Source organism: Monodon monoceros, unplaced genomic scaffold, assembly GCF_005190385.1.
Source record: "Monodon monoceros isolate NGI ecotype Baffin Bay Population unplaced genomic scaffold, NGI_Narwhal_1 Super_Scaffold_20, whole genome shotgun sequence".
Lineage (NCBI taxonomy): Eukaryota > Metazoa > Chordata > Mammalia > Artiodactyla > Monodontidae > Monodon > Monodon monoceros.
In genome coordinates, this window is record NW_021703777.1 from 6,888,340 (window position 1) to 7,014,965 (window position 126,626).

The 126,626-nt window shown below is 39.5% G+C and overlaps 2 protein-coding genes across 4 annotated transcripts in view; one reads left to right on the forward strand and one right to left on the reverse strand.

The window, feature by feature from the left end:
* Positions 1–23,242, forward strand: part of NUDT9 (nudix hydrolase 9) — a 31,093-nt gene extending 7,851 nt beyond the window's left edge. Inside the window, exons 3-8 of the mRNA XM_029235416.1 lie at positions 1,660–1,755; positions 4,870–4,956; positions 11,465–11,576; positions 13,215–13,361; positions 14,921–15,005; positions 19,239–23,242. Coding sequence (XP_029091249.1) covers positions 1,660–1,755; positions 4,870–4,956; positions 11,465–11,576; positions 13,215–13,361; positions 14,921–15,005; positions 19,239–19,417 — 706 coding nt within the window. The 3' untranslated portion in view covers positions 19,418–23,242. The remainder of the gene's footprint in view (positions 1–1,659; positions 1,756–4,869; positions 4,957–11,464; positions 11,577–13,214; positions 13,362–14,920; positions 15,006–19,238) is intronic.
* A 10,106-nt stretch (positions 23,243–33,348) lies between these two features.
* On the reverse strand, positions 33,349–87,080 carry SPARCL1 (SPARC like 1). Of its 3 annotated transcripts, none has more exons than XM_029235795.1 (11): positions 86,642–87,080; positions 58,477–58,540; positions 53,368–53,472; positions 52,006–52,983; positions 50,656–50,728; positions 49,594–49,712; positions 49,242–49,362; positions 47,606–47,742; positions 45,346–45,494; positions 44,366–44,514; positions 33,349–33,799 (listed from the first exon to the last, which is right to left on the reverse strand). In XM_029235795.1, the coding sequence occupies exons 2-11, from the start codon at positions 58,528–58,530 to the stop codon at positions 33,771–33,773; spliced, it is 1,914 nt and encodes a 637-aa protein (XP_029091628.1). In that variant the 5' UTR covers positions 58,531–58,540; positions 86,642–87,080; the 3' UTR covers positions 33,349–33,770. The 3 variants fall into 3 exon arrangements, with proteins under 3 accessions (XP_029091628.1, XP_029091627.1, XP_029091629.1); XM_029235794.1 differs by having other exon boundaries at positions 53,368–53,538; XM_029235796.1 differs by lacking the exon at positions 58,477–58,540 and having other exon boundaries at positions 53,368–53,538.
* Between the last annotated feature and the right edge of the window lie 39,546 nt (positions 87,081–126,626).

Sequence of the window (126,626 nt, forward strand, 5' to 3'; positions counted from 1 at the left end):
TTTTTTTTTTTTTTTTTTTTTTTTTTTTTTTTTTTTTGGTGGTACGCGGGCCTCTCACCGCTGTGGCCTCTCCTGTTGCGGAGCACAGGCTCCGGACGCGCAGGTTCAGCGGCCATGGCTCACGGGCCCAGCCGCTCCGCGGCATGCGGGATCTTCCCGGACCGGGGCACGAACCCGTGTCCCCTGCATCGGCAGGCGGACTCTCAACCACTGCGCCACCAGGGAAGACCCCATCTTGTTTTTTTGATGTATCAGTACATCTCCCCCTATATACTTCAACAAGTATTTCATTAACTAGTATTCAATATTTATTTAGTTTCTTTTCTTTTTAAAATTTTTATTGAAGTATATTTATTTACAATGTCGTGTTAATTTCAGGTGTACAGGAAAGTGAATCAGTTATACATGTACATGTATCCACTCTTTTTTAGATTCTTTTCCCATATAGGTCATTACAGAGTATTGAGTAGAGTTCCCTGTGTTATACAGTAGGTCCTTATTAGTTACCTATTTTATATATAGTGGTGTGTATATGTCAATCCCAATCTCCCAATTTATCCCCCTCCCTCCTTTCCCCCCGGTAACCGTAAGTTTGTTTTCTACATCTGCGACTTTATTTCTGTTTTGTAAGTAAGTTCATTTGTACCATTTTTTTAGATTCCACATATAATGGTGCATTTCTAGAGTCCCAAGAGCATTATAAGTCTGGTTTTATAATTTCATGATTTTTACCATTTAATTATTTTTACATGTGTGTTCAATGGAAGAATGGTTAGAAGTCTTGAGAAAATGTCTGGATCATTCAAGTTGGAAATTATTTCCAAAACAGAGCACAAATATATCTATTCTCTTGCTTATTGGAATTAAAGCAAGAAAAAAAGTGAAACTTATGTCAGAACTGCCCGTGAACTGTCCAGTGCTATATAAATATTCACTGTCAGTGCAATTATATCAGCGATTTCATAATGGGGAGGAAAGTAGTTTATTTATAGCTTAAAAAAATTTTTTTTTGAGTATGACATACATGCAGTAAAGTATACATTTCTTAAGTATGCAGGTGTAGCTCAGTAAGATTTTATATTTATATAACTCTGTAATCCAGAGCTATAGCCAGATCAAATCTGGAACATTTCCAGCATATTGTATCTATTTTAATCTACATCATGGTTATTATGAAGTTTGTGGGTGAATTCATGTTTTGTGGGTTTACTTTGATCAAAGTATTAATCAGTGTACATTTGAAGAAATTAAAATTACTTTGAAACAGTAGAAACAACAAAATATCAGAATGAATCTTATTTTTAGAACTATAGGAACCATTAATTGCCATATTGTGCCCACGGACAATTCCACTTTGCTAATAGTAACATAGACTTCCTTGTAGTATGTGGGAGGAGCTCCAGTGTGTCTGCCATTAGTCCTTCCCAGAGGGGTTACAACACATATCCTTGTCTTACAAGGTGTTTTGGTTAAACAAATTTTCTTTTTCCAGAAACTGTTTTGAAGGAGTTGATGAATATGTAAATGAAAACTAACTAAAGTTGTAACTAAAAATTTAGTTTCAAGGATACTGCTTTTATAAATAACTGACGGGCATTATTAAGCTGTTGGTAGTATTGGGTCATTATTTCTTATTTTGCATTGGTATTCTCATTACAGTGAAAGCAGCTTTTCGCCGAAGTTTAATGAAAAGGATGGGCATGTTGAGAGAAAGAGCCAGAATGGCCTGTATGAGATAGAAAATGGAAGACCTAGGTAGGTACTGGGGATGGGACATCTTACAATAATGGTCTTTAAAAGGTAGAAAATACTGTCAACGAAAATTCAATTAACAATCAAGGTAAGAAGAATGAAGGGAATTTTATTCAAACGAACTGAGGATTATAACCCGGAAGACAGACTCTCAGAAAGCTCTGAGAACTGTTCCACCTGTTCGAAGATACAGTCATATACATTTTCGAGATGAAGGATTGTACATTAAAATGACACACCGATATTTCACATAAAGTTCACCGAAGATACATAGCCCAGGTGAGCACATGCAAAGCAAGCAGCAAGTCACCATGCCATCTTTCAGAGTTGGGAGAGAATGCCGTTCTTTTAAGAAGCTACATTGTTAATGTCAGAATAAAGGGGAAAAAAGTGGATTTTTATGGTCAAGCTGGCACTCCCATCTTTGAGGAGGTCTGGTTAATGTGCAGTGCAGATGCATACTGCACATTAAGGAAGGAGGGTGGAGGCCCAGACGGACACAGAAAATTTTATGTTTAAATTTTCTTGTCCTGCCTTAAAATATACATTTTATTTTATCAATATAATTAATGTTTATTGAGTGCTTGTATATACCAGACATTGTATGAAAGAGTTTATGTATGTGATCTAATTAAAGCACCACAGTAACCCTGTGGGTGGATATTTTTAGTTCCATTTACAGGTAAGGAGAGAGAATGTAAGTTGTTTGCACACAGTGAGTAAGTGGTAGAGACAGGGTTTGAATGCATCTTCTTGTAACCTTACCTTGAAGTAGAAATAATTACAGTTGACTCTTGAACAAAACAGGGGTTGAACTACACAAACCCACTTATACATGGATTTTTTTTCAATAGTAAATATTACAGAATTACACCGTCTGAGAGTGGTTGAATCCCTGGATGTGGAACCACGGATACAGGGGGACCGTGTATACAGAGGGCCGACTATAAGTTTATACGGGAGCATTGATCAAGGGTCAACTGTAATTGAATAAATTAACAGAGAAGGAAAGGATTAAAAACTGTATTTCAGTAGTTATTTATAAAATGAGATAATACCTTAAAGTAAGAATTTGTCCAAATATATGAGTAAAAATAAAAATAACCCAACAATTTAACATCACGTATCTTTTTGTACTTTTTTTATTTTTAATTTTTTTTTGGCAGTGCTGCACAGCATGTGAGTGGGATGTGGGATGTTAGTTCCCCGACCAGGGACCTAACCTGTGCCCCCTGCAGTGGAAGCACAGAGTCTTAACCACTGGACCACCAGGGAAGTCCCTCTTTTTGTACTTCTAAAAATGATTTTTCTACACAACTCCAATATTTTCCATTTTCCTTAAGAAGACGTTATACAAGTTAGGAAGAAATGTAAAAATTAGCATGCCTCAAATAAAACAAAAAAAGGATCACAGATTTGGTAATCATGCTTATTACCTCGTAAAACTGTTGCAAAAACTAAAATAATTTTAGTTCTTCTAAGACTTGGAGATAGTAGAGCTCCTCTCACCCCAGCCTGGTCTTTCTTGCTAAATTCTTTCTTTGTTCATTACTTACTTGCCTTTCTATGTTATTGAACCTTTTCAAGTCAAACTCTCCTTGCATTTGACTTACTCCTCAGATTCTTTTCTGGGTAAAATATATTAAAAGACATGCACATATATAAAAGTATAGTCAGCAAAGGCAAGATAGCCTGTTCTTTTAGTCAAGACTCTCTGACTAATGGAAACCAGCTCTAGCTTGCTTGAGTGAAAAAGTGAAGTTTACCACAGGGCCATAGGATCATCTCAAGCCCAGAGCAGAAATGCAGCTAACTTTAGGAAAGGGTGGAGTTGGAAATCCATTAGAACTGTCTCTCTGCTTTATGTCTGCTTTTCTTTATATGTTGCCTTTGGTTTTCTTTTTCTGCAAACAAGTTTCTCTGCTGCTCAGGCTATAGCATAATCTATGTGTCTTTTCTACAGCTTCTAGTTTATAAGTAACAGGCTTGGTCATCTATAAAAACTAACATTATCTCTCTTAACATTGGCTTTGATCCTTTGTATTCAGGGGTGTATGGTTACATGGAATAAAACATAGCTGCTGACCACCCTGCCCCTCCTCCTGAATTTGAAAAGTAGAATTACCATCACCTGGCCAGATGTCTTGTCTTTCTGTTTTTATTTGCAAGTCTTGCTGAAATATTTCTAAGTCTAGTATAAAACAATATAAAGATTCACTCAACTTTAATAAAAGTCACAGGCAAGACCAGAATAAAAAGAGATGGCTGAAAAAGAAAATTTGACAGGTTGTTTATTTACTTTCACATACTGGGAGGATCAAAGATATAACATTAAATAGGTAAGATTGCAGATTAGGGCATTTCATTTTACATAATGAAAGTTGAACATTTAAGGAATATTGGAAGAAACTGGAAGAAAATCACTCAGGCGTGAGTGTTGCTATGTTTATCTGACAGACTTTTTAACATTGGGTGTGGCATTAGGTTAAATAGTAGTTGGCATTTTTATAAAATTGTTATAAAAATTGAGTTTGGTATATTTGAAGTCTTGAAATATTAAATACTTCTATCTCATTATATGCTACAAAATATCTATTACTGATAATAAAAATCTAGTAGAACCCACTGTGAAACAATGGACTTTAAAATGTAACCAAAACTATTTGAGTGAGACAGGTTGTAGGAGAGTGGAATGGGAAAAGAGGATGTTGAGAAAGTGAAGTGTGGGTGTCCTCAGTGATAAAGCATTGCTGTCGCAGAGGTAGACGATGATTAGGTTCAGAGCATTTCATTCTTCCGGATTTGAGTCCAGTAAGGTTCTAGTTTGAATTTTGAAGTATAGGTGAAAACTGAAACAAATTCTTATATTGTAGAACAACTATGGAAATGAGATCCTCCTCCTGGATCAAGCCCAAAGCTTAAGACAAGCACGAAAGAAAAGTTAAATAACACTATAAGGAAATCTGTACTTTGAGTGTCAAATATGTAATAGTGCTACTGGATTTGTGTAGAGATATTATTTCCTTCTTATTGCTCTTACTACCTTGTTTTGGGCCATATCAAGTTGTGTTAAAAAAGATGAGCACATTCAATTGATTTTATGGGTTTTTTTTCCAGAAATCCTGCAGGACGGACAGGACTGGTTGGCCGGGGACTTTTGGGGCGATGGGGCCCCAATCATGCTGCAGATCCCATCATAACCAGGTAAGAACTAAAAACACATTTCAGTAGCAAAGAGCTGAGTAATTGGATAAATACAGACTGTAACCATGTTTTTACATATGCATTATACACACACGCACATGCACACACACAGATGTATGTATGTATATGTATGTGTTTTTATATAGAGTCATCCCTTGGCATCCTGGGGGATTGGTTCCAGGACCACCCCCTGTGCCTCAAGCAGATACCAAAATCTGTGGATGCTTAATTAAGTCCCTTACATAAAATAGGGTAGTACAGTCGGCCCTTCTTATCAATGGGTTCCACATCTATGGATACAGATAGCTGACTGCATATACGTGTATATATATGTGTGTGTGCACACAGACACATATATATATATATATACATTCATATGCACACACATGAAATCTATATTTTAAAGGGACTTTATGTAAAATTATAGTGATGTGATTTAAGTGTAAAGTTGTAGTTTTATGTTGTGTGAGTAGGTTAGGCAACATTTAAACAAAGTTAGTTCACCACACATTTATTGAGCATCTATTTGTTCTCAGAATTGAGTAAGTGCTTTGGTGCATATGAAAGAGTGTAACAGTCCTAAGTTTCTGTTTCCTGTCATTGAGGAGCTATGTTCTCATTTGCAAGATAGAAAATATTAAATAAGGAAACATGTGAAAGTAATATGGATGACACAGGATACTTCAGAAAAGTAGAGAATCAGATGTGTGGGACATACTGATGGTAAACCAGAGCACCCAAGAAAGGTATTATGAAGAGGTAGACTGGAGCTGAACTAGAAGCTTAGATAGGGGGACGGGAGGACGCCTAGGAACAAGGCTTGTAGTAATATCTATTTGCGTATTGAGAGACAGTAAAAAGACCAGTTTGGTTGAAACAGAAGATCCTTGTAAGAGAATAGTAGATGATAAATTAGACTTAAAATTGTTACGCCATTCTATTGTGGAGAATATAAAATGCCAAAGTTAAGGAGTATGAAATGGAGCCATTGAAGGTTCCAGGACAGGGGGAAGGCATTCTCTTCCTGAGGCAGATCTATCTGGTAAGCCAAATCATAGTCAGAGGGTTTCTCGGTCAGCATGAATCACAGTAAAGGAGGTAGGGGAATGTAGTATTTAGATGGACTTAGCCATCTCCACTGGAGTCGTCTTCCCAACACATGTGGAATATTCCATCATCTCTGTCATTCTTTTATTTATTTTTTATTTTTAGGATTTCTTCACTGACAACCTCTCTTCTCACATGTGATTGTCATTTTCCTTCTTTAAATAATGCAGATACCCTCAATATTCTTGCTTTTTTAATTTTGATATTTTGAGGGCTTTCCTTTCTTACAGGAGACTTTGTTCTCTCTGATCTGGGATATAATAATGATTTCATAGTTTAACTCTAAGAAAGCTTATTTTCAAGTTTCTGGGGGAGGTACCAATTCTCTCCCCATCTTATTCTCGTACTTGCCCGTCCAATTTCCTCTGACAAAAGGTATCTTTATCCCACACCCAGCCGCAGTTTTATTTTCCATCTATTCATTCATCCATCTACCCACCTACCTGCCTGCCTATCTACCTACGTACTGACCTACTTCTGTCCATCTAGAATTCCTTCAGAAACTTTATGGTTTAAGTGAGATGAGGAGAGTTAATATATTCTTATTAATGAATGTAGTTAAAATAATATAAGTAAATATTAATGGTAGTATCAGTTTCTTTTGATTTTGGTGAGCCTGTCTAAAGACAGGAAGGTGTGAAATATTTGAAGCAGGAATGCTAGCAAAGGGACAAGAAGCAGAAAAGGGAAGCCAGAGTCTTGAAAGTTAAGCTAGTCTCTAATTAGCTTATCATTTTCTGTGGTGAACCAAATAGCAACTGAGAGTAAACATGGTGATTGTGTGTCATTTTGAAATGGTAGACTTTTTGAACTTTATTGTTATACAGATGAGAAAACTGAAGGCTTAGAGATGGTCCAAGGCTATAAAAGAGCGCACAAGTGGCAGAAACTAGCTTTCAACAGTAATCTTAAGTTGATTTCTTTGCTATCTCAGTAATACATATATTATTAACTGATGAGTCCCTCCAGATAGATGAGTGGCAGTAGAAATGGAGGGAAGAGAAGAATGAAGGATGTTGAAGAAAGAATCAACAGGATTAAATGAACTGTTAAAAATATTGCTTTACTCCAGGCACTCTGCTAGGTGCTATTATTAGTTTCTACATTTGTTTCTCACAGGAACTCCTCAAGGTAGGTATTGACATATCTGTTTTATGGTTCTGAAAGTGGAGACTTACTGAGGTTAAGTGACTTGCCTAAATCATGTAGGTCTGAAATTTGAAACAGGGGTATTTGGCTCCAAATATTGTGCTTTCTCTTTTACACCAGTATTTCACTAATGAGTAATCATAAGAATCACACAGGCATTTTTATTTTATTTTATTTTATTTTATTTTATTTATTTATTTTTTTTTTTTGCGGTACGCGGGCCTCTCACTGTTGGGGCCTCTCCCGTTGCGGAGCACAGGCTCCGGACGCGCAGGCCCAGCGGCCATGTCTCACGGGGCCCAGCCGCTCCGCGGCATGTGGGATCCTCCCGGACCGGGGCACGAACCCGTGTCCCCTGCATCGGCAGGCGGACTCTCAACCACTGCGCCACCAGGGAAGCCCCACACAGGCACTTTTAAAGCAAAGATTCTGTCCCCTTTTCTTCCAAGTACTTCATGATGCAAAATAGCATTGAGTCGTGCAGAATTTCACATTCTTGTTCAGAATCCCCAGGGAAAGTGTTAAATTTTTAGATTCCCAGATACCTCTTCTAGAGACTTCCCACATATAATGGGAAGTTATCAGAAGTTCCTGTATATCTTTTAAAGTCGAAATGAGAGGGGAAGTGTTAATAATATTATTGTGAATAAACTCGGGTCAAAAGTTAATGGCGGGGCTTCCCTGGTGGCGCAGTGGTTGAGTCCGCCTGCCGATGCAGGGGACATGGGTTCGTGCCCCAGTCCGGGAGGATCCCCCATGCCGCAGAGCGGCTGGGCCCGTGAGCCATGGCCGCTGAGCCTGCGCGTCCGGAGCCTGTGCTCCGCAACGGGAGAGGCCACAGCAGTGAGAGGCCCGCGTACCGCAAAAAAAAAAAAAAAAAAGTTAATGGCGGTATGATTTTCTTTCCTGTTTGGTTAGAAACAGGAAGGTGTGGACCTCAGAAGTAGGGAGGGAATATGAATCATACATAGGAATATCATTAGCATTTAATAAATGTTAATGAGGTTCACTAGTTAAAATGATATATTATTTCTGTTGTATCAAGAAATTTTGTTTTAAATTCAGTGACAATGTATTTGGTACTAACAGAAACATAGCAAGAAACTACCCTGTTTAAAATCCTTAAATGAGTCCACTGAGGATAAAATCTGAGAATGTAAATGTGACACGCAGGCTTCTCATCGTCTGCATGGGCCTGCCTTTTTGCCCAGCAGCATCTCTCTGTGCTCAGCTTCTCTTCCCAGGGCTCTAGCCACGACGGGCCGGCTGGCTGGCTGGCTGAGCAGCAGAGGCTCTGTGTTAGTCTTCGTTTTCCCAGCTCCTTGCACGTGAGGTGTAGCAGGTGCTAGTAAACGTTTCTGAGTGGACAGAGCCATCATTTGCCACCTTATCCCTCCTCTTACCTAATTAGTGTAAATTTTGTTTGTTTAATTTAAGTAAAACAGTATAGTGATTAAGAGTGCAGATTCTGGAACCAGATTTTCAAATCTTGGTTTACACAACTTTTTTCCTCTGCAACCTCAGGCAAGTTATCTACTTCTCTGCGCCTCATTTTCCACATCTGTAAAATAAAACAATAATACAGCTACTTTATAGGCTGGTTTTGAGGCTTAAGTGGATAAATACATTAAAGCACAACAGTATCAGGTCCATAATAAGTGCTATATAAATGACTTTTAAAAAGTAAAGGCTAAAAAAGAAAAAAGTAAAGGTAAAATCTGTCTTTTCTCCATGTTCACTGTCTCTACCTTCAGTCCTGTGCTCATCGTCTTGTACCTGGACCATGGTAACAGTCTTCTGGCTGGTTTTCTTGCCTCCAGTCTTGCTTCCCTCCAAACCAACTTCCAAACTTTTGTCAAAGTGAGTGAGCTTTCTAAAATACAAATTGCTAATGGCTTTTTCCCTGCTTAAAAAATATTCTCTGGCTCTCTAAGCAGATGAATTTGATGAATTCTTTGCCTACTTCTCCAGCCTCACCATCTATCTTTCCCTCACTGATGCTTATGTTGCCACATATACTTTCAGTTTCTTGAATACATTATTTTATTTTATAACTTTGCTTCCTCTCTCTGGCATCCTTAAAATCAGATGTTGTCTTCTTATACCAATTATTCTTTCATTTCTATTTACTGTGCTCATCAAGCTGTCACCCTTGTAGTTTATTCACATACATGCCTAGCTCCACTGCTAGACTATGAACTCTTTTGGGGGGAAATTATGGGTTAGATATGGTATTCAGCCACAATATAAAGAAATTTGGGCACTCATATCTAAGCTACTATATATTCAAAAAAATTTTTTTAACATCTTTATTGGAGTATAATTGCTTTACAATGGTGTGTTAGTTTCTGCTGTATAACAAAGTGAATCGGCTATACATATATATATATCCCCATATCCCCTCCCTCTTGCGTCTCCCTCCCACCCTCCTTCTCCCTTCGCTCTAGGTGGTCACAAAGCACTGAGCTGATCTCCCTGTGCTATGCAGCTGCTTCCCACCAGCTATCTATTTTACATTTGGTAGTGTATATATGTCAATGCCACTCTCTCACTTCGTCCCAGCTTACCCTTACCCCTCCCCGTGTCCTCAAGTCCATTCTCTACGTCTACGTCTTTATATCTGTCCTGCCCCTAGGTTCATCAGAACCATTTTTTTTTTTTTTTTTTACATTCCATATATATGTGTTAGCATACGGTATTTGTTTTTCTCTTTCTGACTTACTTCACTCTGTATGACAGACTCTGGGTCCATCTACCTCACTACAAATAACTCAATTTCGTTTCTTTTTATGGCTGAGTAATGTTCCATTGTATATATGTGCCACATCTTCTTTATCCATTCATCTGTTGATGGACACTTATGTTGCTTCCATGTCCTGGCTATTGTAAATAGAGCTGCATTGAACATTTTGGTACATGACTGTTTTTGAATTATGGTTTCTCAGGGTATATGCCCAGTAGTGGGATTGCTGGGTGATATGGTAGTTCTATTTTTAGTTTTTTAAGGAACCTCCTTACTGTTCTCCATAGCGGCTGTATCAATTTACATTCCCACCAACAGTGCAAGAGGGTTCCCTTTTCTCCACACCCTCTCCAGCATTTATTGTTTGTAGATTTTTTGATGATGGCCATTCTGACTGGTATGGGTATGAGGTAATACCTCACTGTAGTTTTGATTTGCATTTCTCTAATGATTAGTGATGTTGAGCATCCTTTCATGCGTTTGTTGGCAATCTGTATATCTTCTTTGGAGAAATGTCTGTTTAGGTCTTCTAAACTAGTATATTTTATTGAGTCTCATGTGGAGTGATGATTAGATCATAGGCTTTCTTTTTTGGTTTAGTACTGGAAGTTCAAAATCTTTATCTTTGCCTAAGGGACTATTAAAACTATTCTTAAAATTCGGCAGGAGGAAGTAGATGTGGTGGGTGTAGGGAAGGAGAAGGGGAGATTTATCAACATCTTTGTGAAGGAGGCTATGGTTAGAAAAAGCGCATTCTGAAATTAACGCCGCCTCGATGCTTTAAAAAATGCAATTCAATTTGAAATATAAAATTAAATTAAAGGATAGTGTGAGACTTCTTTTATCAAAAGCGGGGATAAAGATTGAGAAGCACTTTTCTTGAGACCAGCTGAACCTGTATCATATAATCTGCTTTTCTGAAAACGTAGGGCGAACTGTTAAAAGCAAATATTACAGATCTTTTTCACTACTTAAAATTCTTAAAAAGGATCCTTGGATTAAAAAAAAACCAAACTTTTATGACCTTTCTTTTTTTTTTTACATCTTTATTGGAGTATAATTGCTTTACAATGGTGTGTTAGTTTCTGCTTTATAACAAAGTGAATCAGTTATACATAAACATATGTTCCCATATCTCTTCCCTCTTGCGTCTCCCTCCCTCCCACCCTCCTTATCCCACCCTATGACCCTTCTTTTAAATTCTGTTCTGCTTTTAATTTTTTTGAAAATTTTACTTTAAGTAATAAAAACTGTTTATATCTTGAATTTTTATTATGGAGACTATAATATCCTTTATGGAAAGTAGACATTTGTCTTGGTTTGTAACAGTGCTAAATAAAGAATATTTTTAATACAAAACAATATTTCTTTACAAAACTAGCTGATTTGAGGTAAATTTATATATACTCTGTTATAAAGAAAAATATATCTTTATAGCTTTGTCTTAAGCTTGAAATAGAACCTTGGTCTTTGTTCTAAATCAGTTATGACCTTACGTTACTGTTATAGGTGGAAAAGGGACAGAAGTGGAAATAAAATTACCCATCCCATTTCTGGGAAAAACATCTTACAGTTTGTTGCAATAAAAAGGAAAGACTGTGGAGAATGGGCCATCCCAGGGGTAAGCATTAAAATCAAGTCAAATCAGTGTTGTAAGTTCTTTTTAGTTGCTTTATTTACTACAAGGTTATTGTGTATGGATCTTTTCTACTTCATTTATTCTCCATTCCTCCCCAGTGATTCTTTTGCAATGAAGTATCACTGTCAATGACAAATGTAGGATAATACAACAAAGCTGTTAGAATCTGAGTCTAATTCTAAAACTCTTGGGAAAGAACATGGACTTTGGAGTTAGACCCGGGCTTGTGTTTTGACCTTTGCACTTTGAGCTAGTGATATGGAGTTCAGACCTTTGTTTTAAAAATAATCATATATATTTCACAGGATTATTAGAGATAGCATATAAAGCACCTGGTATAGTAGATACTCACTAATATTGGGTTTCATCTCAGAACTCAACACCTACTCCAAGCCCAAGGTAAGATTTTTAGTATTTTTAAAAAGATAACACTATTACTGTTCCTTGTAGTTTTTTGAGTTTTCATAATATCATCAGGAAGGGTATACTTCTCTTGGGTTCATGTCAGTAGTATATTTCAAGGGGCTTTTAAAAATGTGTATGTGTTCAGTAGTGGGTTTTATATTTTATGCCATATTGTGAAATGGAGATAGTTTGATGAGAGGATGGCTCTTTATATACACATTCCCCTATCTGCAGGAATGGCTTTTTTTCTTTGTAGGGTAAAATGGAATGAAAATGAAGGCTGTAGCTGACTGTGACAAAAGCTTAGGCTAATTATAAGAGCCAAATAGTCAAACTCCACTCAGTGCTGAATGCAAAATACAATGATATCATCACAGGATCTTATATTTTTATTGTCATTTGAAATTCTGATCAGTCAGGGAACTGTTGTCGTTAATATAATTTTGAGAGTCGTTGATCTACTCAGTATATTTTGAGCATCTGCCTTTTGTCAGCTAATATTTTAGACATTGAGGATACAGCAGAACAACATAAACAAACATCCTTGTCTTCCTGGAGCTCACACTCCACTGAGGGAGACCGATAATATAACATAAACAAGTTACTGTAATGTTAGAAGGTGATAAATATCAATATTAAGAAAAAAACTAAAGCAAGGCAGGGGATTAGGAAGTGTTTGAGAGTTTGCAATTTTCAATAGGGTGGTTAGAGAAGGTCTCCTGAGAAGGTGACATTTGAGTAAAGTTCTGAAGGAGGTGAACGAGTGAACCATGTGGATGGATATCTGGGGAAAGCATCTTGGGCAGAAGTCATAGCAGGTACAAAGGCCTTAAGGTTGGGATATGTCTGGCATATCCTAGGAACATTGAGGAGGTCAGTTTGGCTGGAATGGAATGACCAATGGGGAAAGTATCAATTTGCTGTATTCTTTCTTGCCTGCATCCCTTCCTTCCATAGCTTGACTTTGGAAGGTACCAGGAAAGGAGTCTGACTGGCTCAGTTGACCGTAGACTAACTTTGGACTAATTACTATGGTTGAGTATATGGGATATGCTGCTAAGCTGCTTCTACTAGAAACAAGTGATTTAGAGAAGAACACATAGCACAGAAGATTATGGGCAGATAGAGCAATATATGTCCACTGCATCACTCAGTAAATATCTATTGATTGAATTGAAGCTTATTACTTTTTCTAAACAAAAATGTGACTCTTAGGGGATGGTGGATCCAGGAGAGAAGATTAGTGCCACACTGAAAAGAGAATTTGGTGAGGAAGCTCTCAACTCCTTACAGAAATCTGGTGCTGAAAAGAGAGAATTAGAGGAAAAGTTGCACAAGCTCTTCAGCCAGGAACATCTAGTGGTAAGAAATGAAGACGTCCAGGAAGGATTTAGTCCTGGGGATTAATGAAAATTACTTAAAGTTCACCTGGAAATCTGGTAGATCATTTTCTGAATAAAGTGAAATACTTGTATATTTGAAATACATGTTCATAAAAACAAATTAAATTGTAGCTCTTAACTGTAAATAGATTTCTACTTAAATTTTTATAGTCCAACTTTAGGCCAGTTACATCATTTACTATAATACATTTTTTCCTCTTAATTTTTCTTTAGGTGTGAGCTAATGTGACACTGAGTTCACCCATCTAATGGAAAATCTTTTCTTTTTTAAAAAAATTTGCATGAATTCAGCTTTTTTGAAAGGACATTTACATTTTAAATTATGTTATTCAGAGTTTTTCTTGTTCATAACCATTTAAGTCTCATGGCTGTTTTGTCTACATACCCTTTGTGATTAAAAAAAATCACTTTATAAGGTATATGTGCACTAATAATAAGGAAAAGGGTAGATTTTCTTTTCTTTTTTATTGGCTTTTCTTTTAATTGCTTTGTTTTCTTTCTAGAATTAGGATTTCTTAATTATTTATCTATCAATATGCTGTCTGGGTTTCAGGTCACATTTGTCATAGATGGCTGGATCCAAATTTTTTCACGTATTAATAGCTTAAAATTAGTCTTTACTAACCTTATTTATAGATTTCTAACTAGAAGAATCTATCTTTGCATGTCTAAAACTATAATCACAGAAGTTATTAAAACAGAAAAATACTTATAGACTCTTAAAAAAAACCATATGGCCCAAATATGACTATTCTTAAATTCTGAAATTAGAGTCTGAGGTGTTGAGGGTTTTATGAATTTTAAAGCTGCCTCAAAATGTTCTTGAGAATATTGTTCCCTGGGAAATTTATTTATTTATTTTAAAAAATATTTTATTCTTTTGATGCTATTGTAAATGGAGTTGTTTTCTTAATTTCTTTTTTTTAAAAAAATTAATTTATTTATTTGGTTGCGCTGGGTCTTAGTTGCGGCTCACGGGCTCCTTAGTTGTGGCATGTGAACTCTTAGTTGCAGCATGCATGTGGGATCTAGTTCCCTGACCAGGGATTGAATCCGGGCCCCCTGCATTGGAAGCGTGGAGCCTTAACCACTGCACCACAAGGGAAGTCCCTGTTTTCTTAATTTCATTTTCACATCGACTTTTTTTTGGCTGAGCTGTGAGGCTTGTGGGAACTTAGTTCCCTGACCAGGGATTGAACCTGAGCTCTGGCAGTGAAAGCACCGAGTCCTAACCACTGGACCATCAGGGAATTCCCTCCCTGGGAAATGTAAAACCAGCGTATGGAATGCTACATTAAAGGTCCTGTAATATTTACATTTCTTTTTTTTTGTGATAAAAAGCACATAACATATAATTTGCCATCTTAACCATTTTTAAGTGTACAGTTCACTAATGTTAATTAAATGTGCATTGTTTGCAACAGGATATTTCTGATTCTAATGAAGTTAGCATGCTCTTCTCTACCCATTCCTGTTCACCCTGCACTTTTTTTTCGGTCTGTCTCCTTTTAAAAATAGATATATAAAGGTTATGTTGATGATCCTCGGAACACTGATAACGCATGGATGGAGACAGAAGCTGTGAATTACCATGATGAAACAGGTAATCTTACTTATGTTTATTAAGCTAACTGAATTAGAGGATCCAATTTAAGTGAAGCAGACTACTGGGGCACAGTTAAATCTGGACTATTTTAGCATTTTAAGTCAATCAACTACCGGTTATAGGATAATATTTGTATGAAAGCAGATTGTTTATATTAAAAGAATATGTAGAAGAAAGCTTTAAAAGTGTTACCAGTAACTAATATCCTTTAATCCATTGGTAGCATATAAAATTAAGGTTAAATTTATAGACTAAAATTATGTGCCCTAAAGTTGTAAGGTTGTTTGTATGACTCCATTTGTGTAAAATAAAAACAAAAGCAACTGGAGATTTGGGTAGGAAGTATGGCTGTGGTAAAGGAAATGGGGTTTATATCTGTCTTAGTGTTTGAAATAATTTTATAAGAGCATGCATTATTAAAATACAAAACAATACCAAAAAAATTCCAAGTACTGAAAAAATTTTAAATGAATGTTTTTTTCTGGTCAATGGATTTAAAAATTTTAGAGGGTGGGTGGGAATCTGCTATCTTAAAAATTAATTATGATTTTAACATACATTGAATGGCTGGCTTCTTTTGAAACATATTTTATTGCTGAATTGGATGACATTTTAAATATTTTGTTTTCATCTGTAGCATAATGAAATGAGGGTACCATGTCAGAGAACTAAATGTTCCATTCATGGCTCCTTTCTAAGTTGTATTGTTGCAGGAAAAATAGGGCCCGAGTGGATGGTCATATCCCAGGTCTCAGGCGAGTCCCTGGGACGGGCTGCCAAGTGAGGGTCCTTGGCTTCATGTGGGAAGGAATACAAGAGCAAGACTAGTGAAAGCAGATTTATTCAGGGAGATACACACTCCATAGACAGAGTGTGGGCCATCTCAGAAGGCAAGAGGCCTCAAAATATGGGACATTTAGTTTTTATGGTCTGGGTAATTTCATAGGCTAACGAGTGGGGGGATTATTCCAGCTATTTTGGGGAAAGGGTGGGGATTTCCAGGAATTGGGTCACCATCCACTTTTTTCCTTTTATGGTCGGCCTCGGAACTGTTATGGCACCTGTGGGTGTGTCATTTAGCCTGCTGATGTATTACAGTGAGCGTATACTGAGGCTCAAGATCTAGTGGAAATGGAATCATCCGCCATCTTGGACCTAGTTGGTTCTAACCAGTTTATGTACTGTCTGCAATGGTTTTGTCATTCTTCTAAAGGTTTTGCCCTGCCCCCTTCCTGTCTCAGTATAACCTTGTGCAAATCACATGTTCTCTTGGACTCAGTTTTTTCCTTACAAAATGGGCTGGAACTAGAAGATCTGTCACTTTTACATTCTTGTTGAACTTCGGAAAACTCCCAGCACCAATTTCATTACTTCCAAACAACAACTCTAACCAAAGTATTAGGATAATTCATCCTGGTATTGAGAACTTAAAAGAAACATTTCAGAAGGAGAAGTATGCAAATATAATTTACAAGCAGGTCTCTACAACTTAAGTACTGATAAATTTGTTAGCTGTGTATTTTTGGAGTTAAAAAACAATGACTGACCCTCTAGAGGTTGCTTTTATAGTGTTTGAGTTGTTCAAATCACTGTTTTCACTGTTTTATTTTCTCTCTGAACTTAATAAAAAATTTGTGGTCTGATAATTCCAAATCTCTGCTATATCTGAGTCTCACTCTGATGTTTTGTCTCTTCAGACTGTGCTCTTTGCCTTGTAGCATGCCTTCTAGTTGTTTTGAAAGGTGAACATGATGTATCCAGTAAAAGAGACTGAGGTAAATAGATCTTTAGTGTGAGGCCTTATGTTTAGTTGACTAGGAGTTAGGCTGTACTTCTTTGCTGTAATTGTACGTGTCAGAGGCTAAAACTTCCTCCGGTGTTTTTGTTTTTGTCTCTTCTGTTGTCTTTGGGTTTCTCTAGAGACTACTTAAATAAGGTCTGGGCCAGGCAATTCTTTCAGTTACACTCCCTGTTATTTTATGGAATCCCTATTGCTGTGGGATTTGAAGGGGGTTTGTGGGCTTTTGGAGGAGAATCGTAGGAGAACCCAATGATTAGGGCTTAGTTTTTCAGTGAGCCTGGGCCCCTGGGCTGTGACCTTCACTGCGGCTTCTCAGCTTCTTCCTTCCACCCTCACACTCCTCAGGGGAGATAGGAAGGCTAGAGTTGGGTATTTCCCTTCCCCCAGGTTGGTTAGGACTGGTGAAATATTTTCCTTAAGGGCAGAATGCTCTGTCTTATTTCAGAATGGTTACTTTCCCCCTCTCCCTGCTGCAAGCAAGTGGGGATTTTTCTTGTCTTCACTCTGAGAACCTGGTGGCATTCCTGGAGGTAAAACTCCTGAAAATATGTATGACCTTCCCACCCCAAGACTGTGCCTCCAGGAGATTTTCTCTCTCAAGGTAGTTCACAGATCAGTTTCCAAAAATGAGTCAGTTACCTTTTAAATGTTTCTACCACTTGTTAGCTCCAGAGGTGGGATTCTGTTCCTGGTAAGTTGTGATTCTCTGTATTTGCCTGTCTCTCCAGTTTTCAGGGTGGCATTGTGCCCTGTGACCTCAATTCTCTGATGGATCCAAAAAGAGTTGTTGATTTTCAGTTTGTTCAGATTTTTTGTGTGTGAAGATAGGAGTGATGACTTCCAAGCTCTTCATGTGTCAGACAATAAACTTTAAACTTTTTAGAATTCTGTTTTGTGTAATTTATTAGGTGACCAGAAGGGGAGGATGCTTTTCAGACATTGTTAGATCTGATAAAGAGCATGTTAGAGGACACTGTTATTTAGATAATCAGATATTTTAATTTAACTTTTAGATTCAGGTTTACTCCTTAATTCTGGTTCTCCATTGAAAATTGGATGTTGTAGTTGCTGTGAGATACACAAAGAGCTGTCATTTTAGCAGTGGGATTTAGAAACCTGTTATGCTGAAATATTCAATTGATTCTTTTCTTTTAAGAAGCAGCTTTATTATTTTAAAGGTAATCGTAAAGATAAAGGATATAGTGTTTATACTGAGTTATTTAGAAAATAGTTGGCATAAAGCAGAAAAAATTTTAAAGCACCAGTTATTTCATTTCCCAAAGATACCACTGTTAGCATTTTGATTTATCTTTTTCCAGATTTTATATAGCTGTTTTTAAAATAAAATGGGCTCACACTGTACATTCTGTTTTGTTACTTGAATTTTCACTTAAAAATATATTATGGAAATATTTCCATATCAGTATTTATAGAATGGCTTCCCTTTTAATGGGAGTGCATTGTGTAGCTGTCTTATCATTTATTTAATAATCTGTGCCCTCTAGATGGAAAGTTCGGTTACGTCCCGTTTTCTCTTTTTGGTTATAAATAATGTTGCCTTGAATACTTCAGTAGCCTTGTCTTTTTATTTCCTTAGGATAAATCCTTTGAAGTGGAATTGCTGGGTTGTTTATTGTATCCCCAGTACAGAGTCTGGTGCATAAGAGGCACTCTGATATTTTTTGAATGAATGCTCATCAAAGAGCATTTGCTTTTTAAAAGCTCTTGATAAACATTGCCGAATTGTCCTACAAAAATATGCCATTTAGATTGCCAACAGTGATTGAAAACATTTCTTTTTAATTTTTGATAATTGTAAATATTTTAATAAATATATATGTATTTATAAATATAACTCTAAATATTTTTTGAATTTTATTTTATTTATTTTTTATACAGCAGGTTCTTATTCTCTATTTTACACATATTAGTGTATACATGTCAATCCCAATCTCCCAGTTCATCCCACCACCACCTCATCCCCCCACTGAATATTTTATTTTATGGTTTCTGGTTTGGTGTCATACTTGGAAACGTACACTTACTTACCTTAAGACTCTAAAGTGAGTCATCAATAATTGTTTTCTTTCATTTTTTTTAACATTTAAATCTGTAATCCTTCTGGAATTTTGATGTGAGTTTTCATGTTTATTTAATGTGAACTCTCTTTTTTTTTTTTTGAAGGGTAATATTTTTACTTTTTAAAGAGAAAAGCTTTCTTACTGGTACCGTCACTTAAAATTTAGGAACTTAGTTAAAATTGGGGCATTTGGGAAATTTGGAATATTCTAGTTTTTAATTCACTTGGCCACTTAATATAATGATGATTTAAGGTTATTATAGTAGCAATACTTGAAGATACAGAATTATGCTGAAAAAGAAATGAATAAATTACTTTTTCTTGATGATGTTTTTTCTTTGGTAACCAGGTGAGATAATGGATAACCTTACCTTAGAAGCTGGAGATGATGCTGGAAAAGTGAAATGGGTGGACATCAGTGATAAACTCAAGCTTTATGCTAGTCACTTTCAATTCATCAAACTTGTGGCAGAGAAACGAGATGCCCACTGGAGTGAGGACTCTGAAACTGACTGCCATGGGTTATAGCTCGCAATCTCCATGAAAGCCAAATGGCAACAAAGGAACATGTACTGAAAAGAAGGCAGCATCACAGAACTCATATATAAAAAGGGCAGGGGTAGATCACTTGGACTTTCAAAATGATTTGCATTTAGAAGGTTTTGCTTCAGAATAAAGTTAGCAAATATGGTGAAACAGAACACAGAATTTTCTGCTTTCCAGTCAGAAGAGCTATAAATAATCATATTTTGTATGCATTTTATTTAAGCATGGCTTAAACCAAATTTAACAACTGATGCTCTTTGAAGAATCAGAATCTAAATAAAGGTAAATTTCTGTTCAGCCATAACTTCTGCTTTCCATGTAGTTCTTGTTTGTCTTTTTTTTTTTTCCCCATTGATCTTCTGAGGTCTGAAGGATGTTCCTGTCACATCAAGCTTCTTTCAGAATAGCACCAATCACCATTGTTTAATCTGATTTATCTTTAAATTATTTGCTTTGCATTTTGCTTTACATGATCTTGTTGAAGCTGCTTTCAAAAGTGGAAGCCTCTTGTATTCTTGCCTTTAGAGTTGTAAGTTTTATGAGGAAATTTCAGTCATTCTTAGCTGGTAAAGGTCAGGATCAGCGAACAAGAAATCATGTTCTCATTTCCAAGAATTATGACTTAAAAAAATGTGTGCAGGAAACTAGTAATTTAAATTGCTATATGCATTTCACTCTACTGTAACTGTATGTGTCATAAATGAATTAAAAATAGATGTTCAGAAAGGAACTGAAATCAGAGACAGAGGAGGTCTTCGGGAGTTTGGGTGTTTTTTGTTAGGAAGAGATTGTTAAAGACTGACATAGGTTTTTGAGAGACTCACTATTAACATTGTAATTCCCAGAGGAAAGGAAAGAGTTGGTGTTCCACGTGTTCTTGGAAGCAGGGAAGAGGAAGGAAAATAACACTGCCTTGTCGCATGTGTATCACGTTCTGGCCAAGATATCCATTGGGAAAGTCTCATGATACTAATTCCTGTCAGCCTGAGGCAGGGACTGTCATAATTCCATCTTCATTCCAGTTGGACTACAGGTGGGGCATCTGAAGAAAAGGAGGGTTAGGGGATAGAGACGTGGTTGTTTCCTTCAGATATTTGAAAAGAGTATTAGGCTTACTCTGTAGCTAGAGGACAGAACTAGGGCTAAGGTAAATCAATTGAAAAGGTGTTTTTTGTTTTTTATTTTCTCTCCCCCCCAACCCCGAGTTAGTGTCAAAACTCCTTTGGGGTAAATTTGAACTGAAATGACAGGAGGCTTTTTTCCCCTTAGTGTGACTGTAAGTTTTGCTGAGAAACATTAGAATGTTTGATTTCAGGATGCTGCCTCAAACCTCTCTGGAAGAGTTACAAGGTTTATGTGCAGTATTAATTTTCTAAGATCCATAAAATCCTGGTCCTTGGGTACATAACAAGGGACTTGTACTTGATAAGAATGATCTGCTCATTGGATGAGGGGTAGGATAACCTTGTCCCAGCATGAAAGAGTCTGATTCTACGTTTACTGTCTGGTAGGAAGAAATTGCTTCTTCCTGGCATGGAATAGAATTCTCTAAAATTGAAACTACTTACAGAAGCTCTTGAGAAAGTTTGAGCAATTGCCTAAAGAATGACATTTACTTCTGTTTTAATAGTTTTGACACATCTACCCTGACGTTAGTAAAGATATTAGGTTATATGAAAATTTTACTTAAAGAATGAGTAAAGCACATGATCCGCAGATAATCAATGTTTTGGTGGCATTTTGTAGTTTTCATTGGAACATTTACAAAGTATGCAAAATGATAAAGCTACTATACCCTACAGATAGGGTAGAAGTAGATAATCTTCTAACTCTAAGTATCCAGCACCATCTATAATAGAAAAAAACCAGATTGAAATTTTAGTTTAAGACATTTCTGGAGGAATATCTGCTCCTGTATCACTAGGTGATATTGCCTTCATATTTACTTATATTTCAGATATAAGGAATATTTTTTTAAGAGACAGTTAAAACAGTGATAGATAGCATTTATTGAATAGCTACATTGTATCACTTAATCCTCACCGCAATCCTGTGAGGTTAGGTGGTATTGTTCCTATTTCACAGATGAAAATGATATTTAGAAAGGTTACCCCAAGGTTTACTCAGTAAGCAGCAGAGCTGGATTTGGAATCCCGGTCTGCAGGGTTCCAGAGCCAATTCTCTGTCTGTTGTATTCCCTACTACGTTTATGAAGCTTTTATGATTTCTTACTTTAAGTTTGTAGTTTGGAAGATTTATATTACTTAAGCAATACTCATGTTATCCATAGTAATCCGTTTATGGTTTGTGACTTGAAATGTAAGGGCCACGTCTGATTTGGCTAGCCTTGTTAAACTGGTTCACATAATTTTGGCTCAGAGACAATTTATTGATAATATCTTAACCTAAGGATGAGCGGCTGCAATCAGGGTGTCTTGCCTGCAGGTGTTCTTGAGATTTGAAAGCATTTCAAACTCAGATAGAAGCGAGATACTAAACATGCTAAAGAGGGCACCTAAAATTTCTAACCACTTTTAGAGGCTAAATGCTACTCTGTCCTACAGTATAAGGACTTATGATGGTTGCTGTTATTTTCTAAAATATTTGTGAAGTTTGAATAAATAAACTGATTTCAAAACACATCATTTGAAGAAAGCACTTGTAATTAATTTGGTCTTGTTTACACCTCCTTTAATCATATAATTAATTTACCAACATGGGCACAATCTGAAGCTGTTAAACTCTTAGGATAGAAGTATTTAAAAATGTATAATAATGCTCAAAAGATATTTGGAGATTTTACTAACTGTATATAACTTCTGACATAGTAGTAAGAGAATTATTTCTGCCAAAATAAACAATACAGATTATAGTTACTATATGAAGGTATTTTTGCCATATTTTTTCTTTGCCTCCACCCATGTCTCCCATATTATGTTTATTTAATGTTGATGGATTAGTATGGGTACAATCATGTAATGTTGGGAGGTAGCAAATAATGTGGTTCTGTTATACCTACATGCTGAGAAATTGAACCATCAACTGTCTTTTCTGCAACATAGAGCTTAATTTCTCCCACTTCACCCTTGATGGGCTGGTAAGAGCATTTGAATTGGTAAGAAACACAGAATAAACACTTTAGGGCAATGAAACTTTTCAGAAGGAAAACTTACGTGAAATCCAATTTCTTTCTCAAAATTAAGATTGAGAATATTTTGATTCATCAGCTTCTCTCAAGGTAGGTTAAAATACATACTGACATTTAATTGACATTAATTCGGATATTTTAAAAAGGAATATACCTTTTTGGTCTCTCTCTCTCTTTTGTATATATTTTAGATGAAAGCAAACTTGGGTGAGAATCAAAGCAGAAGTCTCAAGGTTTGTAGCCTTTCCATCAAGAGAGCTGATGCTTTTGTGTTAAGGAGACTTGTTGGCTTGCCTTGAGATTAGAGCATTTCTAGATTTGGTAGTTTCACAGCAGGCTTTTCTCACTGTTTGCTATGAATTGTCCATAAGACAAAAACAAGCTTGAGGTAAAATTTACTGTTTGAAATTTCTTAACCTAATTTCTATAAACTGAAATTTTGTCAAATGCTATGGGCATTATGAAAAGAATACAGTTTTAGACCTGCAGAAATTCTGATCTAAAGATTTTGGAGGAGGGACTTCCCTGGTGGTCCAGTGGTTAAGACTCCACACTTCTAATGCAGGGGGCGCAGGTTTGATCCCTGGTCGGGGAACTAAGATCCCACATGCTGCCCGGCGCAGCCAGAAAAAAAAAAAAAAGATCCTGGAGGAAATCAAGTTTATAACTCATGAGATTTAATTTGGGTAAATCACTTGGGCTCCATTCTGCCATATGGTTTTATGGTTCAGAAGAATTATTCTTACCTTTTCTGAGATTATCACTTGCTTTTATCAATATAACCATAGCAAAAAAGTTTTACCCCAAAGAAGCCCTAAATATTAAAAAAAATAAGATACTATCTTCAGTCCATTAGGTAGATTTGTAGTTTATAATAGCTTAAAAGTTGTGGACTTACCCCAAGTTGGTTCAAAACAGAAATGATTAACTGTGAAAGAAGAAAAATCAATGATCAGTGATATCAATGGGTTTACCTTTTAGCTTATTTTTAACTTAGTACATATATAAGCTGAAATACTTTCTATATGAAAATCTTTGTTTTTATTGAAAAATTAATTCCATTTTTACTGCTTTGTGTTTTATTTACATGAGGTAAGATTTTTTTTTTTTTTTTTTTTTTTGCGGTACGTGGGCCTCTCACTGTTGTGGCCTCTCCCGTTGCGGAGCACAGGCTACGGATGCCCAGGCTCAGCGGCCATGGCTCACGGGCCTAGCCGCTCCGCGGCATGTGGGATCTTCCCGGACCGGGGCACGAACCCGTGTCCCCTGCATCGGCAGGCGGACTCTCAACCACTGCGCCACCAGGGAAGCCCATGAGGTAAGATTTTTAAATGAATATGCAATATTTAGATTTAAATTCCCTTAATTCACAGAAATATTTTCTTGTAACTGCCTTGTAACAGTATTCACTATATCTGAAATATAGAAAATGGATGTGAATGGTTGAGAAACTCACTGTAAACACTTCCATACAAGTGCTATCTTTCTTAAATTGTTTGAATTCCCTCTGTGAATGATACTTGAACCAAAATTTTAGGACAGCTATGACTTTGCTTCGAGGGTTTGCTTACACAAGCAATTTCACTGGTTAAGTATTGTTTTATAGCTTTCCTGTGGTCCTGTTTTAAGAGACTGGCAGCTTGCTCAAGGAATTGACCACTATGTCAAAAAGGTGAATCCCTCTGTTTGTATGTAGAGCTGTCCATACCAGCATGTGTGCAACAATATGTAAGCTAAACACTGTCCTGCTTGTTCTTAGGCAAGAACAATTGCCCTGAGGTAGCATTTGTTCCCTTAGGGTGCATTTTCCTGCTTCTTGGTTTAACCACAGTCACTGGGAGAAAAAAATTCTTATCACTGTGAAGATATGGCAGTTCTATAGGTTACTCTGTCAGGATCCTTTCTGGATGGCTTGTGGCCAACAGCACTTTCAATAAAGTTCAGAAAAATAAAGTATAAAGTATTCAGATTTGGTAATTTGAATGAGTCATATGTCTGAGGAGTCAATATTTTCACTGGAAGAGACTTTGGAGGTAAATTAATACATTTACTCAAGGTCACAGAGCGAATTTAATTTTTTTTTTTTTTTTTTTTTTTTTGTGGTATGCTGGCCTCTCGCTGTTGTGGCCTCTCCCGTTGCGGAGCACAGGCTCCGGACGCGCAGGCTCAGCGGCCATGGCTCACGGGCCCAGTCGCTCCGCGGCATGTGGGATCTTCCCGGACCGGGGCACGAACCCGTGTCCCCTGCATCGGCAGGCGGACTCTCAACCACTGCGCCACCAGGGGAGCCCAGAGCTAATTTAATTTTAAAGGTGAGCTTACAATCTAGGCTTTCCCATCACAGGCCAGGGCTCTTTTAGCCATGTTTTGATGTAAAGATGAATTTGCTAATTTTGTAATCATCAATAATTAATTATTGACGGTAGTTTCCTAAAACATTTTTAGAATATATATTCATATATATATAATACATTCTAATTAAAAGATGCTAGAATTTTTACAATTTGTCATTTGGAAATGGACTATAGAATCTCTTAAACAGTGGATTGTGGGAAGAACACTAGCTATTTGAACTTGACTTAGGTTTTTTTTTTTTGACTCTGTTTCTTATTTAGTTTGACCTTAAAGTTTCTGGCACATTTAAATATTCTTCAAGGTGACTGATTTTAAATAATCTGTAGTGAAGAATCCTGAAAATTTTTACCTCAGTCACGCAATGGTTTACGCCTAACTTTTTAGGCCTAACTTTTTGACATTTTTATGAATACTGCAGGTCTCTGAGATACCATCAACTGTAAAGTGTACCATTTAGTTAATGATGAATCTTAAAGAAAAAGGAGATTCTAGGTTAAATGCATCTGTTGTGAGATGTATCTTGATTTCAGAAAATGTTTAAGTGTGCAAAGTATATGGGAAATGAAACTTTTAGTGTTCTCTTTTGTAACTCCCTTCAAGTATTTCTCCTGTGTTTTTATAAACTAATATTCTGAATAACATATATCAATAAAGGGCCTTGTTAAATAGTTGAATTATGTGCAGTTCAGTAAAAAAATTATGTGTTGGAATTTAGATTTGATCATCTTTAATGTATTATGCATTTAAGCTAGTGCTTCGTTAGTGAAGAAATAAACTAGTCTGTTTCATCTCTGCTAAAGTAATTTATTCTGTAGCTCTTAAGCCTTCTAAGACTCTTCACCTTCTTCCTTATCAATGATAGAAGAGGTTGTTTTGTCAATTTATAGTTTGGATGAGTTGAATAAATGAATGTAGAACTGTTTGCATGTATCGAGTTAGTTTTTTTGGCTTTGAATTTAACAGCTGTTCTTAATTTTGTTTCCAAATGAATTGGACTAATAAATACAGTAATTTTTCTGATGAACTGGCTCATCTTAAATGGAGTGTCGAATGTAATATTTTTGTAAACTTTATAGGTCAACAGAGCAGTATTTACCACTTTAAGATCATTAAGTGTCAGGACCTAGAAAAAAGGAAAGACAATCAAATAATCAGGGAGTTGTAACGCAGTATTTTATCTATCTTTTCTATGTTATATATTTTCTGTTAGCTTGATTAATGAAAACATGCTTTTTAGAATTCTTAGCATTTATAAAATTACATCAGTAAGATTCACATTTGCTAATATTTTAAGTACCCCTCCACCCTTTAGTACCCACCCACCCCCTTCAAATCTACTATCTCAGGAAACACTAGTCCACATTTCTGTGTGTATGTGTGTGGACCCCAAACGTAACAGGGACTTCTTGGAAAGATAATTAAACTTATGCTTACGAGGTTGGAAAAAAAGACTGTATTTGGGAATCCCCTCCCCCCCCTTTTTTTTTCTGGCTGCACCACATGGCTTGCGGGATCTTAGTTCCCTGACCAAGGATCAAACCCGGCCCAGCAGTGAAAGCCACTGGACCACCAGGGAATTCCCAGGGATCATTTCTTTATGAAAAAAAAACGTTAATAATATCATCTCCTACATTTGCAACCGAAGTATCATTTAAAAATTTAGAATTAATATGCTATGTTACACACAATTTATTTTTTTGCTTGTGACTGAGCCAGTCTTGTTCTCTGTAATTTCCCCTCATTTACTAAAATCCTGTCAAAAGTAAAATTCAAATAATCCTTTTATACCTTGACCATAACCTTAAATCTAGTTCAAAGACTTCTGGGACAGATTCCATTTCAGTAAGAATGAATTTTCCCCCCATTAAGAGCAAATATAAGTACAAAATTTTAGAGGTGAAATGGACTTCATAAATCATTCCTTTTCACTATTTTATATTCTAAAGGAAAGTAAGACACAAAGGAGTTTAAGATTACTCCAAAGCGTTAAATGACAGAGCTTGCATCCCCAGATTATTTGACTTCAAATGCTTTTCTGCTGGTCTCCTGGGTTCCCTCCACATGATCAAGGAAAGTTTCAGGTCTCAGGTTTCAAGGATATATGAGATTTTTACATTAAATGACTCAAATCAGACAAAATATCAATCACTAATTGTCCCCAAAGGAGAATAATAACCATTATTTTTGGTATCAACTTCCTTTCCAAATAAATCTAAAGAATTTTCAAGTTTTTGTTTTGTATTCATTTAAATACTTTCTTAAAGGAAACTTTAAGTATAATTACCTGATTTGGATTATTAGGAAATGGAAAAGGAATTGGAATCTACAAAAAGGAGGAAAAAAGTGAATTGTGAATAAAATAAGGTGCTACATTTTGTTTTAGCTTTCTTGTATGTTCATTTACTCATCCCTCCATCCATCCATCCCTCCATCCATCAGTACTTATTGAGCAATTACGTGCTCTCAGGGAGTTCATCTTCTAGTTAATGGAGATTAGATTCTAGTGAATTTCAAATCATGTTTTTCTTTCGAGAAGTATGCTTATTTTGCTTAATTAGTCAAACCTAAAGCCTAGGAATCTGTCTTCTGTGTTGATAGTTCTTGCAAATCCTTCAGTTTTTCTACAGTAAGCCATCTTTGCCTGATTTTTCATACTATTCGGCCATCTGGTGGAAGGAAGAGCTTCTGTTTCATATACTAGTGATTCTTTTTATTGCCACAAAAATTTACATAATTTTAAGCATAGGACGTTAGTAGCAATTCCTAAATTCTAAACCAAGACTCCAGAATTTTGCGTTAATTTACAAATTAACGCAAAATCCAAATCGTATGGATTTCAGAAAAAGAAAAGAACCAACGCACCTTACCCTGACTAGAACCAAAATAATTAGCAATTAATTATAAATGCAAGAACTTAGAAATGTAGTGTCTAACAGTTAGGCCATGTGAAAACATTAAAGGGAAAGAATGTTCCATTGAGGACTGTAGCTTTAGTGACAACTTCTAAAAGACTACTTAAAGTTGAGAAGTAAACAGTTCGAAATTAAATATAAGCAAAGGGAAGGTGTTTTGTTACATTTAGATATAAAAACAAAAACTATGCAAAATTGTGTTCATATTTTAAAACTTTTAGATGATAGACAAGAAGTTAAACAAGTTGCTTATTTTAAAATGTGTATGAACTTTTCAAAACATCATTGCCTAAATTCTGTTTATTTAACATGTGCCAACCTGTGTGGCAGCCTCATTGCCCTGGTCATTCTTTCCCCAAGTTGCCATGTCCTTCTCAGCACTTGCTGTTCCTTCTGCCTGGAATGCCCCTTCCACTTCTCATGACCTGGCCTGGCTACCCTTCCTCTGTTAGGAACTCTTTGACACATAGCCTAAGTCAGCTGGTTTTGTATTTGCATCTAGAAGCACTTACCAAATTACATTGTTTTTTCATTTATAAATCTCTCTTCCTCATCAGATTGTGAACTTATTTATACTTTTTGTTTTTCCAGCACTCACTGTAGACCCCATTATTTGGTAGACACTCAGTAAATATTAACCAAATGAATGCTGTCTGTACCAAAAAGGTAACTCTATTATGTGTTTAGCATTGTCCTGGCCTTTATTAAAAAGATATTATAAGAATTCAGATATTAGGAGAGATTGGAGAGGGTACAAGAAGAGCAAAATAATTATATTGTTTGACCTGTGAAAAAAAGCTGGAGAGCTGGGGAAAAAACTTTAGAGAAAAGAAAACAGCAAGGCTATTTACAAAAAGAAAAAGAACAGGTAATATAGAAGAACGTTAGCATTCCCTTCATGAAGAGTAACTAAGCTCATCATAGTCGGGGTAATTCAGTGTAAACGTCTTTTTGATAGCAAGTGTAGAGAGACATTGGAAGAAGTCACTGAAGTTTTAGAGGGAAAGTTGCTACTCCTTTGTCACACTTCACCACAAGCTATGCAGGGAGGGTAGTGTGAATAGCTGATGCCTGGTGGCCTCTTATATTTCTGTGTCAAAATTTGGAAAATGTTATAACCATCATCCAACTAATAAATGCTTTGTGCAGTTTGGGATTCCCCAAACCCATGCTTACCAGGGGCAGTTGTGGAGGTGGGAGAAATGGGATCTGAGGGGAAAATGGTGGTCCTTGTGGTAGGTAAAAGTTAAATCTCTATAATAAGAAACATGATGTCAGTCATTCCAAACATTTGAAAACTTTTAAAATGATGAACATGTCATTTGAAAATACAACCAGAAGTTTACCTGACCACTGGAACTTCCTCCAGACTGTTTCAAGCTTGTAAAACAATAACAGCAACAAGGTAAAGCAACATATGGCAATACGTTATTCATTACAAAGAGATTTTATTCTGAATGAGACTAGGTAACAAGCCACGATTGAGCATTATACGCATCAGTGACGTAGCTGTCCTGGAATAAAAAGCAGTTGAGTCTAATAGGGAAGAGTTGAATTAATTTTGTCCAGTGATTTAGAACTTGTACTTCTTACCTTTAAACTTATTTTCAAAGAATGTTTTCTCTTTTTTTTTTTTTACATTTTGTAAGATTAATTACATATTGCATGCCTCTTCATCTTCAAATCAACAGTGTTCTGAGTTTAATTCTCAGCATTTATCAGTTCAAAGTGGAGAGAGTATGGAAGTGTAAATTTAAAGTTTGTATCCCCAAATACAGATTTTGAAAGCTCCCTCACTTCTCTGAAGGCTCCTTTGTTACAAAATGTTTAGGGGACAGGTGTTCCTGCCTACTAGGTACCCTACCTAGTCAGACTATAATAAGCAGAGCTTAAACTCATAGATCTCATTAGTATAGATGGGGACGCATGTCTATAATCAATATTGAGATGGTTTGGGGTAAGGGTATTGTAAAGGAAACTCAATTCAAACTGCCTAATTAAGACTTAGGTCACTGTGGAATGCTTGCTCTATATTGCTAAGTTTATTTGAGAGCTTCCTATGTTCCAGTTAGGACTCTTAAGTGCGTTAGATGCATTTTTATCATCCTTGCACAATTCTGAGGTAGTTCTTACAACTCATTTTACAGCCTGGGAAGCCATGGGCTAGTTCCTCACTGAAGGTCATGCAGCTTGCAAATAGCATGTAGAACTGGGATTTGTACTGGGAAGACCCTTGGGCTGAAGAAGAGTGGTAAATTCCTGGTTCTACAACTTTCCTGGAGTCCACTTTCCTCTTCTGTGAAATGAAAAGATAAAGGTAACACTTTCTAGCCCAGAAATACGATGTCTCTAGAATGGAAATGGAGTGGGAAACTGAGTAACAGTACTCACAGGGATGGGCAGAGCAGTGGAAGTTATCAAAAGGCCAGCAAGGATAAGAAATTTCATTCTGAAGGAAGAGTCTGGAATTGAAGGGTTAGGAGATCATTTTTAGTTTTTTCTAAGTCTTATTCCCGTTATTAATAGACTGTTTAGTTAGAGGTGTTGAATAGTGGTCAGACTAAATTCTGTCTCTAGATCCAGGTTTTGTAAACCTACATCAGTGCCTTAAAAACAGTGTTTAGGGACTTCCCTCGTGGTCCAGTGGTTAAGACGCTGCGCTCCCAATGCATGGGGCCCAGGGTTTGATCCCTGGTCAGGGAACTAGATCCCACATGCATGCTGCAACTAAGAGTTCCCATGCCGCAACTAAAGATCCTGCATGCTGCAATGAAGATCCCGTGTGCCACAACTACAGAAAAATAAAAAAGATCCCACATGCTACCATGAAGATCCCGCATGCTACCATGAAGATCCCGCATGCAGCAACGAAAATCCCGTGTGCCACAACTAAGACCCAGCACAGCCAAATAAATTAAAAAATGAATAAATAAATATTTTTTAAAAAACCAGCTGTCTTTAGACAAGACATGCATTCTGTGGCTCATAACATTGCATATACTTACTACTCTTCCTTGTAATCTCACAGTTCAACCTGTACTGTTTGGTCCCTGAAGTTATTTGAACTTGTGATCTCTACCCACAAATCTTCAAACACCAATGTCGTATCATACTTAGGATCAGAGATATAACACCACTGGCTCAAGTGAGATTTCTTATGTAATATACAAATAAGTCCACCTTGAACTTCTACCCCCCCATGAGATCTACCAGGTCTTCACATGGTCTGGATGCTGTTACTGACAATTGCAAGTTTTCAAGAAGGAAATGATATAGGAAAAATCTTGAAAGGCATAATGGCTTGGTAGAGCATAAACGCAATATGAATAAATCCAATGAAGCAAATCAATGTGATCTTTACTGGCCAGCTGATTCTGAAAGCAAAGCTTCATATGGCCTTAAATTACATTTAATTCAAATTAACTTACCTTAGGAGTTTCAAACTAAATCACTGTACTCTGGAATTGGAAGAAAAATCAACTTCATCATATTCCTATTAAGACCTGTCCCCATCATCTGAAGAAAGTCGCATCCCTTTATGTCACTCTTCAGCTATTTTATACCTATGTATTTGAAATTCAACTCTGATTTATCTTCACGCTATTTCATTTTGCCTGAAATTAGGCAGCTTATCTCCCTTTCCCTTTTTCGTGTTTCTTATTTGTATTTTTTTTCCTTCTGGATTCAAACCCTTGGCTTTATTTCTTCCTTTGATAAGTGGACCTATTCATTAAATTATCCAAAACAATACTTTTACCTAGTGTGATAGAATCAGTCCAAATTATACTGTGTCTTTTCAATTACCTTTGCTTCAAATAGTCCTTGGGCAACAAATTCAAAGAGCAGTGTGATCTAGAATCTCTATGCCCATCTCGTATTTAAGCGACATTACTAATGTCTTTGTGCTCATGGGTAATATGAGTCACAGAATTTGAAGCAAAATTGAATAATTGGTTTTAGACTAGGAACACCAACTTCTAAAGTATTTCAGTTACACAGAGATAGGCTTAAAGACCGATTACTGAGAAATAACTTCATCTCCTTGGTTGGGATTAATGTCTTTACCGCAAACAACTCACAATTAAGAATTATGACCACTAAGAATATTAAAGTGCTTTTACAATATATCATCCAGCGCAGCTATACATGTGGAAGCCTTAACTAATAGAAAAATTTAAGGTTCTAAAACTTTCTATTATTAAATAATATTTTTATTTCAAAATGAAATTTATTTTCAAATAAAACATTTTTAGTGAATAGGTAGTGCCCTCCGCATTAAAATCACTTTTCACTATTCCAAAACACTTAAAGTATTTAAAACATTAAACATAGTAATTTAGGTCTAATTAATGCCTCCAAATTTAATTTCACTATTCCGAACAAATGTACAATTAGAAACGTGGTTTCGAATTAGTTAGGACCTCCCATGACATTTCTTTGCAGGTACACGTAAAAACATTCTGAATTTTGGAATAATTCCTAAAATTATTTCTGTAGTTGGAAGAAATTATAAATAATGCTTAATTAGATTTTAATTAATCAAATTGAACTTAATTATTTAGACATGATCTGGTGTGATGTGGTCTGGTTAAGAACAAGTGACTCACTGAGCTAAGAAAAGACAATACAGTATGAAAGCTAAAATACAATTTTGAAATTAATCAGAGATTATTCTGATAAAAAACAAACTCTTCCATAAGTGTCCTTCAGATAAAATTCCTGGGGGCATATTCTTTAAGTGACTATCACAGATAAGCCTCTCAACAACAAAAAATTTTTGATTAGTTGAAAGAAAATAAAGACAATTGCACTGATATATTCCATTTCAGATAGGAAAATATGTGGGGACTTCCCTGGCAGTCCAGTGGTTTAGGACTCTGCACTTCTGCTGCAGGGGGCAAGGGTTCGATCCCTGGTTGGGGAACTAAGATCCCACATGCAGTGTGGTGGTGTGGCCAAAAAAAAAAAAAAAAAAAGTGACCAAAGAAAGACACAAATTTTCTCTTATGACACATTGTCTTGCTATCAAGTTATTCTAGTACTATTCACCTCTGACTACCTTGGACATCAAGACACTTCAGGGCTCTCCACTGTCTGTTATCTTTACATTCCCTTTATTCTGCGGACATGAAATGTGTAGAGATTTTGCTGGGCCTCCCTTTCCCCAGACACACATGCACGTCTGCACAAAAGCTAAAATTAGTTGCATCAAGCAGTGCACAATCACCCATATTTTAAATTGAATTTGGTGAAAAGCACTTGAATTCTTTTTTTTTTTATGTTTAAACTTAAATTATGACAAAAACCATTCATGAGCAACTACCATTTAACAACTGAATATTTGTTTCCCATAAGAAACAGCTCCCCAACCACTCATACCTTTTTTTTTAAGCAGTAGGGTCTAGAAAGCATGATTATAGTTTGATATGAAGTATGAGCCCTGGGTTGGTCTTTCACATATAATTGCTCAAGTAAATGACTGGAAATAAACTTGAGTAAACATTTGGATTTTTATTAGGATATTAAGATAACTGAAAATAACACACATCAACAACAAAGAGGCTTATTTCACTTTTTTGAAGTGCACATGGTATTATGGACAAAATGAATTATTTTTTCGAGTTTTATAATCTTTAAGTATCTCATAAATGGATACAGAGAGTGATGAGTTAAACTCCTGTTCACAAACAGTATACAATATTTTGCGTATATTGACTTTACTTAATTTTAAAGTTTTATTTCCAAAGTTAATGTTAAATGCCTGGTGCATATACTGTTATCAAGCAGTTACTCTCATTGTCGTCTCAGACATGCAAGCATTTTGCTAAATATAAATCTACAAGTATCACACTGCATATACTTCAGAAGTGGTCAGAACAAAGGAGGAGGCTGGGTAGTTTGAGTTCTTTCAAATCTTAATTCAAAACAGGAGATTTTCATCTATGTCTTCTGTAAAAAACAAAAACAAAACATACTTTTAGAAAGTAGCCAGAGCAGTAATATAAACAATGTTAGACTAGGGGATCAGAGAACCCATCAATAAGGCGGTACGATGGTGGTTCTCAATCCTGGTAGGGCGTCAACATCACCTGTGAAGATTTAAGAGCTATATATCCTTGGGCCTCACTCCTGCCCCACCCTGAATCAGCATCCCCATGGGTGGGCCAATGGCATGTATACATTTAGAAAGCTCTGCAGGTAGTTCTGATGTAGGGTTGAGAACCACTGATAGAGGAGGTTGAGGGGAAACCAGGCAATAAGTGCCAAGTATACTAATCTGTAAGGGTTGCTAAAATATAACCAAAATAAATAGAAGTATAGCGCCAGTTATATCAAATTTCCAATCAAGTAATTGTAAAAGAACTTGTTGCCACACTAATGGAAGAAGACAGCATCTTCTGGGGGATATAAGACCACTCCTTAGCATTGTGGCCCACCCTTAATAATTCTTGAACAGATACCTAAAGCAGATTAATCTGAAACATACTACCCCGTCTGGGACACCAAGTAGTTTTCCTGCCCAATGTAAGTTTTCCTCTTGCCCCAAGAGAGGGAAAGATTACAGACTTTTGCTGTATTTCTTGTGACACTGGCTTCACTTGTAAAGTAGGGATAATAGTCTTCTTACTTATAAATTTACTCATATTGGCACTCATACGTTTTGTCTTCTTTTTTTATATTATATTAAATTAAATTGATTTATTTTTATACGGCAGGTTCTTATTAATCTACTTTATACATATTAGTGTATATTTGTCAATCCCAATCTTCCAATTCATCCCACCACCACCACCACCACCACCACCTCCTTCTCCCCCCAGCCCCGCCACCGCTTTCCCCCTTGGTGTCCATACATTTCTTCTCTACATCTGTGTCTCTATTTCTGCCCTGCAAACTGGTTCATCTGTACCATTTTTCTAGATTCCACATATATGCGTTAATATACAACATTTGTGTTTCTCTTTCTGACTTACTTCACTCTGTATGACAGTCTCTGGGTCCATCCACATCTCTACAAATGACCCAATTTCGTTCCTTTTTATGGCTGGGTAATATTCCATTGTATACATGTACCACATGTTTATCCATTCATCTGTCAATGGGTATTCAGGTTGCTTCCATGTCCTGGCTATTGTAAATAGTGCTGCAATGAACATTGGGGTGCATGTGTCTGTTTGAATTATGGTTTTCTCTGGGTATATGCCCAGTAGTGGGATTGCTGGGTCACATGGTAATTCTATTTTTGGTTTTTTAAGGGAACTCCATACTGTTCTCCATAGTGGCTGTATCAATTTACGTTCCCACCAACAGTGGAAGAGGATTCCCTTTTCTCCACACCCTCTCCAGCATTTGTTGTTTGTAGATTTTCTGATGACGCCCATGCTAACCAGCGTGAGGTGATACCTCATTGTAGTTTTGATTTGCATTTCTCTAATAATTAGTGATGTTAAGCAGCTTTTCATGTGCCTCTTGGCCATCTATATGTCTTCTTTGGAGAAATGTCTATTTAGGTCTTCTGCCCATTTTTTGATTCGGTTGTTTATTTTTTTGATATTGAGCTGCATGAGCTCAATATCCACTTCCTTCCATTACTCTAGGAGGTGGGTCAAAAAAGATCTTGCTGTGATATATGTCAAAGAGTGTTCTTCCTGTGTTTTCCTCTAAGAGTTTCATAGTGTCCAGTCTTACATTTAGCTCTTTAATCAATTTCGAGTTTATTTTTGTGTATGGTGTTAGGGAATGTTCTACTTTCATTCTTTTACATGTGGCTGTCCAGTTTTGCCAGCACCACTTATTGAAGAGACTGTCTTTTCTCCATTGTATATCCTTGCCTCCTTTGTCATAGATTAGTTGACCATAGGTGTGTGGGTTTATCTCTGGGCTTTCTATCCTGTTCCATTGATCTATATCTCTGTTTCTGGGCCAGTAACATATTGTCTTGATTACTGTAGCTTTGTAGTATAGTCTGAAGTCAGCGAGTCTGATTCCTCCAGCTCCGTTTTTTTCCCCTCAAGATTGCTTTTGTGTCTCCATACAAATTTTAAAATTTTTTGTTCTAGTTCTATAAAAAACGCCATTGGTAATTTGATAGGGATTTCATTCAATCTGTAGAATGCTTTGGGTAGAATAGTCATTTTCACGATATTGATTCTTCCAGTCCAAGAACATGCTATCTCTCTCCATCTGTTTGTGTCATCTTTGATTTCTTTCATCGGTGTCTTATAGTTTTTGGAGTACAGGTATTTTACCTCCTTAGGTAGGTTTATTCCTAGGTATTTTGTTCTTTTTGTTGCAATGGTGACTGGGATTGTTTCCTTAATTTCTCTTTCTGATCTTTTATTGGTAGTGTATAAGAATGCAATGAAGAACCTTGCCAAATTCATCAATCAGCTCTAGTAGTTTTCTGGTGACATATTTAGGATTCTCTATGTAGTGTCATGTCATCTGCAAAGAGTGACGGCTTTACTTTTTCTTTACCAGTTTGGATTCCTTTTATTTCTTTTTCTTCTGTGATCACCATGGCTAGGACTTCCAAAACTATGTTGAATAACAGTGGCGAGAGTGAACATCCTTGTCTTGTTCCTGATCTTAGAGGAAATGCTTTCGGTTTTTCACCACTGAGAATGACGTTTGCTGTGGGTTTGTCATATATGGCTTTTATTATGTTGAGGTAGGTTCCCTCAATGCCCACTTTCTGGAGAGTTCTTATCATAAATGGGTGTTGAATTTTGTCAACAGTTTTTTTTCTGCATCTATTGAGATGATCATATGGTTTTTATTCTTCAATTGGTTAATATGGTTTTTCACATTGATTGATTTGTGTACATTGAAGATTCCTTGCATCCCTGGGATAAATCCTCCTTGATCATGGTGTATGAATCTTTTAATGTGCTGTTGGATTCCGTTTGCTAGTATTTTGTTGGGGATTTTTGCATCTATATTCATCAGTGATATTGGTTTGTAATTTTCTTTTTTTGTAGTATCTTTGGTTTTAATATCAGGATGATGGTGGCCTTGTACAATGAGTTTGGGAGCGTTCCTTCCTCTGCAGTTGTTTGGAAGAGTTTGAGAAGGATGGATGTTAGCTCTTCTCTAAATGTTTGATAGAATTCACCTGTGAAGTCATCTGGTCTTGGACTTTTGTTTGTTGGAAGATTTTTAATCACAGTTTCAATTTCATTACTTGTGATTGGTCTGTTCATGTTTTCTATTTCTTCCTGGTTCAGTATTGGAAGATTATACCTTTCTAAGAATTTGTCCATTTCTTCCAGATTATCCATTGTATTAGCACAGAGTTGCCTGTAGTAGTCTGTTATGATGCTTTGTATTTCTGCAGTGTCCGTTGTAACTTCTCCTTTTTCATTTCTAATTTCATTGATTTGAGTCCTCTCTCTCTTTTTCTTGATAAGTCTGGCTAAAGGTTTATCAATTTTGTTTATCTTCTCAAAGAATCATCTTTTAGTTTTATTGATCTTTGCTATTGTTTTCTTTGTTTCTATTTCATTTATTTCTGCTCTAATCCTTATGATTTCTTTCCTTCTACTAACTTTGGGTTTTGTTCTTCTTTCTCTAATTGCTTTAGGTGTAAGGTTAGATTGTTTATTTGAGATTTTTCTTGTTTCTTGAGGTAGGTTTGTATTGCTATAAACTTCCCTCTTAGAACTGCTTTTGCTGCATCCCAAAAGTTTTGGATCATCGTGTTTTTGTTGTCATTCGTCTCTAGGTATTTTTTGATTTCCTCTTTGATTTCTTCAGTTATCTCTTGGTTATTTAGTAATGTATTGTTTAACCTCCATGTGTTTGTGTTTTTTACGTTTTTTTCCCTGTAATTGATTTCTAATCTCATAGTGTTGTGGTCAGAAAAGATGCTTGATATGATTTCAATTTTCTTAAATTTACTGAGGCTTGATTTGTAACCCAAGATGACCTATCCTGGAGAATGTTCCATGTACACTTGAGAAGAAAGTGTTATCTGCTGTTTTCAGATGGAATCTCCTATAAATATCAATTAAATCTATCTGGTCTATTGTGTCATTTAAAGCTTCTGTTTCCTTATTTATTTTTGTTTTGGATGATCTGTCCATTGGTGAACGTGGGGTGTTAAAGTCCCCTACTACTATTGTGTTACTGTCGATTTCCCCTTTTATGGCTGTTAGCATTTGCCTTATGTATTGAGGTGCTCCTATCTTGCATGCATAAATATTTACAATTGTTTTATCTTCTTCTCGGATTGACCCCTTGATCATTACGTAGTGTCCTTCTTTGTCTCTTGTAATAGTCTTTATTTTAAAGTTTAATTTTTCTGAAATGAGAATTGCTACTCTAGCTTTCTTTTGATTTCCATTTACATGGAATATCTTTTTCCATCCCCTCACTTTCTGTCTGTACTTGTCCCTAGGTGTGAAGTGGGTCTCTTGTAGACAGCATATATATGGGTCTTGCTTTTGTATCCATCAGTCAGTCTATGTCTTTTTTTTGGAGCATTTAATCCATTTACATTTAAGCTAATTATCGATATGTATGTTCCTATTACCATTTTCTTAATTGTTTTGGCTTTGCTATTGTAGGTCTTTTCCTTCTCTTGTGTTTCCTGCCTAGAGAAGTTCCTTTAACATTTGTTGTAGAGCTGGTCTGGTGGTGCTGAATTCTCTTAGCTTTTGGTTGTCTGTAAAGTTTTGATTTCTCCATCGAATCTGAATGAGATCTTTGCTGGCTAGAGTAATCTTGGTTGTAGGTTTTTCCCTTTCATCACTTTGAATATATCGTGCCACTCCCTTCTGGCTTGTAGAGTTTCTGCTGAGAAATCAATTATTAACCTTATGTACATTCTCTTGTATGTTGTTTGTCATTTTTCCCTTGTTGCTTTTAATAATTTTTCTTTGTCTTTAATTTTTGTCAGTTCGATTGGTATGTGTCTTGGCATGTTTCTCCTTGAATTTATCCTTTATGGGACTCTCTGCACTTCCTGGACTTGGGTGGCTATTTCCTTTCCCATGTTAGGGAAGTTTTCAACTATAATCTCTTCAAATATTTTCTCGGGTCCCCTTTCTCTCTCTCTCTCTCTCTTTCTCGTCTTCTTCTGGGACCCCTATAATGCAAATGTTGGTGTGTTTAATGTTGTCCCAGAGGTCTCTTAGGCTGTCTTCATTTCTTTCTGTTCCTTTTTCTTTATTCTGTTCCATTGCAGTGAATTCCACCATTCTGTCTTCCAGGTCACTTATCCATTGTTCTGCCTCAGTTATTCTGCTATTGATTCCTTCTAGTGTATTTTTCATTTCAGTTATTATATTGTTCATCTCCGTTGGTTTGTTCTTTAATTTTTCTAAGTGTTTATTCTTTAATTCTTCTAGGTCTTTGTTAAACATTTCTTTCATCTTCTCGATCTTTGCCTCCATTCTTTTTCCGAGGTCCTGGATTATCTTTACTATCATTATTCTGAATTCTTTTTCTGGAAGGTTGCCTATCTCCAGTTCATTTAGTTGTTTTTCTGGGGTTTTATCTTGTTTATTCATCTGGTACATAGCCCTCTGCCTTTTCACCTTGTCTATCTTTCTGTGAATGTGGTATTCATTCCACAGGCTGCAGGATTGTAGTTCTTCTTGCTTCTGCTGTCTGCGGTGGATAAGGCTACCTAAGAGGCTTGTGCAGGCTTCCTGATGGGAGGGACTGGTGGTAGGTAGAGCTGGGTGTTGCTCTGGTGGGCAGAGCTCAGAAAAACTTTAATCCGCTTGTCTGCTGATGGGTGGGGATGAGTTCCCTCCTTGTTGGTTGTTTGGCCTGAGGTGACCCTGCACTGGAGGCTACAGGCCCTTTGGTGGGGCTAATAGCAGACTCTGGGAGGGCTCACGCCAAGGAGTACTTCCCAGAACTTCTGCTGCCAGTGTCCTTGTCCCTGTGGTGAGCCACCGCTGCCCCCCGCCTCTGCAGAAGACCCTCCAACACTAGCAGGTAGGTCTGGTTCAGTCTCCTCTGGGGTCACTGCTCCTTCCCCTGGGTCCCAATGCACACACTACTTTGTGTGTGCCCTCCAAGAGTGGAGTCTCTGTTTCCCCCACACCTGTCAAAGTCCTGCAATCAAATCCCACTAGCCTTCAAAGTCTGATTCTCTGGGAATTCCTCCTCCTGTTGCTGGACCCCCAGGTTGGGAAGCCTGACGTGGGGCTCAGCACCTTCACTCCAGTGGATGGACTTCTGTGCTATAATTGTTCTCCAGTTTGCACCCACCTAGCAGTTATGGGATTTGATTTTATCATGATTGTGCCCCTGCTACTGTCTCATGGCACCTTCTCCTTTGTGGATGTGGTGTATATTTTTTGGTGAGTTCCAGTGTCTTCCTGTCGATGATTGTTCAGCAGTTAGTTGTGATTCCAGTGCTCTTGCATGAGCGAGTGAGGGCACGTCCTTCTACTCCGCCATCTTGCTGTCTTCTTTCTGTTCAGATGAGAGATGTCCCTCCTGTTGACTTGGAGGCTAACCCTCTGCCTGTGCTCAGGATCTCTTCTGATCTCAGAATTCTCCCTTATTTTCCTCTTTTTTTCTTATATCCTCAATCTTTCCTTTTTTTTTTTTTTTACCAGGCCCTTCCTATTAATGTATAAATATGCTGCATACCTAGCCTTGAGAACAGTGCCTGGTACTATGTAGACCACCAGTAAAGACTTGTTGAAGGAATGAATGCATGAATAAATGATAAGAGCTCAAGCCTCTTTTATTCTCAAAAATGCTTCCCTCAACTCTATATCCCTCTCTAGCTCATTCCCGCTTTCAAACCTTCACTCTTTAGCCTTTCTTATCTCCTCTTCTTTCTTATGTGTCTTGCTTCCATCTCTACCATTCCACAAAAACTGCTCTTCCAATGCCATCCAGGGTATCCTTATTTCTATGTCCAATGAATATTCTCAGTCTTTTACCTTACTTGACATCTCAGCAGCATTTAGCACTGTGACCTCTTCCTCCTCTTTGAAACACCTCCTTAGATATGGCACTATCCTCTTTTTTTTTTTTGCATTACGCGGGCCTCTCACTATTGTGGCCTCTCCCGTTGGGGAGCACAGGCTCCGGACACGCAGGCTCAGCGGCCATGGCTCATGGGCCCAGCCGCTCCGCGGCATGTGGGATCTTCCCGGACCGGGGCACGAACCCGCGTCCCCTGCATCGGCAGGCGGACTCTCAACCACTGCGCCACCAGGGAAGCCCACTATCCTCTTTTCTTTTTTCTTTCAGGAGACTTTTCATTCTGCTTCATGTACTCCTTCTTCCTCCTGTATCCATCATCTAGATGTTGTTCCTTGGTATTCAACCCAAAACCCTTTTCCATGTAACTCAGCACATTTTCCTAAGAAAATTAATTTCCTTCCCTGGTATCAATTATTTTCTGTATGCTCACAATCCCCACATTTGTATTTCAATTCCTAAATTCTGTCTTGAAAAGCAGACCCACATATCCAACTATCTTTTTTTTTCATTTTTATTTTCTTGGCAGTGCTGCACAGCCTGTGGGCTCTTAGCTCCCTGACCAGGGATCGAACCCCCGCCGCTTGCATTGCAAGTGCAGAATCTTAACCACTGGACCCCCAGGGAAGTCCCTCAACTATCAACTGTACGTTGTCACCCAGCGACTTCAAAATTTAATGTGTCCCAAATGGAATTTATCTTTTCCCCCCAAACCTGCTTCTGTTCTTGTGTTTTCTGTCTCAGTGGAAGGTACCTCTCCTCACCCTGCCTGGCCTGTGCCAGGAACCTAGGCATTGTACTTCTCTTCCTCTCAACCTAACTGCCTGCTTCCTGCCTCCACGTATTTCCTATGAAACACTGTCTTATTATTTCTGCATACTGTACATCTTGAATATGTTTATATTCTCAACTATATCTTGAATATATTGATATTTTAAAATATATTGGAATATGTTTACTTTTCTTTTTCCCTACTATAACTGCCCTAAATCAGGTTCTCATCAACTTTTGCCTGGGTTCACCACAACAGTTCTCTGGCTTATCCACAATGTAACCAAAAGAATCTTTCTTAAGTACAAATCCAGTGAAATCACTCCCTTGTTAAAAACCCTTTGGGGATCCTCCAGTACTGTGAGGATAATGTCTTTAACTGGCTTAGTAGGACCTGCATGATGTGACTCGTTTCCCCTGTTCGTCTAGCTTGAAAGGTTTTCCTAAAGATTAATGTGGATATATGTTAATCCACAGTATGTCATAGGCACTAAATAAATAAGACTCCTTCACCTCGTAATTGAATCCCATTTTTACACACAAGGAAAATGAGACTTGCTGAGGATAAGTGGCATGCCGTAATTTGCATAGCTAGTTAATAACAGAGCTGGAATATTTGAGCGCATCTAGTTCAGAGCAAAGGAGGTTAACATTCAGGACAACACTGGCTACAATTTATCTTGTCCTGTGGATTCCTCCGTCCTGAGGGAATACATTTGTATGCTTACAAATAGACATTTTTTTTCTTTCCCTAGCTGAATCCCAAAGCAGTAACTTGTTTACATGTCCTGACTGAATATTTAATATGTGCTTTACTGGCTTATTGTGTGATAATTCTTTCCCTTCTTCAAAATGTAATCATGGCCAAACCACAGTGAACAAACAAGAACGTTAGGAGCTTTGCGAGTCACAGAATTTAAGCCCTTCCTGCTTCTCCCAGACAACCACCCAGCACAGGGCCTGAGTAGGCTCATATGCTGAAGAGCTGCCAGAAGTTTTGAAATGAACAGTGAAGTGCAACTGGTTTCCTTAAATGGTCTCTTTAAATTTGCCTTTGGATCACTCCTTTAAAACCACGTGCCATGTAAAAGGGCATTCATAAATATGTCCTGTCCCAGCTAAGTTTTTTTCTTGATAATGGTGGAGGGGAGGGCTCGGGGCAGCTGTCCTTGGGTACATTTTATCTTTTCAACATGGGAATTGGAAAAAACATTGTTAGCCATTTTAAGGGATGTATATGAATTTGTAAGTACTGTGCTTATAGAATAGGTGTTAGAAAGGAAATTGGCATTATTTGCATGAGACTGGGTCTTAATTGCCTGTTAATTTCCTATTGATGTTAATAGGATGTAAACAGTATGGGGTCGACAGTCTCCACTCTGGCCCCCAATGATCCCCATCTCCTGTGGTCTCCTCCCACATTGTAGCAGGGTTAGACTGTGTGACAAACAGAATATGGCAGAAATATGTCACTCATGAGATTAGTCCTACAGGGAACTGCGGCTTCTGTCTTGGACTCTCTTCTCTCTCTTTCTATCTCTGTCTCTGATCACTTGCTCTGGAGGAAACCAGATACCATGTCATGAGCAGTACTGCGCAAAGGACCACATGGTGAGGAACTGAAGCCTCCTACCAATAGCCATGTAAGTGAGCTTAGAGCAGATCCTAAGGCAGATCCATCCAGGTAAGGTCCTCCCGGATTCCTAATCCTTAGAAACGTTGAGAGAGATTTTAAGCTTCTAATCTTTAGGGTAATTTGTTGTGCAGAAATGGACAACTAATACACAGAACTAGGTGCTTACAAAAAGATTCATTCTTTGCTCATTGCAGTTGTACTTATTTCACAGAATAACACTGTAGAGGAAAAGGACCTTTTCTGCTTATCTATTTATCAGTAAATAACTAAATCCTCATATTCCAACTCTTTCTTTCCAATTTCAAGCCATCATACATATGCATAAAGAATATTTTTAGAGTGAAGTTCACACAAGTTACCTCTTTGGGGGAAACTCTGACCTTTGATGAACTTACGTTTCTTTATTTCTTGGCTGCGTAGTCATCCTACATATACGTATGTCGTGAACACATGGGTAAAGCCTCTGCTTTACAGATCTGATGTTCATTGTTGATTTACATTCTGTGAGCAGTTTTGATTGCTCATTGTTTGAACACCTTTCATATCTCGATTATTAAAAAACAGCCTTGCTCATAAAAATCAACTGTAACTTAGGAAAAGAAAAGGAAGTACATTAAGACATAACCTAGCAAAACAAATGTCTAAATTTAAATTCCTCCGCTGCAGGGGGAATTCCTTTTGGATTAAAGGAATAACACCTGGGCACAACTGGTGACAATCTTTAGTGTGTTGGTAATCAATTCTAAGATTCTTCTGGCATCTCCCATTTTCAGAATCAAGCTTGCTGTTTTACTCTTCACATATGATTTTTTAAAGTTTGGCCCAATACTCAGGTTAAGGAAGGATATAAAGCCCTTCCTTCCTTCCGTAGAAAGGTAGCCTTCGGAGATTTGGCGCAGCTCTCTGGATTCACATCACTTTCTTAGGCTTAGCCAATTTCTGAGGCCTCGGTGTAGTTACCCCTTAAATATTCACCCTTGCTACACTTTGAAACAGAGATCATAAAGGGAGTAAGAAATAAGCTTGCAGTCTGCCACCCTGTAGTCTCTAGGTTTCAATTTGAACACACAGCAGGACCTGTCTATGAGGGCTGCGGGCTTAGGGCTTATCTGGAGAAGAGGACACCCCTCTCCCTGGGTTGATGATGAATTTACCTTCTTTAATTTCAAAGCAGTGACCCCACTCCTCCAGGGTGATGTGCTTATCCTTGTTGGGGTCACAGTCTTCAAAGAAGCGCGTTATGCAGTGTTCCAGGGGCACCAGAGATGCCCGCAAAGGAGCAAGCTCAGAGTGGGTCAAGACCCTGCAATGAGATAAATGGCAGCCAGTTAGCTGGGTTACTAACTTGTGTATGAAGAGCTAACTCTTACGATCACCAAGGGCATTTTTCTTCCCCAAGGCTGCTGAGGATGGCAAATAAGGAGTGCGTTCGTGAAGAGCTACAAATGAAATAAACGATTTGTGGGTAAGACAGACAGCTTTTGGGATGTCAATTCATAAGGTTTCCTTCTTCCCTAGGAACTATCCTCCCTCCACCCTAAATTTATAGGGCTGCATCCCAACAATCATGTTTATACAACCTGGCTCTTACCACCGGCCGTACCGGATCATTCCAGACGTAGGTGCTTAATCCAACTGGGGCCAATCAGATTAGCTTCAGAATTTAGGATCAAGAATGAGGAAGAGTGGAAAGAGCCTCTCGGGAGGCTGGACCCTAACGTGGAAACTTGGGAGCTTGTGGAATTGTGGCCATATTCTGTTATGGTCAAAGCAGCACTTTTCTTAAATTTTTTGGATGTGGACCATTTTTAAAGTCTTTATTGAATTTGCTACAATATTGCTTCTGTTGTATGTTTTGGTTTTTTGGCTGCGAGGCATGTGGGATCTTAGCTCCCTGCCCAGGGATCAAACCCACACCCCCTGCATTGGAAGGCGAAATCTTAACCACTGGACGGCCAGGGAAGTCCCTCAAAGCAGCTTTGTGTTTAGACTCATAACCGTATTTGCTTGACATTTCTGTGTTCTAAAATGGAACTGGGAAGTTTTGTAAATCTGTTTAGAATTCTTGGGTATAGATAACTAGACATTGTATCAGGGAGATGACCTAGTTAATGGGAAAGCGGAAAGTGTTTACCTGTCCCTAGGATGTTGATCCAGCTCACTGAACTGCCAGTGTACCGGATACACATACATGTGGTAGTTTTTCTTAAAGTCTCTTAAGAGAAGGTCAAGTGAGTGGTCCCCAGCCAGGAGTCTCTTTTCATCCAGGTAAATTTTCTTGACCTGAGATTAGGAAGGGAGATGATCATTAGAGAATCAGACAAGTGTAAAGGAATTATCACTTGCTAAACTTTACTTGAAGAGTATTCCTAACATGACAGAGGAAAACAAAACCAGAATGTTATTTGAGAACAAATTACATGCCTTCTAATCAACACTACAGCTTTCTGCATAGAATAACAGCTAACATTTAAAAAACCCTGGGGTTTTCAGAAGAAGTTTAAGACTTTGTTTGATCTTTTAACCAAGTGATGTTCCTCATATTTCTTAAAACTATGAAAAGGTTTTAATGAAAAGGACTGAACGGACCTAGACAAAATTGTTCATTTGTTGGTGAAAAGTTCTGTTCTTCCCCACTGGCATACTCCATTCTTTTTTTTTTTTTTAAGATTTATTATTAATTAATTAAACTTATTTTTGGCTGCATCGGGTCTTAGTTGAGGCACGTGGGCTCTTCGTTGTGGTACGCAGGCTTCTCCCTAGCTGCGGCGTGGGCTCTGCTGCTGTGGCGTGCCAGTTCCAGGGTGCATGGGCTCTGTAGTTTGCGGCACTCGGGCTCTAGTTGAGGCGTGTGAGCTCAGTAGTTGTGGCGCGCGGGCTTAGTTGCACCGCGGCATGTGGGATCTTAGTTCCCTGACCAGGGATCAAACCTGCCTTCCCTGCATTGGAAGACGGATTCTTTACCCCTGGACCACCGGGGAAGTCCTGGCATACTCCATTCTTAATCCTTTATGTATTTGCATCCAGTGCCTGCTGCGGCTCAGGTCAGCCCTGGCGTGATGCTGCTTGGCACCCCCCTTGAAATTTCCCTGTTTTGTATCTAATGCTCTCAAGGCTGTCTGTGGCAATGCGTTGTTAAAGAGAGAGGATAGAAATTATTTAGGGGCAATGCATATAAAACTACCAGCTTGTGACGTTACCAATTAGTGCACTGAGTAACTGGAAGCAATCAGAACAGAACTTCTACTTGTTCTCATGAACACATCTACCAATTTCTCTCCTTGTCACCATGCGTGAAATTCCTTCGCTCCTCATCTACTAAGCCCAGCCGCTCACTGGTGCTCAGAAGCTCACCCCTTCTCATCTACTCAAGAATACCCTGTGGCAGTTGGGCACGCTTCCTTCTTTACTGGATTATTTCCAGAGGCATACAAACATCCTCTGTCACCTCCCGCTGGTAGATAGGATCCTTGAACTCACATTCCTGTCCACCTGCCACCCATTTCACTTTTCCCCTTTACAGCGAAGTGTCTTCTATACTTGCTGCTTTTACATCATTCCTCCTATTCTCTTTTGAACCCTATCCATTCGGGCTTTTCTCTTGCAAAAACAACTCCTGTCATGGTCAACTATGACTGTCATGTGCCAAATCAGGGGCCAACTCTCAGTCCCCATCTTAACAACCTGTAAACAGCATTTGACACAGTTAATGCACACCCCCCCACATGTTTGTTTGTTTTTTTCTTTATAGCATGTTTCATCCCACCTGCCATTATGTTCATATTTGCATACATGTGTATATAAGTATATATCATCTCTTTGCCTAGAATGTAGGCTCATGAAGGCAGAGATTTTTGTTTGGTCCCTTGCTGTATTTCCAGCATGTAAATCAATTCCAGGTACCTGGTATACACTCAGTAACTATCTGATGAATGAATTTTCCCTGGGAACTTCTAGGATTAATATTCTGCACTTTTTAATCTTAATATATTACTGACATTGTTAATAATGGATTTCCCTTATATCATAAATCTATGTCTGGCCTATAAAGGCAAAAAACACGTTTAGATTTAAATAATATGCCTGGGCCTGAACATATAAACGCTGAACTGAGGTTCACTTTGGTCAACAGAGTTTGCTCTAGGGATGAGTTCAAGAGCTCTTACTCAGGCCCCTGCCCTGCCTGTACGAATTGGGTGGTTTGGCTGTGTCCCAAACTTTGAGGCGTGAATAATGACCACTACTATTCTGTTAATCCGTGGGTGTTAACCAGGTGTGGTTTCTGATATGCAGAGGAAGGGCTGATATACCCCTCCACCCTGCCCCGTCCCCTGACGCTTTTTTCCTCAAGCCCTGTAGACAGACGCTTAGGTAGCTGGCCGTGGATAACTTACTTTATTTCTCTGCTTCTCATTTAGATATCCAGCGTGCTCAGGGTTAGGTTCATAAAGCTGCATGAGGATATTCTTGAGCCAGTCTCTCATCCTTAGAGGAAACTGGGTCACTTCAAAGTCGGTACAAGCAGGAATAGCTGTTCCAGGCAGAAAGTAAATTGATTTTAATTTTTGGGTCTTACTCCGGTCCCAAGGAAAGTCCTCATAACAGGACGCTTGACAACTTCCGGTGACTGACAGCATCCTCACTGCCCCTGCATCACAACAGTGGTCCTTAACCCTGGCACCATAACAGAATTGCCAGGAGTGTTTTAGAAACATACCAGATGCCAGCTTCCTTTCAAAGAAATCCTGATTTGATTGATCTGGGGGTGGAGCCTGGGCATCAGGATGTTTTAAAAGCTCCAGAAGCAATTGTGATGTGCAGCCAGGGCTGAGAACCACTACTCTAGAATCAGAGAGTTGGAATTCAGAGGTGGAGGTCACAAGAGCTATTTATTAGGAGAAAAGAGCAGAAGGCAGCAGTTAGCTTATACTGTGGCAATAATGTTAAATCTCAGTGGCTTAAAGGAACAAACATTTTTTTTCAGGTTTATTGAAATATAACTGACATACCACACTGTAAGTTTAAGGTGTGCAGCATAATGACTTGACATACATATATTGTGTAATGATTACCACAGTAATCATTAGTTTAGTTAAACGTTCATAACCTCATATAGTTAGCTTGAGTTTTTTATTTCCTTGTGGTGAGAACTGTCAGGATCTACTCTCTTAGCAACTTTCAAATATACCATATACAGCAGTGTTGACTAGTATGTCGTACATCACATCAAATGTTTATCTCTCCATCCTGCTACATGTCCCCTATAAGTTGGCAGGAGAGTTCTGCTCATCTGTTTCTCTGGGGCTCAGGATGGGGGAGACACCGCCATTCAGCATCATCTCAACACGAGCTGAAGACGGCATGGAGAGCCATACACCAGCTCTTAAATGCTCTGTCCAGAGCTCCCATGGATGATTCTTGCTCACATTGCACTGGACAAAGCAACTCATATGGCTGCATCTAACATCAAGGGGGCTGAGAAACTGAATCCTCTCATGTGTCTGGAAAGACAGGCGAGGTTAGTGAGCACTGCTAATGTGGAGAATCACTTAGCGACCAGGAGATCCAAACACAATTGAGAGTATCCTGGGGAAGGAAGACAATTTCAAAAACTTCTGGAGGACTATGCTGTCACTAAAACTTCTTGGCAAAGGCTTAGCTTTTGGAAGAGGACGACTAATTTAACAAAATTCCAATGATTCATCTCAGTTATTAAGCGGATAACATTATCATAGTGGTTCTGAACGCTGACTGCACATTACAATTGTCTCGGTTACTTTGAAAACAAGTGAAAAAACAATGCCAAGGTTCCAACCCAGTCCAATTAAATCAGAATCTCTTACAGTTAAAGCCTGGACATTATTCTTCTAATTTTTAAAAAAGTCTTCCCAGTTATTTTAATGAGCAGCCTGGATTCAGAGCTACATTAACTTCTTGCTATTGTCGTCTGCATATATATGAGTACATGCATATATGTATATAATTCAGATTCACCCAGAACACTTTCAGCAGTGGTGGTTAGACTCTTACATTTGCAGGCTCCAAAGTAATCCAGCTGCAGTTGGTGCCCCTTTTTGGTCCCCTCCAATCTGCACTTAGTAGCAAAGAGATGGCAGGAGCTGGCATAGGTCTGATTGTCAGTGCCACAAACCTAAGAAAGACAAGTAGGAGAAAAACCTCAGGCTTGGGAATGTTCATTGGGAAAACACTCTGTTCCTCAAAGTCTAATGAACTTCTGTTTCTATTGACTGTTGTTTAAATATTAGATGATAACCTGGGCATTCACTTTTTTTCTTTAACAAAAGATTTCAACTGCAAATTACTTTCATTCAAATCACTAACTGTTTGATGTCCCTTAAAGACCATTTTGTAGAAGCCTTACTTGGTCAAGGAGTTTTGTAGGAGGACAAGTCGCTGGATCTTGGCAAGCACAGTGGGGTTTTCCCTGTTGATCAGCCTTGCAGACGTGTCCTCTTTTACACTGGAAGCTCATGCAAGAATCTAACAGAAAAGTTTAGACAGGAAACATGGACAAAGCTAAAGTGAGTACGTAAACTCAAATTCATCCAGACAGTTCCATTTCCATGAATAAGAGAAAATTTGGGAAAACATTAGAAGCCTTTTTAATGGATGCGTTAATTTTCAGGTGGGACCCTCTGGCTCCAGACTATTTTGCATAATAGTCTAGATTTCTTTGCAGTTTGGATTGGGGATTTAAAAAGAACAAACAACTTTTCTTGACCTGCCGGCAATGGTCATAGTCTGACGTCTACAGAGCAGTGCTGTGCAAGTTGGTCAAAGGTTAAATAAGCCACGAGAATTTTTATGGTTGAAATTCAAAATTTTGTGACTGGGGTATGTGATTAAGAATTAGGTCTTGGGCTTCCCTGGTGGCGCAGCGGTTGAGAGTCTGCCTGCCGATGCAGGGGATGCGGGTTCGTGCCCCGGTCCAGGAAGATCCCACATGCCGCGGAGCGGCTGGGCCCGTGAGCCATGGCCGCTGAGCCTGTGCGTCTGGAGCATGTGCTCCGCAAAGGGAGAGGCCACAACAGTAAGAGGCCCAGGTACCGCAAAAAAAAAAAAAAAAAAAAAGAATTAGGTCTTTATTAAATATGGGATCTCAATTCTAAGTTATGGATTTGAGTGTAAATAAGGTAGAATCAATTTTTCTTCTTCGAAGCAAAAGGACTTAGAGAAAAAGAATTCTAGCTTTTGCAGTAACATTGCAACCGGATTTCCAGTTTGTAAACACAGTTACCACAGTTGTAGATCAAATGTGCACACGAGAATGTCAACAATTTATGGGAGCATTTCCTTGGGGAGGAGTAGGGAGAGGAAAAATTCTGTGCAGTAGTCACAAATGAAGGCGTGGGGATAGCCCAGCATAGCCCATTCCGTCTCTCTCCTCATATAGTCACAGTCTGCTTGCTTAGCCCGTACTCACCGACACTGTGCACCCTTGTGTTGCCTTCAGTTGAACGGTCATCTTCATTCAGTGAGCTTTCTGCTTTCTTGGCCTTTATAATAACAAGGGCAGAAGTTGAAGTCTATTTTAGGGAAAGCCTTTACATAATTTATATTTCCACTGTGCGTACCTTCACAGATCTTTTCATACTCCAATCGTTTCAGATCTCAGAAGGAGAAGACACCAGCCGCAGCCGTGGAAATAGACAGTAACCCTCTGAGAACAGGAGCCATTTCTATCTTTATGAACTGGGTTCAGTGCTATATCTCTGGGGATTACCCAATAAACATTGGAACTAACATCAGAAGTGAAGTTGGAACCTCCCCTTTGGTTTGGGAAAACAGTAGAAATGTGGTATTACCACGTGATTCTATAGTTAAGACATGATTACATTAGTAATCTCTGTGACGCTATTGGGAAACGTTTCTTACCAGGTTTCTAAAATGCAAGAAAACTCCTGCCTTAGAATGGCAGCAGAGTTCTCAGGAATCGAAGTTAGTATTCACCTTGCCCACCAAAAGCTGTGCTAGGTGCTCCTGGTGGGTGGCTGCCAGAGTTTTGCATGAAAGCTCCAAATGATTAAACAACCAAATAGCAATATATTTCTTCCCTTCCCTCACCCTGTTGCCGTTTCCTGATTATCATTTTGGTGTGTGTTTGCTTCATAAAGCTGTAGCTGGAGTCTTTGTTCTTTGCCTTTATAGCTAAATCAATAAACATTGCTGTATCTCTTACGTTATTATGTTAGAGGCATTTTGCTAGACATTGGTGATCAACTTGACTATGACCTGGCATCTGCTATCAAGGCATGAGAGCAGCAGTTGTCATGCCTCCCATCCCTCTCATCTATCAGAATTTACCACTCTAGTTAGTGCCAGGGATGTTCAACTGCCGGTATCTGCATCTCTGTGCCTGGAAAACCACGACACTCTATATGGCCTGCTCAAGGACAGACTGGAAGTGCTGGGGAATTCACACCTCTCCTAGTAATCCTCAGCTTATATAAAAGCCATAGGTCCCAAAGGGGCTAATTCAGAGGAATGTGCTTTCCATGGCTTTAATTATGTACCGTTGATTAGCTTCCTTTGTTCCCTGAACTTCTCAAACAAACTGCACTAAAATCCAAGATATGCTTCTAGGGGAACCCAAATAAAACAGGCATTTTCAGACTAATGATGGAGATGTAGAGAAAAATAAATAATTATAATATATTTTAGTAACGTACTAAGAGATGAGCACGTGGGATTGCAAGAGCACAGAGAAAGGTCATGGCTATTTTCTGAAAAGCTAACCACTTTATCAGACAAGCATCATTGTAAACAATCTCACCCCTCGGTTTTCTGCAGGTTCGCTGGTATCTACATTCTCATTCTCACGTGCTTTTTCTCTTTGCTCCTCATATTTAATGGGATAGTAATTGGATTGAGCTCTTTCATTCTCCAGGAAAGCCTCGCTTGGGTTGAAGTACTCCTCACTCGCATTGCGCCTGGGGCCATAATCGCCGTCATCATCACTCCCATGATTTCTGAGCATGATGTTACCGTCCGTAGGCTCCACCAGCGAAGGCTCAGAAAGAGTCTTTTTGTCCATCTCCTCATGGTTGCTGATAACTTCAAGGCCAGGCTGTCCTTCTCGGCTCTGCCATTCTTTATCTTGATTGGGCTTACTGATTTTTGATGCAGTTTCCTCTTCCATTTCTGCATTGGAGTTTTCCTCTTCTTGTTCTTGGCCACCCTGTTCAAATTCATCTTTCTGCATCTTGCTTACTTGAGTTGGTTGATAGGAATCTTCCAAAATGTCATCAGACTGTGTACTGTCTTCTTCCTGATTGCTGGTAGAATGCTGCTCGGGAACTTCTCTCTCCCTTTCTTGGTTATCATTGTGGGTACCAGTTTTACCTGGCTCTCTCTCATCTCCATTTGGGATATTTGGACCCTGCTCTTGGTTTCCTTGAACACTTAGGTCTTGGCTATGTTTGCTGCTCCCGTTCAGCTGAGGATGTGAGTCATTTATAGGTTGTCCTTGGTTTTCCTCTGTCTCTGTGATGCTTTCTTGTTGATTAGAATCTACAATGGAACTAACATCATGACCAAAGAATCTCTCGGGGAGTTTTTCCTTTGGAGGCCCACTCATATCTTCTTTTAGTTCCAGTGTACCTTCAGTTGGTGTATACTCCAAATTCTCAATTAAGTCACTTTCACTTTTCTCTTGATCCTGTAATCCCAGGTGTTGGCTGTAACTCTGGTCCTGATCTGCTGACTGGTCATGGTTTTCCTCCTCTGACTTTAGTACTGAAGATTTTTCAGGCTAAAAAGAAAAAAGTTTATCCTTGAAACAAATGATTATGTCATATCTACATCATATTTACAATTCATAAGCCAACATTGAATATTTCTTAATTCTTTTTCTTCACATAACGTCTGATAAACTTACTTTTGATGTTCTTCACATTCGATAGCTACAAGTTTAACCTGAACTTGAATTTTTTGAAATAAAACAATTATGTAGCACTTCAGCCCAAGAAGTAAAACTCATTAATCCTCACAATTCTGTTAGAGATTGGAGGCAGTTGATGTGATCATCATCTTAAAAAAAATTAAACGAGCGAATCAGGTAGTCTCTTTGACCACGCTTTAGAATTGAGACCTTGAGAGACAAAAGTCTGTACTAGTATAACCATGTTACTTTTACCTTATGAGTGGGATGGTCTTCTATGGATACTTCAGTTTCATTTTCTGCACCTTCGGCCCTTACAGTGGGGATTGCAGTGTGCTCAGATGTTACCAACATTTCAGCCTGTTGGAAGGAACTCAGGGAATCAGCAGTTGGGTTGGAATGATCAGATAGGAACCTTGCTTGTGTCTGAAAAAAATTAAAAACTGGTTTGTTATTCATGCCTAAATGTTGTTTAAAATTTCTAGCTACTTTTTTCTTGTCATCATTGTTAGTAGTAATATATTTCATTTATAACATCAGTTAAAAGATATTCTCTAGAATTTTTAAAGATACAAGCAAATAGTCAGAATATAATCTTAAGTGAAAACAAAATCCCAATCATGATGAAGAAAGAGTTATATATGCATAGAATGGGGGAAGATAGGGCCAAAATGATTTCAATAATAGCAACCTTTGATTTTTGGAATTATTTTCTGTGTTTTTAAAACTTTTACAAAGCATTTGTACTTTATAATTTTGAAAAATGTTGTTTAGCATAAAGTTGAAATCAAATTAACCATAGGCTATAGCACTGTGCATTTTCTTAAATTAACTTTTAAGTACTCACTGATAATTAGCAGGAAAAGTTATAAACCCTTTATTCAATTTTTGCATACTTTCCTAACTCTATCAGTCTTATATTCATCAGGAAATCATGTAGTAAAAAAATAATTTAATCTTGAACTAATTGAAAAACTGTATGAAACAGGACACCAAGTCTAGTAGGGCTGAACAGCTATGGAGTATTATTTCCTTTATAGGAATAGCTCTATTTCTAGCAGGACTGGAGGCATAGATGAAGAGCTGGGCAGTGATACATGATGGAGAAGTTGAACAACTGGACGTAGAGATAAGAGACCTTCCTTCAAGTCTTGACTCTGCTATTTACTATGTGTGGTGGTTTGACAAATTGTTCATCTGTACTCTCTCATCTCTCAAGGTGAGGTGAGCAGAAATATCAAGATAAGGCTATGTATACAAGACATTTTGTGAATTTTAAGGGGTAACCCAAGTGAAAAATTACTATTGCTAGTAGTAATATCACACAGTGGTAATAATATGAACTGTCTGATATCTTAGGCAGGTATTCATCACAGATCTTTATTAGAGAGATACTGTGAACACTCATGTCAGACAGGTCCAGGTATAAGTATAAAACTCAGATTTTATTTGAATTAACTTGTCTTTACTCCATTACCAGGTCCTGTAGTGCTGATTATATAATGTAAAGAAAGTTATGGAGTACAGGATTTTATTGATTGATTTAATTTTAAAGTGAAATATAAATTACTTTTTTAAAGTTTTTATTTCATATTGGAGTATAGTTGATTAACAATGTTCTGTTAGTTTCAGGTGTACAGCAAAGTGATTCAGTTATACATATACATGTATCCTTTTTCAAATTCTTTTCCCATTTAGGTTGTTACATAATATTGAGCAGAGTTTCCTGTGCTGTACAGTAGGTCCTTGTTGGTTATCTATTTTATTCTATTCTATTCTATTCTATTCTATTCTATTCTATTATTTATTTATTTAGTTAGTCTTTGGCCACACCCCACAGCATGTGGGATCTTATTTCCCTGACCAGGGGTCAAACCCACGCCTTCTACATTGGAAGGCAGAGTCTTAACCACTGGACTGCTGGGGAAGTCCTGTATTGTTTTATTAATTTTTATTGGAGTATAGTTGCCTTACAATGTTGTGTTAGTTTCTGCTGTGCAGCAAAGTGAATCAGTTCTACGTATACATATCTCCACTCTTTTTAAGATTTCCTTCCCATTTAGGTCACCACAGAGCACTGAGTAGAGTTCCCTGTGCTCTACGGTAGGTTCTCATTAGTTACCTATTTTATACATAGTCGTGTATATATGTCAGTCCCAATCTCCCAATTCATCCCTCCACCCCCAGGATTTGTTTTAGATGTGGTTTCTTCTCTTGCTTCTTATTACCTTTTAAACTAAAAGGAATAATCATATTTGAAAAAATTTCCAGAGAAGCCATTTTTAAGAGGAGCATGGGGAAAGAACGGTGGCCAGTTTGGCAAGTTGCTGGCAGGGGCCTGATGGAGGATAATAGTGGAGGAGACTTTCGGCTTATTAATGGAGAACTGCTCCCTGTCTCTGCACCCTTCTTCCTCCACTCCCCCTCAGCAAGCTGGAAGAAATGCAACAGCTTATCTTTCAGAAACACAGCAGCTTATCTTTCAGAAATTTTCAGAAAGTGAAATTCTGTTTCATTATTCTCTCCACATGTAACAACATACCCTCTGGAAATATGTGTGGTTTCTCCGAACCATACAGAACTCACTTATTTCTGGAGAATTCAGGCAGGCAGGGAAAATGATACAAGATTTTTAACAGGTATATCCTTTGAGAAGATACTTAGTTTTTTGTGTTTTTTTTGCGGTACGCGGGCCTGTCACTGTTGCGGCCTCTCCCGCTGCGGAGCACAGGCTCGGGATGTGCAGGCTCAGCGGCCATGGCTCACGGGCCCAGCCGCTCCGTGGCATGTGGGATCCTCCCGGACCGAGGCACGAACCCGTGTCCCCTGCATCGGCAGGCGGACTCTCAACCACTGCGCCAACAGGGAAGCCCGATACTTAGTTTCTTAACACGGAACTGAGTCTATGAAAAATATTTTCCTAGCAGGGAAACATCTGGAACATGTCTATATGCAGGCGTGTCATTCAAACATTTAGTTCAAAGACCCTTTTGATGCTTGTTTACATAGTGGCGACAGCTGCAAGGGCAAACCGCATTTTCAAGAGAAAACAATGGTCCTGTGGGAACTTCTCTCTGTGCTGAACATATTAATTATTCCACTTCTGTAATTTCAGAGGAGAATTTATAATTACAGCTGGAGTAGCTCCTCGTTACTTAAGCATGATTCTTAGCAGTGCTCACAAATTCTTTTTTCTAAGAACTACTTGGTCTGGGTGGCATGGTGTTTATCCTTGCTGACACATCTGTCAACCAGAAGCTATCCAAAAAGCAAGGACAGGGACTTCCCTGGCGGTCCAGTGGTAAAGAATTTGCCTCACGATGCAGAGTACACGTGTTCGATCCCTGCTCAGGGAACTAAGATCCCACATGCCGCGGGGCAACTAAGCCCGCGTGTAGCAACTACTGAGCTCACACGCCTCAACTAGAGCCCGTGTGCCGCAAACTACAGAGCCCATGCGCTCTGGAACCGGCATGCCACAACTGCAGAGCCCACGCCACAGCTAGAGAGAGGACTGAGTACCACAACGAAGAGCCCAAGTGCCGCAAGTAAGACCTGATGCAGCCAAAAAGAAAATAAATAAATAAATCTTAAAAAAAAAAAAAATGGAGTATGCCAGTGGGGAAGAGCAGAACTTTTCACTAACCAATGAACAATTTTGTCTCACACGCCTCACCTAGAGCCCATGTGCCGCAAACTACAGAGCCCCCGTGTCCTGGAGCTCGCGCACCACACAACTAGTGAAGAGAAAACCTGCACGCCACAACTAGAGAGAAGCCCGTGCACCACAAAGAAAGATCCCGCGTGCTGCAACTGAGACCCGACGCAGTCAAAAATAAATAAAATATATAAATAAAAAATAAATCTTTAAACAACAACAAAAGCAAGGACAGACTCTTAGACGTAGTAGAGAGGGAAGGAGAGAAGGAACAAGAGATAAATTGCTTTGTCTATTTCAAGGAGGTTGATTCATCCATTTGATGAAAAGGAAAAAATGGCACAAATCCTTTAGTCTGATTAAGGATGATATGGATCCTTGGGGAGATATCCAAATGATCATCCAAGCTACGGTCCCATTAAATCAACAAAGACAACTTTCAGGTATTTTGAGGCTGCTGACATGGTCTCAGATGATCTGATTTGTGTGTGGCTGATTTATTGCAGTGTGAATGGTGGGGCTAGTATATCTGGCTGTGAAGAAAAGAAAGTTCTGGTCCTGTCTGCTTTCAGCATGTTTGCTTGGACGTACCCCCAAGTGTGAGTTAGGAGCTGTTTTATGGTTACCATATCATTTCCTATCCCTAACCTGTTGGGTCCTGCTTTCATTATAGACTCAGAATTACTCAGCCAGTATGTATTGATCTTGAAGAAACTGCTGCTGGCGAGTGTGGGTATTTGCTCCAAGATTTCTCATACTAATTTCTTAGATTTTTCATATTAGCCTGGTGAGCTTCCATAGGAGAATTTATTTCTTCCTGTTCTCTTTGGTATTTGGGCATATTCCCTGGCTAATAGACTGTTAGTCAACACTTTCAGCTGCGTACTCGTATGTTGTAGAACCTGCTGGCTCTTAAAGAAATATATTTTTTGTCGACCTTTTTTTTGTTGTGTCTCGCGGCTTGCGGCATTTTAGTTCCCCAACCAGGGATCGAATCCGGGCCCCCTGCAGTGGAAGCATGGATTCCTAACCACTGGACCACCAGGGAATTCCCAAGAAATATATATTTTTTAAGTACCTTATTTCATTTTTACTAGTCATTCATTCCTTGCTTGGGAAAAAAAATAATTTGATTAAAATAAAAATGAATTTATCTACAAAACAGAAATAGAGTTACAGATGTAGAAAACAAACTTATGGTTACCGGGGGTAAGGTGGGGAAGGGATAAATTGGGAGATTGGGACTGACATATACACACTACTATATATAAAATAGATAACTAATAAGGACCTACTGTACAGCACAGGGAACTCTACTCAGTACTCTGTAATGACCTATATGGGAAAAGAATCTGAAAAAGAGTGGACATGTGTATATGTATAACTGAATCACTTTGCTGTACACCTGAAACTAGCACAACATTGTAAGTCAACTATATGCCAATAAACATTAAAAAAATTAAAAAAGAGAACTTCAAACCATTCTATAAGAACATTTTATTTATTTATTTATTTAGGGAGGGTGGTCCCTGATTTATTTCTTAAAAATTTAGGGCTAATATAAAATCAAAAGCACCTCATAGGTGATATGATTAACATGCTACTAAGTAAATAGCGCAAGCTGAAGAACATTTTCTTTTAAATGGAGGATTTCTAAATTGAATGTCAGGAAGGAGAGATGTAACAATAGAGGAAAGGATATTTACCGGGATTGCAACTGCAGTTTCCAAAATGAATAGGAAAAAAATCACAGACTTCATTTTTCTAGACCTGTAAACCAAGAAGATAATTAGCAGTAGTGGGTAAAATTTCCTTGTAAAAGATTAAAAGATACTCTGCTTAGCAGATATTGAGCTTGATTCTGTCCTTTGTATTTAAAGGCAATTGTTGTCCTTGTGGACTAACATGTCTGAAAAGACCGATTAATGACAGTTTTTACCCAATCATGTCCCTCTGAGAATGACTCCTTGATTTTTTGGCCCAGCTGTGTTTGGCAGAACCTGTCTTTGTTTTGTTTTGTTTCTATTAATTTATGTCTTTTATTTTTGGCTGCGTTGGGTCTTCATTGCTGTGCACGAGCTTTCTCTAGTTGCAGCGAGCGGGGGCTACTCTTTGTTGCGGTGCACGGGCTTCTCATTGCGGTGGCTTCTCTTGTTGCGGAGCACAGGCTCTAGCGTGCAGGCTTCTGTAGTTGTGGCACGCGGGCTCAGTAGTTGTGGCACACGGGCTTAGCTTCTCCACAGCACGTGGGATCTTCCTGGACCAGGGATAGAACCCGTGTCCCCTGCATTGGCAGGCAGATTTTTAACCACTGCGCCACCAGGGAAGCCCACCTAGCTTTGTTGATGACTGTGCTTTCTTGGATAAAGGCTTTATGCAGATCTTGGTTCTGAAGATTTGTGAGTGTTCACAGTGAATGCAAAAGTCACAAAGTGAAGTAATATAGTGGGTCAGGTTTGGATTAAACAAACTGCTTCTTTGGTGTTGGAGAAACTCATACATTCAATAGAGGTTTTTAGAAATGAGACGTTGTACTGCCCTAGAGGGGCCATCCGTGTTCACTAATTTAGAGGTCGCACATTGGGAATCTGTGAGCTGGTGGTGGCTTGCAGATGGGTTGGGTTTGGCAGGCACTGTGTGTTTTAAACTAGCATTCTAAAATCTGGAGCTTTCATGTGAAAGTTCAGATTTGTAGTTTCTTTTGAACCGTTGGGCCTCTTAGCACCAATGTGTCCTTATGGCAACGCTGGCTGGATCTGAGTTGAGACTATCACCTGTAAGTGATGCTGGCAGTTGTACCTGGTCTGTCTCATTTTTGTTATTTGCCATGCATTTGAGTTTAATTAGTTCCAAATGAACTTACTTAATTTAGAGATGAAACAAGTGAGGCTCAGGGAGGCTAAGTAAATTGGCCTCCACATGAACTCTTGGAAGAGTGGGCTGTCTACATTTTCTTGCAGAGTATCCCTAAGCCTGGTAGTCTGAACTCTGACTGGGATTGGGGTACACTTTTTATTCTTTAATAGAGATTCTCTGGATCTCCCAGAACTGGAATATGACTTTTCAAATGATTTTTTAGAGTCATAGCTTTATATATGAATACATGCATAGAGCTTTAAATATTACTTTGATGTTTATAAAGAAAGTGAGGAATTTCTTCTGCTAGTTACTCAATATTTTAAAATAAATGCTTAAGTGGGTATTTAAAACTATCTTAATATTTAACATTATTCAACTAATTTAATACTGTAACAGCTCTCACTTCACACACACACAGCACACGCATGCACACATGCACACACACATGCACACAGTACTCTTCTTCTCCTTCTTCCCCTCCCCCTCTTCCTAAAATAATTGTATCACAATTCTTATTTAAATCATTATTTGACATTATGACAAGGTAAATATTCTTCATAGCTGAGCCAAGTAGCAGTTTCTTGTGTTGAATAATACTTACGTTTCTTTTCTTGAACAATATTTTGTTTTTGTCTGGACCTAGAAATTGTCTCCCTTTTCAAAGTACCTTCCCATGTACCCATCACTTATTCTTCCCAAATTTTCCAAGGTAGGTGAGGCTATTAAAATAAATCATAATCTAGAATTTAACGTTCATTCACTCTTTTCACCAGTACTTATTAGGTTTATGGAACTCTAGTCATTTATATTTTAGATCAGCATATTATTACTAGTCTACTGTTTTGGAAAACCGTTAATATAGTATAGTTTCAGGCAGGGTCTCTTTACCTTGGCACTATTAACATCTTGGGCTGCATAATTTTCAGTTGTGAGGGCCGTCCTGGGCATCATACGATGTTTAGCAGCATCCCTAACTTCTACCCATTGTATGTCAGTAGCAAGTCCCTCAATCCCCACCAGTTATGACAACCAAAAATGTCTTTAGACATGGCCAAGTGACCCTGGAGGGCAAATTCACCTGAGTTAGACTTACTGTCTTAGTAGAAGGAACGTGGTGCTTTGGGATTAGAAACACATGTATTTGAACTTGAACCCACACTTGCCATCCATGTAATCTTTGGAAAATTACTTAACCCTCTGAACCTCAGATTCCCCACCTGAAAATGGGGATCACGTCTGTGATGGTTAATTCTATGCGACAGCTTGACTGGCCTGTGGGATGCCCAGGTATCTGGTTAAACATTATTTCTAGATGTGTCTGTGAAGGTGTTTCCAGAAGAGATTAGCATTTGAATCAGTAGACTGCATAAAGCTGATTGCCCTTCCAGTGTGGGTGGGCTTCATCAGATCTGTCGAGGGCCAACAAAAAGTTGGAATAAGGGAGAATTTGCTCTCTCAGCCTCCCTGTTTGAGCGAGAACGTCGGTCTTCTCCTGCCCTTGGTCTGGAACACGTACTGTCAGTTCCTGGTGCTCAGGCCTTCAGACTAGAACTGCACAGTTACATGAGATCATCGTGCTTACCGGGCCTCCGGCTAGCAGAAGCCAAATCATGGGACCTTATCAGTGTATATAGTTGAATGAGCCAATTTCTTATAATCGATCTCTCTCTATATATAAACACAAACATAAACACATATCTATTCCCTGCCACCCTGGAGAACCCTAACACAACATCTAATTCAGTTTTGTGAAGATTAGAAGAAATAGTATTTGTAAAAACGCCTGATACCTAGGAGATGGTCAATACATCTTTCTTCTTTCTTTTTTCATTTTCCATAAAAGTCAAATTGCGATCCTTAGATAAACAACTTAGAGCCTCAGAAAATAATAGAATTTAATTTTTGCTGTGAGGTCAGAATAATTTTCCAGTGGATGTTTAGTCTCTTTTGCCCACACATTTACCAAAGCTCCCTTTAACCCGAGGAGTCTTTCCTACATTCATCACAAATAACAATGGAATTAGGCTAAGGCACCGTTAGCACATTTCTTATAAATGGTAGCGACATAAAGAGGAAGCAAAAATCAGCAAAAACATTGTGGGTTTTAAAACTAATTTCCTTCTGATTTTAGTTTTTATAGCACTATGTATAGCTAATTAAACTTGAGAAAATATTTCCCTTTGATTTGATCATAGGATCTCACAAATTCCCTTCACTTTCTTAAATCTAATGCAGCTGAATGAGTCAAAAAGAAACATGTGCCCAGTTGGCCAGAGCTTGCGTCACTCATCTACTCTCTTATTCATTTATTGAGCACTTACTAGACACTGCCTAAGCACAGGGCCACATGGTTCCTGTCTGAAGAGTTACAAACGAGGAAGTCAAGTAAATCAGTGATTTAGTATTCTGTGATGAGTATGTACATAATGCTGTGGAAATACAGATAAGAAGCATTTACAGTTAGGTAGTTAATATTGCTAACATTTACTGAGTCCTAAGGGCTTAAGTTATAGGCACTGTTCTGAGGGTTTTGCACATAGTAACTCTTTGAATCTTCCCAACAATTCTACAAGGTAACACTTTATTTTCATCATTTTATTAGTAAGGGAACTAAGGTTAAGTAACGTGTTCAAGGTTACTCAGTTAAGTGGCAGAACCGACATTAGAGACCTAGCTGTTTGGTTTTATGTCCGTGTTCTAATCAGTACTCTATACTGCCACTGTATAGAAAAGACTTTCAGAGGAGGGAGTTCTTGACCTGAGATCTGAAAAACCACTCAGTACTAGTTAGCTGTGTGAAAGATGGAAGGGCAATCTAGAGGGTGGAAGCAGCATGGGGGAAGGTCCAGAGTCATGAGACAGCATATGTTTGAGTTGCTAGGGTGTTAGTGGGTGAAGCAGAGGGAGATAAGGCTCAAATCAAGGCAAGTCTCTGTGCATTAAACTAGGAATTTTAAGTTCCAGTTGAAAAGCTATGGGGCTTCAATGACTGTAAGTGAGGGCATGATATAATCAGATCTGAGTGTTAGAAAGGGTCCTTGGGACAGCGATGTGGGGGACAGATGAGTAGAAAGACTTACTAGGAGGAAATTGCAATATCAAGATGACAGGTGGTCAGAGCCTTAAATTTTGCCTCTGGTCTTGAGAACGGGAAAGAGAGGGATAGATCCAGCTTGTACTGGCTCATGAGAGCCAGTTGTTAAATTTCCAGGAATTTGGTGAGCTGGCTATTAAACAAAGCCATCACTGAAAATTAAAGTATATACACTTACAATTTAGTTATATTAAAAACAAAAGAAATAAATACTCAGAACTCATCATTTTATACTTATTTTTACTACTTTTACTGCTACTACTCTCTTGAAGTTATTTATGCCTGTTGTATCTGTAGGTGGAAATACTATATAATGTGTGGTAATGCACTTCTCTTCCCAATTCTATTCAGTGATGTCACATTAGTAGCTTGAAATCAACCATGGTGGGAAGATTACACCATGGAAATCATCAAATGCTACTCATCCCCCATCCCCTGCAAAAGCTGGTAGCTAAGCATTTGCCAGTATACCACTGGATAGTTATGAGAAATATTTAAAGCCGGAACAGGTAAGACTCAATGTCAAATTGTATACTGTGGGAAGAAGCAAAGGAAGAGTCTTGGGCTATCACATTTCTAATTTGGGCAACTGGGTAAAGGGTGGTGGTAATACAAATATAAAGGATTATAAGAGTTTTAGAAGAAAGATGATGATTCGTTTTGGACTTGTTGGATTTGAGTAGAGATATACTTAAACGAATGGATCTGGAGGTAAGCATAGAGTTTGGGGCTAAAGGTATAGTTTTGAGTGTTTTTCGCATGAAAAGCTATACAGTGAGTAGAACAGAGGGCAGGAGCCAGAACCCTGGTGAGTGAAGACCATTAGGTGCCATTAGAGGATGGGAAGAACTAAACACACAAAGGATGAGAGAAAGGAGAGTCGCATAAGAAAAAGAAAACATTAAATGTTACAGAGAGGTCAAAGTAAACAAGTCTAGAGATTCTCCACTGCACTTGGAAATGCAGAGGTTACTGGAGAGTTGAGGGAGTGTATTTTTGGTGCAACAGTGTTGGTAGAGGCCAGTCTCCAGTGACTGGGGAGTAGATAGACAGTAATGGAGTGAAGACAGTGAGTGTAGACCACTCATAAGATGGTTGGCCATGAAAGGAAAGAGAGTAAGATGGAGATGATAGCTAAAGGGGAAATGCAGTCACAGGAAACTTTTACTTGTATTCAGATGTGGTCCTCCAAGTCTTTTCTATGCTGAGGGGGAGACATAAGTAATGAATGAGAAGATAGATGGGAAGAGAGGAGACGTGGTAAACATCATGGCCTCCAGGGACCTGCACCTCCTGGGTTTCATACCCTGTGACTTTGTCCTTGGCCTTGTGACTCGTTCTGGCCAAAGGGACATTAGCAAGTAGGATGCCAGCAGAGGCCCGGGAAGCACTTGCAAAGTGGGATTTGTCCTCCTGTGGAAGCCATCTGCCATGCTATAAAAATGCTCGGACTAGAGGCTGGTCCAGACCACTGAATGATAAGCAGCCACATGAAGAGAACCCTGGAGGATGAGAAACCACAAGGGATGGTTCAGCCCCAGTTAAGCTCCCAGCTGGTTGGAGCCTCATGAGTGACTCCAGACAAAGTCAACAGAAGAATGACCCAGTTGAACTCAGTACAGATTGCAGAATCATGTGCAAATAGGGGGACTGGTTTTAAGCCATTTAATTTGGGGCTGGATCGTTATGCAGTAATAGATAACTGAAATGGGGGAAAACAAAGAAGTTGCCTGAGTCATTGGTGAGGCAATATTGCACAGTGATTAAAGACATAGGCCCTGAAATGGGACTTCCTAGGCCCTAATACTTAATTTGCATAATCTTGGGTAAATTATTCAGCTTTTAGGAACCTCAGTTCTTTATCTGTAAAATGATAATGGACATTAAGTGAGGCAATAGACTCTCAGTAAGCCCTTGATAAATATTTACTGGTCTCATATAAGCACAGGTGGAAGGTTTAACTTTGAAGAGAAGGAGACTCTGTTCTTCCAGACAAAAGGGAGGAAAAACTGTAAGGATACGTTGAGGTGAGGCCCCAGAAATATCAGTCATTAAGTTGGACTTAGTTACACCTTCCTCACATTTATGTAGCATTTCACAGTGTATAAAAGATTTTCTTGTATACTGTTTCATTTTATCCAACAAGAAAAGGAGGGTAGGTAATATTTAGCTATAAAGAAACAGAAGCTTGAAGAGTATAAATTATTTGGCTAAATGTGCAAGACTTAAGAGGTGAGCAAGGACTAGAATGCTGCACTGTGGACTCAGAATCCAGGGTTCTCACATGGTCTCGCAGAACAGGCTGCAAACTAGAAATGAGAAGTCTGGCTTTGGGCCCTAGTACTGCCAAGTCCTAAATGCTACTTTGAGAAAATTACTTAATCTCTCCAAACTTCATCTATAGAATGGGAATAACAATTCCAATGTCAAAGGGAGCCATTGAAGTGGGGAAGCTCTTTGCAGACTCTGAAATAACATACACGTGTAAGTGATTATTATTTCCGTTGCTCTGCCTGGTGGCTGTCATCAGTATTATCATTATAGCCATTTGTGTCTTATATTTAATGTGGTATAAGGGAAATGAATCTTTAGTGTTCCTTACTTTTTCTCCTCCCTCTTTTCATGTCTTCTTCCCCTTGGTGATATCAAGCTACCCAGGAGTCCTAGTTACAAAATATTTTCACATTTAGTTCACTCAATGAAACAAACTCACATGTCCTATATTCCACATATTTAAATTCTAGTTTTCTACATGCAATGAATCCATAGGTAGAAGATAAGAAAATGTCTAAGTTAATGTCTTTCTAGTCCGGGTAAGAGGTATCTTCACATTGGCCTTAACCAAAAGGAGCTATAGAGCTATAGAATGCTAATATTCTCAGCATAGCTGTGGAGAAGACATGAAGGCAGGATAAGTATAGGGTTTGTCATATGAGCTTAGGTGGCCAGTTGTGCAGGATTTGGGGGAGTCAACCCCAACTTTCGCTGCATGGTCCGTGATTATTTACTGTGTCCCAGGTTGGAACTATTTTTTAGGGGTCTCATGTTTATTTCCATCCTGAAATCAAAAAAATTTAAAGACAGAATATGGTTATGTCATTTAGAATGATCCAAGTCAGGGGGACCTTCAAGATGCTGGAGGAGTAAGACATGGAGATCACCTTCCTCCCAACAAATACATCAGAAATACATCTACATGTGGAACAACTCCTATAGAACAGGAGGCAGAAGACCTCAGACTTCCCCAAAGGCAAGAAACTCCCCACATACCTGGGTAGGGCAAAAGAAAAAAGAAAAAACAGAGATAAAAGAATAGGGACAGGACCTGCACCAGTGGGAGGGAGCTGTGAAGGAGGAACAGTTTCCACACACCAGGAAGCCCCTTCAATGGCGGAGACGGGCTGGGCAGGGGGAATCTTCGGAGCCATGGAGGAGAGCACAGCCACAGGGGTGCGGAGGGCAAAACGGAGAGATTCCTGCACAGAGCATCGGTGCCAACCAGCACTCACCAGCCCGAGAGGCTTGTCTGCTCACCCGCCAGGGTGGGCGGGGGCTGGGAGCTGAGGCTTGGGCTTCGGTCGGATCCCAGGGAGAGGACTCTGGTTGGCTGCGTGAACACAGCCTGCAGGGGGTTAGTGCGCCACGGCTAGCCGGGAGGGAGTCCGGGAAAAAGTCTGGACATGCCTAAGATGCAAGAGACCATTGTTTTGGGGTGCACGAGGAGATGGGATTCCTTCCCTGTGTGCTCACAGAGGCAGAGCACAGCCTAAACGAGCTCCAGAGATGGGCACGAGCCACGGCTATGAGCTCAGACACCAGAGAGGGGCATGAAACGCTAAGGCTGTGGCTGCACGCACCAAGAATCCTGTGTGCAAGCAGAAGTCACTGTCCACACCTCCCCTCCCGGGGGCCTGTGCAGCCTGCCACTGCCAGGGTCCCGTGATCCAGGGACAACTTCCCCGGGAGAACGCACGGTGCGCCTCAGGCTGGTGCAACGTCATGCTGGCCTCTGCCCCTGCAGGCTCGCCCCGCACTCCGCGCCCCTCCTTCCCCCCGGCCTGAGTGAGCCAGAGCCCCCTAATCAGCCGCTCCTTTAACCACATAGTGTCTGGGCGGGAACAGAAGCCTGAGGGCGACCTAGATGCAGAGGCGGGGCCAAATCCAAAGCTGAAGCCCGGGAGCTGTGCGAACAAAGAAGAGAAAGGGAAATCTCTCCCAGCAGCCTCAGGAGCAGCGGATTAAATCTCCACAATCAACTTGGTGTACCCTGCATCTGTGGAAAACATGAATAGACTTTAAAGACTATTACAAGAGACAAAGAAGGACACTACATAATGATCAAGGGATCGATCCAAGAAGAAGATATAACAATTGTAAATATTTATGCACCCACCAGAGCAGCACCTCAATACATAAGGCAAATGCTAACAGCCATAAAAGGGGAAATCAACAGTAACACAATCATAGTAGGGGACTTTAGCACCCCACTTTCACCAATGGACAGATCAAGCAAAATGAAAATAAATAAGGAAACACAAACTTTAAATGATACATTAAACAAGATGGACGTAACTGATATTTATAGGACATTCCATCCAAGAACAACTGGATACACTCTTTTCTCAAGTGCTCATTGAACATTCTCCAGGATAGATCATATCTTGGGTCACAAATCAAGCCATGGTAAATTTAAGGAAATTGAAATCATATCAGGTATCTTTTCCAACCACAGCACTATGAGACTAGATATCAATTACAGGAAAAAAACTATAAAAAATACAAACACATGGAGGCTAAAAAATACCCTACAAATAACCAAGAGATCACTGAAGAAATCAAAGAGGAAATCCAAAAAAACCTAGAAACAAATGACAATGATAACATGATGACCCAAAACTTACGGGATGCAGCAAAAGCAGTTCTAAGAGGGAAGTTTATAGCAATAAAATCCTACCTCAAGAAACAAGAAAAATCTCAAATAAACAATCTAACCTTACACCTAAGGCAATCAGAGAAAGGAGAACAAAAAAACCCCAAAGTTAGCAGAAGGAAAGAAATCATAAAGATCAGATCAGAAATAAATGAAAAAGAAATGAAGGAAATGATAGGAAAATCAATAAAACTAAAAGCTGGTTCTTTGAGAAGATAAAAAAAAATTGATAAACCATTAGCCAGACTCATCAAGAAAAAAAGGGAGAAGACTCAAATAAAAAGAATTAGAAGATACCCCAAACTAGACAAGGACGTCACAAAGAAAGAAAACTACAGGCCAATATCACTGATGAATATAGATGCAAAAATCCTCAACAAAATACTAGCAAACAGAATCCAACAGCACATTAAAAGGATCATACAGCATGATCAAGTGGGGTTTATCCCAGGAATGCAAGGATTCTTCAATATACGCAAATCAATCAACGTGATACACCATATTAATAAATTGAAGGAGAAAAAACATATGATCATCTCAACAGATGCAGAGAAAGCTTTCGACAAAATTCAACACCCATTTATGATAAAAACTCTCCAGAAAGTAGGCATAGAGGGAACTTACCTCAACATAATAAAGGCCATATATGACAAACCCACAGCCAACATTGTTCTCAATGGTGAAAAACTGAAACCATTTCCTCTAAAATCAGGAACAAGACAAGGATGCCCAGGCTCACCACTCTTATTCAACGTAGTTTGAGAAGTTTTAGCCACAGCAATCAGAGAAGAAAAAGAAATAAAAGGAATCCAAATCAGAAAAGAAGAAGTAAAGTTGTCACTCTTTGACAATGACATGATACTATATATAGAGAATCCTAAAGATGCTACCAGAAAACTACTAGAGCTAATCAATGAATTTGGTAAAGTTGCAGGATCCAAAATTAATGCACAGAAATCTCTTGCATTCCTATACACTAATGATGAAAAATCTGAAAGAGAAATTAAGGGAACACTCCCATTTACCATTGCAACAAAAAGAATAAAATACCTAGGAATAAACCTACTTAAGGAGACAAAAGACCTGTATGCAGAAAACTATAGGACACTGATGAAAGAAATTAAAGATGATACCAACAGACGGAGAGATATACCATGTTCTTGGATTGGAAGAATCAACATTGTGAAAATGACTCTACTACCCAAAGCAATCTACAGATTTAGTGCAGTCCCTATCAAACTACCAATGGCATTTTTCACAGAACTAGAACAAAAAATTTCACAATTTGTATGGAAACGCAAAAGACCCCGAATAGCCAAAGCAATCTTGAGAAAGAAAAATGGAGCTGGAGGAATCAGGCTCCCTGACTTCAGACTATACTGCAAAGCTACAGTAATCAAGACATTACGGTACTGGCACAAAAACAGAAAGATAGATCAATGGAACAGGATAGAAAGCCCAGAGGTAAACCCATGCACATATGGTCACCTTATTTTTGATAAAGGAGGCAAGAGTATACAATGGAGAAAAGACAGCCTCTTCAATAAGTGGTGCTGGGAAAACTGGACAGCTACATGTAGAAGAATGAAATTAGAACACTCCCTAACACCATACACAAAAATAAACTCAAAATGGATTAAAGACCTAAATGTAAGGCCAGACACTATAAAACTCTAGAGGAAAACATAGGAAGAACACTCTTTGAAATAAATTACAGCAAGGTCCTTTTTGACCCACCTCCTAGAGAAATGGAAATAAAAAGAAACAGATGGGACCTAATGAAATTTAAAAGCTTTTGCACAGCAAAGGAAACTATAAACAAGACCAAAAGACAACCCTCAGAATGGGAGAAAATATTTGCAAATGAAGCAACGGACTCCAAAATATACAAGCAGCTCATGCAGCTCAATATCAAAAAAACAGACAACCCAATCCAAAAATGGCCAGAAGACCTAAATAGACATTTCCTGAAAGACGATATACAGATTGCCAACAAACACATGAAAGGATGCTCAACATCACTAATCATTAGAGAAATGCAAATCAAAAGTACAATGAGGCATCACCTCACACCAGAATGGCCATCATCAAAATATCTACAAACAATAAAAGCTGGAGAGGGTGTGGAGAAAAGGGAATCCTCTTGCACTGTTGGTAGGAATGTAAATTGATACAGCCACTATGGAGAACAGTATGGAGGTTCCTTAAATAACTAAAAATAGGACTACCATAACGACCCAGCAATCCCACTACTGGGCATATATCCTGAGAAAACCATAATTCAAAAAGAGACATGTACACAATGTTCATTGCAGCACTATTTACAATAGCCAGGACATGGAAGCAACCTAGGTGTCCATCGACAGATGAATGGATGAAGAGGATGTGGCACATATATGCAATGGAATATTACTCAGTCTTAAAGAGAAATGAAGTTGAGTTATTTGTAGTGAGGTTGGTGGACCTAGAGTCTGTCATACAGAGTGAAGTAAGTCAGAAAGAGAAAAACAAATACTGTATGCTAACACATATATATGGAATCTAAAAAAAGAAAAGATGTTCGATGAACCTAGGGGCAGGACAGGAATAAAGACTGAGACGTAGAGAATGGACTTGAAGACACAGGGAGGCAGAAGGGTAAGCTGGGACGAAGTGAGATAGTAGCATTGACATATATATACAATACCAAATATAAAATAGATAGCTATTGGGAAGCAGCTACATAGCACAGGGAGATCAGCTCCGTGCTTTGTGACCACCTAGAAAGGTGGGATAGGGAGGGTGGGAGGGAGATGCAAGAGGGAGGAGATATGGGGATATATGTATACATATAGCTGATTCACTTTGTTATACAGCAGAAAGTAACACTGTAAAGCAATTATACTCCAATAAAGATGTTAAAACAAGCAAGCAAACAAAAATGCAGAATGATCCAAGTAGGAAACCACTTCAAGTTTTAATTGTAAAGCAGATGCCTATGTTGTAGTTTTAAAGATAGGACCTTGTGGAACAATCCAGTATCTATTTAGAATGTAGAAGACCTTGAGTTCTTCTGCTATGTTCCAATTTGTCCTGCAGACGAGTCACTGGGCATTTTTATCTCACTGAGCTCATTGTATTTGTCACACACTGATCAAAAATAATTTCACAGCCTTTAGCTTCTTATTTTAAGAACCGAACAAATGCGCTGATTTGTATGAATAAGACAGAGTGGAGAACTTTTCTGGGAAACAAGAGACTTTTGAAAACAACTGTCAAACTGAAGACTACAGGAGTCTTAATTAGCTGATGCTTGCAAAATACTTCGAAAATGAAACCCATGGTGTTCTTGCTAAGTATGATGAATACCATTTATTCTTGGATAAGTAAAACGTCATATATTTTGAGACATTTGAATTTGCGTGCGCTCTCTACAAGATGCAGATTTTTATTTTTGCAGAAAGAGCAAGTGAAACTCTATATGAAAAATGCAGAAGTGAGACAAATTTTTGAATAGAGTTATTATTCTTGAAGATGTAAATATGCAGTGATGATGTGAAATTAGATGAATATTATTTTGCCTAAATGTGTGAGCTGATTCAAAGGCAGCAGTATAGCTGAAAGAATACGTGGTATGAAATTGGAAGCTCTAAGTCCAGACTTGAACTACTTTTTACCAGCAGAGAGACTTCAGTCAAGTCACTGGTTTCTTCATCTACAAAACAGGAAAAATAATAGTAGCTTTCCTACTTATCTTCTAGGGTTGTTTTGAGACTCAAATGTGATCAGATAGTCATGTGATAATTTTATTAACTGTCAATATGAAATGAAAGATATTATTTCTTTGAAACATTGATAAGGCAAAAAATGGCTTAATAACCCTAATAAGTAATAATCCACAGAGACTCTAATTCATCCTTTTACTTACAGTTCTTAAGTTATTTTTTTCTTACCTTTGTCCCATTGTTTCTTTCCATGGGTCTAGAGAGGTTAAAGATGAGAGATGGTGGGGAAATTCAAGGAGAGCATTTTCCTTCTCTTAGGAACAAAGTGTCTCATTATCAAACTTTTAGGAGAACCTCATCTGGAATTTTAAAAGATGACTGCTAGACTCCATTTTTTAGGTATGGCCTTTCTAGGGAAGCCCAGGATTTAGAATTTCAAATGCCTGCAGTTCTTCTACTCGCTGGCCCATATACCATCAAAACGAATTTATCCAGATGAAATGTTTGACAGGGCAGAAATAGGTCTTCCATTAAGAACTAAACACCCACAAATGTCAATTCTCTTCTAACTCATGCGAATAGTTGTCTTGACACAGTTTCTAACATTTTTCATTTAATATGTATAAACAGTATGGTAAAGTAAAGATGCCTATCAATTCTTTGCTGTTCCTCCCATTGAGAGGTGAAGTTGAATTCTCCTCCCCTTGAATCCGGACTGGCCTTAGTGACTTATCTGACCGAACAATTGAGGCGGAATTGATGTTCTGGGACTTTGGAGGTTAGCTCATAAGAGGCCTTGGACTTTTGACCTTAATCTCTCGGAGTACTTGTTTTGGGAGTTCCAAGCCAGCTTGTAACAGACTGTCACACCACAGAAGACACTGTTCATGGTCCCTGCTGATCCCAGCTATCCATGTGCCCTTGCAAAGGCACAGTGTATGTGAGTGGAGCCACCTTGGACCCTCCAGAGTGGCTCACCTGCCAGCTCAGTACCTCTGAGTGACCTGCCCAAACGCCTAACGCACAAAATCTTGAGAAATTATGTAATAATTGTTGTTTAAAGTCACCATTTGTAAGCAGCAATGAAGAATTGGACTGAACATTAAATGTCTTGAGTGAAATATTCATTAGAAGTAGAATTACTTATGTTCATCAAAGTATTATTTTATTGAAAAAGTAGGTTCTTATCATTGACTGTTTAACATAGTAGCTAATGCAATGGCTTATATTTTTTGAGATTTTACTATGTGCCAGGTACTATGGTAAGTACATCACCCATGCATCACCCATGTATTCCCACCTGTCACCTCACCTCCACTTCATAGAGTATCCATCCATCCAATGAGAGCTTGCTGCACATCCCCCTGTGCCACTGTGCCCAGTCTTGAGTGAGGAGCATGGAAGCCAAAGGAATTTCCAAAGGGGTGGCCTTGACATTCTCAAAGATCTCTCTCTTTCTAGCTCAGGAGAAATTAGTATGTTCTGCCTGTTCTATAATGTGTAATTGAGGGATCCCTTTAACTATATTTAGAGGATCCCCACAGGCTTATCTCAGGCAAGACTGTGCGATAGCCTTGTTCCCACACCTCTTCATCATTCCTTTCAGAGTTCCTCATCTTACTGTGTCATCCACCACTCACTTATCTCACTGGGTCTCATTTCACAGCTTCATTCGGGATGGCCCCCTGGAGGCAGAGCTCTGCCTCTCTCCTGAGGCATTTGCCGGTCCTTCAGAAAGTCGCCACCTCTCCCTGCCCTGGGGTGTAGGGGAGGGATGACTTTGGCCACATTTAATTGTCTTTGCTCAAATCATACTCTGATATCTGTCCTTTAAGTTCCTCTTTCTCTGTGAATGCTGGGCTTTCTCATATTTACAACTATTTATTCCTCCCTGCTTTTTTGCATATTCTTTGGGGTATAGACTTTTGAGTATGGCCAGAGGTGGATGTGCCACAAAGCTAAGAAGCTTAAGTTTCAGGGCTCCTCTCTTTTACAGGCTCCTTACAAATCCCTAGGCCTCATTTTGATCTTTTAATTTTTTTCACTTTTTTGAATTTGTCAAGTTTTATTTGTGGCCAAGTACATGTTATATATACATATATATATATCATATATATATATATATATATATGATATAGAAATATACATGATATTGGAATATATATAAATATACAAATGTTTTATTGACATAAGGTAAAAAAACATGTTCTGTATTTGTATGTTTTGAAGTTCTATACACATCTATTAAATTGAGCTGGTTGATTTTAATACTCAGATCCTCTATGTCCCAGCTGAATTTTTATCTTCTAGATCTGTCAGATTTTGAAAGATTTATATTGGAATCTGTTACTGTAATTATGCATGCATTTTAAAAATATTTATTTATTTTTGGCTGCATTGGGTCTTCATTGCTGCGCACGGGATTTCTCTAGTTGCAGAGAGCGGGGGCTACTCTTCGTTGTGGTGCACAGGCTTCTTATTGCGATGGCTTCTCTTCTTGTGGAGCACGGGCTCTAGGCACACGGACTTCAGTAGTTGTGGCTCACGGGCTCAGTAGCTGTGGCTCATGGGCTCTAGAACACAGGCTCAGTAGCTGTGGTGCACGGGCTTATTTGCTTTGCGGCATGTGGGATCTTCCCGGACCAGGGCTTGAACCCATGTCCCCTGCATTAGCAGGCGGATTCTTAACCACTGTGCCACCAGGGAAGCCCATGCATGCATGTTTTAAAATGAGGTTCTTCTTTTATTTTTATGTTTTTATTTTTTTTAAAAAAGGAGTCCCAGGACTTCCCTGATGGTTCAGTGGCTAAGACTCCACGCTCCCAATGCAGGGGGCCTGGGTTCGATCCCTGGTCAGGGAACTAGATCCCACATGCATGCCACAGCTAGGAGTCTGCATGCCGCAACTAAAGATCCCACATGCTGCAACGAAGATCCCTCATGCCACAACTAAGACCCGATGCAGCCGAAATATCAAGCAATCAATAAATATTTAAAAAGTAAAAAATAAAAATGAAAAACAAGGTCCCACACATTGTGTAAACCTCTGCTTCACAAGTGATGCTCACCTGAATGCCTGTGGCATTTGTCATGTTGCAGGACTTAGTAATATCTGAATGATTTGCTTCACAGTGCTAATAGCATGACAATTCACCTTTGAAACCTCCCTAGCCCCTAAAATGATCAGTTACATGAGTCCTATTCTTTTTCTGCATTTAGCTCTTCTCTCTACCCACTAAGTTATTTTATTCTCAACCTTCTTAAAGTTTCTTTTCTCTGAATGCCAGGTTCTTAGCTTTCTCCTCTGACTACTCTTATTTGAATTTCCCTTATTAGTTAAACTCCACCAGCATATAAAATGTCTTTGGATTCAATGGAAATTGTCTCTCTTCTTTAGTTAATATAGTAAGTCGGTCGTTAAGTTCAGCTGGTTGGGAGAAGAATTTCAAGTGTTTCAGCTCTGTGAAAGTACCAAGAATTACTTACTGCGGTAATTCTCTTCCGGGATTAAGAAAAACAGCAAATCATACCTAAGAACAGTTCCAAGTAGCCTCATTCTCATGGCGCTGGGACCCGCTGGGGAACAGCGGTGGGCTTTGATGAGTAGTTTTTGTGCAAACCGCTAATGAAAGCGTTCACTTCAAGCAGAAGTGCCTTCAGGATTCATCATGCTTCTCGGGTGCCTTATTGAGAGCCAACACACTGAATAGGGGAAAGACTGCTCGCCCAGTGGTACAACGTTACTCATTACCTGCCTTCTGTGAAAGAAGCAGATACAATAAACCCCAGCGGATTTAGTGGCTGAGGTTTGAGGAGTTCTTTGAAAATAGGGTGAAAACCTAGGCTTATTTATGCCCTCAGAGGGGAAGCCCTGGAAGATTTATTCAAGCAAGGAGAAGACGCGGCTTGTCTACAGCTGTACATTCTGCCTTTCCCGCATTGGGAAGAGATTATTTTTCTCTGAATATCCAGATATCTTCCATTTGCTCCCCCCAATCCACTCCACACCCACTCTCCTGCCTTCTCCACCCTGAGCTGTCACAGGGCCTGTGTGAACTGTAGCATCAGGTTCTCTTGCACGATGGTTTCTGTTGGGTTCAGCCATGGGGTGCCCTGGCAGGAGAGATTTGAGGGAAGGAGGAGAGTAAAACCAGGGTGCGTATTTTCTCAGTGCCATCTCTGTGACTCTGTCCCTCTCCGGAAGGTCACAGCCCCTCTCAGTGTCCCTGGCTCGTACAATCGTAGCTTTCACTAGTCCATTCCTACAACACCTTGAGACTTCTCTATGCCCTGCCCATTCTTCGGTCAATCGTCCCTTAATTCCACTCTCCTCAAATCCCCAAATTCAGTTTTCCTGCTGGGATATGTCATTTCCTTGCTAGACCTTGACCCACAGTACTTGATCCAAATTTAGGATTCATGGGTTTGAATATAATTCAGACCCCCTGCCAGCAAAGCTGTGCCCTGCTCCCCAGTGATGCCCTGTTTCAAGTCTTTCTATAGTTGCTGTGGGTTTGTATAAAGATTATTTGACGATGAAGACATTTGAGATTCAACAGCGAAGCCTTCTCAGAGCATCCCTTGTCTGACTAAAAGCAGAAACTTCTGAGAAATGAGAACTACCATAAATTCCCTCTTCAGGGTGGCTCTATTCCCAGTAGAGAGAACAAGGGTAAATCTACCAGTTTCCTCTCCAGGGCAGTTTTATCACCTTGAAAAAGACAGAAAAACCACTTATACCTTTATGACGAATATCATAAACTCTCGTATCTCCAGTTTGTTCTAAAAACCCCATTTGTCTTTCCTAAAAAATCCTTTTGTTCTTGCCACAGAAGCTGTTTCTCTCCCTTCCCTTTCTCCTACCAAATTAGGTCAGTAAGCCTTTAACAGTTTAAGGAGCCAGCTACTTTTGTTGGCCTCTCTATGCATATAAATAAATGTTTTTCTCCTATTAATCTGTAGTTCGTCCATTTAATTTGCAGGCCCCAATTACTGAATTTAAGAGGGTAGAGGAAAAAGTTTTTCCTCCTTTACATTGCCTTAGCAGGTGCACATATTTCTTTTTAAATGGAGCATAGCATTCCTCACCTTTGGAGAGAATCAAAAGTTACAAGGTATTAACACGTGACTAGCACTCAATAAACTTGATTTCACCCAGGATTTAAAGGTGTTCTGGAATCGAAGAGTTTTAGAAAGAAATATGGGCATCTAGCTCTGGGAGTGTTTTGTGTTGGAACTTGGCATTTTCACTTTACCCTCCTATTTCTCTTTTCATGTAATTGCTTGAATGTTATGGCACCAGGATTGCTCTGGAGACTTGGAAAGTAAATCAGTCTCTCTGTTCTTTTCCCTTCCATTATAGTCCTTTCCCACACCAAAGGAAACCCAATTCATTAGCTTAGTCCAACTGAACATTTTAAACATTGTCCTAAATATACTGGTTTGGGCTTGTTAGTCCCAGAATGTGTAGAAATTTGCCTAATCAAGGGTAGTCTAATTAGGACTTCCCTGGCAGTCCAGTGGTTAGGACTTCACGCTTCCACTGCCGGAGGCACAGGTTCCTTCCCTGGTCAGGGAGCTAAGATCCCCGCATGCTGCATGGTGCAGCCAAAAAAAAAAAAAAAAAGAGAGAGAGAGAGAGGGAGCGAGTAGTCTAATTAGCCACATTAAAACAAAACTGTATTCTGCATGAATAATGCTGCACAAGGGAGTCTGTTGTTAATTCTTTTTGGATAATGACTATTTGGGGTTTCACGGCACTAAAATGTACATAGCACATCCAGTAACTGGCTGGGCTATGGATGTCTACAGATATTAACCCTGTTAACAAGATGCTGGGAAGCATGAGGTGAGTCAGCCACCTCCAGCCATGACCACAACCTCAGACCTTACTGTGGCCACCATCTAAACACAGGATTTAAGAACAATAAAACAACAAAGAACCAAATGTAGAGTAAGCGTGGCCTGGAATTTTTGTGTGCCATCTTTCGGAAAAGAAAAGAAGTTAGTCATATCCAGATCTCAGGCTATAGTAACCTCCAACATTCCTACCCAGAGTATTTTTCAAATTATAAGAAAACATTTATTTGCTTTTGAAATCAATCACTTTAAATTGTTTTCCTATCACAAGAAGACATCAATCAGTTGTTTTTATCGGTGACCTGGTGCTGTCACTTCCCACCCCTCCCTCCCCCTTGCCTATCCAAGAAGCTACTGAATGCAAGGTCACTGGGAATGCCGAGGTCTATGCCAAAATCTTGAAGCTCCCAGTTTAAAACAAAAGCTTCCAGTAGTTTCCTCTACCTATATTTTAGGAAATTACTGAGAAGTTTTCCTAGAAAGAGCTTCATCTATACCCCGTGTGTGAGGTCCTCAAAGCCTGCTGTTACGTGTGCTGGAATTGGGGAGCAGGGAAGAAAAGGAGAAGGAAAGAAGACCCTTGGGGTTCAGCATTTGTGTTTTGTTTCTTCTGAATTCCAACAGAATGCTGTGTAGATTTAGAGTTAGCTCAAAGTTGCTTGGTCCCCAATAAAAGGTTGGGAAATCCACTGAACAAATGGCTTGAGAGTTAAAAATGATTCCATTGTGCTAAGACAGCATGAAGATCTGACCAATCATGGTGTCTTGAAACCAGCTACAAGTTTTCTTTGACCCATAATCAAGATCAATTCTTCTGACTTTTGTAGATTTCAGGCCACCTTCCCACTGAGTCTCTATCATATTATATAGATGATTAGGTAATTCAAGTTGAATCAAGTATGGTAAAAATGCATTACTTTTGGTGCTCTTTGAGGGTAACTATGAATGGCGGATTCTTATCCTTGTTTATTTACTTTTTATTAACTCTATGGGCATATCAGTATTATTGAACCTATGGTAAACTGTATCCTATTAAAACAAAACAAAAGCATTTACCTGTTCATATTCCACTCATATTCAGTTAAAAACTTATGAGTTGATTGGTTGCTCCTTCTAAAAATTTTGCCCAATTTGGGGGGATAAGCTGCAAATCCAGGTCTTATACATATTCAGTGGACTACAGTGATTATGTTGTAGTGATAGAGATTTGATTAGAATGTGGTTGGTAGTTTTATTGTTTCAACAATTATAAAGTTTTGCCAGGTATTTGTAAAATATGTATTTCCATAAATGACTATTTTGAGAACTATCTCCATTTATCTCAATTAAGTTTGAGGAATTTGGGGTGACCCTTCTTTAAGCACTGCAGTTTCTCCTTATCCTTAAGGGAATGGGTGGCACAGGGCGTGAAAGACGTCAGGAAAAGATTATAGGAGGATACTGACAAATAACTCACTACTTTTTTTTCTCGTTTGACATGACATTCCAAATTCAAAAAGAGAAGTCATCTTGCTGAATCAAAAATGTGTCTGTGGAGGATTTTGCTTTGCTCAGCTAATGGATCCTGGAGGAAATCTCCAGAAACTCCTGGCATCAGATATGAACATATTTTTCCTTCTTATGGGAATGGGGGTAGTAATCGTATGACCATCATTCCTAAGTAAGGCCGGTCAAGGTCACTGCAACCTTTCTGCATAGTTGCCTAAGAGAGAAGGCAGAACACAGACACATCCCCCCGTGTCTGAAACCCCTTTGTTTAGTTTCCTTTTGTATCAAAAGGATTGGCTTTCACCATGGGAGAGGCTGTAACTGGATTTCACCATGAAAGGAGGTTGTAATTAGATTTCTCAGCAGGTCTATGAGTTCTGTCCCTGGAAAAAAACAGAGAAAAGGGCCTGAATATTCTTTCCTCTAGCTGGAAAGGTAGCCAGCCAAGCCTGCAGAAATTGGTCTGAAAGGCCCCGACCTCTGATGGAACAATGTCAACTCTGGCCTCCAAGACTGACTGCGTGGTCCTTCAGGTTGAGGGTGCAAAGCAGTGCAAGTGATAGCTAAAGATTTCTTGGCATTTGGTAGGAAACATAGGACATTCCTCCGAATGAAACCCTCTGACTCTTGGTCTCTCTGTCTCTTGGCGTCCTGAAACTTCTATCTCCTAGAGAAGCAGAGGGCACCTAAACTTTGGAACATTCTGGAACATCATTCTCCATCTAGATTTAGGAATGAAATTACACAAACAACCAGAATATATTTTTGGGTACTGTGGTTCATTTTGAGTTCTTAGTTGTATTGGTTCCATTTCAGTTTCCATAATATTTTCTAGAAGTTTACATTGGAATGCAGTTATGTCAGAGAAGGTGTTTGTATTTGATTTCTTTTCAGTTCTTACAGTTTTTAAAAAGAACCTTAATTGAAATTCACATTTAAAATGGTGAATTTTATTTTTGAAGTTCTGCTTGTTGCCTTGCCACGTAAATCTACTTAATCTAACCATCTGTCTCCACTGGGCACTCCTTGTCTCGCTAGATCTCTTTTCTCTTCTTATCTCCTTGCTCTTTCTTTTCCTCCTAAGCATGAACAAGCTGTCTGACCACTGAACCAGAGTGGAAACGTGGCCATCCATACTTTTAAAGGCAGGAACAGGCTTGGAGTCTACTCTTTTCCATCTCTTGTATTGGCTATGTCAATGACCCCTTGGAAAATTTAGTGCTGGTAGTTTTTTTAACTGAATTTCCTTCATGCTGCTTGGAGCTCCTCAGGCAGCCAGTATTTTCCCTAACCCTCCCCCTTGCTCTGCCACCCTCCGTTGTTGGCTCCTTCCTTGGCAGCCTCAGCCAAACGTATAAGTCCCCCTCCTTCTCTTGGAGACCAAGGAAACTTCCTTTGGCATTTTTGGTTTTCAAGGCAGACGATGACTACGTGATCTGTTTGTCTTACCTTGTCTAAGGTCAGAAGAACTGAGAATGACGTACATGTGTGCAGAAAAAGGAGAGGTTTGCCCTATCTGTTTTCCCTGTTACTTTACTTTTCTTCTTACGACTGGCATCTTGTTTCCTGGATTATGTACCTCTACATTTCCAAATAAGGCCAGGTATCTTTTGTTGAGTTTGTTTATATCAGGGGAAGACTGTAGGCTACTATTTTTAGCAATTATTATAACTATGGAAAAATTTCCCTTCAGGGAAATGTAGTAAACAAAATGATTATTATCATTTTGCTTCATAATCAGACTCAGACAGAACATTCTCCTTCACCCTGACTTTACATGACGGCCAAAGGCTCCATTATCAGAGAGCAAACCCCTTAGGCATATTTTGGCTAATGTATACATGTTGTTACCTGATCCAGACTTAACACTGTTGCTTTAGGGCTTTTAAAGTATGACTGAGTCTCTTGGGAGAGCTCTATAGCTTGGCGTTAAATGAATCTGAAGATTTAAGAAAGATGGCTTTCTATTTTGAGTTCTCTGCTGAGTCGCCATTTGACATCGAAGTGTCCCAGTCCTGCCAGTGTATATGATACACTCAGACTCAAAGATGCAGACTTTTCTAGGGCTCTGACTGCAGCTGTCTGTCATCCTGCCTAACTGAACCTACCACTATGTGAGTCTAGGCTAGGGATAGATACGGTTCATGCCCGTCGGAACTTTGAGTCTAACCAGAATTCAACATTAAACATGAATCAAGCAGAGGACAAATACTTTTAGGGCTTCACATCTCCCACTGCTCTACCCCTTCCTCTCAGAGGATCTGGCCTTCTCTCTGTTCCTCAGTCTACGGTCCCTCCTGCCACAGGATCTTTGCACGCTCAGACTTCTCTTGTCAGCGTCCACTTGCTCCAGCTGCCACTGCCCAGCACGCACACCTCCCACAGGGCTAACCCCTATTTAGCCTTCCGATCAAGGAAAGTCATCCCTGACCTTGAGCGGAAGTCGGGATCCTTACGTGCTTTCTTAGAAGAAAGGTGCTTTTCCTTCTTAACACTTATTTCAGCATATAATTATACAATACACGCTCAATATAATGTGAACTTTTTCGCCCCCCAAAATCGTGCTATAACAAAAGGGATGTGCCCTATATTTTAGCACTTCTGAGGTCTCTCGCATAAAAGGATATTGTCTCAATTACTTCATTTTGAACAACGAAGTACCATTTCAGGCAAACAGCCTGAAATGATCTCAAGCAATGCTTATTTTTGTTCTTAGGAAGGTCACCTGGACGATGAAAAAGGAGATAAAGATATGTAAAGCAGATTTAGCAATTACTCTTGAGGTATGACTTCATTTTTGCAACTGTTGGAATTACACAGTTTTAGAAAACCACACTTTAGAGACTCAAGCGGTTTTCAATAAGCCCTTTAAAGAGTACTGGAAAAAGCCATATAGGAGGTAATTAATATGTAGAGATCATCACCATGGAATGAGAATCTATGCTTGGGGCTCAAATTTGCAGCGCTAGCAGATTTCTGAGAAGTGAGTTATAAACAACTTGCAGAGGATTGACGATGCGCTACTCTCTATTAGACGGTTACAGAGTGGCTCCAGTGAACACAGACAGTGTTGTTAAAGAGGCATAGAGAGAGTGTTAACAAAATCATTTCATGAAATATGAGAATAAAAAAGTCATTTTTATAAGTATAAAATATTTTAAATGAAACGAGATTTAAAATAATGTATTTGTAACACATAAGCATACCTTACAATATTATCCATCTGTGTGTGCATTTAGGTTGGCCAAACGTTTTGCCTGAGGATCTTTTTATTAGAAAAATGAAGGTGACTTTGTATTTGAGGTCACCTTATGTTTGGGCAAATGTACTTTTTAAAAAAAATTTATCAAAGTAAGTTGATTTACAATCTTGTGTTAATTTCTGCTGGACAGCAAAGTGACTCAGTTATACACACACACACACACACACACTCACACACACACACATATATATTCTTTTTCACGAATGCAGTTTTTATTAATGTGATAATTTGATTAACAACTGTCTCCCTAACTACATAGTAAGTGCCACAAGAGCACAGCCATTCTCTGTTTGTTCCTGTAGCATCCCTGGCATTTCACACAGAATAGAACTGAGTACATTAGTTGTTTGAGACATAAGATAAAAATATTACTTATTTCATGACCTGGAAAACACTGGAGAAACTAAAACAGAAATTTTAATAAAAAGTATTTTAATGAAAGATAAGATGTTTTGATACATTTTGCCCTAGTGTTAATCAAGATGAGAAGAATCTCTTTTACTCCTTATAAATGTAAAAATCCTTAATTATTCCCTTTTATCCTTTTAAGAAATTCAATGGTTCCTGTTTATACAAGGATAATTCTGAGGCCTGTTTTCATTGCAGTTTCCTCACTGGGAGATTCCAAGTTCAAAAAAGCCATTCTTATCAGAGTTAGACCAAATGAGAAAAGTATTAAAAGAACGACTGCTTCTTGAGCACTTCCATCCATTGTTTCAGTTAATCCTACAACAGTCTTATGAATTAGCTGTTACTCCCGTTGAAGAAGTAGGGGAAACTGAGGTTTGGTGAACTTCACGGCCAACCTTTACCACTGGTCAGATCCTGTAATAAGAGCCTTACATAGAGTATCTCATTCAATTCCCATGACAATTTTATGACCATTATTATCTCTCTTTTACATATGAGAAGATGAGGCCAAGAGTGGATAAGATAAAAAACTAGAGAGTGTAAGTGCCAGGATTCCAGTCAAGGCAGCCTGCCCCTGAGTCCCCTTGATTGATAATCACCTGGATAAGCACATCGTGAAGGTGGGAGGCGGTAGTGGGGACTCGGGAAATGGCTTTAGTGTAGGGCCCAGCCTGTCCTACAAAGTGAGGTCCTGTCTCTTTCTCCTCCTTTGCCTTCCCGGTTGCTTTTCCCTGCACTCGACAGTAAGCTGGGCACCGTGTCGTAGCTTTCTTGTTCATTTTCTTAACACCTATTCACTGACTCTTTAAAGGAAATGTTTGGCGTACATAAGTTGGTTGCATAATAGGAAGGAAACAAGCCAGGATGGGGGACTTCATTTCTCAAGGATTTTAAAAGCCGACTAAGAGTTATTTCACAGAGAGGGCTGTGAAACTCGAGCCTCTCTATCCCCTTTCATTGCTATGACGACAGGCTGCTCCTGCTACAGAAAAAGCAGCTGACATTTCAATTCTAGGAACATAGAGGAGAGGTTTACAAAAACAGAAAAACAAAAAACAAACCCTTTTGTTTGAAATTCAGTTAGAGAGGAAAAAGATACCCCCTAGAGCAAGTCAAAACCCCTATTCCTGCCTTTAGAAAAGATAAGAAAGGAGAAATGTTCGGGCCTTTCCCCCCCTCCAGGTAGGCCAATAAAACAGTTGAGTGCAAAGCAGCATTTCGCCTCATTCCTCTTAATGGCAATCTGAAACAGAAAACTCACTCTGGTTTCGTTTGACTTGGCCATTAAGAAGCTACTAATGGATGAAGCAGTAAGGACTCAGTAATAAATACTTCAGGCTGAGGCCCTCTCAAGGGCATACGGTAGTGTCAGATTTATTTTTCCATTTCTTTAGATTAAAAAAAAGACAATTCAACGAATATTTCCTTTTTGACCCCCACTATTACTGCCAGAAAAATTATTCCAAGTGTGTAATCAAACACTTCCTCACTGTGTGTCCAGTACTCTGCCAGGTGCTATACCTGACATTTAAAAAGCATCTTATTTAATTCCTACAATGACCCCATTGTGGGTATTATTATCACTATTTGCTTAATAGACGGGTAAACTGAGTCCTGGAGGTGTGAAGTGACTGCCTAAGCTCGCATAGCCTGTAAGAGGCAGAGCCAGGATTCAAACTGAGGCGTGTTAGACGCTGAAACCCATGCTCTATCTGCTCTGTCGGGCTGACTCTGAGGCATAGACCTGGCATTGACATTTTATTATACAGCAAAGTGTGTAAGTACAAGGAAGAAACCCTGAGGGAAATCTTAGAGTAAATTCCCTTTCTACAGAGTTCCATTCGGGACATGTAGGTAGACTAGTGCTTTAATATCAGCTACGATCGATAGATTGATTCAAACGTACCAGACATAGCTGTTTTCCTCGTTTATCACAACAACTCTCTAAGGTAGTAACTAATTTTATGATCCCCATTTTGGCAAATGAGGGCACGGAGGTTCAAAGTGTCATTTGTGCAAAGTCACAGACCCTGGGAAAGCCCAGATATAGACCAGATCTGTAAGTTTCTAGAGCCCATGATCTTATTCACTTTATTACACCATCTCCCTACAATCAGTCAAGACCACACACTCTGTTTCCCACACTTCTGATCATGTTTTTAATTAATTAATTTTACGGTACGCGGGCCTCTCACCGCTGTGGCCTCTCCCGTTGCGGAGCACAGGCTCCGGACGCGCAGGCTCAGCGGCCATGGCTCACGGGCCCAGCCGCTCCACGGCATGTGGGATCTTCCCGGACCGGGGCACGAACCCGTGTCCCCTGCATCGGCAGGCGGACTCTCAACCACTGCGCCACCAGGGAAGCCCTCTGATCATCTTTCGATGCCCAAGATGAAAATCAGGCTAGCCTCAGGTGGTACTACCTGTGCAAGCCCAGCCTTTGGGGGAAGATGCTCTGTGGGCCCTGTTTGAACCAGACCCTGGCCTAATTGGGCATCTCTTGGGTAGCCAGACCTACTGGGGAAGTTCTCCTGGATTTATGGGCCCCCCTTCTCCTTCACTGAAGGGTGTTCCAGAATGGTATGTGAGGGAAAAGGGCATCTGAAGTCTGAAAAACAGTCGCTTATGTTCTTGGTGGAAAAAGATTCCCAACATGTTCTGGACCTTGTACTAAACTTAGCTGAAATAGCAATGCTTGTGTACCATTACATATCAACTGAATAAAAATAAGAAGCTGTCAAGAGGAAATGAAATGAAGAATGTTTTGGAGTTATCCAGATATATCACTACTTATTTCATTTCCGTCCTCCCTATTTATTATTTTTACTTAGTTGATAAGTGAAACTGTGCATAAGAGCCTATTGGGGATTAAATACCAAAGGACCTGGAAGGAAACCCCAGTACTCAAATTGCTAAATGGCTGTACAAAAATTCCGTGAAAGAAAAAAGGCAAGATTCATTAATAACGTGTACATATTCTTTTCCAAAATGTGGAAAGCAGCATTGTTTGATTGGATGATAAGCAGATGGAACAGACGGCTGTGCCTTGCTGGATCTTGTTAAATGGATAGAAATATAAACTTAAATGTTTCCTGAGAGGGGTGTCCTTTTTTTTTTTTTAATATTCATAGTTAATGTACCCATCAACGTTTAGCTGAATAAGCTGTGAATTGAAAAAAACTGGTATCCATGAGAAAGGGGAGAATCAAAAAAAAAAAAGGATTTCTGCTGAGTTGGACCAAGTGAACATTTCTATTCAGTGTACTTAGGCCCTGGGCCAGAGGGGAGCTCAGATATAATGCCAAGGTGACATATTTAACCTCTGTGCAGATTAAAGGCAGTTCAAAAGAGATACTCTCTCTGCACTACCTCTTGGTTATAGTATCAACAGCATTGATCTGCAGTTGAAAACATGGTTTCCTCCTGCAGGGTGACCTCTAATACCCAGGAGGAATGAGGGAGCGTGACTTGCATTATTGTTTTATTTTAGAAGATAGAGCCAGAAATGAAGGTACCTTACAATATAGGAGTTATCATAATTTTTTAGCTCTTTGATTCCCCTCCCTCCTTTTTCCCTTGCTAAATTAGACATCGTTAGGAATTAGAAATTTTATGTATGTGTGTGTGTGTGTGTGTGTGTGTGTGTGTATCCTAAAAAATGATAGAAGGTGACAAGAGACAGTGAGTCAGAAAACTATAAAAGGGAGTCAGGAAAAAATAATCACAATAACTAAAAAGTAATCAAAGGAAAATATAGTATTATAGGGATTTTCTTACCTTTTGGAAAAGCAAAATGTTCCATTTCTACACTGCTGTTAGGTACAGACTGGGACAGTGGTGGTGACTGAATAACTTCAGATAATTTAAACATGGAAAACACCCAAATTACTTTGATTTGAAAGTTTTTTTTTTTTTGTAACAACTACTTTCCTTTTGATTTATTTAATACACTTAGTAAACTATTTCTATAAAACACATTTCAGGATTTCAGACTTCACCAAGATCTGAATGCTAGTCTGGCCAACAACATTTCTACATTTCTAAACATCATTTATTAGTTCTTACTATTTAATCTTGGAGAAGAAAAGGAAACATGAATTCAAGTGTTAAAATTCCCTAGTAAGTAGCTTTTCTGTAAATCATGCAAAAGGGTTCTTTTGTTCTTGTTGTTAAAAAATGGCTTTGTATTAGGCAAAAATATTAGACATCTTTATCAGATCATGCAAATCAGGTTAACAAATACAGTAAACTTATTAAAATTTACCTTCAGGTAGGTGGCTGGACCCAGAGCCTTGGCAGAAAATTGAAGCTGAATCCTGTCTTTGCACACAGTCAGGAAATAAGTTTCACAAACGCCCAATACTCTTTGAATCTCTTTCCTCGTTAGCTCTGCTTCTTTGCCCAGAAACACATTCAGGTCTACTGGAGTTGAAATTCTGCTGCTCTGTCAACTACTCAGGGTCTGAGGTGACAGACGAATTTGGAGGTTGGCACAGGGACGTATTTCAGACTGTCATCGTTTTTGTTGCAGATTCCTGCAGTTCTCCTGCGGACTAGCCTCTCACTCCAAGGGCGAGGGCGCGCTCAGCTTTACAGGCAGCGCAGACCTGCAGGGAAAGAGCTCATTCTGCCGGAGAGAACGGGTTAACAGTTCTCCCCTCAAGCTCTTGTTCTCAGAGGCTCGTAACTTGGCCAGAATATAAGCACTTGGCTCCGTATGCCTTTTTCTTGTCTTTTTCAAACAACTCTAAAAGGTTTTACAAGCGGGATCCCTTTTGGGGGAATTTTTATTTTAAGACTGAAAAGAAACTCCATGCTGTGGTTTCTTCCTAAAGGAAATCGGTGGGGTGGGGCTTAAGGAAGGGGTAAGAATAATTGCAGCAGATGCATTTCTACATTGCTTCTGCAAAAATTGTTCTCACGAATATGCCTGAATTTAGTAACAGTAGGATACTACAGATACTTCAACCTTTCTTTAAGTGACCTTCAGAAATGTACATATATGTGAAGCATTCCTCCTTCATAGTGTAGCTCATTCATAAGCCGGTTCAGGAATGTTACAGTTCATAGACTATTCTTCCCCCTACACAGCTCCCTACCACAACCTTCTGTATGATGATGGGTCTGGAAGAAGGAGTTTTGCCATGAAATAGACTTGGCCTTCTGGTTATTTATGTATGTATCTAACCTCTTCCACGGCTACGTCTACATTTATTGCACATTTATTGCGTCAGACACTGGCTAACGGTTTTTTAGTACGTCCATTTCAGTTGACCCTCACAAGCCTACATGAAGTGAGTATTACACCCATTTGATGATAGTGTGGTTTAGTGGGAGAGTCTCCATGTTTGAGGCCACACAGCTTGGGTTTGCATCTTGGTTCCTAACCGGATATGACCTGGGACAAGTTAGGTAATGTCTCTAAGCTTCAGGATTCTTATCTATAAGACATGGATACAAATAAGGGGATGATATGAGTATCTACCTCAGGTGGCTGTCCTGTGTTTTAAGTAGGTAAACACCTCCTGCCACCCTGCAGACACGCACATGTTAGTGATTATGATTTGCATGAGGAAACCAGAGCTTGGTGAACCTGAGTGATTCTTCCAGCGTCTCTGGCTCGTAGGTGGTGGCTGACTGCTGCTCCTGTGTTACTCAACTTCTAGGCTGTAACACCTCCTTCTGAGGGAGCTGTGAGCCCCTTGAGGGTGGGGACGTGCCCCCTCTGTACTCTCTATGTGCCTAGCACAGTGCTTTACATACTGTAACTGCTCCATTAACCTTAGATAAATGGTTAAAATTTAATTTAACTTAGATTTTTCTACATTTATGCCAAAGTCAGGCCAAAAGCAAAACGACATTAACAAAAATAAAGAAAAAACCCCACCTCTAGTTCTAGGCAAATATGCCCTCAGTCAGTTGTCCTTAAGCACTTTAGAAACATTTGCCCTATTTATTTTTCAGAACACCACAAGAGAAAGGTAACAAGAATTATCTCAGTTTTGCAGTTGGGGAAATTTGGGAGCGGAGGAAACTGGGCAATTTGCCTAGGAACCGAAAACACGTCTCAGTGCAGCTGGGATCGTCTCAACATCTCTAGAATCAGGATTATTTGTTCCAAGCCGCCTTCCCAGGCACACGATGAAATGACGTGGTGTCCTTTGGCCTCAGACACTGGGATGTTTTTCCTTAGCCCAGGTCTAGGGTGTGATCAGTCCCCTCAGAGAAGGATCAAAGGAGTGGGCTGTGTTCGACTCTGATGGCCCTCTGCTTCCGTGCACATGGTCTGAGAAGTGTGGGAGACACAGGCACCATTTCTCCAGTGGCTCCCGAGGGCCACAGGTGTGGTGGGACTATTGCTGGATATGTAGGACAAGCATTTCTGATGATTTTGCCTGGGCTTGGCTAAAGGCGGTTTTCTCTGGAACTCAAAATGCTAACTTCTTCTAACAACATTCCCCATTTACTTGACAGAGCTTCGTGAGATTGGCTTCAGGGGACAACAGCAATTCAATGAAAATGTAGAGAAAGTTTTAGCTACAGGGCTATGGGGAAACGATTTGACCAACCGAAGTATTTTCTCTAATACTAAAATTGATATTTTATGTCTTTGCAAAATGATCATAAAATTTCTTTCAGAAATCTATGCTAACAAAAAAAAATAACTTGGTTAGAGCAATCTGGATTTATCTCTCAAATGTGAATATGTACTTTGAGAGTTCCTTTGTAGGTGGCAAAGCTTGAGAATTTTGACTCTCAGTTATACAGGATGTTTGCTCTAGGTCTTATTAATCTATAACATGGTTAAAAGGATCCACTGTATTTCTTGTAACTAGATAATAGAGAAAAGTGTGTGTGTGTGTGTGTGTGTGTGTGTGTGTGTGTGTTTTAGTAAAGGGACCTTGAATCCGCAATGTCTTTTAAGTATGACTTTATTTTGGGAATGTTTATGGGCAGATATCCAAACTTTTATTGTTTCTGAAGCTGTCATTTCTAAAATCGTTTACAGCTCATGAAGCTGAGGACAATAAACCTACACCAATACCCACTTAACAGATGGAGCTGTGGAATAGATTTAGAAACTTATCCGATATCTAAATGTGATGAGAGAACTCTGATAAAAAAAAAGATTGTTACATTCCTGCATATGAACTGACCCAGATAACATCAGCTTTGGTCAGAAGGGTCTAACAAAAGTCAGTATCAAAGCTAAAGTGTGTTTTCAAAATTTTAAGGCTCGGATTTCCTTTGAGAGTCTGATGAAAGCTGTGGGCAAGCTCCTAAAGTTCATCCATGAACTGCCCTCCACGCCCCTACGCCAGGGGTTCCATGGGTAAGAACCTCTGATTCAGGTGCAGGACCAGAGAACACATTCATCAGTCCTTAAGCATCAAATGAGCCTTTTTGTTATACATAGCACAGATCTCTGGGTGATAGGAGAGAAATATCATAGCTCCTGCCCATAAGGAGGCTAAGAGACAAGAATATACTCATTGTCAAAAGGGGGCACGATTCCCTTGGAGTAGTCGTCGACGAAAAATTAATCAGTTGATTTCAGAAAGAAGTGGAAAATTTTATTCGAGCCAAATTTGAGGATTATAGCCCAGGAAGAGCATCTCAGAAAGCTCTGAGAACTGTTCCACCCATTAGACTTTAAGATACAGTTAGTTATATAAGTTTTTTTGAGACAGAGGGCTGCACATCAAATGATGTATTTTTTTTAACATCTTTACTGGAGTATAATTGCTTTACAATGGTGTGTTAGTTTCTACTTTATAACAAAGTGAATCAGCTATACATATACATATATCCCCATATCCCCTCCCTCTTGCGTCTCCCTCCCACCCTCCCTATCCCACCCGCCAGGTGGTCACAAAGCACCGAGCTGATCTGCCTGTGCTATGCGGCTGCTTCCCACTAGCTATCTATTTTACGTTTGGTAGTGTATATATGTCCATGCCACTCTCTCACTTCGTCCCAGCTTACCCTTCCCCCTCCCCGTGTCCTCAGGTCCATTCTCTAGGTCTGCATCTTTATTCCTGTCTTGCCCCTAGGTTCTTCAGAACCCTTTTCGTTTTTTTTTAGATTCCATATATATGTGTTAGCATACGGTATTTGCTTTTCTCTTTCTGACTTACTTCACTCTGTATGACAGACTCTAGGTCCATCCACCTCACTACAAATAACTCAATTTCATTTCTTTTTATGGCTGAGTAATATTCCATTGTATATATGTGCCACATCTTCTTTCTCCATTCATCTGCCAATGGACACTTAGGTTGCTTCCATGTCCTGGCTATTGTAAATAGAGCTGCAATGAACATTGTGGTACATGACTCTTTTTGAATTATGGCTTTCTCAGGGCATATACCTAGTAGTGGGATTGCTGGGTCATATGGTAGTTCTATTTTTAGTTTCTTAAGGAACCTCCATACTGTTCTGCATAATGGCTGTATCAATTTACATTCCCACCAACAGTGCAAGAGGGTTCCCTTTTCTCCATACCCTCTCCAGAATTTATTGTTTGTAGATTTTTTGATGATGGCCATTCTGACTGGTGCGAGGTGATACCTCATTGTAGTTTTGATTTGCATTTCTCTAATGATTAATGATGTTGAGCATCCTTTCATGTGTTTGTTGGCAGTCTGTATATCCTCTTTGGAGAAATGTCTATTTAGGTGTTCTGCCCATTTTTGGATTGGGTTGTTTGTTTTTTTGATGTTGAGCTGCATGAGCTGCTTGTAAATTTTGGAGATTAACGCTTTGTCAGAAATGATGTATTATTGACAGTTTACATGATCCAGATCTGAGGGTCATCGTGGTAGGTCATGTGACCCTGTACAAGATCAAAAAGCTTTATGACTTTTTTAAGGGGTTGTCTTGTTGGTGCTGGGAGAATGCTGCTCTTAATGGTTGAGCAGGTGTTCCTGCCGATGGGGAGGTCTGATTGATGCGTAATGCAGATACACAATGCACAGTGAGGGGAGAGGGGAGGCCAAAGAGCAGAGAAGAACTTTTATGTTTAAATTTTTCTTGTCTTGCCATAAAATATGAATTTTATTTCACATAGTGGAGAGCCCAATTTAGGAAGTGAGTATGGCTGAAGGGAAGCTGCAGTGACAACAGAGTGTTGACAATTCTCTTAGCCAGGACCTGGCCTGTAGGACCCTTCGCCTTGCTTACGCCATGTGGTAGTTTTCTAGGGCTACCATAACAAAGTACCACAGACTGGGTGGTTTGCATAACAGAAACTAATTTTCTCCCAGTTCTGCAGGCTAGAAGTCCAAGACCAAGGTGCCGTCTGGGTTGGTTTCTCCTGAGCCTTTTCTCCTTAGCTGGAGATGGCTGTCTTTTCACTGTCTTCATCTAGCTTTTTTCCTGCACTCATGTACTCTTGGTGTCTCTCTCTCTTCTTATAAGGACACTAGACCTTATAAGGACATTAGTGCCCCACCCTTATGACCTTGTTCAACCTTAGTTACCTCTTTAAAGGCTCTATCTCCAGATCTAGTTACACTGGGTGTTAGGGCGTCAACATATGAATTTTGGAGAGACACAGTTCAGTCTGTAACACCCCATATATCTTTCAGACTTTGACATTTAATTCTCTGTGGCTTTACTTCTGGGAACCACGTTCATTTCTCAATCCTGGCTTAGTTACTGACTTCTTTCTATGCAATTTTCCCTATTCCCCTGCACTACCATCATATCTCAGCACAGAATCATTTCAGATCTCTCAGCTCTGTCTTGGTTATCAACCCACAGGGTCAATTTCTGACTATGGATTCTTGCAGGAGTTTACTCTAGCCACCCCCCACCCCCCACCCAAGCCCAGCACATCTATGGACTTAGTCAAACCCTCTATTAGGTCTTAAGCAGAGGCTTGACTCACAGAAGTAATTAATAAGTACAAGTTGCAAATATGCATAATATTTTGCTAAATATATGGCGAATGTGATTACCTGCCATTTGTCTCATTATAACTTTAAAAGCAAAAAAATAAAAATAAAAGGAGGAAGATTGGTTAGGGCTAGGTGAACTTTGTATGTCAGGCTAAGCAGTTTGACTTTTTTTCATTAGGTAAGAGGGACCTCTGGGAGGTTAGAAAGAGTAGGAAGGAAATAACATAAAATGCATCTATCAGGATATATTATGCTACAATAACAAAGAGCCCCAAACGATCAGGGGCTTACAGCAAAGGTTTGTTTTTCATTCATGCTCCATGTTTATTGTAGCCTACTGCAGTTCTGCTCTACCTTATCTTCACTCCAGGATCCAGGCTGACAAATATGTTCCCTTGGCAGAAGAAAAAGAAATATGGCTAACTATGCTCAGTTCTTAAAGCTTCTGCCTGGATGTGATGCACATCACTTCTGCCCACATTTCATTGACCACAGCAGGTCATGTGGCCACAACTAAGTTCGACAGCGGGGGGCAGTATAGTCCTCCTATAGAGAAAAGAAACCATAGGCAGGAGAACCAGAAAATAGATTTTAATTGGAAGGGAAGGATAGGACAGACTGTGGGGGAAAAAAAAGTATTAGGAAAAAGGAAGAGAAGAAAATAAAAGGGGCAGAAGCAAAGTTTAAAAAAAATGTGGAGAATAAAAAAAATAAGAGGGCAGAAGAGAGAAGAAGTAGGGTAAAAATAAGAGGTAGTTTCCTAGGGCTGTCATAACAAATTACCACAGACTGGGTGGCTTAAAACAACAGAACTTTATTTTCTCAACGTTCTGAAGGACGAAAGTCTGAAATCAAGGTGTAAGTAGGCACAAGTTGCCAAGGAAGGCAAAGATCCTCTCTTGCCTCTTCGTAGCTTCTGGTGGCTCCCAGAATTTCTTGGCATTCCTTGCTTTGCAGCAGCATCATATGAAACCCTGCATCCATCTTCACGTGGCCTTCTTCCCCTGTGCCTCCTCTGAATCTCTGTGTCCTCTCCTCTTCTTGTAAGGACACCAGTTATTGAATTTAGGGTCTGCCTAAGCCAGTATGATCTCACCTTAACCTGGTTATATCTGCAAAGACTCTATTTTCAAACAAGGCACATTCACGGGTACCAGGGATTGAGACTTGAACGTATCTCTTGAGGGGACACAATTCAACTCACTACAGTCTACTGTCCACCTCCCTTGCCCCAGATTCATGATTCTCCCATGTGCAAAATACATTCGCTTCGTCCTAACATTCTTAATCCATTTCAAATGTCTTAACCCATTCCAGCATCAACTCGAAGTCCCAAATCTCCTCTGTCATCAACTCAGAAAGTTCCAAATCTCGTCCTCTAAATAATCTAAATCAGGCCAGGTGAGACTCTAGGTATGCTCGATCCTGGGGCAAGCGTCCTGTCCATCTGTGAACCTATGAAACTAAAAAGCAAGTTATCTACTTCCAAAATACAATGGAGGGACAGGCATAGGATAGACACTTCCATTCTGAAAGGGAGAAAATGGAGGGAATAAAGGGGTCACTTGTTCTAAGCAAGTTCAAAACTCACCAGGGTAAGTTCTATAAGGTTTCAAGTCATGAGAATAATCCTCTGTGTTGCAGTACTCTTCCTTCTGGCCAACAGAGGTTCGATCCTTTTGGTCTGTGGAGGTCCCACCAGCCTTTGGAGCTGTATTACTTTGGTAGGGCTGCCATAAAATACCACGGATTGGGTGGCTTAAGCACAGGAATCAATTTTCTCACAGTTCTGGAGACTGAAGGTCTGAAATCAAGGTGTTTGCAGAGTTGGTTTCTTCTGAGGTCTCTCTCCTTGGCTTGCAGACGACTGTCTTCTCCATTTGTCTTCACAGGATCTCCCCTCTGTGTGTGTTTGTGTCCTAATCTCTTCTTAAAAAGACAGCAGTCATATTGGGTTAGGGCCCATCCATATGACCTTATTTTACCTTAATTACTTTAAAGGCCCTGTCTCCAAATACAGTCACATTCTGAGATACTAGGGGTTAGGACTTTAACATGTGAATAACATGTGAATTTTGGGGGGACACAATTCACCTCATAATGGGAGTCCTTTTTCCTTTTCCTTCAAGGATAACACCTGTTTATAACCATGTAGAATTTTGGAAGTCTGACAGCCTTCCTTCCATTCTGTCTCTCTCTCTCTCTCTCTTTCAGCCCAGGGTGGAAGTATTTCTGCTTCAATAACATTCTCAAAAATTTTGTTGGTCTCCTGTGAAATCTGTGGGGGTTCATGCCATCAGACAAGAGGGTCCTCCACAGATCTTTCCTGGATAAATTCATCTTGATTCCTGGCTTCTACTGAGAAAGTTGATTGGATCCACAGATCACATTCACATGCCTAATCTCTGTAGCAAAAGGTTGCCTAGCTATAGGCATGCTTGATCTTCTTTCCAGAGAATGCTTTGTGGTCTTTTGCTATCTGGAGGCTATTTTCAAAATCAAGTCCTGGTCCTTTTTGGCTTGATAGTTTCTTCCTCCATTTATAGCTTTCCTCTCACATTTTACTATAAGCAGCAAGGGGAAACCAGGTGTACTGTCCATACTTTGGAGATTTCCTTAGCTCAATATCTAAGCTCATCACTTACAAGCTCTCCTTTCCAACCCAACAGCAAAAGATAATTCAGCCAAGTTCCTGCCCCTTTAACCAAGGGTTGTTTTTTACCCTGGTCTCCAGTAACATGTTCATTTCCTCCTGAGACCTGACCAGAATCACCTTTAACATTTATATTTCTACCACCATTTTGTTCGTGATAATACATGTATTCTCTAAGATGATAGATTTCTCTACAGTTCTCCTTACTTCTTTCTAAGCCCTGACCAGAATCTCCCTTAATGTCCATATTTCTACCAACAATCTCTTCAAGGCAATCTAGACTTTTTTCTTTTTTTGGCCGCACAGCTTGCAGGATCCTAGTTCCCTGACCAGAGATCGAAACCATCCCCCCCTTAGTGGAAGTGCCAAGTCTTAACCACCAGACTGCCAGGGAAGTCCCTAGACTTTTTCTATTATGTGCCTCAAAATTCTTCCAACCACTGCTCAACATCCAATTCCAAAGCCACATCCACATTTTTAGGAATTTGGTATAGAGTTTGGTATAGTTTTGGTCTCAGAACCAAAACTTCTATTAGTTTCCAACAGTTGCCATAACAAATTACCAAAAATTGGATGGCTTAAAAAAACCAGGAATTTATTTTCTTAAAGTTCTGGAGGCTAAAAGTCTGAAATCAGCAGGCACAGGCTCTTTAAGGAGGCTTTAGGGAAAAATTCTTCCTTCCCTCTTCCTAGCTTCTGGTGGCCTCCAACAATCTTTGGCGTTCCTTGGTTTGTAGCTGTACCGTTCCAATCTCTACCTCTATCTTCACATGGCTTTCTTCCCCTGTGTGTCTCCTCTGAGTCTCCGTGTGTTTTATTTTCTTACAAGGACACCAGTCACTGGATCTAAGGCCCATCCTAATCCAGTATGACATCATCTTAACTTAATTACGTCTGCGAAGACCTTATTTCCAAATAAGGTCTCATTCACAGCTGTCAGGGGCTGAGGCTTGAATATATCTTTTTGAGGGACACAATTCAACCCACTACAAGGTGGATTGCAGATTTGACTCTCAACTTCTGGTTGACCAAAGGAATGAGGAAAAGATGGTTAGTGGTATAATTCAAAATGTAAAAAATTTCATAAAAAACATATAAGACACTTTGTAGAGCAGCAAATGGTACCCTTATAGCCTTCTTGCAATGTCACATTTCTTTTGGCTTAAGATGTTCTTATAACATCTTAAGGTGAATAGGTAGTGGGAAAATGTTAAAGTCCAGTTAAGTAAGAGAAATTCTGTGAGACAGTAACAAACAATCTGTGATAGTTTGGCTTTTATTCTTCAGTTTTGATGGTGGCAAAGCTCCAAAACAATGTAATTCCTATTTGCAATTAAATTCTGACGTCTATTCTGTGAGTTCAGCTGGCACCCAGTTTTATTCACAACTGAATACATTTGGGTATGTCTGAAGGATGAGTGGGATGGGTCCTCTAGGAAGAACTAAGGACTTCTTGGGAAAGACTCATTCTAAGGGAACAGAAAGCCAGGCAGATAAAACGAGCTGCCAAAAATATATAGCAAGTGGAGTGGCGGAATCGTTGATTTCCCTTAGATTTGACCCTAAGCCAGCCCTCAATGGACTCAAGAGTACTCTGAAAAGAGGGGGACACAAGGTTTAAAGGGAACAAGCTATTGAATCAAATCTCTTGAAAAGCCAGGGCATAAGCTGCCCTGCTTTTATACCCATGTGACTCAGTGTAATGCAAGGTGTAGCAGGATTTGGTGTATGGATGACTCCAGAGCACACAGAGGTACTTTGGCATCTCAGGGTCCTCAGCCACAGGCAACAGTGCACAGTTTAGACCCTGGGGGTGATGGCAATAGTGATGTTGACGAGCAGTGACAGTGTTTGGCAGAGGCAGAGTGCCTGGTGAGGTTGGTGGCATTAGCCAGTAATAGTGGTGCCCAGTAGAGGTAGTAGTGTCTGGCAAACAAAGTGGAACTCAACAGGAGGGCACAGTGGTTGGTGAGAGGTAGTCCAATCGTGGACCCCAGAGCAGGACTGACCTCATGTAGCTTCCGAAGCAGTGGATAACTCCAGAGGAGCCACGGCAAGAGATTACAAAATTGGAGATGTGATCATTGAAAATCTAGGAACACATGAGAAGTCTTTGAGGACGTCAGGAAAATAATGATTGAGTATAACTTTGAGGTGGAGGGCTGAGTTTAAAGAGTAAAGTTGAAAGTGAAAGAAGTAAAGCTACAGTGGCCTGAGGAAGGAAACAGGAGCATTTAATACATAATTTTTTATTCTGTAATTGCTTAAGGTTATTCTCAGCTTAAAATCTACAGCTGTTTTTAATGCAGCTTAGTTCACGATATTTTTGTACCTGTGTGTGAGCAGATTTTCATTTAGTAGTTAAGCATCTGTCTCCATTTTCTGTGTTCCTGAAGTCCTTCATCACAATAGAAAGAAATCTTTTCTCTTATTTTTTGTCCTCTGAGAAGCTTTAATCACCACTGAAAGATTCCAAAAGAACCTAGTCTGATGGTATTTGACTATGAACATGGATTATTAAATCCATTACTAAGATGCAAGTCACATGTCTGAGTCCCAGTCCAAAAAGTTCCCTGTAGATACATATAGCCAACGATTTGATTCAGAATTGGTAAATTCTAAATTTAAGGACATCAGGAGTTGAAATTCAATGCCTACCATTTTCTTCAACCTTCCATCTTTTGTGCCCATCTTCCTATCAGATGCCAGATTATCAAAGGACATCAGAAAGCCCTGATAGGATATTGCTAATCACTGATATGATTGAATATTACCAGAAACAAATTCTACTACCTCTCAATATGATTTACACCAATCAAGCCCTCAGTGGAGGGAGTGCATATTCAAAATCCTTCTTCTCCCTGGATGAGGTATAGTAGAGAATTGATGAATCTGACGGACCTGAATTCAAGTCCCAGCTCTGATGCTTCCTAGCTGAATGACCTTGAGCAAGTTGCTTAACCTTTCTGTGTTTTCAAGTCCTCTTCTGTCAAATGAGGATGCTAATAATACCTCATTGGGTAATTTTGAGGAAGAAATGACGTTTGCATAATGCTTTGTCCAATGCAAACATCATCTCTTCCTCAATTTATAATAATAATAAAGATCATGGTGATGGTGAAGGCCACCCATAAGGAAGCTGGATGTTGCTGGATAGTGTCACGGAGCCTTCTGTAATAGAAATTAGAACGCCTCCTCCTTTCACACAAACTGCTAATAAACCCTGTGAGGGATGCAGACGTTCAGGCAGAGGGATGAAACACATCCTTTTAGTTAAGCTCTGCAAACACAGCAGCTGCGCGCATCAATCCCTGGAGTCTTATGTCGTCGTTTTTTCTCAGACAGAGCCCTCACTTAGTTTGGGGGAATCCGGGTTGGCTGTGCAGATAACATATGGCAATGTGAGCTATGTAGCTGCTCTCATTCTGACCTCACCTTGGGATATACACACAGCCCAATCTATCAAACTGCTCAGTGTTCGGATTTCGTCCAGTGCATATTTCTGTGCATTTGACTTGCAGGATGTCTCTTGTTGACCAAGAAGTTTATACTGGGGCCTTCTCACGGGTGAGATCATTTTGTTGTTATTAGCCAAAAGCCAGCCTCCTCTAAATCTGTCTGATGTTTTCTTGGCCGTAGTGTTAAGTTCCCAGAGCAAGATGCTTTAGACTAAGAACTGTTTGTGTAATGATGCAATCCTGTTCTGGAAATGTGTTCCAGTGGTTGTTTTCTTCTTGGTTTTGAGCAAGGGCATTTGTATTTTTGTCAATATTTCAGTTGTGAAAGAGCATTGGGTTTGCTATAGAGGTTTCACATGGGCTGGTTGTACACATGAGTGCTGGCAGCCCTACAACTGAGGCTCCATCTCTAGCAAACGGTAAGAGAGCCTGATGAGGACTGATTGGAGTCTCACTGCCATTAACTGGCTGGCAACTCAAATGGAGACACAAAGGATAATTTGAACAATGCCTGTTCTCTCTAATCTAGTATTTCTCAAATTTTTCTTTTCATTATCACTCTCCTAAGGGCCCTTTGAACAATTTTTTTTCCTGAGCGCTCCCTGCTCCCAACTCATGAAATTGTGACAATGGATATACTGTATATTCATTTATGTACTATATCTATAGCTGTGTTTTTTTTTAACATCTTTATTGGGGTATAATTGCTTTACAATGGTGTGTTAGTTTCTGCTTTATAACAAAGTGAATCAGTTATACATATACATATGTTCCCATGTATAGCTGTGTTTTATATATAAAAATATTAGGATTTTTTGCCTCTCCCAAGAATCAGTTTTGCCCCCTTGACTAAAGAGCCTCACCAATTGACTTCAGCATACCTCATGCTTAAAAAGGTACAATTTACTGTGGCATAATCAATTGACTATTATAATTCATGGTTGGAGAAACTGAGTCATTTACGTTTTCCTGTTGAACAGCATTCATTTCTCTAAAAACTCTTGTAAAGGAAGAAGGCAGAAACACTTTCTGAAAATATTATAGTTATTTTCTGAGAAAATGTAGTTAAATTTTTCATAATTATAAATTTTTTTCCATTTTGTTAGCTCTCCTCAGGTTGTACGTTAATAGTTAGTTGAGAGTCAGCAAAAACAGCAGGACAAGTATCTCTAGCACATATTCTCTTCTTCATTCCTATGATCACATTCCTCATGGAATGACCTGCTCACCTCACAGCTGACTCTTTTCTCCCTCTGGACTCACATTTGCAAATGTGATTGCCCCAAGGGCCAGGGAGGTCACATAAATTAATAAGGAAGGTCAGAAGTAAGAAAGCCACATTCCCAGGACAACTTGGGACCTGGAAAGTATGGTCCATCTAAAGGGGGCAGCTGCTGCTGCGCTTTTGCATCCTTATTGCCATGGGGAAATGACCGTCCCGTGTTGCCAGACCATTTTGTCCTTTTAAAGAGAAGCCAGAAATCTGAAACTTTATTTGATCTTTAAATGTTGACCCACACTCCTTAGGCCAGATAAAACAGGTCTATGAGCTGGACTGAGCCACTGAACAGTAATTTTTGACCTTGGTTCCAGGTATTCAATACTTGTTCCCTCCCCAATTCAATCCACCTTGAACCATATTAAAAAGAAAATTCATCCTTTCAAAGTGTAACTCACATCATGTCACTGTCCCGCTTAGAAGCTTTCAATAGCCTCTCACTGCCTTCCAAGTCTCTTCTAAACACATGAGCCAGGCATGGAAAGCCGTCTGCCACAGTATGTACTATCTTCCATTCACTTCACTGAATGTCATCTCTGTTCCTTGCTCTGTAATTTTCTGCCTCTATCCTTTTGCGTAGGTGGCTTCCTCTACCTGAAACCTTCATGCTTAAATCCTACCAATCTTTCAAGGCCCAAATAGATCCTTCCTTTCCAAGAAGCCTTCTCTGCTACCTCTGATAAGAAGTTATTCTTTCTCTGAACTTCAATAGCATGTTTTAAAAAAATATTTATTTATTTTCCTTATTATTTTTTTTTGGCTGCGTTGGGTCTTAGTTGCGGCACACGGGATCTTTGTTGAGGCACACGGGATCTTTGTTGAGGCATGCGGGATCTTTTTGTTACAGCGCACTGTCTGCTCGGGTTTTTCTCTAGTTGCAGTGCACTGGCTTCTCTCTAGTTGTGGCGTGCAGGCTCCAGAGCGTGTGGGCTCCGTAGTTTGCGGCATGCGGGCTCTCTCGTTGAGGTGCGAGAGCTCAGTAGTTGTGGCGCGTGGGTTTAGTTGCCCCGCAACATGCAGGATCTTATTTCCCCGACCAGGGATTGAACCCGTGTCCCCTGCATTGAAAGGCAGATTCTTTACCCATGGACCACCAGGGAAGTCCCAATAGCATATTTTTTAAAAGAATTTTTAATTGTGGTAAAATACACATAAGGTAAAATTTACCATCTTAACCATGTTCAAGTGTCCAGTGATATTAGATACATTCATCATGATATGTAACTATTGCCACCATCCACCTCTATCACTCTTCACCACGTAAAATTAAAATTCTATACCCGTTCAACAATAACCCCCCATTCCCTCTCATCCCTCAAAGTCCTGGAACTACCATTCTGCTTCTGTCAGTACAATTTTGACTGCTCTAAGTACCTCATATGAGTGGAAATGCACAGTGTTTGTGTTCTTTTTGTGACTGTCTTATTTCACTTAGCATAAAGCCCTCAAGGTTCATCCATGTCACAGCATATGTCAGAATTTCCTTCCTTTTTAAGGCTGGATAATATTCTGTTGTATGTATATTCCACATTTTGCTTATCTATGCATCTGTCAGTGGACACTTGTGTTGTTTCTATTCAATACACTTTTGTTATTGCTTATTTTTGCTGCTATGAACACGGGTATACAACTATCTCTTTGAGTCCCTGCTTTCAATTATTTTGGTAATATACCAGGAAGTGGAATTGCTGGATGATATGGTAATTCTATTTTAAGCTTTTGGACGAATGGAATGATCATACTGTTTTCCACAGTTGCTCTACCACTTTACATTCTCAACAATAGGACGCAAGGATTCCAGTTTCCCCACATCGTTGCAAACACTTGTTGTTTTCTTTTTGCCATCAGCCGTCCTAATGGGTGTGAAGTGAATAGCATTTTTTTTTTTTTTTTTTTTTCTCTACGCGGGCCTCTCACTGTTGTGGCCTCTCCCGTTGCGGAGCACAGGCTCCGGGCACGCAGGCTCAGCGGTCATGGCTCACGGGCCCCGCCGCTCCGCGGCATGTGGGATCCTCCCGGACCGGGGCACGAACCCGTGTCCCCTGCATCGGCAGGCGGACTCTCAACCACTGCGCCACCAGGGAAGCCCCTATTTTTGATAAAGTGCTTAGAACACCTGATGCAGAGTAAGCGCTCTGTCCATATTTGTCCTGCGCTAGAATGTGTTGGTTCAGAAGAAGCAGCACATTACTGTCCCCTACACTCCCCACCTCTGGCTTTGCCCTGTGTCCGAGGGGACTAGCATATTAATTTAAATTTTCACTTGGAATGTATTGCTTTTTTATCATGTAATATAGTTATATGTATACAGGTCCCCTTCTCCCTTACCTGGTAGTATTTTAAGGCAGGGATTATTTTTTATATAACCTTGATTCCCTATGAGGCAAGTACTCAATAAACATCTGTAGTATGAGCATTTGTAACTCTATTGATTGCTTCATCCACCAGATCATTCCTTCCCACACTCCTCCCAAATTCCACATCTACTGATGTGCTACTTGAGGGGGACTAAATTGAGGTAAGGCAAATATAATTAAGGAAGGGTAATGTGTAAGGAATGACCAGACCTCTAATGTATTTGCAGCAAACTCTCCATCAGCTTTAGCTCAAATGTTGAGCTTTTTTTTTTTTTAAATTTTTTGTTTATTTTTGGCTACTTTGGGGCTTTGTTGCTGTGCGCGGGCTTTCTCTAGTTGTGGCAAGCGGGGGCTATTCTTCATTGCGATGCGGTGGCTTCTCTTGTTGTGGAACAGAGACTCTAGGCAAGCAGGCTCAGTAGTTGTGGCTCACGCTCTACAGCGCAGGCTCAGTAGTTGTGGCTCGTGGGCTCACTAGTTGTGGCTCACGGGCTCTAGAGAGCAGGCTCAGTAGTTGTGGCTCGTGGGCTCACTAGTTGTGGCTCGCGGGCTCTAGAGCGCAGGCTCAGTAGTTGTGGTGCACGGGCTTAGTTGCTCCGCGGCACGTGGGATCTTCCTGGACCAGGGATTGAACCCGTATCCCCTGTATTGGCAGGCGGATCCACTGCGCCACTAGGGAAACCCCAAATGTTGAGCTTTTAAAACATTTTAAAACGCTGATTACTAAAAAGTTAATACAAAGTCTATTGACCGTTGTTTTAAGATGCTGTTAAACATCCTGCCAATTAAAAAAAAAATTGGTCTGACGTTCTAGAATGACTGAAGAAGGAGTGATTCCAAGGTTACCTAAAGGAATTTGATTTCTCACTTGCCTTACTGAGCTCCTGTAGTATACTTGAAAGCCAGTAAACTGGAAAGTGGCCACAAGAGGGGAGTATGAACCATGGTCATCTTTCACAAATGAATGGAACTCATGAATCATTCTCCGGCTGAGCTCATGCTCCATTCTGAACAACAATCAACTGAATAATCATACTCCTTCCAGGTGATTGCCAAAGAATGAGTGTGGGTTTGCCCTTCATATTTTCACATAGAATATAACCTTGAACTCTCAGCTGTCCGATCATACCTTAATCCTAATTGGAAGAAATATTTAAGGGAGGAGGGCCTGAAGGACAGACCATCCCTCTCCCTCAATTTCACTAACGTGATTTTACCTTTGCATTCAACCAGAACCCTGAGGAAACTGTACTCATGGATCACCTTGTTCTTCCCCTTTAAGAATTATTTATATTGAATTGGGATTTGGCATGTTGTCATAGGCCTGTACTGAGGGATGCTTTAAGAGGCAGCTCTTTAAAATGAATTATTATATCAACATAAAGATGTTATCTACAAATTCACACAATGTTCTGTTTATGAGAACCTACGGGAGAGAATTTGCTCAGAACACAGGAAAAGCTGTGCTTTGCTTGGAAAACCTGTTTGCTCTTCCTCATTAACTTTGTAAATGTTTTAAAGCAGCATGCTTCTCTCTTTCCTTTGACGGCTGGGAGGCTTCTTTTATTCAACAAATATTTATGAAGTGCCCGTTCTAGGCCAGGCACTGCTGGCTACGTTGGGGAGCACAAGTAGAGGATTTCTGTCCTCATGAAGCCTCCAGTTTAGTGGACGATACAGATATTCATTAATTACTCAGGTGAATGTGTAAACTGCAAACTGGAAAGTGCTATGAAGGAAAGGAAGCTTCATAGCAGGAGACACATGACAGGGGGACTGGACTTAATTTGAAAAAGTGCCCTTTGGACCCAAGGATGAGTAGGAGTGACCTGAGTAGCAGGGATGGGGCACTGGCATTCCTGACCAGAAGGGGGCAGCACCGTACATTCTGGCAACTGGAAGAGGAATTCCAGGAGAGCTGAAGTGTAGGTACAGGTGGGGAAGGGATGGGGCAAGGCTTGAGAGGACACTGAGGTTTGGGCAGCCTTACCCAGGCTTTTGTTTCACCCTCTATCTCTTGTCTACGTTATTCTTTCAAAATAAACATGTTTTTGTGGAACAAGATGGGGAATAGATTAAAAGTTATTATTCCAATACTTGCACTGCATTACAAGCTGCCTCCATCAGACATTACGTGAAAAATGATTTCGCACGTATATCACCTCCACCAAGCCTTGCTCATGTGCGTGGGGTCTCACTCACAGACACAGGTATACAGGTCCACTCTGGGTGAGCCCGTGGACTTGAGAACACAGACTGGCTTTGCTCTGATGGCATTCGGAGGCTCACGTGATTCCTCCTTTGCAGCACATCAGGATCAAGAATTAGAGAGTTCTTCCTAGAAGATAGGTTTATATACAATTTAGAAATAATAGCCCTGTCTTCTGGTTCTGTAAATTATTACTATCAGTGGCCTGTTACAGACACACAGGAATAAACAGGCCAAGTGAATAAGAAGGCAGTATTTTATAATTCCTTTTAGAACGCATTGGTAAAACATTCCTAGAGGGAAACCTCTGTGGTTTGGTGTTCTTGTCTTCTTCTCTCGCCCCTGTTCTCAGGATTGAGTTGAAATAAGGCCTTACTGGGAAGAAGACAAAGCATGTATAAAAGCTACTTACCTTTCCTAGGTCAGGAAAGACCTGTTCCTGAGCCCTTACTTATTGTAGTAAAACACGTTTCATTTAACAGAGGGGGGAACCAGGGAAGAAAGAGGAACAAAGAATTGGAGATACAAGCTGAGAGTGGTTACAAATAGAGTAACTCACTCATTCTGTCTTAACCAGACTGAGCTCCTTCCCGAGCTTCTAAACACACCAGACACGTTGCTGCCACAGGACTTTGGCACTGGCTGCTCCCTCTGCCTGGAATGCCCTTCCTCTATATGATCAGATGTCTGACTTTTTCACCTCCTTCTAGTTTTTCATTGAATGTTACCTTCTCAGTGAGGCTCACCTTGATCATCCTGTTTAAAATTGATGGCTCCCTTGAACTCCGATTCCTTTTACCCTGTTTCAGGGGTCGACAAACTATGACCCCCTGTTTTTGTCAATAAAGTTTTATTGGAACACACCAGATTCGTCTTTTAATGTCTTGACTGTGGTTGATTCTACCCTACAATGGCAGAGTGAGAAACAGTGTGGCCTGAAATGTGCATGGCAAGTCTTCAATAACTGTTTGTTGAATGAATGAATGAATGAATATAAAGTGTTCCACAAAGATTAGACAGTTAGTTATGATCACGATTATTATTTTAATACATCTACAACTTTTTGAAAGGGGAGGATATCCATTATACCAGCATATATTCTCAACCTAACATGTAGAAAATTGTGACCAAACTTTCTCACCTGCTGCAGGAAGCATGCGCCTATAGGTTTGTCTCTGAGCCTTATATACCTGCTTACCTCTGCTAGAACACCTACACTATCCCAAGATAAACACCAGAGGAAAAGGCTTTTATATAAAAGTAAACATCTTTTGCAGCTCTAAGATGTTGGCTTTTGTCGGGGAAGTACTATTTTCATGTTCAGACAGAGGAATGTCTATTTTTACACTACAGCCAGACAAGACTTAACCATTGAGCCAAATGGGTAGGTGCATTTTCAAATTATGTCTTTATTTCACTAAAAGGAAGAGGGGAAGGGATAAGCTCACCTTTTGACCAAGGGAATAAAAGATTCAGACTTTCAGTTCCTTCAGCAATTGATACATTTTTTCCAAATGGGTTTACATTTCTTGATCACATCAACAAACACCAGTTTATAGAAAATAGTCTCTTTTCTATGCAAAATATCCACATTGTCACTGCAAAGGCGTTAGGATCCTATCTAATCAGAATTTTGAAATTTAGTTTTTATTTCTGATTTTTTTTTTTTTTTTTTTTTTTTTTTTGCAGTACGCGAGTGGCCTCTCCCGTTGCAGAGCACAGGCTCCGGACGTGCAGGCTCAGCGGCCATGGCTCACGGGCCCAGCCGCTCCGCGGCATGTGGGATCCTCCCGGACCGGGGCACGAACCCGCGTCCCCTGCATCGGCAGGCGGACTCTCAACCACTGTGCCACCAGGGAAGCCCCTGGAGACATTTTTGATGGTCATGACTAGGAAGGCGCTACTGGCATCTGAGTGCTACTTAGCTTCAGCCAGGGATGCGGCTAAGCATTCTATAATGGCCAGGATGGGATCCCCTACCCCTCAACATCCCAACAAAGAATTTTCCTGTCCAAAATGCTAGTAGTACTGAGGTCGAGAAACCCTTACCGATAATATAGTTAGCATTTTCCTCTTTCTCTTCCAAGCCATTTGCTTTCTTGTTGCCTTGGTGATGTCATCGTATGCAACCTAGAGTTAATAACAGGCGCCCGTTTCCTCCTTCACTGGGAGGACATAATGACCATAAAGCACCGTAAACCATTCAAGCACTAAAAATCCCTAAGTGCGAGAATTATTCGTATTTATTAAGAGAGAATTATATGTCTCCAGATTTTGTGGCTGTATTGCTTCAGGCCTGCTTTTTTAACGTTTAAATAATTTAAGGGTGCTTAAAACCTCTATGTCAGCTGTCCCTCTGTGGGGTCACAGAGAGAAGGTCACAAGACACACAGTGCAGAAATCCATGTGAAAAATCCACAGCTGTCTTGTTTGCTCTTCTCAGTCTCTCCGTGACTGTCCTGTTCCACAGCGTTTCCTCCCTCTCTGTCCTTTTCCCTGGCTTCCCTGGCTCCTTTCTCTTCCTGAAGGATAGCTTTGCTCCAACCTCTCATCCCTTCTCCCTTAATTCTCTGCTTATTTCATCAACTATCTTTTGTTACTCAAGCATTCCCTTGGAGTCTCACCCTTCACCCAAGAAGCTTGTTGGCACTTTTTCCTGAACAAATATAGTGTACTTATAAGACAAATTTAGATGAATAAACTGTTCTTCGTCTTAACATGAATATTTCCCCTTGGATGTTTATTAATTTCACTCCATCTCGTCCTTCTTATTTAAGTAATGGATAAACAGCAATCAGCTTAAAAAATGAAACCCAAAGAAAAGAATCACTTCACCTAAATATTAACCTGGGGCTGACAAGAGAACTTTGTGGCTCTAAACTAGGCTCCTAACATCTAAGACACCGAAATCGTCAAATTGCTGTTTGAAGAAACTATGTTTGCTTGTTTTTTAATTTTATAGAGGTCTTGGATTCACCGTGACATAGGGCGGGCATGGTAATAGTGACTGCTACCCAAATGTAGAACCCAGTTGGTAAGCTTGAAGGGTTGGAACCTTCCAGCTTCAACATACAGAACATCTTCTCACAGAGTTATGCAAACTAAAATAATATATTTTAAGGTGAGCTTATATGCATTTCTACTTAAGTCGTCAAAGCTTTTTAAGGGGAGTTTAGTGATTAGGATCTAGCACAAGGCTCTTCCACTCAGCAAGCTGGAAACACTTGAGATGTGGAAGACTGAGCTGGGGCGGTCATTGGTCCTCCCATTATGTCATTTCTTAGGTTTTTATACGTTTTCTTGAAAAAGGAGAAATATTCAGTCTAGATCAATTAAATTCAAGAGAAAATGTAATTTACTTCCCATTTCACCCATTTCACATCTAAAGTCCTGACACTGGTCTGCAAAGTCCAGAGGCTACGATGAGCCTGGTCTCGCTGACCTCACGCCCCACTGCTCTCCCCTCACCCACTCACCCTGCTCTAGAACACTGGCCTCCTTGCTGCGCCTCAAACCCTTCAGATCACTCTGGCCCGGGGCCTTTGAACTTGTTCTTTCTTACGTTCTTTTCTACTTTATCCACATGGCTCATTCTCTCACAACCTCAAATCCTTGCTGCAACTTCTCTTCCATGAGACCTCTTCTGACTGCTCTATTTAATATTGCAAACCACACCTTTGCTTTCACCCCGCAGCTCTCTTGATCCTTTTCTCCTTCTCCCCTGCTCAACTTCTGTCCATTTTTACACGATAGTAATGATCTTCTAACAAACTAAGTAATTTACTCATTTATGATGCAACATGTTTATATTCTGTCTGCCTCTGCTGGAATGTAAACTTCTCAAGGGCAGAGATTTTTGTCTGTTTTGCTCAGTAATGTATCTCAAGAGCCTAGAACAGTCCCCAGCTCACAGTAGCCACTCCTTATATATTTGATTAATAAAAGAATGAGTTGGTTAAACACAGCAGGGACAGTTGTAGTTAGGACAGCCCTCATGAGGGATTTGTGATTGTCAAGAGAGCAGCTTGAAGACACCACAAAACAAGTACAGAAGGAAAACAGAGATGGGGGGAAGCAGTGATATGTATTGCACTTCATAAATGTTCCTAGGGTTGACCTTGCTGATGGGCATCTGAGGTGCAGGAAAATGCTTGGATATAGACGCTGATAGGCAACTGTTTCCAGTGGATTTTAGGAATGTGTGTGTGACAGGGAGAGGAGAGAAAAGGGAAAACATTGCAATGGTGTGGCTGAGACACTACGTGCCACACACTTGATCTCTCGTATCTTCCACCTCTCTGCACTCAACCCTCCTATTCATACATGCAGCATGCCATCTGGTTCTATTTTTATCATCAGACAAATATGACAAACTCAGGATATCTCTGGATATAACCTTAAATACCTCTCAGGGCCACAGTGAGACAAAACAACTTCATCTTTACCAGACACAAGACAAAGATGACTCATCAAAACAAATCTAGTGTTACAAACCCACCTGTTCACCCCTGGGCAGCTGTTTGCACTTGACATCCCAGTTTGTTCTGACTGAATTAGGAAGCAGAACGGAAATGTTATTAGAAGATGATAAGGTCATATTAGTTTGTGCATTCTTCTCCAGGATGGGGGTGTTGATAGGGAGCACAGCTCTGAGCCTGAGCTCTGGATTAACTTGGAGGATAGGAATCAGACTGCCTGTGTTTAAACCTTTCCTTCATTATTTAAGAGCCGTATGACTTAAGGAAAGTTATTCATCTTTTTCATCCTCAGTTTTCCCATCTGTGGATAGTACCAAGAGATTAGATGAGGATAAAATGAGCTAATAAACACGTCAAGTATCTAGCATGGTGCCTTAATAAAGGGTATCTCTTAGGGACCTATAATATAGGCGACCAGGCTTCCTATATTAAAATTCTGGCTTTATGACTTACTTGCTGTGCAACTTGGGACAAGATGCTTCACCTTATTTTGTTTCAGCTTCATTTTCAAGAGGCAAATTACTTACTGCAAAGGACTCTTACGAGGATCCAACAAAATGGTATAAGCAAGTAACTTAGGGAAGACCTGACATATAACAAGCGTGCAATAAAGGCATCTTCTATTACTCTTATTTAACACTACAATTACTACTACTACTATTACTGCCACCATTGCTTCTGCCGCTACTACTATATTACTAGACAATGTGAGAAGTTTGGGAAAAAAACCCCATAAGCTTTACTCTTAAGCAGACTTCTGTTTACAGGGTTTTTTTTTGTTTGTTTGTTTTGTTTTTTTTTGTTTGTTTGTTTTTACTGTTGTGGCCTCTGCCGTTGCGGAGCACAGGCTCCGGACGCGCAGGCTCAGCAGCCATGGCTCACGGGCCCAGCCGCTCCGCGGCATGTGGGATCTTCCCGGACCGGGGCACGAACCCATATCCCCTGCATCGGCAGGCGGACTCTCAACCACTGCGCCACCAGGGAAGCCCTGTTTACCGTTTTTAAAAGCAATTTCCTTCACCTTCCTATCCGTATTCCTTTGCTTATCACTGAAGTGCAATCACTTATCAATAGAAATGAGTGAGTGTTATCAAGATATTAGAGGAAGAGGATGTACTTCAGATTCTTGACTATAGAAGCAGTATTGAAATTCCTTGGGTTGTAATTTGAATAGCATCTTTGAGGGCAAAAGTTCCAGTTTTCCAGTTCATTTCATTTGTACTTGGACTTGGTGACGTACTGAAAATAATGAAAGGGTTGGGGAGCTGGTTATAACTGAGGAATAGCTAGTCATTGCAGAAGAGATCATGAGTTGTCTACCAATATCTATTCTGTCCCTCTTTCTTTAATATTAAAACTCCCAGGTCATAGCTGGGCACTCTGCTTTTCAGCTGGAGACTTTATTTCCCAGATCCACTTGTAGCTAGCTGTGCCCTTATGACTAAATTCTTGACAATAGAATGAAAACGGAAGTGATGTGTGCCAGTTCTAGGTCACACCAGTAAAAGAAATGGGTAATGCACACTTCTTTTCCTTTCTTTCTTCTTACTAACGGGGATGTAGTCATGATGGAGGGTTCCGAAGCAGCCACTTTAGACCCAGAGATGGAAGGTTCATAATGAGGATGACAGAGATGCCCTGTAAACCTTGGACCATCTCTGGACTTTTACATGTGAAACAGCAATAAACCTCTATCTTGCATTAGCTACTAGACTTTGGGATCTCTTAGCCTATAACAAATACAGCCAAATTAGCTCAATAAAAATGGCACTGCATTCAACCACAATCATAAAGGAAGACAATTTAAATCAGTTTGAATGTAATGAAGACGTTTTTAGAAAGGAAATACATCAGCCTTTGAGGTAGATCAATTTAAATTTAAGAGATTACATTATATTTTGTGCTTTAAAACATTTTCCAAGTCTTTTTCTCATACTTTGTGCCATGATGAAGGCCTTGCTCTAGTGATCAGAAGTAACTTGCAGTTATATTTGGAATATTATCAATTACCAGAGCTCTTTGGGGTTTGTGTTTAGATACTATTTTGTATGGTTAGAATTTGAACAAGTACCAATGTGATTATCCACATAACCTATAGTTAGGGTTTTAACATCATCAGTCCATGGATGGAGTGATGTAGACACCAAAGTATAATAGACACTGAAATTTAGGATAAAAGATAACTATATTAAAATGCCAACAGAAGGTCAATACAATCATATCAGGAAATGACAAACTCAAGATTTGCATTGAATTATTTACTGTGAGCATGTACTGCTTTTATATATAAAACAGTCTTTAAAAAATTACATGCTAAAGTTGCAATTGATAATTTACAAGTTTAGAATTACCTTACAGCTTAGAGGTATTTACTCCGCCATGAGAGTGAGTCCAAGCATCCTTAGGAAGTCAGCATTTTGAAATATAATAAATGAAAATTAGTCAGTACACTTCGGAATCAGCATGTTAATGGAAATTGAAAGAAATGGGTTCATGTTGCCGTGTTAAATCCAAAAGAAGGTAAGTGACCCCGCTGTAGAAAGGGGATTAAAATTGGACCTTTTTCTTTAGATTGTCATGGCCAAAGGATGATTTCGTCTTATAGACTGGGATTGTGGTTCAATAGGGAATATCTAAGGTGAAGGGAGCCTTCTATCAGGCTAGTATAGCTTTATAAAAATGCCTGTAGGAACATCCATGTCCGGTGCTTTCTTTCTTGCTCTGAGTTTTGGGATCTTATGTAGACCCACCATGCCAGAGGAAATGGGCAAAGTTTGCCTGATTTTGTCATTCCTGATATTCTAGCCTGCTGGTAAGTCTTTTAGCAGATTGTTTGGCATGGCTCAATGCCTATTTAAGTCAATGAAAAATATAAAGTTTCTAAATTTTTAGAGCTGGGACCAGATCATTGATCTCAGTAAAAGCCATCCATTGAGATTCAGTCTGAAATAGCTATCCTTGGTTTCATATCATTACATGTATTTTTATGCTAATTTTATGTTTAGGAAGCACTATTCTTTTTTTTTTTTTCTTAACATTTTTATTGGGGTATAATTGCTTTACAATGGTGTGTTAGATTCTGCTGTATAACAAAGTGAATCAGCTATACATATACATATGTCCCCATACCTCTTCCCTCTTGTATCTCCCTCCCTCCCACCCTCCCTATCTCACCCTTCTAGCTGGTCACAAAGCTCCGAGCTGATCTCCCTGTGCTGCTATGCGACTGGGAAGCACTATTCTTGATTATTTAAACAGTTCTCAATTTTCAATTGGATGTACAAAGAAAGGAAAGGTTATATTGATCTAAAAATACATGATTACTACACACCAATTAGCCTGGTGGAAAATACTGATAATATTAAATGCTGACAAGAGTGTAGAGAAACTGGATCTCATATATTGCTGGTGGAAATGCAAAAGGGGGCAATTACTCTGGAAAACAGTTTTGCAGTTTCTTAGAAAATTAAACATAAACTTACCATACAACCTAGCAACTGCAGTCTTGGGCATTTATCCTACAGAAATGAAAACTTATGTTCACACAAAAACCTGTACACAAATTTTTTAGCAACTTTAATTTTAACAGTCCTAATTGGAAACACCCAAATGTCCTTCGAAAGGTAAATGGATAAAGAAACCGACGTAAATCTATCCCGTGGAATACTACTCTGAAATACAAAGGAATGAATTATTGATACACACATCAACCTGGACAGATCTCAAGGCATTATGCTAAGAGAAAAAAGTCAATCTCAAAAGGTTGCATACTATATGATTCCATGTATATCACATTCTTGAAACAGCAAAATGATAGCGATCAGGTCAGGAGAGAACAGATCAATGGTTGCTAGGGGTTCAGGAGGATGGGGATAGAGGGAGGTTGTGACTACAAAGGGGTATCACAGGGGAGTTTTGTGGTGATGGAATCTATACATGTGAACAAAATCTATGGAATCATACAAAACAGTGGGTATATGTGAAATCTGTGTAAAGTCTGTTGTCTAGTTAACAGTATTCCTGGTTTTGATAATGCACTATGGTTATATAAGATGTTACTTTTGGGGGAAGCTGGGTGAAGGGTTCACAGGACCTCTCTGTACTATTTTAGCAACTTCTTGTGAGTCTATAATTATTTCAAAATAAAAATTTTAAAAATAAGGATCACATTAACTCATCAACTATGACAATTTATTATTTATTTATTTATTTTATTTTGTGGGGAATAATGCAAGGAGGAGAGAACATGCTTTCATCAGAGCAGTTCTGCTTTTATCTGTTTATCCCTCTGGCAAGATTTCTTATGAAGAGAGAGGTTCTGGGATAAAGTTCAAAAACCACTTTTAAAAGGTTACAGAAATTTCTTGAGACAATAAAAATCAAATCATGTACAATAATTTAGTTTTTGCTCAAGAAAAGTAGGTGTGCTTTCCTTTTTAATTTTTTTTCTTTTTTGGCTCCCCAACCGGGGATTGAACCTGTGCCCCCTGCAGCAGAAGCAGAGTCCTAACCACTGGACCGCCAGGGAATTCCCAGTAGCTGTGCTTTAGAAGGCAATCTGAATTATTATTTATGGTAATGAAGGGTTACAACTTCCAAGGGAAGTGATCACAAATAGCCTAGTGTTTTAGACATGGTATCAGAATCGGTTTGTTATGAAATTACAGATGCTGATGTTAACCATAGCTAATATACTGCTTGTTGCATTGCAGGGAAATGAAATTGTTGGTGGATTCTTCCTCGAAGTCATTTAACACTAGCTGTTGGCTGGTAGGGCAGTGATTTTTCAGTCTGAGAAACAGTTACGCAAGACAAGGCAGCTGAGAAACTACTTAGCTTAACCTAGCACAGGGTTTGTTGCCAATATAAACTGCACCGCTAAACATTCCAGAAATCTTTGTTCACTTCCATGAAATTTTGCTCCCACTCACATATTATGGACAGCAGAGCAGTTTGAGGTGGTCATCAGCTGTCTCGTGTAGAAATGTTTCTCACAGCATCTGTGGAGGCAACGTTTTCCTGGTAGGACCTGACCAGGTGCGGTTTGGACCTTTCACCCTCCATGCCCAACATATCTACCCAGAGCCCAATACGTCTTTTCTTCCGGTGACCGATGCCTGATTACTGCTGTGGTGCTTGGGGCCTCTGAGTAATTGTAGAGTTGGCCTGTGGTTGTCTTCCAGGAAATGGCAAGTACCGCTTGCCCCAGTGTGTCCTGGCAGAATTCACTTGGGGACAACAGGAAGCAATGCCATGTAAGGGCAGCCGGCAGCAGCCGCTTTTCTGCGCACAGCCAGAAGGTAGACCAGTGTGTCTCTTACACCGTCTCTACGTCCCCTTCCTAAATCGATCAGATGTTTATCAGCGAGAGATATGTGTGCATACACAGTGATCCTCAAAAGGACCTACATGAACTTTCACGCCAGAATTTGTATGCTTACTTTTGACTTTCTACTCACAGTGACTCTGGGAATGTTTTTGCAGCTAACTTTTTCAGCAATATTGTCTTAGGGCCAAGTGTCACGGAAAGGTTTTCAAAGAGTTTCTCTGTTTTCATCATTTATTTGAAAGAGCAGTGGCTTTATTAACTTGTGGCCAAAAATGGTTTTAAAATATATAACTCGGGGCTTCCCTGGTGGCGCAGTGGTTGAGAGTCCGCCTGCCGATGCAGGGGACGCGGGTTCGTGCCCCGGTCCGGGAAGATCCCACATGCCGCGGAGCGGCTGGGCCCGTGAGCCATGGCCGCTGAGCCTGCGCGTCCGGAGCCTGTGCTCCGCAACGGGAGAGGCCACAACAGTGAGAGGCCCGCGTACCGCAAAAACAAACAAGCAAACAATGCATATATATATATATATATATATATATATATATATATATCTCAATTCCCAGAATTAAATTTATCAGCTGAAGAAATCCAACTCTTCTCTGAGCTGTTAAATTTAGATATATAACGTGAAATTGGAGCAGAAGAACAGGAAGCGTATGTTGTTTGATGGGGGAGACGCTACTCAGACAGGTTCTTCTCAGGTGTCCTCACCATCTATCGCTCTTGGCTACTTGTCCCACTTTCCTACCACAAGAGGAATTTAATAGGGTGTTGCAATGAGAAGGTAAGCCATAGCAGGAAAAGCCTTGGAATGCCCTGGAGTATTATGTGGCTATTAAAAGTAATAAGTTAGAGCTACTCCAAATGATTTCCAGCAATTTCCACAATTTATTATCGAGTGAGGTAAACGAGATGGGATATGGAGCCTCAGCGATGGTCTCTCTTGCGTGCAGGTTGCGCATTTGCCAGGGGCGATAGCTAAATCACCTTAGTGAATGGGACTATATGCCGGTCGTATGCATCGCCTTCCTCCCTGACACAAAGCTACTTCACTCGCTTGCCCATTGTGCTGCCAGTGGATGGTGGTGCCAGGGAATGACTAGTGTCACAGCTGGCCAGGGACTGGCTCAGTCATTTTGTCTACCTGGCTGCTCAGAGCCCCTTCCATGTTGGTGCTCTTGGGTGGGCGTTGTGAGTTGTAAAGCTCTTCATAATTCATGGTTGTTCTCGCATGTCCCGTGATATGCCTGCTTCCTGGCCTTTCTTTTTCCTGATCGTCTAGTCTTTCTCCTTTTAGGCCTTGTAGTGGGTTTAACAGTTTCTCCTGGAAATTCATGTCTGCCTAGAGCCTCCGAATGTGACCTTATTTGGAAATAGTATGTTTGTAGATGTAACTGGTTAAAAATCTTGAGATGACATCAAGGTGGGCCCTAAGTCCAGTGACTGTTCTTTTGTAAGGAGAGGACACTGAGAGATACAAGGAGAAGGCGGCGAGGTCACGACACAGGCAGGGATTGAAGTGATAAGTCTAAAGCCAAAGAATGCTAAGCATTGCTGGCAATCACCGGAAGCTAGGAGAGAGAGGCTTGGGATGGTTTCTTCTGCAGAGCCTCCAAAAGAACCAACCCTCCTGATACCTTGATTTCAGGCTTCTGGCCACCTTGAACTATGAAGGACTGTTTTTAAAAGGCCACCCAATTTGTGGCAGTTCGTATGGCAGCTCTAGGAAATTAGCATAGTCCCTAACCAGCGGACCAAGCATTTGCCACTGACCATGAGTCCATGTAGCTTCTAACCTTGGGTGGCTTCTTTCTTCACTCGAAGTGGATGGTCAGGTACACGGCCTGAAGCACTACCCGCTTGGGGGGACTTCCCTTATCATTATCTTTCAAGGCTACCCCTTGAACGTTTATGATAGCAGATCTCGCTCATAAAATAAATTCGACATATGAAACTAAAATGTTCTGTATATTGAAAGATATCTTTAAGAAAGTGAAAAAACTAAATGGAGGCAAAATATTTGCAACACCTTCGCAAAGAATTGATAGTAAGAATATTTAAGGAGCATTTACAACCTACTAAGAACACAGTGAGATACAATTTTAAACCCAATCCATTAGTAAATTGAATATGTCTCATATCATCAAATATTGGAGAGAATGTGGATTAATAGACTAGCTTATACTTTGCTGGGGGGAGTATAAATTGGTTCAACTACTTTGGAAAATAATTTGGCATTATCTTTTAAAGTTAGAGATTCGTATACTCTATGATGAAGAATTTTACTCCTGGATATATACTCAAAAGAAATTCTTCCACATACATTAGGAGACATACACAAGAGTGTTCATGGAAGCATTCGTGTTTGAAACAGCAAAAACTTACAGAAAATCCACACACCCAGTAATAGGAGAACTGATAAATGGTGGTATATTCAGACAATGAAATATTTTACTACAAAGAAAAATGAAAGTAAATGTATCCTAGAAATATAATTTGAGTAAAAAGTAAGCCCTCAGCATTAGATATAACCATATACCCCGTCATTTTTTTAAAAAAAAGTTACAAATGACTAAAACTACCCAATGTACCTTAAAGAAATATTTATATTGTGTTTAAACTATCATTCTAAAAAGCTAAGGGAATAATAGAAGTGGCCGGATAGTGACTTCCAGTGGAGAGAGGCGGGGTGCAAGAGAGGGAGGAGAACTTAGGTATACGTTAGAAATGCCGAATGTTCTCATTTCCATGCCAAGTGGTACATATACAGGTATTTATTGTTTAACAGGAAAATATGAAAGTATAAATGAAGACCATGCCTAGACCAAGGTTACACTGTGTCACGGACCAAAGATTATGATTAATCAAGGTTTAGACACCTAGTGTTGGAAACACAACAGTTGGACTTTTATTGTGCAGAAATGTTCCCGGTTGTATCAGGATTGAGAGAAAGAAGAGCCCTGCACCTGGGACAGGAGGAGAGACAAATGGTGTCTGAAAGAGAAGGGGAAAGAAGCCCCAAGAAAGTCACAAACATGGCCTGAAGAGAAAGGTTTGTGAGAAATTCCCTGGGGAGATGGTCCAGGAGCTCGGAAAACAGAGATGTTAAGGGGTCCATTTCAAGTTGTTTCCTGTTCTGAGCTCTGGTGTAAGTAACCTCCATTAACTGAAGTCCGCAATAAAGGTCTGTTACACAGATAAAATAAATGATAATAATAAACGTCTTCATCCATGACTCAGTTATTACACACACGTTCATTGAGTTCCTACTGCATGGGTTGCGGCACTAGGGATATAGCAGCAAGCCAAGCAGGCCAAGTGTCTGTCCTCATGAAGTCACTGTATAATTTTTCAACTGATGATAAATGCTAGGGCAAAAATGAAGTAAAGGAGAGGGAGAGCCAGACGTTGGGGGATTTGTATCAGTAGTGTTTGGGGTGAATGAGGAGAACGCAAGTGCAGGATGGCTACAGTGGGGTGAGAACACAGGAAGGGAGACAGTGAGTGGGGATTCAGAATTCGGCAGAAGCAGGAATTTGTGGTGACAGGCATCTGGGAGAACACAAGTTCCTTTTACAACAAATCATAGGAACATCAGAGAAACCTCTGTTTTCCCCAACATATGCAGAATGTGGTTTGCATTGCTTAGTTTGTAACTTAAGGGAAAAGTTAATTCCAGAAGTTGGAGAATTTCAGGCCACTGCCATTATACTTCCAACATTTCAACTATTAAGTTGTTTACCCTCTTTTGTATGAGTGGTTCTTTACCTATAGGAAGTGTAGCGAGGATGGATATTTGTACTTTGAAAAGTTTTCCAAGTAATTCTGCCTCCCAACATCTCACTCCCCCAATCCCACCTCCCTCCGTTGGTGAACATTTCTTATATACAACAGTGATTCCTAATTTGGTTATCCTAGGGTATTTCAAGTAATCTCAGGTTACAACATTTTAACAAAGTAATAAGTAAAATTACTGATAATATTTTTTTTAATTTATTATTTATTTATTTATTTTATTTAGTTTTGGCTGCATTGGGTCTTAGCTGCGGCACGCAGGATCTTTGTTGAGGCACGCGGGCTCTTTCGTTGCAGCACGCGGGCTCTTCATCATGGTGCTCAGGCTTCTCTCTATTTGTGGCATGCAGGTTTTCTCTTCTCTAGTTGCGTCACGCAGGCTCCAGGGCATGTGGACTCTGTAGTTTACGGCACGCAGGCTCTCTAGTTGAGGCGCGTGAACTCAGTAGTTGTGACACGCGGGCTTAGTTGCCCCACGGCATGTGGGATCTTAGTTCCCTGACCAGAGATCGAACCTGCGTCCCTTGCATTGGAAGGAGGATTCTTTACCACCGGCCCACCAGGGAAGTCCCTGATAACATATTTAATTTAAAAAAACCTAGCAGAGCACTTGTTTAAAAATAGTAGTATTCTTAAATGAAATGCCAGGATCCTCAGTGCCTCAATTTGAGAATCATTGTGTCATTTTTTTGATACTCTTTAATAATGGCCCCCTCTTCCCTGGCATTGTTTATTTCCAATGTATTGAAACTGGGCAAAACAGTTAGATGAATGTTGAATTAGCATAAAAGTCTCTTTTTTGGTCTTTCTATGTGTGTGTTTAAAATAACTTATTAAATGCTTACTACATGCCAGGAACTATTTTAAGCTCTCCGTATGTATCATTTCATTGAATTCACAATATCCCCATGAGTTATATTCATTACTACCCCTAATTACAAGTGGGAAACCAAGGCACAGGTTTATGCAGCCAATAAGTACAGTGCTGGATTGTCACCAAGGCAACCTGACTCTTGAGCCTGTGGCTTTAATTCATTTCCAGTACTATCTTCAGTAAATACCAGTGCAATTAATAGAATCATGTTCTAACATCACCCAACAGTAATGAAACTAGAACACACAAAATACTCCTTCTCACAGAAAGTGCAGAAGTTCTTATCGACCCGTCATTTTAAAGTTTCTTGTTAAAATTCTTCAAAAAACTTGCTACCTTGAATTTTCAAGGTTTTCCAAGTTCATGATTATCAGCTCATGAATGCCGGAAGAGAAGATGACTCATTGCTGCCTAAACTAAAGGGCAGCAGGTTCTTAGTGAAAACACTCCAGGGTGAGTTGATGACTAATTCTAAATGCCACATAGAATATGTCCTTTTATTTTTAGGGGCCCCAGGAAACAAAGACATCCAGGTATAAGCAGAGTACAAACATCAGTGGGCTTTGCCAGACAGCATAACTTAAGCATTTTATTTTGAGTAGAAACAACTCGGTCTTTGTGCCCTACAAATGTCACACTGTTTGCTTTCATACCATGTTCTTTCGTCTGCGGTTATTACTTCCTTCTCAAGTACACAGATAGAAACTTCTGCTTGTATGGAAAGAGACTTTTCCAAACTCCTATTTCCTTTCCCTACCACTTTCCATAGTAAAACAATAATTTTTTTTTAATCTCAAGTTTCCTTTCCTCTTTCGACAGCTATTTTAGTATTTCCAGAATTTGAACACATGCACACACACACTACAATCACCATCTCTTGAAAAAAAGTTTTAGGAGCTCATAATTTCTCTATTCTGAATTTTTTCCCTCAAATCCTGTAATAAAGTTATCCTTAAGATATAAGTGAGAACTGTTGGTGGGAATGTAAATTGATACAGCCACTATGGAGAACAGTATGGAGGTTCCTTAAAAAACTAAAAATAGAACTACCATATGACCCAGCAATCCCACTACTGGGCATATACCCTGAGAAAGCCATAATTCAAAAAGAGTCATGTACCAAAATGTTCATTGCAGCTCTATTTACAATAGCTAGGACATGGAAGCAACCTAAGTGTCCATCAACAGATGAATGAATAAAGAGGATGTGGCACATAAATACAATGGAATATTACTCAGCCATAAAAAGAAACGAAATTGAGTTATTTGTAGTGAGGTGGATGCACCTAGAGCCTGCCATACAGAGTGAAGTAAGTCAGAAAGAGAAAAACAAATAACGTAAGCTAACACATATATATGGAATCTAAAAAAAAAATGGTTCTGAAGAACTTAAGGGCAGGACAGGAATAAAGATGCAGACGTAGAGAATGGACTTAAGGACATGGGGAGGGGGAAGGGTAAGCTGGGATGAAGTGAGAGAGTCGCAAGAACATATACACACTACCAAATGTAAAATAGCTAGCTAGTGGGAAGCAGCCGCATAGCACAGGGATATCAGCTCAGTGCTCTGGGACCACCTAGAGGGGTGGGATAGGGAGGGTGGGAGGGAGACGCAAGAGGGTGGAGATATGGGGACATATGTATATGTATAGCTGATTCACTTTGTTATAAAGCAGAAACTAACACACCATTGCAAAGCAATTATACTCCAATAAAGATGTTAAATAAATAAATAAAAATAAAGCAAGGATCCCCCTTACATGCTAACTCTCCAAACTCCACTTATGACCAATCTGCCCTCAATTACATCTCTATCCTTTCATCAGCTTCCTATGTCTTCCCTGGCCTGGATTCTGTCTAAATTAAGGCAACAGGCCATGAGATGTTGAGTGTGTCCATCAGCATTTTACTGTTGTTAGGAAACTGAACTGTATCTACCTTTCCCGCATTGGCTTAAAAACAAGATGCATTTGTATTGAACCAACACTTTCCAGGTATAATTTTTTTCTGGAACATATTTTCATTAAACTACACATTTTTGTGTTTTTTAAAAAAAAGATATAGGCAAGATAAGCTGTTTACAATTAGTTAAACACATAGATGCTGTGAAACCTCTAATGACCACAGCATTAAGAATTGCGTCCCATGGGTAGATATTGTAGCTATTGAAACAAAACTAAAGTGACAGAATCCACTAAACTTGTGGTGCAGGCTAACCTATTCCATCCTATTAAAACAATGCTGATTGGGACTTGTGGTTGCCAAGGGCGAGGGAGAGTGGGGGAGGGATGGAGTGGGAAATTGGGGTAGGCAGATGCAAACTCTATATGTAGAATGCATAAACAACAAGGTCCTACTGTATAGCACAGGGGACTATATTCAATATCCTGTGATAAACCATAATGGAAAAGAATATGAAAAAGAATGTGCACATATGTGTAACTGAATCACTTTGCTGTACAGCAGAAATTAACACAACATTGTAAATCAACTATACTTCAATAAAACAAACAAAACAGTATAATGTTGGAAAATAAGCCATTTTTCATTTTTTACAGAACTAGAAAAAAAATCTTAAAATTTGTATGGAGACACAAAAGGCCCCAAATAGCCAAAGCAATCCTGAGAGAAAAAAACAGAGCTGGAGGAATCAGATGCCCAGACTTCAGACTATACTACAAAGCTACAGTAATCAAGACAGTATGGTACTGGCACAAAAACAGAAATATAGGTCAATGGAACAGGATAGAAAGTGCAGAGATAAACCCATGCACCTATGGTCAACTAATCTATGACAAAAGAGGCAAGGATATACAATGGCGAAAAGATAGTCTCTTCCATTAGTGGTGCAGGAAAATGGGGCAGCCACATGTAAAAGAATGAAATTAGAGCACTCCCTAACACCATACACAAAAATAAACTCAAAATGGATTAAAGACCTAAATGTAAGGCCAGACACTATCAAACTCTAGAGGAAAACATAAGAAGAACACTCTTTGATGTAAATCACACCAAGATCTTTTTTGACCCACCTCCTAGAGTAATGGAAATAAACAAAAATAAACAAATGGAACCTAATGAAACTTAAAAGCCCTTGAACAGCAAAGGAAACTATAAGTAAGACAAAAAGACAACACTCAGAATGGGAGAAAATATTTGCAAATGAATCAACAGACAAAGGATTAATCTCCAAAATATATAAACACTCATGTAGCTCAATATCAAAAAAACAAACAACCCAATTCAAAAATGGGGAGAAAACCTAAGTAGACATTTCTCCAAAGAAGACATACGGATGGCCAAGAGGCACATGAAAAGCTGCTTAACACCACTAATTATTAGAGAAATGCAAATCAAAACTACAATGAGGTATCACCTCACACCGGTTAGAATGGGCATCATCAGAAAATCTACAAATAACAAATGCTGGAGAGGGTGTGGAGAAAAGGGAATCCTCTTGCACTGTTGGTGGGAATGTAAATTGATACAGCCACTGTGGAGAACAGTATAAAAATAGAATTACTATATGACCAGCAATCCCACTACTGGGCATATACCCAGAGAAAACCATAATTCAAAAAGACACATGCACCCCAGTGTTCATTGCAGCGCTATTTACAATAGCCAGGTCACGGAAGCAACCTAAAAGCCCAAGACAGATGAATGGATAAAGAAGATGTGGTACATATATACAATGGAATATTACTCAGCCATAAAAAGGAACGAAATTGGGTCATTTGCAGAGATGTGGATGGACCTAGAGACTGTCATACAGATTGAAGTAAGTCAGAAAGAGAAAAACAAATATCATATATTAACACATATATGTGGAACCTAGAAAAATGGTACAGATGAACCAGTTTGCAAGGCAGAAATAGAGACACAGATGTAGAGAACAAACGTACGGATACCAAGCTGGGATAGCAGGGTCGGGGTGGTTAAAAAAAAAAGAAAAGGAAAAGAAACCATTTTCCATATGTTGAGAACATTCTGAAGAAACACTCTAAATTAATCCAATCAATCATGCTGAAATAAAGCTGTTAGAAAATGTTGAGAAAAAACAAAACAAAACGATGCTGATTGGGATTCGCTCAATTGATTTCACAACCCATAATCAGTGATGGCTCACCCTTTGTAAAGCAAGTACCAAATGTGGCACCCCTGGCATCACAGAAAAGTGGCTTTCAACCTGGGCTGAACTACCTCTGGAGCTTTTCAAAAGTACAAATTGTCAGGGTCTCACATAGGACCAAGTAAATTAGAACACTCAGGGAGTAGTGAGGGAAGTTTCTGGAGCTTTTCACTTGACAGGTTTAGGAGTCAGCTGGTTAGGGAGAGTGACAAGAATGGGTTCATTTGTTACTGAGAAGTGAGATAAGTGAAGTGAGGGGTGGATTCATGTTTTGTGGAGACTGAAGCTTGTACAAGTTTAGAGTACTTTTTAAGAAAAATAATATAAGATTAGATAAGAAAATAACTTTTCTTGTAGAATGAGAAAATTAAACACAACAAATAACACATTTTTAAAAGCCGGCAAATCTCACAAATATGGAAAAACTCATAAAAATATTTTTATTAACTGCCTTGTGTGGCTCTTTAATACTTTCTATTTTATGTTTATTACATTCATACTCTTTGATGTATGTTTAGAGAGAATAGAATGACTAGTTGGTCTTTGCTTTAGCATAGTCGATTGACATTTATTTTTTATTGATGATTGTTGAGAAAAGTTTCTTCCAGCTTCACAACTTATTATTGGAAATGTCACATGAAAATTTCAGATTGCAGAAAATTTCAGATAGTTTTCCAGGGTTGCCATAACAAAACATCACAGACAGCGAGGTTTAAGCAACAGAATTTATTTTCTTACAGTTCTGGAGGCTGGAAGTCCAAGATCAAGGTGCTCTCCTGAGGCCTCTCTCCTTGGCTTACAGATGGCTGCCTTCTTGCTGTGTCCTTACAAGGTGACTTCTTGGTCTTTGTTGTCTGTGTCCTAATCTCCTCCATTTATTAGGACACTAGTCAGATAGAGTCCAATGACTCCATTTTAACTTAATTATCTATTTAAAGGCCCTATCTCCAAATACAGTCATATTTTGCAGTACTGGAGGTTAGGATTTCAACATATGAATTATACGAATTTTGATGGGACACAATTCAACCTATAACATTGTCAAATCTGGAAAAACATCTCTCATATTTCCTCCATTTATGAACATAAAGATTTCAGTTCATTAAAAATTTCCCTGTGCAGTTGTTGATTGTAAACACTCTGAACTAGTGACACATTGATTAGTTTCGTGTCTATGTCCTCATATATTGATTTCTTGCTATATCTTTGTAGATGTCAAATAAGCAAAAAGAAAAACTAAACCATTTTCCAATAATTCACCTTTCCTTGTTATTTAGATTTTCAAACAATCTAAACACCTACTTCTTGCTTCCGTTTGAAATTTATCACTTTCTCTTAATAAACTATTGCTTTTAGTATGATTGGAAAAAGAGTTTACAGTTCCCTTTTCAACATTAGATTAATTTCAATTTATCTCATCCTCATCTTTACTGCTTTTGTAAAGCAGAAAACTTTTAACCTTTTTAGTTATTTATTTTAAATTTAGTCACTTTAACTTTTCTTATTCATTAGATACATTTCAGTTATAAAAGAAGCTGTGCTTTATGCCAAAACCATATCAGTAGTTTGTAATTCCTCACTTAAAATGAAAAACTATTAAACAAATTGCAGTTGAACTTTGGTATACCATTTCCATAAAAAAAATAATAATGCACGATGTTTTCCTAATTGTGTATACTGCATCATTGAGTATATAATCTTGACAGGAGAGAACTTCTGCTTTGACAAGCTGTAGATGAGAACTGAATCCTCCACTGCCATTTTGCACGTCTGGTGTTGGAAGCATTTTTGCAGACTAACTTCTGTCTCCATGGATTTCAAACCTTGTTTCTCATTGACAGCGCACATGCTTCTGGGGCTGATTGCAACATGAGAGGTTCATTTCTTGAACTGGCTGTATCCTTGCAACTTCACGACACTAGGTCATTTGGCACAGTGCGTGGTAGTGGTATTCCAGGAAGCTGTCTCTACACTGAGAGAGCTAGCAGTAACTTCACTATACACGGAAATGACTGTGAGTCATGTAAATATATCCCACTCAACTCAAACTGAAGATCTCCGCATTTCACCTTTCACTTTAACTGGACTCCAGAAGTGCCTGTGGCCACACCAGTGAACCTAAGAGGAAGTCAGAGAGGAAAGAGACAGAGGTCTTCACTAATTGTGGTTAAAATATCTTACTTTTGTAGATTTTGAAATCATATGACATGTGAATATATTTCTGGGGCCCCTTCCAGGGTTCTGGGAGGGGGTATACAAGTGAGGGCACTGAACCTTCAGCGTCACTGTATTCATGGAAAGCTGACCCTGGTTGAAGTATCCAAGAGCTCTACTGTCCCTATACCATAAATGTCACTTAAGATTTCCACCTAGTAGAGTGGTTCCCCAGTGCTTGTCTTCAAGTCAGAGTTGGTTCATGACAAAGGTGTCAATAATATAAAATGAAATGAAAACGATAAAGACAATGTGATATATGCATACCATATATCGTTGTCAACTATTCCGTCTTGAGAAAGATGATCACTTTAAAATGTAATCTTTCCTATTAATTTGGTGTTAAAATATCCTTCCTTATTTGAAATATTGGTGACAATAGAGAGTAAACTATACCTTATATATCTCAAGTAGCTGAATGAAGTGACCTACTGACTAGACTCTCTTAGTATCATTCACTTGTACATTGGAAGATGTCTGTCAAAATCTGTTTTAGTCTTCTCATCTTGACAGTGACTTATCAAGAAGTCTGCTCCTATTTCATTAGAGTACAGAGAAGTTTGTTTTCTTATTTTTATAGGGCTAATTTTGTCATTAAAATATGTAATGCAAACTTAAAGTTTTACAAAATTATTTGTGGAGTATATTTTTTCTGCTCTTTTGTAGTGTGCCTGTTTAAAACTCTCCTTCATTGATTTGCCAGCATCAGTGCAAGCTAGGATAATTTTAGAAATGTGGTTTTATAATGTACTGATTAAGTCAAAGCTTGCACTATGATATTGTGTCCGTCCACTATTTTCATCCTCTGACATGATGTTAGATACTGATGAAATGCAGCCCTGCTGAAAACAGCATCAACATGCCTGAATAATGAATCAATCGTTTCCTGATTGGCAACTTGGGCATGTTTATGACATTAATTATCACATATTTTCAACCCTTGAAGATGACTTTGATATAGCTTCCCACCCCCTCAAACACAGCAGGCATCCATTTACAGACAATACAGACATAATTATAACCCTGACAGACCAGAGAGGATGGTAAATTTCCATTATAGCTGAGCACTTTGGCAGTACTCCAAGTGAAGACCCTGACCTACCAAATCTAACCAGTTTTTTCTTATGGGGGCAGATCCTCGCTCCACTCTGTCTCTTCCACAGAGAACACATCCTTTGACATCAGTGAGAGGGTACTCTGCAGAAAAGAGGTTCAAGAATTAGCTTAACTTGTGTGAAATAATACTTTCCTTCAGTAAACGCATCACTGAGAAATTTATGTTTTCTTTTTTTTTAAACATCTTTATTGGAGTATAATTGCTTTACAATGGTGTGTTAGTTTCTGCTTTATAATAAAGTGAATCAGTTATACATATACATATGTCCCCATGTCTCTTCCCTCTTGCGTCTCCCTCCCACCCTCCCTATCCCACCCCTCTAGGTGGTCACAAAGCACCGAGCTGATTTCCCTGTGCTAGGTGGCTGCTTCCCAGTAGCTATCTGTTTTACATTTGGTAGTGTGTATATGTCCATGCCACTCTCTCACTTCGTCCCAGCTTACCCTGCCCCCTCC

Coding starts and splice junctions, on each gene's coding strand:
- SPARCL1 (XM_029235794.1), bottom strand. CDS start 58,530: ATGAAGTCTGTGATTTTTTTCCTATTCATTTTGGAAACTGCAGTTGCA. Junction 53,539..58,476: donor AAACTGCAGTTGCAATCCCG/GTAAATATCCTT, acceptor AATTTTTTTCAG/ACACAAGCAAGGTTCCTATC. Junction 33,800..44,365: donor CTGCTTTGAAATTAAAGAAG/GTAAATTCATCA, acceptor TGTTTTTTACAG/AAGACATAGATGAAAATCTC.